General features: G+C 38.9%; 2 protein-coding genes and 1 pseudogene across 3 annotated transcripts; 1 reads left to right on the forward strand and 2 right to left on the reverse strand.

Annotated features, from left to right (window-relative positions):
* Nucleotides 1-19,444: 19,444 nt before the first annotated feature.
* On the reverse strand, nucleotides 19,445-87,221 carry CLINT1 (clathrin interactor 1). 2 transcript variants are annotated; one of them, XM_060093730.1, is made up of 12 exons: nucleotides 86,977-87,221; nucleotides 49,228-49,332; nucleotides 48,599-48,695; nucleotides 46,715-46,823; nucleotides 45,603-45,767; nucleotides 42,346-42,523; nucleotides 38,291-38,537; nucleotides 36,101-36,170; nucleotides 28,793-28,867; nucleotides 24,777-25,069; nucleotides 22,923-23,073; nucleotides 19,445-21,717 (listed from the first exon to the last, which is right to left on the reverse strand). In XM_060093730.1, exons 1-12 carry the CDS (start codon nucleotides 87,015-87,017, stop codon nucleotides 21,371-21,373), a joined length of 1,878 nt encoding a protein of 625 aa, XP_059949713.1. In that variant the 5' UTR covers nucleotides 87,018-87,221; the 3' UTR covers nucleotides 19,445-21,370. The 2 variants fall into 2 exon arrangements, with proteins under 2 accessions (XP_059949713.1, XP_059949712.1); XM_060093729.1 differs by having other exon boundaries at nucleotides 22,923-23,127.
* Nucleotides 41,718-41,918, forward strand: LOC132487273 (U6 spliceosomal RNA; annotated as a pseudogene).
* A 13,630-nt stretch (nucleotides 87,222-100,851) lies between the features above and the next one.
* On the reverse strand, nucleotides 100,852-102,070 carry LOC132485568 (RNA-binding motif protein, X-linked 2-like). The gene is made up of 2 exons (XM_060092105.1): nucleotides 101,171-102,070; nucleotides 100,852-100,935 (listed from the first exon to the last, which is right to left on the reverse strand). Exons 1-2 carry the CDS (start codon nucleotides 102,068-102,070, stop codon nucleotides 100,852-100,854), a joined length of 984 nt encoding a protein of 327 aa, XP_059948088.1.
* Nucleotides 102,071-144,179: the final 42,109 nt, after the last annotated feature.

Raw genomic sequence — 144,179 nt, forward strand, 5'->3', positions numbered from 1 at the left:
CACAATCGGCTATATAGTACTGTACTGTAATAGATTTATAATACTTTTCACACAAATAATACGTAAAAAACAAACACAGAAAATAAAGAAAATATTTTTAATCTTATGGTACAGTACTTTGAAAAGTACCGTAGTACAGTACAACAGCTGGCATACTGGGGCTGACACTGAGTGAACAGGCAAGAAGAGTTACTGACTGGAGGAGGGAGAGGAGGTGGGAGATGGTTGAGCCGAAGGATCGTCAGCAATAGCTGCAGTTTCACTCACACCTGACGTTGATGGCAGAGTTCTGGTTCCTTGCTGGATTCAATTCTATCTAACTTGAAAAAAATGATCCAGTGATGTCTGGGTAGCAGCTCTTTTATTCTCATCATAGATGACACAGTAGCACTGGTTTGCATTCTGAACGGCTGCTGCAACCTTTGTGTACTGTTCTACGTTCAGGTCCTGTGCCTCAAAAACTAGCAGTGCCTCCTCAAATAAAGAAAATCCCCTTGCCATTTCCTGTGTCGTGAATCTCTTTGGTTCTTCAGTTACTTCTTCCTCTTGTCTCTCTTTGTCCTTTCTCTGGGCCTCCAGTTCCATCAGCTCTTCATTAGTAAGCTCCTCATGTTGCACAGCAAGTTCCATCATTATCGCTTGGCACTTCTCAGCAGTACCAGCTATATCACCGCTGCTTTTACGCTTGCTTCCGGACATCCTGGGCTTGAAATAAAGATACTGTATAGAGTACAGTACAGTAAAGTCCACAAAAGCACAACCACTTATAGTGGATGCATGCACGTGACAACGTACACCAAACAAGGGAAGTAACTTATGTGATTGGACATGCGAACACAGGTTCGCATCTTTGAAAGTTTGCAGCTTGAAGGTTTGTATGTAGGGGACTTGCTGTATAGATAATTTTACTATTTTTGGCTTTTAACCTCCCTACTAGCTTTATGTGTGGATGATTTCCTACCTTTCCTGTATGTTTGCCTTTACTGGTGAGCTTTTTAATTTTATAATTTTCTTGTTTCTAGTTTTGGCCTTTTTTTTTTTTGCCTAGAAAAGTTTCTTCAACATTTGTTGTAAAGCTGGTTTGGTGGTGTTGAACTCTTTTAGCTTTTGCTTGTCTGTAAATCTTTTGATCTCTCCATCAAATCTAAAAGAGAGCCTTGCTGGGTAGAGTATTCTTGGTTGTTGGCTTTTCCCCTTTCATCACCTTAAATATATCATACCACTCCCTTCTGGACTGCAGAGTTTCTGCTGAAAAATCAGCTGATAGCCTTATGGGAGTTCCCTTGTATGTTATTTGCTGCTTTTCCCTTGCTGCTTTTAATATTCTCTCTTTATCTAATTTTTGTCATTTTGTTTACAATGTATCTTGGTGTGTTCCTCTTTGGGTTAATCCGGTATGGGACTCTCTTTACTTCCTGGACTTCAGTGACTGTTTCCTGTCCCAGGTTAGGGACGTTTTCAGCTATTATGTCTTCAAATATTTTCTCAGGCCCTTTATCTCTCTCTTCTCCTTCTGGGACCCCTATAATGCAAATATTACTGTACTTGATGTTGTCCCAGAAGTCTCTTAAACTGTTCTCATTTCTTTTCATTCTTTTTACTTCTTTCTGTTCAGAAGCAGTGATTTCCACTACTCTGTCTTCCAGCTTGCTGATCCATTCCTTTGTATGATTTAGTCTACTGTTGAGTCTTTCTAGTATATTTTTCATTCAGTTATTGTATTCTTTATCTCTGTTTGATTGTTTTTTATATTTTCTAACTCTTTGTTAAAAACTTCTAACGTCTCTGTGTGTCCATTCTTCTTCCGAGTTATTTGATCATCTTTAGATCATTACTATGAACTCTTTTTCAAGTAGATTGCCTATCTCCACTTCACTTAGTTCTTCTTCTGGGGTTTTATCTTGTTCCTTCCTCTGGAACATGTTCCTCTGCTGCCTCATTTTGCCTAAGGTGCTATTTGTTTTTTTATGTCTGTGGTTAGTTACATTTCTTGACCTTGGAGAAGTGGCCCTCTGTAGGAGATGTCCTATACATCCCAGCAGTACACTCCCCTCTGGACACCCAAGCAATATGCTCTATGGGGTCCCCCTAAGAGGGCTGTGTGTGTCCTTCTGTTGTGGCAAGCTAACTATGTGGGTGGTCTGGTAGGCTTTGTTGGCCCCTAGCCTGGTTGGTTGCCAGGCCCTGCTTTGTGTGGATGCTGCTGGCTAGCAGGGCCTGGTCACTAGGCAGCTGACTTTTGAAACCTAGGAGGTCCTGGGGCTAGTGGTGGCTCACTGATCAGCAAAGTCAGGGTCCAGAAGACTCTGGGGCTGTTGCCCACCCACAGGTGGGTGAAGCCAGGTCCTGGGGTTAGTGCTGGACTACTGGCAGGGCTACTGGCTGGACTACTGGCAGAGTTGGGTCCTTGAGTCTGTCTGGCTGCAAGGCTCAGGGATACCAGAGCCAGTGTCAGATCACTGCAGTAGGGTCTGGGGGAGAGGTCTGGTTCCTGGCACACAGTTGGGTATGGGGTCTGGGGTGTCCTGAAGCTTGCGTTGGCCTGCTAGTGGGCAGGGCCAGAACACAGCTGGTCTCATGGCAGGGTCTGGCCTGCTATGGGTGAGCTCATTACACAGCCTGTGGGACTGTGGTTTTTCTTCTGCCTGGTGCCTGCCCACTGCTGGGTGGAGCTGGGTCTTGGCCCTCTAGTGGGCAGGGGCATGTCTAGGGGTGGCTGCGTGCTCAGGAAGACTTTAGGCAGCCTCTCTGCTGATGGATGGGGCTGTGTCCCCACATTTTGTTGTTTGGCTTGAAACATCCCAGTACTAGTACCTACAGGCTGTTGGGTTGGGCCAGGTCTTGGTGCTAACGAGCTAGAGGTAGGATTCCAAGATAGTGGCCACCAGCAGGAGTGTCCATGCAGTAGATAGTTCCCAAATATGGCTGCCATCAGTGTCTATGTCCCCAGGGTGAGTTGCAACCAGCACCCTCCCCAACCTTGCCTCTCTGGGAGACTCTTCAAGACCAGCAGGTAGGTCTGGCCCAGACTCCTATCAAATTACAGCATTTACCCTGGGTCCCAGTGCATGTGAGATTTTGAATGTGCCCTTTAAGAGTGAAGTCTCTATTTCCACCAGTCCTGTTGGACTCCCCAAATTAAGCCCCTCTGGCCTTCAAAGCCAAATGCTCTGGGCTCATCTTCTTGGTGCAGGACCTCCAGTCTGGGGAGCCCGACTTGGGGCTCAGAACTCTCACTCCTGTGGGAGAACCTCTGCAATTATAATTATTCTCCAGTTTGTGGGTTGCTTACATAGAGGAATGGGACTTGATTATATTGTGAGTCTGCCACTCCTACCCATCTCATTGTGGTTCCTTCTTTATGTCTTTAGTTGTAGAAGATCTTTTCTGGGAGGTTCCAGTCTTTTCTTATCGATGGTTGTTCTGCAGATAGTTGTGATATTGGTGTGCTCGTGAGAGGAGGTGAGCACACCAAGACTCAGGGTCTTTCTACTCTGCCATCTTAACCCCTGAATGTTTCTAAATGCCCTTTAAAAATCCTATTCTAAAGATGTCAATTCAAATATTCCCTTAAGAGCACCTTAAATCTAGAATTTCCACTTCTACTTTTATTTGGTGACTGGGCATCTCAATTCTATTTCTCAAGGACAAGAATCACAGGAGCAAATTAAAAATAGCCTAGAGCACATAATATTTAGAAAACATTGCAGTACTCTTTTTGAAATGGATTTCCTAAACAAGTAATCCAAGACCATCCATCTGTACTGTGGCTTGCTCTTAATACGTCTTCCCATCCCTTGAGGAGCCTTTGTGTTACACTACTCCAAATCTGCTGGAATTTTCTGCCTTTGAGATTTTTTTTTAATTATTTAATTAATTAATTTATTTTTGACTGTGTTGGGTCTTCATTGCTGCACACGGCTTTCTCTAGTTGTGGCAAGCGGGGGCTACTCTTTGTTGTGGTGCGTGGGCTTCTCATTGTGGTGGCTTCTCTTATTGTAGAACACGGGCTCTAGGTGCACAGGCTTCAGTAGTTGTGGCACGTGGACTCAGTAGTTGTGACTCACAGGCTCTAGAGCGCAGGCTCAGTAGTTGTGTTGCATGGGCTTAGCTGCTCCGCAACATGTGGAATCGTCCCGGACCAGGGATCAAACCCATGTCCCCTACATTGGCAGACAGATTCTTAACCACTGCACCTCCAGGGAAGTCCCTGACTTTGAGATTTGGTTAATGTCCTGTGCAAGTTATATCACCATTCCTGCAAAAGAAATCAAAGGGTTACTCTTCAGAATAGATCAGTTTTTATTCGCTCTGTGGCTCATCTCCAGCTGGTAACCTTTAGAAAATGTAAAAAGACTTCATAAACATTCAGTGCTTACTTAAAAACATAATAGTTAACCATTTACTAGCGGTCTACTATGTGTGGCATCTGGGACAATGTGGTCAGAGATCGGGGATATGTAACAAAAAGCTGACAGTACATCTGTATGGCATGTACAGTCTTTAAATTGAAAGGTCTGAAATATTAATAGAGGAGTAATGAGGGATAGTGGAATAAAACTGGATTTGGATTCTAAAAACCTATCCTAGGAGACATGGCTTCACTGACAGCTTTTGCTCTCTTGGAGCCTGTTTCCTCATCTTTAAAAAGGGGATAATAACTGTTTTACCTTCTTAGCTTAGGGCTATTGTGAATATCAGGGAGCAAATGAGTGTGAATCCATTCTGTAAACTAATATGCAAAGACAAGTTATGACTATTTGAAATACTCAACTTGTCTTTATAAATGCCCCTTAGATACTAAAAATTCATATCTTTCACATATAAATTCACTATTAATGTATTTCAGGTTCAACAATAAATATCAAACTCCTGCCATACAATTTCCACTCAAGTTTTTAAAGTCCAAGTCAAGTTTTTAAACGGAGCCCTGTGATACTCTGTAATGACCTATATGGGAAAAGAATTTAAAAAAGAATAGATATATGTATATGTATAACTGATTCATTTTGCTGTACAGCAGAAACTAACACAACATTGTAATCAAATATACTCCAATAAAAATTTAAATATAAATAAATAAAGTGAGCCGTATGACAACCATGGCAGTGGAAGCAAGCCATGCCTTTAGAATAAGCCACCTCTGGTGGTCATAGTTTCCTCTGAGGAACTTTTGAGGACAGTGAAGTAATCACTTACCTCAGCCCCAAAGCGATGATTATTTCTTTTAAGCTTTTAAACTCTAGTACAAATTATTAAGAGTATAGGAGACTTTCAAGATGGCAGAGGAGTAAGATGTGGAGATCACCTTCCTCCCCACGAATACATCAAAAATACATCTACACGTGGAACAACTCCTACAGAACACCTACTGAAGGCTGGCAGAAGACCTCAGACCTCCCAAAAGGCAAGAAACTCCCCACGTGCCTGGGTAGGGCAAAAGAAAAAAAAAATCAGAGACAAAAGAATAGGAATGGGACCTGCACCTCTGGGAGGGAGCTGTGAAGGAGGAAACGTTTCCACACACTAGGAAGCCCCTTCACTGGCGGAGACTGCGGATGGCGGGGGGTGGAAGGTTTGGAGCCACGGAGGAGAGTGCAGCAACAGTGGTGCAGAGGGCAAAGTAGAGAGATTCCCGCACAGAGGATGGGTGCCGACCAGCACTCACCAGCCCAAGAGGCTAGTCTGCTCACCTGCCAGGGCGGGTGGGGGCTGGGAGCTGAGGCTCGGGCTTCAGTCGGATCGCAGGGAGAGGACTGGGGTTGGCTGCGTGAACACAGCCTGAAGGGGGCTAGTGCACTGCAGCTAGCCAGGAGGGTGTTCAGGAAAAAGTCTGGAGCTGCCTAAGAGGTAAGAGACCATTGTTTTGGGGTGCGTGAGGAGAGGGGATTCAGAGCACCGCCTAAACGAGCTCCAGAGACCGGTATGAGCTGTGACTATCAGCGTGGACACCAGAGGCAGGCACGAGATGCTAAGGCTGCTGCTGCAGCCACCAAGAAGCCTGTGTGCAAGCACAGTTCACTATCCACACCTCCCCTCCCGGGAGCCTGTGCAGCCCGCCACTGCCAGGGTCCCGTTATCCAGGGACAACTTCCCCAGGAGAACACACGGCGCGCCTCAGGCTGTTGCAACATCACTCGGGCCTCTGCCACTGCAGGCTCACCCCACATTCCATACCCCTCCCTACCCGCAGCCTGAGTGAGCCAGAGCCCCTTAATCAGCTGCTACTTTAACCCCACCCTGTCTGAGCGAAGAACAGACACCCTCAGGCAACCTACATGCTGAGGCGGGGCCAAATCCAAAACTGAACCGCAGGAGCTGTGTGAACAAAGAAGAGAAAGGGAAATCTCTCCCAGCAGCATCAGGAGCAGTGGATTAAAGCTCCACAATCAACTTGATGTACCCTGCATCTCTGGAATACCTGAATAGACAACGAATCATCCCAAAATTGAGGCGGTGGACTTTGGGAGCAACTGTAGACTTGGGGTTTGCTTTCTGCATCTAATTTGTTTCTGTTTTTATGTTTATCTTAGTTTAGTTTTTACAGTTTATTATCATTGGTAGATTTGTTTGTTGGTTTGGTTGCTCTCTTCTTTCTTTCTTCTTTTTTTCTGTTTTTTATTACTTTTAAATTTTTATATAATAAATTTATGTTGTTTTTTTCTTTCTTTTTTTCTCCCTTTTCTTCTGAGCCATGTGGCTGACAGGGTCTTGGTGCTCCAGCCAGTGTCAGGCCTGTGCCTCTGAGGCAAGCGAGCCAAGTTTAGGACATTGGTCCACCAGAGACCTCCCGGCTCCACATAATATCAGGTGGCGAGAGCTCTCCCAGATATCTCCATCTAAACGTTAAGACCCAGCTCCACTCAACGACCAGCAAGCTACAGTGCTGGACACTCTGTGCCAAACAACTAGCGAGACAGGAACACAACCCCACCCACTAGCAGAGAGGCTGCCTAAAATCATAATAAGGTCACAGAAACACCAAAACACACCACCGGACGTGGTCCTGTCCACCAGAAAGACAATATCCAGCCTCATCCACCAGAACACAGGCACTAGTCCCCTCCACCAGGAAGCCTATACAACCCACTGAACCAACCTTAGCTACTGGGGGCAGACACCAAAAACAACGGGAACTACACATCTGCAGCCTGTGAAAAGGAGACCCCAAACACAGTAAGTTAAGCAAAATGAGAAGACAGAGAAACACACAGCAGATGAAGGAGCAAGGTAAAAACCCACCAGACTAAACAAATGAAGAGGAAATAGGCAGTCTACCTGAAAAAGAATTCAGAATAATGATAGCAAACATGATCCAAAATCTTGGAAATAGAATGGAGAAAATACAAGAAACGTTTAACAAGGACCTAGAAGAACTAAACAGCAAACAAACAATGATGAACACCACAATAAATGAAATTAAAAATTCTCTAGAAGGAATCAATAGCAGAATAACTGAGGCAGAAGAACAGATAAGTGACGTGGAAGATAAAATAGTTGAAATAACTACTGCAGAGCAGAATAAAGAAAAAAGAATGAAAAGAATTGAAGACAGTCTCAGAGACCTCTGGGACAACATTAAATGCACCAACATTCGAATTATAGGGGTCCCAGAAGAAGAAGAGAAAAAGCGACTGAGGAAATATTTGAAGAGATTATAGTTGAAAACTTCTGTAATATGGGAAAGGAAATAGTCAATAAAGTCCAGGAAGGGCAGAGAGTCCCATACAGCATAAATCCAAGGAGAAACATGCCAAGGCACATATTAATCAAACTATCAAAAATTAAATACAAAGAAAAAATATTAAAAGCAGCAAGGGAAAAGCAACAAATAACATACAAAGGAATCCCCATAAGGTTAACAGCAGATCTTTCAGCAGAAACTCTGCAAGCCAGAAGGGACTGGCAGGACATATTTAAAGTGATGAAAGGGAAAAACCTACAACCACGATTACTCTACCCAGCAAGGATCTCATTCAGATTTGATGGAGAAATTAAAAGCTTTACAGACAAGCAAAAGCTAACAGAATTCAGCACCAGCAAACCAGCTTTACAACAAATGCTAAAGGAACTTCTCTAGGCAGGAAACACAAGAGAAGGGAAAGACCTACAATAACAAACCCCAAACAATTAAGAAAATGGTAATAGAAACATACATATTGATAATCACCTTAAATGTAAATAGATTAAATCCTCCAACCAAAAGACATAGACTGGCTGAATGTATACAAAAACAAGACCCTGGGCTTCCCTGGTAGCACAGTGGTTGAGAGTCCGCCTGCTGATGCAGGGGACGCGGGTTCATGCCCTGGTCCGGGAAGATCCCACATGCCATGGAGCAGCTGGGCCTGTGAGCCATGAACACTGAGCCTGCACATCCAGAGCCTGTGCTCTGCAACGGGAGAGGCCACAAGAGTGAGAGGCCAGCATACAACAACAACAACAACAACACAAGACCCATATATAAGCTGTCTACAAGAGACCCACTTCAGACCTAGGGACACATAGAGACTGAAAGTGGGGATGGAAAAAGATATTCCATGCAAATGGAAATCAAAAGAAACCTGGACTAGCAATTCTCATATGAGACAAAATAGACTTTAAAATGAAGATTATTACATGAGACAGAGGACACTACATAATGATAAAGGGATCAATCCAAGAAGAAGATGTAACAATTGTAAATATTTATGCACCCAACATAGGAGCACCACAATACATAAGGCAAATGCTAACAGCCATAAAAGGAGAAATCGACAGTAACACAATCATAGTAGGGGACTTTAACACCCCACTTTCACTAATTGACAGATCATCCAAAATGAAAATAAATAAGGAAACACAAGCTTTAAATGATACATTAAACACAATGGACTTAATTGATATTTATAGGACACTCCATTCAAAAACAACAGAATAAACTTTCTTCTCAAGTGGTCGTGGAACATTCTCCAAGTTAGATCATATCTTGGGCCACAAATCAAGCCTTGGTAAATTTAAGAAAATTGAAATTGTATCAGTTATCTTTTCTGACCACAATGCTATGAGACTAGATATCAATTACAGGAAAAAATCTGTAAAAAATACAAACATATGGAGGCTAAACAATACACTATTTAATAACCAAGAGATCACTGAAGAAATCAAAGAGGAAATCAAAAAATACCTAGAAACAAATGACAATGAAAACATGACAACCCAAAACCTATGGGATGCAGCAAAAGCAGTTCTAAAAGGGAAGTTTTTAGCAATACAATCCTACCGCAAGAAACAAGAAACATCTCAATTAAACAACCTAACCCTACACCTAAAGCACTTAGAGAAAGAAGAACAAAAAATATCGCCAAAGTTAGCAGAAGGAAAGAAATCATAAAGATCAGATCAGAAATAAATGAAAAACAAATGAAGGAAACAATAGCAAAGATCAATAAAACTAAAAGCTGCTTCTTTGAGAAAATAAACAAAATTGATAAACCATTAGCCAGACTTATCAGGAAAAAAAGGGGAGAAGAATTCTATTCAAATCAATAGAATTAGAAATGGAAAAGGAGAAGTAAAAACTGACAGTGCAGAAATACCAAGGATCATGAGGGATTACTACAAGGAACTATATGCCAATAAAATGTACAACCTGGAAGAAATGGACAAATTCTTAGAAAAGCACAACCTTCCAAGACTGAACCAGGAAGAAATAGAAAATATAAACAGACCAATCACAATCACTGAAATTGAGACTGTGATTAAAAATCTTCCAACAAACAAAAGCCCAGGACCAGATGGCTTCACAGGCGAATTCTATCAAACATTTAGAGAAGAGCTAACACCTATCCTTCTCAAACTCTTCCAAAATTTAGCAGAGGGAGGAACACTCCCAAACTCATTCTACGAGGCCACCATCACCCTGATACCAAAACCAAAGATGTCACAAAAAAAGAAAACTATAGGCCAATATCACTGATGAACATAGATGCAAAAATCCTCAACAAAATACTAAGAGAATCCAGCAGCACATTAAAAGGATCATACACCATGATCAAGTGGGGTTTATCCCAGGAATGCAAGGATTCTTCAATATACGTAAATCAATCAATGTGATAAACCATAATAACAAATTGAAGGAGAAAAACCATATATGATCATCTCAATAGATGCAGAAAAAGCTTTTGACAAAATTCAACACCCATTTATGATAAAAACCCTCCAGAAAGTAGGCATAGAGGGAACTTACCTCAACATAATAAAGGCCAAATATGACAAACCCACAGCCACCATCGTTCTCAATGGTGAAAAACTGAAACCATTTCCACTAAAATCAGGAGCAAGGGCTCTCCTGGTGGCGCAGTGGTTTAGAGTCCGCCTGCCGATGCAGGGGACATGGGTTCGTGCCCCGGTCTGGGAGGATCCCACATGCTGCGGAGTGGCTGGGCCCATGAGCCATGGCCCTGAGCCTGTGTGTCTGGAGCCTGTGCTCCACAATGGGAGAGGCCAGAACAGTGAGAGGCCTGCGTACCGCAAAAAAAAAAAAAAAAAAAAAAATCAGGAGCAAGACAAGGTTGTCCACTTTCACCACTCTTATTCAACATAGTTTTGGAAGTTTTAGCCACAGCAATCAGAGAAGAAACTGAAATAAAAGGAATAAAAGGAATATTTTAACAATAAAAGGAATAAAAGGAATATACTGAAATAAAAGGAATCCAAATTGGAAAAGAAGAAGTAATGCTGTCATTCACTGTTTGCAGGTGACATGATACTATACACAGAGAATCCTAAAGATGCTACCAGAAAACTACTAGAGCTAATCAATGAATTTGGTAAAGTAGCAGGATACAAAATTAATGCACAGAAATCTCTTGCATTCCCATACACTGATGATGAAAAATCTGAAAGGGAAATTAAGGAAACACTGCCATTTACCATTGCAAACAAAAGAATAAAATACCCAGGAATAAACCTATCTAAGGAGACAAAAGACCTGTATGCAGAAAACTGTAAGACACTGATGAAAGAAGTTAAAGATGATACAAACAGATGGAGAAATATACCATGTTCTTGGATTGGACGAATCAACATTGTGAAGATGACTATACTATCCAAAGCAATCTACTGATTCCATGCAATCCCTATCAAACTACCAATGGCATTTTTCAGAAAACTAGAACAAAAAATTTAACAATTTGTATGGAAACATAAAAACCCTGAATAGCCAAAGCAATCTTGAGAAAGAAAAACAGAGCTGGAGGAATCAGACTCCCTGTCTTCAGACTATACTACAAAGCTACAGTAATCAAGACAGTATTGTACTGGCACCAAAACAGAAATATAGATCAGTGGAACAGGATAGAAAGCCTAGAGATAAACCCACACACCTATGGTCAGCTTATTTTTGATAAAGGAGGCAAGAATATACAGTGGAGAAAAGACAGCCTCTTCAATAAGTGGTGCTAGGAAAACTAGACAGCTACATGTAAAAGAATGAAATTAGAACACTCCCTAACACCATACACAAAAATAAACTCAAAATGGACTAAAGATCTAAATGTAAGTCCAGACACTATAAAACTCCTTAGAGGCAAACATAGGCAGAACACTATGACATAAATCACAGCAAGATCCTTTTTGACCCACCTCCTAGAGAAATGGAAATAAAAACAAAAATAAACAAATGCCACCTAATGATACTTAAAAGCTTTTGCACAGCAAAGGTAACTATAAACAAGACAAAAAGACAACCCTCAGAGTGGAAGAAAATATTTGCAAATGAAGCAACTGACAAAGGATTAATCTCCAGAATTTACAAGGAGCTTATGCAGCTCAGTATCAAAAAAACAAACAACCCAATCCAAAAACGGGCAGAAGACCTAAATAGACATTTCTCCAAAGCAGATATACAGATTGCCAACAAACACATGAAAGTATGCTCAACATCACTAATCATTAGAGAAATGAAAATCAAAATTACAATGAGGTATCACCGCACACCAGTCAGAAGGGCCATTATCAAAAAATCTACAAACAATAAATGCTGGAGAGGGTGTGGAGAAAAGGGAACCCTCTTGCACTGTTGGTGGGAATGTAAATTGATACAGCCACTATGGAAAACAGTATGGAGATTCCGTAAAAAACTAAAAATTAGAACTACCATATGACCCAGCAAACCCACTACTGGGCATATACCCTGAGAAAACCATAATTTAAAGAGTCATGTACCACAATGTTCATTGCACCTCTGTTTACAATAGCCAGGACATGGAAGCAACCTAAGTGTCCATCGACAAATGAATGGATAAAGAAGATGTGGCACATATATACAATGGAATATTACTCAGCCATAAAACGAAACGAAATTGAGTTATTTGTAGTGAGGTGGATGGACCTAAGGTCTGTCATACAGAGTGAAGTAAGTCAGAAAGAGAAAAACAAATACCATATGCTAACACATATATATGGAATCTACAAAAAAAGAAAAAAGGTTTTGAAGAACCTAGGGACAGGACAGGAATAAAGACACAGATGTAGGGAATGGACTTGAGGATACGGGGAGGGGGAAGGGTAAGCTGAGACGAAGTGAGAAAGTGACATTGACATATATGCACTACCAAATGTAAAATAGATAGCCAGTGAGAAGCAGCCGCATAGCATAGGGATATCAGCTCGGCGCTTTGTGACTGTCTAGAGGGGTGGGATGGGGAGGGTGCGAGGGAGATGCAAAAGGGAGGAGATATGGTGATATATGTATATGTACAGCTGATTCACTTTGTTATAAGGCAGTAACACACCATTGTAAAGCAATTATAATCCAATAAAGATGTTAAAAAAAAGTATAAAGTGTTTGTGCATTTTTAAAGGGAGGGACTGTGACTCATTTTTTTAAATTGAAGTATAGTTGATTTACAATGTTGTATTAATTACTGCTGTATAGCTACGTGATTCTGTTATACACATATATACATTCCTTTTTTAAAATATGTATTTTTTTCATTATGTTTTATCATGGGATATTAAATATAGTTCTCTGTGCTATACAGCAGGACCTTGTTGTTTATCCATTCTATATATAAAAGCTTACATCTGCTAACCCCAATCTCCTACTCCATCACTCCCCCAACCCCCTCCCCCTTGGCAACCACCGGTCTCTTCTCTATGTTAATGATTCTGTTTCTGTTTCATAGATAAGTTCATTTGTGTCATATTTTAGATTCCACATATAAGTGGTATTATATGGTATTTGCCTTTATCTTTCTGACTTACTTCACTTAGTATGATAATCTCTAGTTGCATCCATGTTGCTACAAATGACATTATTTTGTTCTTTTTTATGGGTGAATAGTATTCCATTTTATATAGGTACCACATCTTCTTTATCCATTCATCTGTTGATGGACATTTAGGTTATTTTCATGTCTTGGCTATTGTGAATAGTGCTGTTATGAACATAGGAGTGCATGTATCTTTTTGAATTATATATTTATCCAGATATATGCCCAGGAGTGGGATTGCTGGATTATATGGTAATTCTAATTTTAGGTTTCTGAGGAACGTCCATACTGTTTTCTACAGTGACTGCACCAACTTACATTCTCACCAATGGTGTAGGAAGTTTCCCTTTTCTCCACACCCTCTCCAGCATTTGTTATTTGTAGACTTTTTAATAATGGCCATTATGACTGGTGTGAGGTGGTACCTCACTGTAGTTTTGATTTGCATTTCTCTAATAATTAGTGATGTTGAACATCTTTTCTTGTGCCTGCTGGCCATCTGTATATCTTCTTTGGAGAAATATCTATTTACATCACCTGTCCATTTTTGGATTGGGTTGTTTGTTTTTTTGTTGTTGAGTTGTATGAGCTGTTTATATATTTTGGAAATTAAGCCCCTGTTGGTCGCATTGTTTGCAGATATTTTATCCCATTCTGTAGGTTGTCTTTTGGTTTTGTTTATGGTTTCCTTTGCTGTGCAAAAGCATGTAAATTTGATTAGGTCCCACTTGTTTATTTTTGTTTTATTTCTATTGCCTTGGGAGGCTGACCTAAGAAAACATTGGTACCATTTATGTCAGAGAATGTTTTGCCTATGTTCTCTTCTAGGAGTTTTATGATGTCATGTAATATGTTTAAGTTTTGAGTTTATTTTTGTGTATGGTGAGAGAGTGTGCTCTCACTTCACTGATTTACAGGCAGCTGTCCAGGTTTCCCAACACCACTTGCTGAAGAGACTTTTTTCCCATTGACTCCTTTGTCGAAGATTAATTGACCATAGGTGTGTGGGTTTATCTCTGGGCTCTCTATTCTGTTCCATTGATCCATATGTCTGTTTTCATGCCAGTACCACACTGTTTTGATTACTGTAGCTTTGTAGTATTGTCCGAAGTCTGGGAGGGTTATGCTTCCTGCTTTGTTCTTTTTCTTCAGGAATGCTTTGGCATTTGTGGGTCTTTTATGGTTCCATATGAATTTTAGGACTATTTGTTCTAGTTCTGTGAAAAATGTCATGGGTAATTTGATAAGGATTGCATTAAATCTGTAGATTGCCCAAAGCACCTATTATTACCATGTCCTTGCTTACGTCCCCAGTCCCACTCCTTCTACATCAAGCTCTGGACACACCCTACTAAACTTCTGACGTTTCTTGTCTTGGGGTGTTCACATGTGTAGTTCACAGGGCTGGCTCCTTCTCATCTTTCTTCAGATCTCTGCATGCACAAACACATGGAAGAACATGTGTGTGGTGGTCCTCTGGTTTAGTGGCTCATTACCACATTGTAGTCTTGTTTCCTAGCTGGGAGTGTTTGGACTTTCTACACTTTTATCATGACTGTTTTGTGATTGTTTTCCTAGATTTAAATTTTTGATGACTGAGAAGTGAAATATCATGAAAAAAAATCTAGGAATACTGGAACTCAGTCTACTACCTAATATTTTAGCTACATTTTAGAAAATACAGTCCACTAAAACTGGTTTATAAATTACCAGACACAAAAGATCAAATCTTCAACACTTCACTCATTAACAAAAGCTGATTCTGTTACTACTATATGCATGTTACTAAAACAGAGCTCTTCTGATATGGGAGGGAATTCTGCCTAGGATTTCCTTCCTATTTCCATGATTAAAACTCTGCCAGGCATACTTACTGAAGGCTGACCATGGTGATCAGTTACTGGAAATCTGTTTTGGGGACCCTGCACAACAATCTTTGCAAAGCTACTTTTGGTTAATTTGTTTCTGACACGCCTGTTCTGTATTTATCAGAGGGAGGTCATTGTTCCATAGGTTATGACAATGAAGGGAGCTGATGTATATAAGGACAGAGCTAGCTACCGCCATTTCATGAAGAGGATGGAAATCTTGCTGGATTCCTCCTCTGTTAGGGATAAAATTTATCTAGGATTCATAAGGAACACTATGAATATGGATGCACTATTTCTATAGCCATATCCTTCTGTGAAGTATTTGACAGAGAACAGTGTACAAAATTGCCAGGCCCCCTTGCAAACAACTCAGAGGCCTTCAGGTTTGACCCGTTTTACTCTCTCTTCTCAAAGGATAGAAAAGGGGGTTCAAAAGGTTTAAAATTCACCAAGCACTCAACACCCAGTCTCTCAATCTAAGCTTTCCTAAAAAAACCTAAAGTGGGTAAGAAACTTACTTCTTCATAATTATAAAAAGCTAGTAAATATGCACTATGTATCTGAAGAAATAATGTTGAAAACTGAGCAAGAGCTCTGGTGTCACCAATTTTTAATAATCAGGGTCCAGAGAACAAGTTCATGACAGGCATTTTGCTTGTGACTGAAGTGAAAGGCAAAACTAAATTTTTTGTACCTCAAGCAGCTCACCTTATAAACAGAATAAATCAAGTAAATGGATACATAGTTACTAAGAAATACTTATCTGTTAATTCTCAACAGACAGGAGCAGTTACCTGTGGCCTGAGGACAACTGGGGAGCCCTGAGACCCATTCAGGGGACCTGCGAGGTTCCACCTTTTCCAACCATATATTTCTGAGGCCGGACTTTTTTCATGTATTTCTACCAAAACAACATGGCACAGCAGATCGAATGCAGAAGCAGGTAAGAGAATCTTGCTGTATTCTATTAAGCCAGGTAATAAAGAGATTTTCAGAAATGTAAAAACAATGCCACTCTTCTCACAGATTTTTATTTTGAAAAAGTTTTTAATAAAATTGTAATTTGGCAGGTGATGGGCTTTTTACTATAAAACCAATTAATATTTTTAAAGTTTCTCAGCTTTTATTTCAAATTTTCAAGTTTCTCACCTTTTATTTCAGTTAGTATTAACAGATAGGACCCACATAAACAAAAGTTCCTTGGGGTCCTCATTAGTTGTTAATGGCATTAAGGGCGTCCTGAGGTCAAACTGTTCCATATACCAACTCTAAGCACTCTTATCTCAAATGGAAGAAAGTGCTTGGAGCATTTAAAAAACACAGATGGACAGTTAAGAAAAATCAAATGGAAATGTAGGGTTCCATAGTCCAGGACTCAGTTATTTAAAGTAATGACATTTATGATTTTTATTTTTTTGGCTGCACCACGCAGCTTGCAGGATCTTAGTTCCCTGACCAGGGATTGAACCCCAGGCCATCGCAGTGAAAGCGCCAAGTCCTAACCACTGGACCTCCAAGGAATTCCTGACACTTGTTTTTTTTGTTGTTGTTGTTTTTTGCGGTATGCGGGCCTCTCACTGTTGTGGCCTCTCCCGTTTGCGGAGCATAGGCTCCGGACGCGCAGGCTCAGCAGCCATGGCCCACGGGCCCAGCCGCTCCGCGGCATGTGGGATCCTCCCAGACCGGGGCACGAACCTGTGTCCCCTGCATCGGCAGGCGGACTCTCAACCACTGCACCACCAGGGAAGCCCCCTGACACTTGTTTTAAAGGGTAACAAATGAAAATTATGTTTGCCCATCAGGACTTTCAAATCCATTCAAAATCCCTGGGAAACTAAGCATCTGAATTGGCTGCATGCTGATTCTTCCCCCACTGGGGTAATCCAGTGCAGTGTGAAGGGGTACTAGGAGCTACTTATTATGTCTGTGAGAGCAGTGCATTAGCAAGGCTGCCATTTTCATAGAAGGAAGACACATAAGAATTAAGGTCATAATGAGTTAAAAGTAAACATAAAATCTTCTTTTAGGGACTTCCCTGGTGGTCCAGTGGTTGGAACTCTGTGCTTCCACTGCAGGGGGTGTGGGGTTTGATCCCTGGTTGGGGAACTAAGATCCTGCAAGCAGCCAAAAAGAAAAAAAAGAAAGAAAGAAAAGAAAAGGAGAGCAAATAATCCTCTTTTATGTTTTTGTTTTTTTAGTTTTTATATCAGATTGCTTCTCTGGATATTAGAATAACAAGATCTTAGTCAAGAAAATTGCAAGAAGTCAAGAGAAAAATTGAGATCTCTACTGCTTCTAAAAGCTGAGAACATTCTGAGGGTTATTTGTGTGGCAAGTCAAGAGCTCACTTTCATAGTTCTCTCCCTCACATCTGCACTAATGTGGTAAGTGTAAGTGAGTCAATACATTCACAAAGCAGCTCGTTTACAATTTGCTTGTTGGTTAAAAAAAGAAAGTAGAATTAAATACAGGCAGATAGGAAAATGCTCAATTAGAAATCAGCTTAGTAACAGTCTCTCAGGCTTTCTTTTATTTTTTAAACTTTTTAAAAAAATTTATTTTTGGCTGCATTGGGTCTTTGTTGCTGTGCACAGGCTTTCTCTAGTTGCGGCAAGCAGGGTCTACTCTTCATTGCAGTGTGGCGGCTTCTCTTGTTGCGGAGCATGGGCTCTAGGCGTGCAGACTTCAGTAGTTGTGGCATGCGGGCTCAGTATTTGTGGCTCGTGGGCTCTAGAGCACAGGCTCAGTAGTTGTGGCTCACAGGCTCTAGAGCGTAGGCTCAGTAGTTGTGGTTCACAGGCTTAGCTGCTGTACAGCACGTGGGATCTTCCTGGACCAGGGCTCGAACCTGTGTCCCCTGCATTGGCAGGTGGATTCTTAACCACTGTGCCACCAGGGAAGTCCCTCAGGCTTTCTTTTTTTTTTCTTCTTTTTCTGCGGTACGCGGGCCTCTCACTGTGGCGGCCTCTCCCGTTGCGGAGCACAGGCTCCGGACGCGCAGGCTCAGCGGCCATGGCTCACGGGCCTAGCCGCTCCTCGGCATGTGGGATCTTCCTGGACCGGGGCACGAACCCATGTCCCATGCATCAGCAGGCGGACTCTCAACCACTGCGCCACCAGGGAAGCCCCCTCTCAGGCTTTCTTAACTATACACTCCTTTTAGGAGTATGAGGTTTTGGGATTTGCTATGTGATTAAATGACGTGCATGTAAAACGGTTAGCACAGTGACTGGCACGTAGGAAGTTCCTGATATGTAAGCACATTTGCATAAATAAAAATGTGAGGCAGAGAAACATTTACAGCATATATATGTCAGTGCTGCTGATCTCACTTATTTTAATTATCCAACACTTCCAGATTTTAAGTTAATTTTAGAAAAAATGTATTAGGGCCCAGAAAAGTCAGATCAATTGATCAAGGTGTCACACAGACAATGAGGGCTTGCAATGGGATTAGATCTGTCTGCTTCCAAGTCCATGCTCTTTCCACAATGCAGTGCTGTCTCCCAGGAGAGCTGATACACAAAGCCAGTTTATTTCAGAAATCTATTTACCGTAAGGTGTGTTCTGTGCTTAGGACAGTTAGCTTTATTTTGGTGTTTCAAAAATATTTGACAAGAAAAAGGTATTAACCCTTCCCTCCAAATATAAGTAACTATAGGCCTCAACTTATTAGTGACTAGCTCCAACGGCATTATGGGTATCATTCAGGCAACTTATTTTAAACAAAAAAGTAGACATCCCAAGTACTGTATAAGAACACTGTATCTATTTATGGTTCCTGAAGATCATATCAGAGAAGTAAAAAACATTTTAAGAGGGAAAAAAATGAATCTGGAATGGCAGGGGAGATTCACACATTATATGTAAATTGCAGGAACAGTAACTAATTCCTTCTCTCCCCAAAATAGTAGGCAAAATGAAAAACAGATACAACAAAGAAGCTATTGAAAAAGGAAAGAGGTACAGCATGGGCAAAAGGGAGCCCAACAGATTATTAAAGAAGAGTATTTTCTTGCCAGCTCCAAACTATTTTGGGGTATTCAGACCTTTCTTTAGGTATCACTTAATAACCCCTTCAGAGACAAGTCATTAAATTGAATGGAACCCCAATGAGGCAATTCTTGTTTTCTTCTTTCATGGGCTCTGAAACAAAAAATACTGGTAAGAGAGCAGACTGTACGTTGAGGTACAGTAATAACTAAGGTAGGGGTTCCCTTCTGTCTTCAGAACACAACATTGGAAGAAGGCATAGTAGTAAAGAAAATGCTTTAGAAATAAATCAGTTTTAATGGAAAGAAATTTTAAACACGAAAGTTTAGAAACAAAATATTTATTTCCTTTAAGAACCATACATATTTGAAAAGGTGATGCCATACCTCTCAATTTAAAGAAAAAATTCATTTAAGATTGCGGGTTTTAAATATCAGTGAAGATATTCTCCAAGCTGCCACCAGAGCCTGGCTTGATTGCTCTGAAGTAACAACACTTGAAAGCTCCTATTCTTTGAAACTAATTTAAACACATTGAATTGTTGAAAGATTAAAAACCACAGTCAGCTAATTACACTCTCTCATCTCTTATTCAGCAAATGAATCACTTTTCATTACCACTTAGCTGAAGTACATGAATTTCTGCCTAATTAGAAATGTTGTAGATGGAACATTAGCAAGAATGGAGCAGGTCAGGATATCTTTGCTGCTTCATTTTTAATTCCTAACAGCAGAGTCCGATAGGAAGGAATAGAGAAGTCATTAAATAATTTTAAATTATTTATAAAAATTACTTTGCCCAAATTATAATTATTTTTTCCCCAAACGGTCTCTAATGTCTAACATAATGAAAGAAAAAGCAGTTCAACATTGATTTTAATGAACATTTTAATGTTATGTATAACAGAACTATATTATGAATACAATGGAAATGAAGTTTTATCAATTTAATTTAAAAAATTTCAACACAAAGTAGGGAAGTAATAATTTGATGCCTATATTATAGTATTTATTTTAAAAAATATTCCCAGCTTGAGGGTGAAACAATTTTGCATTCCAAACTCTAGAATAATGATTTTCATGTGACCTTAATGCAGAATTACAGCAGGAAAACAAAAACATTTTAATTTCCTTTATTTGTCATTAAATCAATAAAATCTTTGACTGCTACAGGTCTCCTTTAATAATATATATATTTAACTTCTCTCTATTGGAACCATATTGCTAATGCCATATTATATACACTCGAAACCAAAACAATACTGTATAAAATCTAAAAGCCAACATTGTTGAGTTCTAACATTTATATTTAAGGTCTTAATGGATTTTTACCCTTTTCAAAAATTTTTTGAAGACACCAAAAAAAAAATAAATATTTTTCTTTTTGACTGTTCCTGACTATTACATGGTGGCTACAGGGATAAACACAGAAGGAAGCCTTGCCAAGTTATCACTGCAAAGTGTAAATAATGACTGCTAAGAACAAATAAAAATACTGGAGGTTTTTTTTTTCTTTTCTTTTAAAGGAAACCATAGAGCAGTCCTGAAAAAAATATTTTTCCGAGTTCTGCACAGGATAATTATAGCAGAAGAAATGGGAAAAGTCCCATAGCTATCACCAATTGCTTAAAGAGGTTTTGTTACAATAAAAATTTGGATAGTATAATAGCAGTATTGCTGGAACATTAGCAAAAGTATATACATTTCAGTTACCTTTGATTTAGCCATAATCACATATGTATGCCTTTTTTGGACAAAAATATATATTTTTATAAAAAACTGATCATCCAACTTTAATGATTTCATATATGGACTCAAGAGTGGTAGTAAAAGGAACAGACCCAATTGTGACAAGGCGATTCAGGGACAGAAAAATCAAGTTCTTCAGGAAAAGAAAAGTATAAAATTAGAGATTCAAACACATTAATTCAGCCCTATTCTAGTACTCCCACATATTATGATATTAAAATGGGCTCCTCAATTTATAAAGGCTTTCAGTGGTCTCACTACCCCATTTGTGGTCTAGTCTCATTGGGAAAAATGATTCTGACTGCCTCATCTGAAGTGCCCTTGCCTGGCCATCTGAAATACTAGATATTTCGCTTTTATAAAACAACCTTTTTGGTTCTTAATGTAGGTTTATTTTAATTAATTGATGAAAGAAAGGGGAGTTGACTTAGCATTTTCCATCCCAACATCACCTATCTGCACCACTAAAAATCCTTCATTCAATCTGCTCCTTTACAATCTCTTATTTGCTAAAGTTGGCGAAATTTGCAAAGGCATCTTGCTTGGGTTGCACAGTTCCAGAAGTCATGGCTAAGTTGGGCATGCCCATTCCCATTGTGCCTGTCAGGCCCATCCCAGCAGTTGACATCCCTATGTTCATGTTCATGCCCATCATGCTCTGGTTCATCATTGGACTATTTCCAAGAGGGGCCATTCCCATGGTGCCAGTCATCACACTGGGCATGCTCATAGGCATGGGTCCCCCCATCAGAGGGTTAGTTTGGGGCCGGACAGGAAGCATGTTCGATGGAGAACTGAGGTTTACAGCTCCGAAACTTTGGGTCATCACATTCATAGGCTGTTGCATATCTAACAGAAGAAAAGAGACAAAAGAACTTTATCACACTGAATTCTTAGATTCACAGAGCAGAAAAATAATACAATCTTCCTGACCATGAATACTTGTAAACTCTAATAAAATTACTTTATAGTGATTTTTTTTTATAAAAGAAGTCAATTAACTTGTATTGTTTACTCTTGAGAAATATTCAGTGGCTGTTAGCTCTGATTTCCCCAAGATGTAGAAACAGTAAGAGTAGGCTGGCAGAAAACATCAGACACTTTAAAACCATTCCTATAAAATCTATTACTGAATCTGACCTAACAAGTTGTCAAGAGCTACTGTGTATCAAAAACCTTAAAAAGTTTATATCCTTTGACTTGCTCTATTTTTAGAACATTATATTAAGGGAAAAAATCACAAGTAAAAAGATTTATACAAAATCATGGAGTTATTTATAATAGGAAAAAAGCTGGAAACTGAAATAACCAACAATAGAGGAAATGCACACTAATACGATGGATAACTATAAAGATCCAAAAATCACGCTTTCTTTTCTTTCTTTTTTTTTTGCGGTACGCGGGCCTCTCACTGTTGTGGCCTCTCCCGTTGCGGAGCACAGGCTCCGGACGCGCAGGCTCAGCGGCCATGGCTCACGGGCCTAGCTGCTCCATGGCATGTTGGATCTTCCCAGACCGGGGAACGAAGCCGTGTCCCCTGCATCGGCAGGCGGACGCTCAACCACTGCACCACAAGGGAAGCCCCTTGCTTTCTTTCTTTAAGAATATTCAACACAGAAAAAACAATAATGTTGAATATGAACTGCAAGAAACAAAATATAGACAGAATGATCTCAAGTATTAAAAATGTGGTTAGAAAAGATGGATTATGAAGAAATATGAATTAATGGTGATTATCCCTGGATTATGGAGTTCAGATGATTTTTGTTTACTGACATATCTGCCTATATTAAAAATTCTTTCTCAACAAATACTTTTATTTTAGTGATCAGGCTCCCAAAACTCACCACCATACAATAAATGTTAACATGTCAAGAGCAGAATACAAAGCAATTCAATGTGCCAGGAGTGATACCAGGTATTGTGTGAAAAAAATCTTAAGTGAATACACAGTTGCTTTCAGTACAGTTTTATTTCATGGCTTGAAGTAGTCCTGGCATAAGGGCAAAGGATTACAAGTACACAAAGAAATGGGATGTCTTGCAGTAACTTACTCTGTTGTTGAATCATTGTATTGAGCGATGGCTGCTGGGGTTTGGAAGGCTGCATACCAGGTAGTAAGTTGTCTAGGCTGATGTTTACACTGGGGTCAGACCAAGTAGAGGGCAGGGTTTTGCTGACTGACTTCTGGACCATATCTGTATTCTGATTATAGAGAGGATTAGGCTTCTGCAGCACTGTGCTAACATTTTGCAAAGGCTGGAAAATAGGAAAATGCTCTAAAAATTAAGCATCTGCTCTATAAAGATTACCAGATGGCAATTTAATCATAGTAACTCCAAATATATACAAAAATTTGTAATAAACTCTTGAAACCAATAAGAACAACAAATGTTCTACATTAAGGTCTTCAATATCCGGAATTACCAGCTTCCCATAATATTCCTCTGAAGTCCAAATCATGTTTGGGGTGGGGAAAAAACTAACATATTTACACTAACAGTTATCCTCCCATCACCCCAAGTCTAGAAGCCACAAGCCTGGGGCAACTATTAACTTCGGGTTAGTGCAACTGTAAAGAAATATACAAGTGGAAATTTATTCTTACAAAATGGAATTCAGGATATGATTTCTCATGTTAAAAAAAACAAAACCATCAGAACAGCAAATTATATTCCACATAACCTGACTGACATATCCCTGCTCCAAGTATACTTCTATTGCCTAAAGCGAGCAACACTAGTGGAATTTGATACAGTATGGACCAATACAGAAGAAAGGAGAAATTCAGGAAAAAGCAGCAGAGGTGCCTGGTAGTTACTACCAGAATAATTGTAACAAGGACAGAAAAAGGGAAATAAATACAAATAGGAAGAATCATTAAAAATGGACTAATGCAGACTCACAACACAGTTGCAATTAAGATTGAAAATTAGTAGATTGGCTTTATGCTTAGACCATATGAAAGAAACAGAGTGAACTGGCTTAAGTTTGTTCAGTTCAATTTAATGGTACTGGTATGGCTTTCATGTCCTTTTTCTTAATGTTAGGTCTAATATCTGTTATACAGATCAGTCACCTTTCTGCTTCTTTCTTCTCTTCCTTCATCCTAACACCCAAAACAGGAGATTCTACATATTAAAATGAATAATTAGCCTCATAAACAAATATTCTGAATAGCCTGAGTCAAAAATAGCAAGTTCCTGATACAACTCAGACACATATATTCTGCACTTGTTTGAATTCTAAGCTAGTATTAGGTAATTTAGATTTAATTTTAAAAAGTGAATTTAAAAGTTCCTGTTTAGTTATTTTCCTTTATGAAAATAAGAGTTGAAAGAAGAGCCTATATAAACATTATATAATGTAGAGCAGGTCCAAAATAGGGAAGAACATTTAGAGAATAATTTTCTATATTAGCAATATATCTCTATTCCTTCTTCTTCTCTTTTTTTTAATGTCTTTAATTTTTTATTTTTAGGCCGTGCTGCACAGCACAAGGGATCTTGGTTCCCCAACCAGGGATCGAACCCACATGCCCTGCAGTGGAAACGCAGAGTCTTAACCACTGGGCCACCAGGGAACTCCTTTATCCCTTCCTCTTAAAAACAATTTTTTAAACTATTAAATTCCAATTTGCTTATTAGTTCAATAAATTTTCGACAAATGCCTCCTCTGTGCAAGCCATCACACTTGGCTTTGCATGGACAGCAAGATGAGTGAGAAGGCCTTGCCCTGGAGAACCCAAATGACTATTCCAGGGGAAAGGACACAAGGTAAACGCAATGTACAAAAGTAAGTTATGTGTCACCTGCTTATTTTTCTGTTTTATGCTAATCTGCCATTAGATTAGTTAGAGCATCTCAAAGATTATGAATCACAATTTCCAAGGGAGGCAGACAACTTACCTGTGATCTTGACATGGGCAAACCCAGACCTACAGTATTAGTGCTCATCATAGAGAAATTCATACTCTGGGAAGATGTCATTGTTGCCTGCGATGAGCCCATAAGATCAAATAAGTCTGAAGAATTTGAGGCAGCTGGAGGTGGGCCTGAAGCTGGTTGTGAGCTACTGACAAGCTCTACAGCTGGCTGTGAGGCACTGCTGAAGAGCTCACCACTGCCAGCAACAGGGCCTGACGGGGCTTGGTTGAAGGCACTCCAGTCACCAAAGTCTCCATTCCCACTTGTTGCTGTTACTGAGAAAGAAGGAAGGGTAAGAAAGTTTCTGAAATGCACAGAACACATATGACAATCTTCCAACTGAAACAAATTAGAGCTGATCTGTGTCCATCCAGATTAACATCTGCAGGTACCATCTCCATCTGGACATTATTCTTTCTCATGAATATTCCACAAGTGTTAACAAGGTGGCAAAGAAAAAAAACTTCCACATTTAAAGTAAAATCCGTCTCTTGGCATTGGCAGGTCTGAGGTGACACAAAGAAATTACAGAAACTAAAACTTTCCTTCAACCTAAGTTTGCATATCAAATATGTTTCTAGCTAAACAAATATGAACTAGCCTGAGATCCCAAAAAAACAAGAAAAAAACTCTAAACTGGTTAAACTCTTTGCTGGGAGATCCAGAATCCTCATGCAAGGAGTAACTCAGTAAAATCAGACAGTTCAACTCGTTTTGTTCATTCATTATTTGGAAAGGTTCAAAGAGAAATCAGACTATGATTTATACCATCTCATGTAAATAAAACCCCAAATTCATTAAAAAGAAAAACCCAAAAACTCAATAAAACTAAGACTAGGATTACTAAATTTGTGTAAGAAGTTCTCACCCATTTGGCCATGCTTCCACTGACAACACAAAGGCTACAGAGAGCCATGATATATAACCTTAGTACATTGTTTACTTCAAATGGGACTGTTCAATCTATTTAAGTAAAAAGCGGGGTATAGTGTTAAGAGGGGAACTCACGCTAATATTTAAAAAAAGAAACAAAACTATCACTATGCTTCAAAGTATAATTATAACAAGTTTAAGATTTAATGCATAAAAAAGATTTAATGCATTTAATAATATAAAAATTAATAGGTTAGGGCTTCCCTGGTGGCGCAGTGGTTGGGAGTCCGCCTGCAGATGTGCGGGACGAGGGTTCGTGCCCCGGTCCGGGAAGATCCCACATGCTGAGGAGCGGCTGGGCCCATGAGCCATGGCCGCTGAGCCTGCGCGTCCGGAGGCTGTGCTCCGCAACGGGAGAGGCCACGACAATGAGAGGCCTGCGTACCGCCCCCCCCCAAAATTAATAGGTTAATTAATAGACTGAAATATTTAAGAGAACGGATTTTGTATTTTACTCGCTGTGTGACCTTACTTAACCTTCTCTATGCCTTTGTATTTTTATTTTATTTAAAGGAGAGCTTTTATTTATTTATGTGGCCACACCGTGAGGCATGCAGGATCTTAGTTCCCCAACCAGGGATCAAACCCATGCTCCTGCAGTGGAAGCACGGAATCTTACCCACTGGACTGCCAGAGAAGTCCCCCGTGCCAGAGAAGTCCCCCGTGCCATACTTTTTAAAAAATCTAAGTTGTGAAGATTGAATAACTTAATATATAGTAAGTGCCATTTGAGGTTTATTGTTACTTTGGATTAATTGTGAAAAGACAGGAGAGGGAAAGCATCACACTTTCTTTCCTTTAGGTATGCCATATAAAAGTATAAGTCAAGCTTCTATAAATTCTGCATACATAATACTATTTGGAACACAATAAATATAAAGGCAAGTGATACTTGAAAAAAATTTTTTTTAAACTAGGCTATACTAAGTAAACAAACTTTGCTTTAAGAAAGGGACAAACAGATAAATATGAATTAATGGAAGTTGAAAAAAGCAAAGGTGAAGAAAGAGCTACATATAAACTGTCATCTGAAAGCGAACAGTATGTAGTTCAAGTTAATTAACACCATTTCTTTGCACTACATGTTCACTTACAACTAGGAAATACATTTTGTCTAGCCTAAAAGGTAACCAACCACTGTGATACTGTGTCTCATTATGCTAAATATCAAGAGAACAATAACATTAAGTTTTAAAATTATATCTTCTATTACCATTTTGTAATGTAAGCACCCTCAAAAGAGAAAATAATTCACTTAGAAACCCCAAGTTCTACCAACAATTTAATATAAGAACTGGGCTGATATTCATTACTTCTGGATTTTGCTAAAACACGTCTTTGATCTTCTTCACAAAAAGACTGAATTAAGAGTTTTACAATTAGTTCTATGTATTAAACAATTTAAACAATTTAAGGAAGACTGCTGGATAAAGGTAAACTCTATGCTGATTTTCTATCTGCTTGATCTAGAAAACAGAATAAGAATGGAAACTGGGGCAAAATGTGTTGCCCCATCTGAAAACTTTAGCTGAGATGATTAATCATGGGAGGAAGAGATTTCTAGTGAGGCATATATTGTTCAGCAATCATTAATCATTGCAACAGTTTCAGCCCCTTGCATAATGGTGATCAGGTTATGTTAATCACATAAGATGAAGAGATGTTATCACTTAGCAACATTAACATATTTGCATTATTTGCATAGTAGGCAACTTTATATACATAAAAACTTTGAGAATTACACAGGCAGTCTGTAAAATTAGGGCAATGTTTATTTTCCACTTTGATTTGCCTAAAGCAAGGTATTAACCCTTACAAGGTATAACCACACTTCTAAAATGAAGCAGTTCATTACTCATTAAAACCTATGCATCTTTCTTCCTAAATCCTCACTAACCTAGACAGTACTAAATATAAATTTTAATCCAATTAATGGGGATAGATAACTCTACTTGAAATGAATAATAAAACTAATTCAGTTAAATATTTCCTCCTTGCCTCACCTCATGTTTATGATATTTATAGCTAAATTTTTTATATTATCTCTCAAACTTCAGACTGACCAGATTTTATGGAAGAAAACATTAGAACCAACCCCTTTACAACCTAAAAGACACTTAATAATGAACTCAGACCCTATTCTACACGTCTCTACAGATGTTACTCTATCCTTATAAAGAACCATGACAAGTAGCATTATTCCCAATTTTATAAAGGTGGAGGCTCAGAGGCTTTCATAAAGTTAAATAGCTACCAAAGTATATGGCAGAGGTAGTAAGATAAAAATATTAATAATAAGGAGGAAAAATACAAGCCCTTCACCTCAATCCATTATGTTAAGCCTATATTCTGCTTGGATGTTAGCTTTTTTTTTTTTTTTGCCATTTTAAAAAAATTGAGGGTGTAATTGACACATAACATTATCAGTTTCAGGTGGACAACATAATGATTTGATCTTTACAAATACTGTGAAATGATCACAACAAATTTAGTGTATTTTAAAATTTCTAATTTAACATGGAATGAGGAATTTTTTTTTGCCTGAGGTTCAACTGCTCACATTTAAGGATATGCCAAAATGAAGTTCAGTTATTTTTCATAGAAATTCTTTTAAGATATCTAAATTATAAAGAAATGAATTTTGGTAAGATGGTCTGCCCAACTCCAATGTCCCCAAATTTCATTCAAGAAAACCATATAAGCTAAACATAAACCATAATATTCTTGCTGCTAAAATGAGATTTATACTTATTCACACTCCCTATGCACCTACTCCCCACACCCCCGCCCCCAAAAATAAAACAAGAGTCACTTATGAGTGAGGGCAATTTTATTTAGGTGTACCTGAGTAGTCTGCAACCAGATTAATTCGTCTGGCACATTTAGGATACTGGCCCAATAAAGTACCTTTGTGAATAAATTCTTTGGGAATTGGGAATTATAAACACTACTACAAGTAGAAAATGGCCAAAAGAAGCAGATAGGGGTGGGGTGGTGAAGAGCTGTTTTGTTTTGGTAACATTTCCACTGCCCCTAGATTTCTGGCCAATCAAATCATATCGTACCTTGGGAAGGGAAATTGCTTGATGCAGCAGCTGAGCCAAAGTCAGCAAAGCCTCCAAATAAATCAGCTGATCCTCCTAGAAATTAAGTATGAGGAAAAAAAACCTGTCAGAACCACAGCACAATTGATAGCACTTTTAGGAAGCCATTTTAGCACTGCACTCAAAAAATACCCAATACTAGAGCCCCAAGACCCATCACAACAGCTAGTTAGTTGATCCAGCTTTTCATGTCACCATGTTCCCTTTAAGCTACCACAGGACAGACTCTCTTACAGTATCCCTCAGTTCTATAACTAGTAATATAATAGATACTACAACTGTGGTTACAATTACCCCTTACTTACATTTCACGAACATAATGTAGGCATGCAGTTTATCTGGCCAATCATGCTCTTTTTAAGAATCTTCAATGGATGCTAAAACCTGGGTAAAATGTTGCTGAGTAATCAAATCATCACTCCACAGATTACTTACAAATAAAAAGAGATTAAGCTACTTTTACAGTGCAGAAATCAGATAAGTACCACCTTAAACAAGTGCTCAAACTTAATGTCACTAATAATCGGACAAAATAGCACTCATGGGTCTTCTAATATAAAGGGACTAAAAAAGAGATCATCACCCAAATTCTTCCCAAAAATATTTAACTTGACTCCAATCATGAAGAATCAATCAGACAAATACAAATTGAGGGACATTCTGCAAAACAGCTCTCAAGACTCTTCAGAAAATGTCATCATAAAAGAAAAAGACTAGGACCACTCCAGATTAAAGAAGCCTAAAGAAACATGACAAGTAAATGAAATGGGTGATCCTTGACTGGACTCCGGATATTTAAGTAAGTGCTATACTGAAATGACGTAATTGAGACACCACGGAAATGTGAATATGGTCTATTATACAACAGTACTGTTTTAATGTTAAATTCCCCAAGTATGATAATTATATTATGATTGTGAAGGAGAATGTCCTTGTTGTAAGGAGATATGCGCTGAAGTATTTTAGGGGCAAAATGTCATGATGTTTGCAATTCTCTCAAACGGTGCACAATAAATAAACAAAACCAAAAAAGAACTAGAGAGAGACAAAGAAAATGTGACAAATTTTCTGCAGTTTGACTTTTTTTTAAATAAAAGGGGGAAAAAAAAAACCCCAAAACCCTTGAAGTTGACCTGCATAGTAATCAGTTTTAATAGCTATAGGAAGAAAAATGAATGCAATGATTTAGGTGGACTATTTTTTCCTATTGTTTACTTGCAAATATTTGCAAAATACTTTCATTTTTAATCCTTGAAAAAAAAAAACAGTAGCTTTTTGTTACTTCCAGACTGGTGTTTTTAAAGGGGTGAGATTCAAATCATAAGGCTGCAGATCAATCTGCATGCATAGCATCACATTCTCATACAAATTTTCATTTGTAAACACTAAATAGGTAAGAATATTTACTTTTATCTATAATTTGAACAGTAACATTGTTAAATTTTATATTCCACTTCTCCTCAATTCAGTTATCAATGAAACATCAATAGTCAAAGGATCTAAAGCCTTAAATAGTTGTCCTTATTTTTGTCCTTAAAGATTTCACCTCTTAAGAGTCACAACCTTAGAAATTTAGAGTGGCACTTCAATTATAGTGCTTTTAGTGTTATGTGAACATTATATAGGTTACATCACAGCTGCTTAGCCTGCAGTGCTTAGAAACTAGCCAGGTGGGACTGGAACATCTGGGCTGCACTCAAATACCACCAGGGACAGCTTCCAACATCTGGTGCCATTTCTGAATTGTCTTATCGCTGCAGGACATTCTGTCCCATCTGCTACACTCAACTGGGTTAATTAAACTAGAACCATCTCCCCTTCTTAATAAATAGCCAGCAGTAATAAAAGGAACAAATCAGTTTCTGACACAGGTGAACTTGGTATTTCTTTTTAATGCACATTTACTGTAGTCAACTATCAGCAGGCCTAACAAATTCCTTATTCCTTCACCTCATTACAGATGCACATATTCACATATATACTCACTCACCGTGAACTAACTTCCACCAAGGCCAAGGTTCTCTACTCCTAGCAACAACTGCAGCTCATATGTCTGCTTTTGCTTTATCCAGAGGAAAATATCACAGTGATTTTTCTCTTCTTTAAAGGTACATATGTCATAATAAATGTGACAATAGGTACAAAAGATCAATGAGCTATATTTTTAAACTATATAAACAAGCACATATATTAATAAAATCTAGCAGGGAAATCAATGGTGTGAACAGTTGCTGCTTAATATTCATAAGTATGTCTTCTGTAATATTCCTTCATGTTAAAAATATTGATCAAAGTATACTGTTAGGTAACAGAATGATAGTTCATCTTTTATTATAACATTAGGGATTTGAAAATAGGGGATTATTTTCATTTTCTTCATCCAAGCAGTGAATAAACATCAATATGTAATTATTATGCCAAATGAGTTTGGAATTTTCAAATCTTATCCAGTCTGGGCTACAAAGAAAATTCATGCTGTGGAGTATAGCACTGAATACTGTGAATCACATCTTCAAACTGGGTGACATATTTTATTTTTGTCATATCCTGAATTTAATATTTCAAATAATTATCTATTTAGTTATTCTATTGCTCTATCTTCTAACACCTAAGCTAAAATTATACTATGTTCATAACTTCTCTATAGCAAATATTATTCTTTCCATCCATTCTTAAACTCCACAGGGAGTTTAATTTCAAACATGACTAATTTAAGAACACTGGAGGTAAAAGAGTGGAAACACACACATAAGAATTTAACAAATAGAAGCCACCTTTCCTTGCAAAGGATTTAACTTTTCTCCATCTTCGGAAGTGCCACAGATTTATACTTCTACTGTGTTTTACATAATGTGATCCTCAACCTTGGAAACTATCTCAGAAATTAAAAATCTCTTATTTCATTTAGCAAAAGTTTCTCCCTCCTAGGAGGGACTATCCAAACCTATATGCATGATGTTATTCGTACCAATGCCTTAAATTTAACAGACATTTTCTATACTTAAGCATTTTCCCCAGATAACTTCTATCTAAGGGAATTTAAATAAGAGTCTACCAAAAAGTGCTGCATGTGGAAGACTGCTAAATTTCAAAATAAGAGCTATCCTTCAAGATTCCCACATGAGAGGTGTCATTATAAATGAACCATTTCCATCTGCCTTTTCAGGGAAGCAAGGAGGTTATTTACAATCACCAGCTGGGAACATGTATTTTCCAAAGCAACACTGTGAACAGGAAAAATATAGCTGAACTAGACAGTGCTTTAACTATAAATGGAAATTTTCTTTAACGAAGAATTTAATCTAGATTACATTATGAAAACTTTTGCATGAGGAGTTCTAATAAATACAAAATTAAAAGAAATGACAAAAAATTGTAAATATATGATGAAGAACTAATATAAATAAGTTTTTAAAAAATCGACAAGAATAAACAACCCCAATTTAAAAAAAAGGACATGAATAGACAAGTTACAACTAGCAATATAAAACCATGAAAAGTTTCAAAGTCAGTCATCAAACACATGCAAAATAGAATGAAATATTATTTTCTCCTTACCAAAATGGAAGATTTTGAAAGATGCTACTTCACTACTTTATAACAGAGAGAAGTTTGGAAACAAATCAAAACCTAATGTCCAAAAAATAAGAGGCTGACTGGTCAAGTAAATTACAGCATATTTACACAATGTTAAGATTATAAAGCAATTAAAAGGTCCGTAAAATACCAACTATAATAAGGAAATGGTCATGAGATTTTAGATGAAAAAGAGTTTACAAAAAAATATAGTAACAATAAAATCTTTATCTAGAAGCCTGAAAAAGATTTGCAACATAATAAATGCTTAATTTACAATGCTTGGTGTCAGTTTATTTATCTCTTGTAAAAATAAAATACACTGTGTGTGTGAGTTGTGAATAAATAAATAAATAAATGCTTAAATAAATATATTGACTGATTATATAGAAAATGTTTAAAGAAAGACTATTCACCAAAATTATTAATAGTTAACTTTATGTACCTAAGTTACAGTGAATTACTTTTCCATAAAGTTTCTAAAATGAGCACACACTGCTTTTAATTAGTGAAAACAGAATATGGTAAAACATTTTATTCTTAGTAAACTTAGGTTAAACTAGAGACAACGCCCATGAAAATTCTAATATATAAGTTGGGTTGTAATAACCAGTAACTTGGCTATAACAAGGTGGTTCACATCCATGTAAATATCCTCAACTAATTTTAGTGATAACAGAGTACAGGGCAACAGGTTCAAATGTAAATGTAATGAACATTTTGGATTTTATACACGTTAATCTTAAAAAATATTTTTTAACAACCAAAAAATCAAAAGATATTGCAAGCCCTGTGAAGTCTTTATACTTTCAACCTCATTCATTGTACTAGAAACAACTTACCTAGTAGTATGTTAATCAAGACCTAAATTCCTTAATTACAAAAGGGACAAAGGAGACAATGAAAACTCTGAAGACGAGATACACTAAAACTGAAATGGAATGGTTCCTGGCATTATATTTGTAACTGGCTTATTTTCTAAATACATTATTATTCATTTAAAAAATGTTTACTTAGAAACATACTATATATAAATGTCACCAAAATATCATTTGAGTACAGATTTTAAAAGAACATCACCAGAGTGGGACATTTATCATCACAGTCTCAAGAAAATCTTGATGAATGGGTTTCACATGTGTATTTTTAAACTTGGTTGATATTCCACAATGATTTTACCACATATACTTCTGAAGATGCTAACAAAAAGGATGAAATAACACATAAAAAAAGAAAATCTGAGCATTTTCTCCAAGGAGACATTTATCTGGTGAATGGTACAGAAGCCATATCTGCTTAGGTTTACAGTTCATGTCCATATTACTTGCATGACAGCAGTATTATAAATATAGGCACATATGGTAAATGACACCCAAATGGCATACCAAATAGCAATGCTAATATGGTAGATTCTTAGACTTTCTTACATGTAGGTGCTAAAGATTTAACATCTAATTCTTTTTCCACTGCTGAATTCAATTTAAAATATATTATTACTAAAATATTTAAATAGAAATTCATAGTAATGAAATTCATCTTACTGATTGGAGGGGGTTCTACACAAACTGGTTAAACAAACTGTTTCAAATAGGAGAGAACTTTAAAAAATAATTATGGGGACTTCCCTGGTGGTACAGTGGTTAAGAATTCTCCTGCCGATGCAGGGGACACGGGTTCGAGCCCTGGTCTGGGAGGATCCCACATGCTGCAGAGCAACTAAGCCCATGTGCCACAACTACTGAGCTTGCGCTCTAGAGCCCACGAGCCACAACTACTGAGCCCACGTGCCACAACTACTGAAGCCCGCACATCCAGAGCCCGTGTGCTCTGCAACAAGAGAAGCCACCGTAATGAGAACGCAACGAGAAGCCCGCACACCTCAACAAAGAGCAGCCCCCGCTCGTGGCAACAAGAGAAAGCCCGCGCGCAGCAACGAAGACCCAACGGGGCCAAAAAAAAAAAAATTTTTTATTTAAAAAAAAGAGTGACCGTAATAATAAACAGTGAACAATTAAAAAAAAATTATGATGTCAATCCACTTTCGGTTGGTTTTTAGAAATTATTAAGATAAACATTAAGGCAAGAAATATTCCAGATTTCATTCAGACTTTGTCTCAATTACTGTATTAATATTAATTGCTAGTTCTATTTAATTAGCCAATCTACTGCTTGCACTGGAGAAGAAAAACCAAAGGTTTCTTGCCAAGCAAAGGAAGCATGCTGGTATTTAATAATTCTCTCTGTTCAAAGCAATCGGGCTAACACCAAGGAAAAAAGTTAGATTCACTCATCTGACCTTCCTAGTTAATTCTTCTCTGATTGCTCCATTAAAAATTTTCACAGATGCATGAAACGGGCTCTTTAATATTTCATACCAGGAAATCCAAAATAGTTGATATTCTGTGACACCAAGTCTGTATTATATGACTACATGCTAACTACCAGTTAACACTACTATTAAAATCTTCAAGTACAAAAAGACAGCACATAAATTGTTAAACAACTAATGTAGTTGTTTGCAAACTTGGGTATGACAGTTCAATAGAGTTTAAGGAATAATTTTACGAACAGTTACATTTACAGCAAAAAGGGAGTGGGAATTGAAGAATCTCAGAAATTGGACTGAACCAGACACCCTAGTAAGTTCACACCTAGTCTAAGAATTAATTTTTGATAGTAGGCAAGGGCAGGGAGAAAATAATAGGAGACTTTAAATTAATCATATGTACTAAACTATCAGTGAGAAGTAATTTTCATCATAAACACTAATGTAAATTTTAAAACAATTCAGTTTTGAAAAATTATTACACACAACTAGAAACAACAGATTTACTTTGACATTATTTCTATGTCAATCTCGCCAGTTACATTTTAATGTGAAATGAACTTTAAGCATAAGTTTTATTTCTTAAGCTGTTTTGACTTGCCGTACAGTTTATTACGACTCCATAATCATCAAATGCAACCTAAAATAATCAATTTTCTTGAAAACAATTTATAGGGAATTACTCAAAAAAAATCTAGCACATATTGGACATGAAACTGAAGAAATCATTAATCTTCTCTGTGAGAAAATCTTGGTAAATGGACTATTCTTTTGCTGCAGCCCTTTTTAAAATATGTCACACTTTCACAGAATGCGCCTTTCCTCCAAAGCACTCTGTATGTTTGTAACTAGGTGACTATTTGTGACTCTTTGATTAATGATTACTTCCTCCACTTGACCTTACCATTAGGGCAAGAACTGTTTTACTAAGCATTATACCACAAGCACCCAGGCCAGTGTCTGGTTCGATAAATGTTTAGTGCATAAATGAATGAAAAGTTTAAATGAACTCTAGGCATGGGTAGTTTGACAGCCAGAATTAAGATTTATGGAAAGACAGTGAAATGGGCAGAGCAGTCCATTTCGCTTATAGAAAAAGCAAAGGGACCCCAAATACTCAGTGCTAAAGAAATTGAGATTACTGAATTATCAGTCAAATATTTAAGTGCTCACCTTCCTTATTTTAGGCAATTAAACACTTCCTCCCAAATAATGCTCAAAGTGAATTAATTTCACATTAAAAATAAATCTAATGCAAAAAAAATTTTTTTTTAATTTTCATTCCATCTTTTATTTGCCATTAAAAAAAATTACTCTGAAACCAAGGACACTATTGATAGAAAGAAAAAGCCAATGTGGAAGCTTACCTGTTGATTGGCTGGTGCCATCAAACAGATCAACAAGGTCACCAGATGACTTGCTGCTAGGCACTGAAGTCTGAAAACACACACAGAACTAAATAAGCTTAGAAAACATATTTCTACTATTTTTTTTAAAAAAAATCTGCTCTACTCATCTCTAATTCCCAACTGAGACACAAATACCTGTAATTATCTTAATAAAGGTAGATTTCCTTTTCTGAAAAAAGAGAAGTGACCTTGAACCCTTATGGAGAGAGAGTATTTTTAAAGTAATTCTATGCCTAGCATTGTAAAAGTCCCTAACATCCACACTCCTCTTTTCCCTAACTCACTTCTTTTCGGAGATCAGACAAGATTAGGCATGTCCACTACTCCTGGGTTACTTTCTCATTTCTTACTGCATTTCACTCTGAAAAAATATACCTTCCAGATCCCACTCAAATCTTAACACAGAATCACTTGAGAAGCATTAAAGAAATATATATGCCCAGCTCCATCACAACATACTGAATCATAATTGCCCAGGTTGGGATCTTGGTCTGTACAGTCTTAGAAAGCTCCTTTAGTAATTCCAGTGCATAAGAAGGTCTGAGATCTACTGGATTGGAGGCCAACATCCTATCTAGCTCTAAAATTTTATGATTCTGTGAACTTTAGCAACACTGTTTGTATACCATACAGGTCAGTATAATTCTATGTTGGTCTGATATACCTTGACATCTGTTTTATATTTAGTTCCCAAACTAAACTGTGGGCCTGGAGTTGTAATATGATTTTTCTCCTATACATAGTTCTAAGCACCCTAATGCATAGGTCCTGTATGTTCAATACATACATGTTAAATTAGAACAGAAGTGCTAGGCAATAGGAAAACACTGTAAATTCCTAGGCATGTTAATTTGAGCTTTGAAGATTAAAACACTATATACTGTGGTTCAAAAAGGCCTTGAGGTTGAAAGAGATTTGAAGCAGCTGAGTAACTTGCCGAGAACTTCAGAGTTCTATGCATTTTTTTGGTAATAAAAACAAAGTCAAAAAGCTTACACTATAAATTTAAAATATTTATGGCAGTGACATACATTCAGGCTGTACTACAAATTGGTATTTAAAATCCTTTTAAGATATAAAAGTCTCAGTTTACTGTTAAAAAAAGTTATACAGGTTGGATGATTTTCCCCATGCAACCATAAATGAACTCTCCATATAACAGCCATCATGTATTATTTGGGTTTTAATTATGACTATCTACCAGATCTTAGACAGTCATCAGTAAGCTAACTGTATCCACAGCAGGGGAAAACTAAGACCACAAGGAAATAACACATCCATTTCCCCCTTTTAACTACAACTAAAGTTGAGTTGTAATTTTGAGGTTTTCATCAAAACTAAAAAGAGCACAATATGGGTGAAATTATACACCAGAAGATATGTGGGAAAACTTGACACAGTTTTTGACACTAAGTAGGACTAGCTCTATTTTTAGAGTCACCTGCAATTTGCAAGATACATTAGAAAAATATTTTCCCTAGCTTTCAGCTATATTTGATGCAAAGATACAAGCTGGGTGAATACTAGTGGGGGGAGAGTAACAAAACAACTATTGAGGCTTTCAGGGCAAACCTCCCTCTTAGGCAGATTTCTGTCCAAAAGACTAGCTTGCAGCCAGGTATCTAGCAGGTAGATCTCATTTCTGTGGTGAATAAAAAGTGAAGACAGTTACAAGAATTAGTGCTGCTACTGATCAATACTGACCACAGAGCAAATAAACCTCCTTTTCAGAGGAACGATCTCTGTATTAAACAAGACCAGTTCCGCTATATAACTACTTGTCATATATACAAGTGGTCATTTCTTACAACTTCCAAACACTACCATGTTTTCCTTAGTGAATCTCACACTTGGTACCAGTGGTGGTGTCTAGAAGGAAACAGATACACTACATTCTGATTCACAACCTTTCCCAAATGAACCAAGAGTGTTATTACTATTTTCATAGAAAGTACATAGATAATCATTCAGCAGTTGGACAGGTTTCTTCCTCCAAAGAGATTTCTTATTATTAATGACTAATACATGCCAGATGATCTATAATTAATATGATTACCTAGAAATGCCTGAGCCTACTAATGCAGTAATTCTAAAAGTAATTTATAAGAATAAAACTGTGTATAATGTGTAAACTAGTGCCGTTCCCACCTTAACTGCAGACTGAGGTGTATGAGCTGAAGCATTCTGATCTGGACTTGCTTTGTCCCCCGTGTAATGTGCTGCTGCTCCAAGATCAATGGTTTTGGAAGGATTTGCTGTGCGCTTGTGTCTTGTGGTGGTGGTCTCTGTGGCCTGTGTGATATGGATATGTTTTGTCGTCACAGTCTCCTCTTCATCTTTGAATTCACCTTTGGGAGATCTGCCTCTTCTTGCTTTCTTTTCCTCATCACTGTCACTAAAAGATATTAAAAATGAAGGAAAATAATAAGACTAAGGATTACTTTAAAATGGAGCCCTCAGTGATTTGAGCTAAAGAATTTCAAATGCAGTAACTCCAAAATTCCATACTTTGACTATTTGACAGGGATCAAGAGAATGTTATCTAAGCTATCTGAATAATCATACGTATGCACTGGGGAGTGGAAGTGGGAACCCATCAAATTCCCCAGGTAAGTCTAAAATACTGCTACAAAAAAGTATTTACATAAATGTGTACAAATAAAAAAGCCTGAAATAATTCAAGTGCTTATTTATTATAGATTTAAAGCTTAATTAAAAAATAAAATAGCAGGGTTATTATCATATCAGAATCAGTTGATTAGAGTCTAGGAGCTCAAATAGCTGCATTTGATAACCATTTTCTTGAAATGGACTGTGTGCAACAACTGCAGTTCCATTTATATAACATGATTCTGTCACTGACTCTCATATACTAATGCAAATATATAATAAAATACTGTAATTTCAATGGATATCTTTTAAATATTATCCTATCTGCATTCAAATGATTAAACTCTCATCTGTAAATGCAGAAAAATGAGGTAATGCACTTTACAAGCACTGTGCTCTATTTTACTATATAGAATCACGAGATCAAACTTTTACAAAACTAAGAAAACTGCTTTACAGAAAATTTAAATATATTTAAAGTATTTTAAAAGAATTCCTTTTCAGGCACATTCAAAGATTTTTTTCTTCTTCTTAACATGCAAAAGGAAAAAAATACAGACTGAGTAAAGAACTGTGTTTTTCATATATGCCCCAAATTAAATGTGTCAGTACTAGTGTGCTCTCCAGTAATGACGCATTGGGTTTTTTTTTTTCTGGTGCAAGTAGGACAGAGAGAGAAATTGCCTGAAATACGTTCCATTACCTATTATTTCTTAATTTCAGAGTAGGTGGTTTAAATTATAAATATTCTGAAGTAAAATACTTAAAATTCTCCTTAAAACTGTGACTATTATTACTGATGCAATTTAACTCGGACTAATCTAAAGCAATCTCTACTTAAATATAAATCTATTTGGAACCTGTATAAATCAAGAATCAAGAAGAATGGCTTCCCACACTGAGCAAAGGGGTTAAATGTATTTTTATCTATAAACATTTTAGGGAATCTACAAGTTCTGATCAAGTGTTCAAAACCCCTTGTCACTTACTAATTTCTCAGCAACAAATGACCTAAAAATTCCCACCATCAGTCCTCTATCTAAGACTGAAACTTCTTACCTTTCTGATGTCCAATTTGATTACAGTGCAAGATAATTTCTTTACAAGGTGAGAATATAAACCTGACTAGCACACAATGAAATGAAAGCTTCATATATGATCAGTGTTCAAGAATTCCTGAATCTAATAATGAGCTAATAAGTCTAAAATTCTGATAACATGCCAGATAGGTCCCATGCAACTTTGTCTAAAAATCTATTCTTCTCTCACAAATACTCCAAGATGTAAGTCCCTGGTTTGCTCTTTAGTTACTAAAACAAATAACATACACTATATTTTCACTCTTTTAAACCTGAATGTATAAAAGATTTAGGAACTCTAGCAGATCCTGTCTTACAGGCAAATGTAGAAAAGAAAAAATCAAGGGAGAAACAGAAAAAAAAAAAGAATAGGAAGACAAAGCAAGGAAAGAAAAATTGAGGGTGGAGGGCAAAGAAGAGAAAGTAACAAAACAAGAAGGTACACAGTTAGATTTCTAAGCAGCCTACCTACCTGATTCCCATACTTCTTCAGGAAATAGCAACAGAATATGTGGCTACTATGTTTTCTAAGTCAAACCAGAAGTGTGAACACAAAGGCCACAAGAACATTAAAGAGGGAAAAACAGCACAGAGTATTTGAGGTAGGCATCGTTTTCCAAAGTTTAGTTATTTAGTACCATATGCATACACTTTCAGTATAAAAGAGCTAGAAATATAGTTGTAAAATATATTCAAAGTATTAAAAATAAATTCTGGTTCTTCAAAGATCATATTCCAGAAACAGACAGGAATTCCACAGATTTAATAAATATGGAAACATACTGAGAAGACACTAAAATATTTTAGAATTTGAATAGTTTCAAAATTATTATTTTTATTTCTTTTTAATGACCCCTAAATCTGAACTGTTAAGATTTTTTTATAAGAGAAAAAGAGATGGTACTTAGTTACAAGAACTCACTTGAAGTTTTGGTTGCATCTCTGTGTTACTTTAGGCAAGTTCCACACAGCCTGATTGGGCTTCAGTTCTTACTCCAAAAAAATAATGGTAAAATCCTTGCTCTAGACTATCTAATAGAGATACAGTGGGGCACAAATAACAAAGAACTTATAAAACTTGCTTTGCAAATTAAGTGCTACATATATTGTCCTTACAACTGGCAGAAAAACTAGTTAATAGCTATACTGGTAGGTAAGAAAATGTGAACGCTAAAAGGTTTCTAGTGCTGTTCTATGTAAAACTAAATACAAATACCCCATCATTAGAAAATGTAATCTATGAAAATATAGGTCATACTCGAAAACATTTAGTCCAAATATCCATCTGGATTTTTCTTTTTCTGGTATAAACTGGCACAGAATCTTAATGCAATGTCACAGAAGATTTTCAAACCCCTAACTTTTGTTTAAATCTAATAAAATAATAAACTTCATTATCCCTCAGCAATACCTTAGATCCCTGGATCATCAGATGCCCAATTGCAAAATAAGCTGTCAAAGTTCTTACTGGGAAAAAAAATTCCAATAAATGGCCTGAATAAAAACATACAGGAGGGCTTCCCTGGTGGCGCAGTGGTTGAGAGTCTGCCTGCCGATGCAGGGGACACGGGTTCGTGCCCCAGTTCGGGAAGATCTCACATGCCGCGGAGCGGCTGGGCCCGTGAGCCATGGCCGCTGAGCCTGCGCGTCTGGAGCCTGTGCTCCGCAACGGGAGAGGCCACAACAGTGAGAGGCCCACATACCGCAAAACAAAAACAAAAACAAAAAAAACACACAGGAAATGTGATCAGTTTTAGAAATAGACACAGACAAGGAAAGTGTGTCAATACTAAATGCAAATGATGTCTGACATAGCATTTTATAAACAGCTGCACTGTATGTATGATGTGTGTGTGTGTAAATACACACACACACACAATATATATATGTATAAATCAGCAGCAAATATACTAAAACTGGAACAATACAGTGAAAATTCGCATGACCTGGGAATTCCCTGGTGGTCCAGTGGTTAGAACTTGGCACTTTCACTGCCATGGTCTCGGTTCAATCCCTCGTCAGGGAACTAGATTAGCCTGCCCCCGTGCGAGGCTGACATGCAAATTCATGAATTTTTCCATATTTTTGCACAAGGCATTTTTAGGGGAGTGAAACTATTCTGTATGGTTCTGTAATGGTGGATACTATGCATTTGTCAACTATACAACACAGTAAACTCTAATGCAAACTGAAGAGTTTAGTTAATAATACTGGTTATCAATTGTTAATAAATGTACCACACTAATGCAAGATGTTAGTAACAGGAGAAACTGTGTGTGTGTGCATGCATTCTTGCACTCGGAGAGGTGGGGTTATGTAGCAACCCCCTGTACTTTATGCACAATTTTTCTGTGAAGCTAAAATTGCTCTAAAAAATAAAATCTATTAAAGAAACAAATAAAGCTGAATTTCAGACAATGCCAACACCCAAAACAAATAAACAAAAAAACCCAAGACCCAGCTGTGTCAATTTAGTACCCTTTCCAAGAGACCCAGGAGACAAAGTGTTAATACCTGCATCTTTCTGGAGAGTCTTCTCTATCTTTCCTCCGGAACTTGCTGATGGTGTCGTCAATTGTGCTTCCAATTTTATCACTCAGTTCACCTAATTTATCACTGAATGGAAAAGCACTCTTGTTTTTATCCCAGTCCTCATCCCATTTTGATTTAGGCTCAGGATCATATCTTTCACCTATATAAAGCATTAAAAAAAGAAGCAACTCTAAGGACATTAAATTCAAAAGGTGTCTATAGTCCTTATTTCTGAAGCTTTTCCTCATAATAAAATAGTTTTCAAAGGAAAACAGAAAGCTCCCACAGTGCTGAATCAACACAATTGCAGCAAGGCACAGCATGTAGTGCCAGTCATTAAGTGGCAGGAATGCAGATTCAAAAGCTTTTGCTTATGAAAACTAACACAACCTCAATGCACAGCACAGCATATCAGGAAGTTCTTAAGGGCTGCTGAAACGAGTAGAGGAAAACACAGAAACCAACACGACCTACATAAGCAAAAGAGAAATGGAAATCTTCTGTCTTCACAAAAGTCACTTAATGCATTACATTTCATTCCCATTTCTTAATGGTTTTTCAATTATTAGAAAAGCACTGGACAGCAACCATCTCTTACAAAACACAAACTACAGGAAACACTACTCTGAATGCTACATATCCCAATATGCTGTAAAGACTCATAACTGTCATTCTTTACCATCAAACTAGAAAAATAAATGTACTTCATGGCATGGGAAAGCACCCTTCAATTATTTTAAAAAGAAAAGAATATTCTAACTACCAAAAACTATACAGACTAGAATCATGAGATATGTTCAAGCAGTTCAGAACAGTGATGATCTATTCAAACACCAAGCCCAAACATTATGCTGGGACTGGCAAAACCTAGGGAGCCTCTGTGTGAATTTGATAATGGAGCTAGTAGATCACTGGCAGTGAAAAAAAGCCCCAAAATGTCAAGATTTGTTTTAGTCCTTGACTTTGAGGGCCTAAAGAAGAGATAGGAATTACAGGCACTAAATGGAACCTTCTCCATTTCCATCTTCATGTCCAAACTCAACTTAAGAGGCAAGAGTACAAGGTGCAGAAAAATCATGTGTGGTTAAAAGAGGACCGAAAATTAAGGCAGGGTGCAGAGAAAAAGGAAAGACCAATGAGAAACAGCAAAATAATCAAAAGGTGGATAACTGAGCTTTTGTTTAAACTTTGGTTAACAAGTTCTGATGGCATACATGCCCTTTGGAGATCGAACAAAACCATTTTGCTGAATTACTCAGTAAAACTGCTAAGAGTTTGAGGACTTAAAAATACGTCTACTAAATCTGAAAGTGACCACCAACTTAAAGAGAACATGACAAAATGTTTTCTAGACAAAATTTAAGCCAGGATGGTATTATAAAAATGAACGGCTCTCCAACAATGTATATGTACACTTCAATAACAATGTGATGAACCAGACTTTGAAAAGAAACAAATTTACAGGATAAATGAAAGCAGATGAAAACTAAATTAGCACAGTGGACATCATACTAAATGAGTGCCAGAGATACTGGATATTGGCAAAACATTATCTAATGTCAAAATAAAAAGCATGTAAAATAGTTAAAGTTGATTAAGTCTCTGAATAATATATATAACATTAAAAATAATTTATAAAAGAAGGCAATGCACATACACAGGACATTCAACTCTATCTCTAATGCAGATGATGTAATTAGTTCACTCTAAGTCTAAAAACTTACTCAATTGTCTAAATTTATCTAATTATATATTGTGCTGATTTTAAAAAGGACTACTAGCAACTAGAATGAGGAACGGAGTGGTGAACAGCTCTTTCTACTCAAAAACACATTAAACTGCTAAAGCTACTTTGAAAAATCTAAAGAATAAAATATTTACTTGGGTAAATAATTAAAAGACTTCTTACTCCCCTAAACAAATAAAAACGCCAAAACATATTTATGTGATTTATTTAAGAGAAACATTTTTGCCCAATTCAAGAACTGACTTAAATGTGATACGGGACGTTAAAAAACGGAATTTTTCTGCTGTTAGAAAAAGCATTATTAACCAATTAAGTGCAGTATTTTTAATTTGAGGGCAAGAAAGCAGAGGATCAAAGGAGCGAAGACATTTTATAGATACTTGCAAGGTAAGAAATAGAAGACTTTTACACAGGTACAATGAAGGAGTTATGAGATCTCAGTATAGTTCAAATATAAACAAACTTAGATATGGTTGGGGGGCAGTTAGAGAACCCCAATATGCAGCTGCTAAGTATACGTGGCCCTGGCCTGTCTGTGTATATACAAAATGACAAGGGACTGTCAGTGTTCACAGAAGACAGAACGAGTCCAAAGGAACATCCTGTGAAAGAAAGCTCTTATTTTCTGTGTTTCAAGCACCTACCTAGTGATCTGTTTTAGGAAAACCATATTATTACATTAAAAATAAACACGGCCGGGCTTCCCGGGTGGCGCAGTGGTTGAGAGTCCGCCTGCCGATGCAGGGGACACGGGTTCATGCCCCGGTCTGGGAAGATCCCACATGCCGCGGAGTGGCTGGGCCCGTGAGCCACGGCCGCTGAGCCTGCGCGTCCGGAGCCTGTGCTCCGCAACGGGAGAGGCCACAACAGTGAGAGGCCCGCGTACCGCAAAAATAAATAAATAAATAAATAAATAAATAAAATAAACATGAGAGATGAATGTTCTAGCTGTTCTTAAATATGTTAGGAACAATACAGTGATAGGCCTAGATGAAAAACTGATGGTATTGTCAGTTACCTTTTTCTACGTCAAATTAACGCGGTGCTTAATTAAGGGAAGAGACTCAGGATGGACTAACCTGTAGCTCTATTTTTGGCCAAAAATAGAACTAAACTGGTTTTGAATTAGGAGGATGAATCTCTTCATCAAACTTTTTTTTTTAATGCTCTACATGGTAAGTTACAGAAATCCTTTTTTCTTCTTAGAATGGGAACCCCAAGAGGAAAGGGCATATATCTATTTTATTCTCTGTATGTCAACTCAAAGTTTGGTCATTCAATAATGCTTAATGGTTAAAATCATATTCTTGAAACACAAAAGTAAAAAACAGAAAGATTCCTAAGATCTACAGGAGCCAAAACGAGTATTACATATATCTCAATATTGTATGTATTCAAAATAGCATTTTTGTCTTCGGTATTTCAATGATTCTTAAAATACACCCAAGAAGCTAAACTGATGCTTAGGTGCCAGTCTGTCTTTGATACTCACTGTATCTGAATCCTCCAACACTGTCTGAGGAAACCCCAACATATTTGTCTTTGTTCTTCTTTGCTTTCTTTCGCTCTTCACGAAGCCTGTCATCATCCTGGGCAAATTCAACCAATTCTTTCACCTTCTGGCGAATATTTATACCTTGATCCTTGCCATGCTCATCTGTGAGGATGGTAAGGGAGAAACAAAACCTTAAGAATTCAGTTAATATGTATCAAACTCTTTAACACACACAAAAAAGACATGAAAATTTCAACACAAGAAACCAACTTCAATATTTTACAGTGAATAAAAAGAGGCAAATGACTGAATTTTGTCATTTCCTCATCAAATCCTAAGTCTTGAGATGCAATTCTGGCTTATAAGAGAGTGCAAAGATGAACTAAAAAGGACCACAGATAACGGTTCTATGCAAAATCAATTAAAGATCCACTAAAAAGGATTACTAACAATAACCATACAAAATGGGCTAATATCCAAAAATGTTATTTTATTTTTCTATGGTATTTTAACAAAACAAAACAAAACGTACATTTTAATGACTGAAAAGCACCCAAACGCCTTCATCTCCCCAATACAAGTTTGGAAACACTAATTACCAGGATTTAGTGTAGCTGAAAAACTGAATTTTTAAAGTGCTTTCAACTGGGGTATGCTACAAAATGAAACGTGGTTCATTCTGTATCCTCTTTCACATTCAAAACACACTCTGGCCTTGCTGCCTTTGCACAGTAAATATTATTTGGTGGGAGGAAAAAAAAAACCCAGCTTCAAACAGATGTGTGTGTTTTGGAGCTCTAACCTTTTCTTCCCATATGATTAAAGCTATTCCTTTATGGACACCACAGGGGACCAGTCTCCAGTGCATATTTTAATATAAACCCGAACACTCATGTTGTGTTGGTTCTGTTGTTATTAGCCAGTATTTTCTGCAAGTTCTTGTCTTCACTAATTAATACTCTAGGGCCCCGCGTCTTGAATTCTGCACTCGTCACACAACCAGCAACAGTCACATTCTAATTAGAGCAGAGAAGCTTCTAAGCTGGTTCAGGTGACTGACAACTCCAACTACTGTTTTAATTTGCTTATAAGGTTTTTCCATTGCTCACCTACAAAGTGGTAATTTTCCAGGGATCGCAAATCATAAATGTGTTCTCTGGCACTTGTAACAACACGCTCTGATCCATTCCTTATGAGGTAAGCTAGGAGCAGCAATGACTGTAAAAATACAAAGCACCAAATGAGATTTAATGAAATAAATTCTGGTAGAGCTCTGGTAAATGGCTAAAAAAAAAAAAATTCTAACATTAGCAAATAAATAATCTTTGTGTGTGTATGTGTGTGTGGGTTCTTTACCTTACATTAGACTTTAAAAGTACCTTTAAAAACTCATATTATCAATTTAAAGTTCCTCTTATACCAAGCGTACTAAATAATTATAAACTGTCCACTGGATACACGGGGCTTCCCTGGTGGCGCAGTGGTTGAGAGTCCGCCTGCCGATGCAGGGGACGCGGGATCGTGCCCGGTCCGGGAGGATCCCACATGCTGCGTGGAGCGGCTGGGCCCATGAGCCATGGCCGCTGAGCCTGCGCATCCAGAGCCTGTGCTCCGCAACGGGAGAGGCCACAGCAGTGAGAGGCCCGCGTACCACAAAAAAAAAAAAAAAAAAAAAAAAAAAAGATTAAAAAAAAACTTTGATGTTAAATATCTGAATGTATGATATAAATGAACACTAAGCTTTTAGAAAGCTGGTTCAGTTTTAGTGTTAGAAACATCAGTTTAAAGAGAACAAGTATTTGGTAATTATATGACCTCACAGCATTTTTCCCAGGTAAAATTTAATTTGGGCGGTTTATGATGTAGCTTGTGTTTAAAAAACTTGCTTCTTGTTTTGGAAAATATAGATATTTTCTGCTAAAAACGTGATTTATGCTGACACGTAAAAAAAAAAAAAGAATCAAAGGGAAAAAAAAACTTGCTGCCAGCAAATATGAGAAAAGAATGTTTACGGGATTTCTTTTTGAGGTGATGAAAATGTTCTGGTTTAGACATTAGTAACTACTCCACAACTTTGTGAATGCACTAAAAACCAATGAATTATGAATTATGAACTTAACTTTGTTTGGAACAAACCTCACATAAAGATGATTAGATCTATGAAAATCTAGTTAGGTTGAAGAAATTGAGGGGGAAAAAACCCTCATTCTACCAGGAATTTATTCATTAAAAAAGTAGTTTACCCAAGAATTATTAAAACAAACAAAAAGCTCTAATTTAAAAAAATTAATTTATAGAAATTTAAACTATTTCATCACTACTACTGTATAAGCTAAAGGAATGACAGTGGATGTTTTCAGAGACAAACAACATCAAAAACATGGAACTAAATAAAGCATTGATTTTCAGTACTGAAAGCCAGAAACGTTGCTTTCAAAGTTTCAAATATAAATATAATAACACCATTTTGGAAAGCACAGAAAAACTTTCTGAGCAGCAAGAAAATATCGTGGGGATGGAAGAACAGATTACTATCTTGTTTTAGAATTCTACATTATATGATGAGATCAGTATTAAATGAATCTAACAAAAGAGTACATACTTGCAAATTTTAAAATGTTAGAATTTTAACGCTTTAGAATCTCCTGTTATACTTAAATTTAACATATTTTTGGTGCACAATACTGTAATAATACTGGCAAATTTTTATGTAGAGATGACAAAGCATATTAGAGGGTGGTTTTCATCTTAATTGCTCATACACTAAACATGCATACTACTATAGATTCATTACTTTCGATATGCACAAATATATGAAGAGTTGTTTATGGTGACTAGAAAACAGAACACAAACAGCAAATCTACTACTTTTACCTGTTTTAGAATATTCTATTCTAGGATTCAACATCCTTCATAATCACTTATATACACCTTAAAACTTCAAGCATTTGTCTTCAACGTGTCAAATAATAAATACAGACGAAAACCCATACCTTATAAACTCTTCTCCAATTTTTTTTGTTGTCTTTTAACATTCGTGACCAAAGCATGTTCATAAGTTCTGGAAATTGTTCGTACATAAATGTAGCCCTGAAAAAAGAATAATTTTCCTTAAGAGTTTGCAGTGTGTTAATTCTGACAGTAGATGGCAGGCTTGTTCTGTGTTTTCCTAAAGAGCTTTAAAAAATTAATAAGCTTAATTCAAAAAAATTTAGATATGCTTCCTTAAAAATGTCTTTCTTATATTTTATACAATATCAAGCACATTCATAAGTCCCACTAATTAATATCATATTTTACAAGCCCTTCATTCACTGGCATAATCGTCCAGATGTTCAACAGGGAAATATTTTCCTAGCTTTAAGTCATTTTATATGCATTTGTCAAAATTTTAACAAAGTTTGTCTAAACTTCATTGAAAAAGAAAAATTTTGTTTTACTTTTCTGAGCTAATATCTAAGGGGAATGGATCCTCTGTAAAATTTCCCCCATTAATATCTGAATGATTATATGCAAAATTTATATCTGGCAGCTAAACAGTTTAAAACTGAAAGCAAATTTCACATTTCTAGGTGAAGATAGTTGCATTCTTTCTGCACTGCTGAGTCAAATTATCACTTACTTGGCAATCTCTCCCATGAGTTGCCCAGAAGGTCCCCAAGGATCATCATTCGTTGCTTCTCGAACCTTAGACTCTATCTCTGAATAATTCATAACCACATTGGTGCTGCAGAGAAAAAAAATGCATGCACATACGCACAAAGATTAGCATCAAAACTGAGAAACACATGAAAACTTAATAATGACACTACTGGGTGTCCTAATGAGATACCTCTACAAGGTGGGAAAGAAAACATCTTTTGTGCACAAGCTACCCTGAGGACACTATATAACACATTTAAGTTATCTTTAAGAAGATTTTACTATTCCATTAGGCTTCAAGAATACAGATGAGAGATTACATTAGAGCTGGCATAAGTCCAGTAAAAAATGGCTTTAGGTCAAATTAAAAAGGAAATTGAACATGCTACAGTCTATTATAAAGCTAAGTTGTCATTTTGCTGACCAGACCTGGTTTACATGCAGTCTTAGGTTTCCTGTTCACAGAAATTCTTTAAATTAATGAGCAAAATTATATAAAAGCTAAATGTTATTTATACAGTATAAAAAAGCAATGAAAAATCAAAGATAACAGTCTAAAGATGTTTAGAACCAGTATGAACATGTAACTGTAGTCCTTGTCTTTTTTCACTTACTGTACCACATGTGTTTTCTGTCACTGTGTAGTCACTGTAACCCTCAGTGTTTTTTTTCTTAATTAATTAATTTATATTTTGGCTGCACTGCACAGCATGTGGGGTCTTAGTTCCCCAACCGGGGACCGAACCCGTGCCCCTGCGGTGGTAGAAGCGTGCGTGGAGTCTTAACCACTGGACCGCCAGGGAAGTCCCAGCCCTCATTTCTAATGGCTACATAATATTCCATCTGGAGACTGTATGATAATGTATTTAACTTTCACTTAAGACTTCACCAGTGGTCAAGAACATGGATTCTAGGAGTCAGAAAGATATGACTCCAATTAACTTGGTGATCTTTGGCAAAATTATTTTTTGGGTTGGCCAAAAAGTTCGTTTGTATTTTTCCCCATAAGATCTTACAGAAAAACCTGAACGAACTTTTTGGCCAACCCAATACTTCTCTTAATGTTTCCTCAAATGTAAAATGGGAACAAGGAAGCATACTACTACTATCTCAAAGGGTAACATATCAAATGATACACAATGGTACAGTGTCTGACATATATAGGAAGTGCTCAATAAAAGTGAGCTATTATTATTAGAGATAATATCACCTATTAGAATTTTAAAATATCAATATTAAGTAATATTTTTATAAGAAAGAACTAACTTTGAAATAAATACCTTACAATTAAGATATGAGATGGCAAAATGTGTGGTTGTTAAAAAAGAATTTCTCATGCTTATATGGATTGAACAATTCAAAGACATTCTGAGGAATACATACTGCGGAAATGTGACATATTATAGTAGTACTCATTGGACATGTAACACTCCAATTATTACTGAACAATTGTTATAACAGATGCCTGTAAATATGGTAATTCAAATCTTCCACTTAAAATTGAGCTTTAGAAATAGCGAAAAAATAAGAATTTGGTAATAACTCTTATTAGTTATATCTACCCCACTTTTGCTGTATGGTTTTTCAGTCATCAAAAAGTTGTTTTAGGGCTTCCCTGGTGGCACAGTGGTTGAGAGTCCGCCTGCCGATGCAGGGGACATGGGTTCGTGCCTCGGTCCAGGAAGATCCCACATGCCGCGGAGCGGCTGGGTCCGTGAGCCATGGCCGCTGAGCCTGCGCGTCTGGAGCCTGTGCTCCGCAACGGGAGAGGCCACAACAGTGAGAGGCCCACGTACCGCACAAAAAAAAAAAAAAAAAAAAAAAAAGAGTTGTTTTAAATAAGTAAGGTTTGGGGCCTCCCTGGTGGCGCAAGTGGTTAAGAGTCCGCCTGCCGATGCAGGGGATACGGGTTCGTGCCCCGGTCTGGGAGGATCCCATATGCCGCGGAGCGGCTGGGCCCGTGAGCCATGGCCGCTGGGCCTGCGCATCCGGAGCCTGTGCTCCGCAACGGGAGAGGCCACAACAGTGAGAGGCCCACATACCGCAAAAATAAAAAAAAATAATAATAATAAAAAAAAATAAGTAAGGTTTGATTATAATTGGCAATCGAATCTCTCAAATATAAATTTCAAATTTATTACAAATACTTCAATTAATAAACAGTTCAAATTTTAAAGGAACCATTATGCATATAAATGACTTGACAAATCACAGAATAAATATGGCTTCTAGATTTACATTCAGAATACTGTTCTATTAAGGTAGAAAAGCGAAATCCTATTACTTTCTTTCTCCTAAAATACCAACTGTTTGATAACAAATACAAATTATTGCCATGGCACTAAAATAAATCCCTGGTCTCCACTGCCTCCTTCAAATTTTAAGACTATTAATGAATGGATTTTTATAAAACCCATAATCATTCTATTAACAAAAATTTTATATATAAATATAAATAAATAGTAACTTTAAAAAATAATTTTGCTAACAACTGAACCAAAATAAAATTAAGGTGGCCAATGACACATTTGCAATTTAAGATGCCACAAAATAATGGATTTCAAAATGCTGTTGTTTATCTTACTGGCTGAAGAATGCACAGCTTAGGCAGTTAAAAGTGCAGCTGTGGGAATGAACAATAGCAATTAGGATTATAATTCATTCAAGCATTTCATGACCAAGAATGCACTTGAAATTGTTTGCACTGTTTAATTTGTTGGAGAACAAGATGAAGAGTTAATCCCTAGGCCATGTACATGAAATATTTTTACTAGAGCCTTCATAAATGCTGTAGCTTTCCAAACACTACTTTCCTTGTTCAAGCTACAAAAACCCATGGGTCGAATGAGAAAGGTCCTGTTTTCCCTAACCCTTCGCAAAATTCTTAGCTGAAGGCCTATATGTGTTTGAGTGCTGTGTGTTTAAGAGGAAGAGGTGGCAGAGAGCCAATAGCTTAAGAATCTCCTTATTTCCTTGGTTGAGAAACAATGGGAACTATGTAAAAGGACAACTTGCCATTAGAACACACAACATAAAATATAAAATGCCAACAACATGGAAAAATATGGCAACAATAGTAACAAAAAGTAACAAAGTTAGAACACCTCCACGGAGAGTATCAGGCTGTATTTTAAAACCATTTTCTAACAATACCGCTGCTTTCCAGAAACTGGAACGCTCAAGATGAGATCCGATGGCATAAAGAATTCCAAAACAAAGTATTTTTAAGCTGCACTTAATTCAGAAACAAATATAAACTAAAACAAAACAACACTGTATAGTTTGGCCTTATTCCAGGTCATTTAAAAATAACTGTTTCTAAAAAGGTAGAAATGGCATTTTGATCCTTCCTTTCCCATGTTTTCTATTGCCCTCAATCCACACCCTACCCATAATTCCAGTGCCCTTTTTAAGAAAGGAAAATAACTCCTCCCCTCTCCCCCAAAAAAGAAAAGTTAAAAAAAAAGTTATGTCCAGATGTGAAAGGAAAAAACATCCACCTTATTAATTCCTAAAACTTCTTATGATTGACACAAATGTTTTAAGAATGGATAATTCAGACACTAGAGGGGGATCTCTCATCAGTTTTTTAAAACACACAAAATTCAGACAAAGGTCAAGGATCTGTTCTGCAAACAAAATTAAAGGAAATTACCAGGGAGTGAACAGAGTGAGGAACATAAGAAGCTGCTCATGTTCTGAAGATTTTTACCTTAAAGTAATATTGAACCACTGCTTTTTTTTTAAGGATAAAATCCACAATTAAAATCAAACCACAGTGTTTTCACACACTTCACATGTGCTCCTCATAGCACCCCAGCAACAGGCAGGTAGGACAGGACTAAGAGTCCCCAAAGAGAGTACTTAACTCTGCACTACCCAGCACTACTCACTCAGTTGGATTTTTAATGCTAACTACTAAAAGTTACCATCCTCAAGTCCTGTACACATGCTTCTATGGCTATATGAACACAGCCAATATTCAACTAAGTCAAGGGTTGATTATTCAATTTGTTAATGATTAGTGTTCATTTGGGCCCTCCTCTTTATTCCCTATTTTCTGCTTATTTCACTGGTCACTACTGATAAATATCAAGTTATTTTTACTCGGTAACAGTTTGGGTCCAGGTTTTAGAGGCAAAATTTGTTGAAAGTAAAAGCTAAAATGGAGCTTTACCTATAGATGGTCAGTCATTCTTCTAATCTGCATTAAGAATAATCAGTATAATGACTGACAAGAAAAAACTTGAATAGTCTTATGGTATTTTTTCCTGCCAAAAGTTCAAGAATACGCTTTGCTAAAACAAAACGACAGACCAGGAGAAAAGGTAAAGTACAGGTATAATCCAGTCTTAACTGCTAACAAAGGAATACGAAAATTGAAACAGATTTAGTAAGAAGCCTTTTTTCTAGCCTGCCTTTTAAATTTTACTTCTTTCTAAACAAAATGGAATCAAATGGGTCTGTATTTTTAATATGGTTTCTTCTTTTTGTTTTAAAGTTATTATAAAGACTTTAATCATTCCGAGCTCAGGAAAAAATATTCAGCAGTATTTTCTATTAGACGGTTAAACTTGTGTTTTTTCGTACGAACATCCACACTTACAAACACAAGAGAGTCAGAAAAACAGAGGCAGCAAGAGACAGAGACAAATACAGCATTCAAAGTAATGGCTTTAAATAATGTATTTTTTTTTCTTCAAACTGTGTTTTCTTTTTTCCTATATTTTCCAAAATCTCCCCTATGAACATTATATTGTAACCAAGAGAAAAGTATTAAAATGCCATTAAGAATACAAATGGAGTACTATATCATCATTAGCAACATTTTAACTATTTATAGGCAAATAAGCATCATGGTAGACCAAATTAGTATTATTTGTACTTCCAATGTCTTGTTATCAGGCTAGTAAGTGTAGCAAACTAGTAACTAAAATATATGTATACAAACTAAAATATGTATACCAAATGCTATGTGTGTAAAACCACAGGGACAACTTAGGTACCTAATATTGAAATTAATGCGATTAAAAAAAAAACTGTATTAGGGAAGAATAATTCCCAACATTAAAATCTATACTTAAAAGTAACCTCTTGATCTTAATGCCACAGACTTCAGAAGATACTTTTACGATATAGGTAAAACTCCCTCTAAAAATATCACTCTTTAAGAAACTTTTTAAAAACAATAAAACACCCTTAAAATGAACACTGAAAAAGACAGTTTTCTCAGGTAACAAATTACTTATGCCAGGAAAATCTGTTCCTTTTTTAAAATATTTCTAACCAAAAGAGCAGAGAAACAGTTTTAAGAATACTTGCTCTAAAAGCTAGATAATGGACCATGTAACATTCATTTTTCATCAGGGGATGATGGTCTTCACCACATTACCCTTATTTGCAAGCTGAACATTTACAGGTTCAATACTCATATTGCTACCCATCCAAAAAAAAAAAGCTCTTTCTTGATCTGAAAATGAAACACAAAGCAATGAATTATGTCTTAACACAAGCAATGGTTCAGTAGAAGAATTAATGTTGCTAAAGCAGATGTTATTATCATATTTGATTATACAGTAACATAGTTATATAGCTACAGTGCTAAAACAAGGAAAAAACTATAGTACTCCATCTGTATCATAAGAAGAAAATAATGAAATATTGATAAGTACAGAAGAAACAAATAACAAACCTGATGCTTGCCACTTTCTAGTGCTACCACACTGCCATTACTAGCAAAAGCCCCCCTACCAAAAAATAAATAATTTAAAAATTTGAGTGAGGAGAGAGGGAAAAATATTTAATAGCATCTCCTTAGTAGAGAACTTTAAATAAACTTACACTCAGGATCACATGACTAGTAAATAGCAATAGATGTCCAAATTTTGTTAGGTTTTCTAATTCTAATTAAATGTAGCCCATTTTCTATTATGCCATAATGCTCTAAAATCAGAGAATTAGTAGTATCATCTGAGCTAAAAGTCTACTAATTAATATATAAGATGACATCACAAATTGTGCTACTAAAAGAACTAAATGCTGAATTAATGTTTAAAAAGATATATTCTCGGTCATGGAAATTACATTTTCTTTGGTTCTAGTAAAATTAAAAACAAACTATCCAGTGGAAAAGAAGGAAACCAATGTACCCCTCTTAAACATACATATTCTTAAAAGCAAGGTGAAGAAAACAGTTTAAATAGGAAAGAACTGAAATTAAAGACATCTAAAATCTGAGGCTGTCAACCATTCTTCTGCAGTAACAAGATTTCAGAAAAGAATAACCTGCTTACTTAAAAAAAAATACCCTATTTCAATCCACTTATAGGTATGTAGTATGCTCATGTGCATATTATTTATGACTTCACCTATTTACACGGAGGACTGTGCTGGATTATGTACCTTCTGTTTTCCTCTTCACTTTTCAAGAGGGAACATTAAAATGCTAAATACTACAATATTTAATTGCTACTTTTAAAAATAATCAGCAAGAGTATGCACTGAAATATTATACCTCTTCCTTTAGCTATCACAGTAAAAAAAAAAATTAAACCCAAATAAATATTAAAGAGCAATCTGCTGCCAGGTTTTATTGAGGGAGGAAGGGGGTCCCACAGTCCTTTTTAAAGCTTCTAAGTTTTCAAATAATTCTAGATACTTAAAGATCCAGTTATAAAGATCGTACTATAACTAGATACCTAATACATTTTAAAAACATGGCACAGACAGAAAAACTAAGTCCAAACTCAAGCAGCCTGCCTATATGACATTAAAACCACAGAAAATGTATTAATGTTCAAAACACCATTTTAATTGTTCCCTCCCCACATATTATTATGAAAAGTACTCCTAACTGACATAACTATTTTTGAAATTCTAATTGTTTTAAGTTGTAAGAAAATTAAGGACTATATACTCTTAATCAAAAGCTATTCTCACATCAATTCTACTACCAAATTCTTTGATCCATTCTCAGTGATGCTGGCCTTCAATTTCAATAAATAGTTCAGACCAGTATTATCATGGGGTGGAGAAATGAACTATAGAATTTTAATCACCTGTGATGTTTTACTATTACTGAACACTGTTGATAGATATGGCTCAATATTCTCGTAATCTTAACTCAAAATTTTACACTGCATTTGTACTACTTACAGATAAAGTGGAAAGATAAATTCTACAAAACTGTTTTCTATAAAAGTATTTTTCATTCTGCGGGGGGCAAAGCAAACAGAGAGCAAAATAAACACTAAACACTACTCTGCAGGTAGAAGAAACTATAATAAACCCCTAACATTCTTGAAAGATGAGCTGAAGACCTTTGTGTATCTTTAAAACTGTGAAAATAAAAATGTTAATGTAGACTCCTGACAGTCTCCCAGATTCAATCAAAAATTAAAGTATCCTGTGCATATTATACTTCCTTAACACAGGGTAACCAATATTTAGATTCACTAAATTTTATTTCTTAGGTGAGAAACTTTTGCATGGCAGAACATTTTCCATAAATTTCTTTTACTGATTCCATATGGATTTGATTGTGTCATCAGTCCAAGGTATGACCAAACCCTTAACTGTGTTCCTCTTTAAATACGCGTAAAACTTCTATTTTCTGCCTGTGAATCATCATTTCTTAGGCTCTGCCACATTCAATACCAGTACCAGAGGCTGGCTTTCTTTTGAGTCGTTTTTCACACACAAAAAGTTAAGGTGTTACCACAGCCCCAGAACTGGAGCACAACAGGGCTGAGCTGCAAGGTGGATGCCAGTGACTGGCTTATTAGCTAAGTGACTAGTTCCCATACTGCAAGTCAGATTTGGATCATAACAAAATTATACATTATTTCCTGTTAACAAATCTTCTAAGATCTGTTCTAAAAAGCCAAAACTCTGAACAGAAAAATCTATCAAGACTCTACCGTAATTTAGAAAGGAGACCGGTTACACAGTAGGAAATGTAATGCAAAAAAATTTTATCTAAGAACTTTTATCAGTAACTGACACCGATTTATAACGTACTTTCTCTTCCAATCTCTAAAAACAGCCATTACAGATTATCAGTATTCTAAATGATATCTTTATCTAAAGATTTCAAGCTTAAAAATCAGCATTCCAAATCTACACAATTTCACAATGTGCATTAAAAAAATACTTGGGCCCTTGCTTATGTAACAGTTTACCGAACATTCCATGAAAATTTCCAGTATTGATTCAGTATCAGTTTGCACAAGCCAAAATTAACCAGACCCACATCTAAAATTTCTGAGATTCCTAACTGACTTGTTCATCATTTAAGTATATATAGTAGTCCTAACATGTAACTAGCAGAAATAATAAATCTTATGAATTCCCCCCCCAAAAAAAACCCCAGAAAAATCATTATTTTATGGTGTATGTAGAATTCAAGGTAAGGGTACATAAGATGAATAATCATTAAAGAAATCAATACTCCAAATTTAATTTCAAACGGCAAACTTTGTACCAGACTAGAATGTATACATAAATTGATTACTGGAAAGATAATTTACAGAAGCAGTAACTAAAATACCTCATTTTATATGAAAGATCATTAAATATTTATAGTCCAACATAAGGTCTTTTGGGAAACACTAGAAACCACATATAATTATTTCAATTTTCAAAAAACACAGGAATTGATCCAAAACAAAAAAATACTTAAATTGGGATGGTAGTTGGATTTCTGCCCCTCAAAATCTGTCATTTAATTCTTTTTTCCAAAAGGTACCGACCCCTTTATCACTATTAAGTGTGACTTAAACTGGCACCTTTTCAAGAAAATAGTTTAGTAATTTATGTAACAGATGTGCAAAGGAAAACTACATGGATGAGATAAGCCAAGAAAAACATCCTGATGTCCACAACTAAATTATGACCTGTGGGAGAAAGAAACTATAAAACTATTTCCCTTTCCTTACAACTTCAGTGGTTAGCAATAGCAAATTACATAATCCATTTTATAGCAGCCCTTATTCAGACATTAAAATGAGCCTTGACTCCAGGAACTGTTCCAAAACACAAGGCCACACTAGAGGAAAACAGTGCACATCTAATGTATTTTCATGATCTGATTCATCTTTTATGGTTATTTGTAGAAAAGCAAAGTAATATGTATATTAATTGATCAATAATTTATTAGAAATGAATAGGGCCCATATCTTGTCTCTGATCCCTGGACAAATCAACCACTGATGTGTCCCAGTTTCCTCATCTGAAAGGTAGTTCCTACGTATTAGAGAGATTAAATGAAATGACATGTAAAGCATTTAGCACACATGGTTACTTTTCTGCCAGTATTTATCATTTTTAGTTTGAAGATATTCTTTATATGGCCCCTTAGAGTACACTGGCATGAATACTTATTACTTACCCATCTCATTCACTGCTGTGGGACTTTACAGTCATGGTAAATGGCAGCCTATCTGACCCCGGTGTGCACACTGAAATGAAGATTTCGAGCACATAACTATACAACAAGGCAGGATGGCTATTATTTAAAAATGGCCAAAGATCTGGAAATGAGTTTCACTAAGAGACAGTACAAGTATCAATACAAGCCCTAGCACAGAACTGCCATTTTACGCTTAACAGAGTTTGTATTTTGAAGTTCACTCTCTTTAATCTTGGTACACCACCAACCATGAGCTAGGGTTTTATTTTTACATTAAGCAGCAATTTCTCCTGTAGTGGTAATCTGACATCATCTGATAATGTCTCTAACATTTTTTTGGATTCACTAAACTAACTCATAAATATCAGCTACTGAAGCCACACATCCCAAAGCAGATTACACGAAAAACAAAGACTTTTAAGCTATTATAAGAAGAAACATATTTAGCATGAAGTTTATATCTACAATTTGGGGATATTGAAAAAGTTGCAGAATTCTGAGCTTCAAAGAACCAAAAATAAGGCCCATGTAACTCACTCCATGAGGTGTCTAGCTGAACAAAGGATATTAGAAAAGCCATGACACCCAGTTTCTCCATCCTGTTTCCTCTGTAACAGCAAAATCATTATACTAGGAAATGTCTGGATATTCACGGGTCTTGATGGTTTATATGGAAGCCCTTCTAATGTCTCTCTAGCATAAGCACTGCTAACATGACCTGGGCAGCAGACGATAGGCTTAGAAAAAAGCTGTCCCAACATAGGCTAGTCCCACAATGCTAAGGAGTTATTATTTTCCAGAGACGCACTCTGGCAGCAGTAAGATTTGGGGAGGCTGGGAAAAGGGAAGACCTTTTGAGTGGTTCAGGGAAGCAGAATGAAAAACTGCTCCCAAGATGTTGCAGAAATGGTGCTTGAAACAATGTAGCAACAGAACAGGCAGAGGCAGCCACCACTAGGAATTTCTTCCTTTCATGGCCATAGGAAAAAAGCTCTCACAACACAAAACTCTATGTATATTAACCACTACCAACTATATAAAAACACATGTGCATGTGGACAAAGCCTAAAGGAAAAAAGTCCATAAGAAGTGTTGGGGTGAAAAAAAAAAAAAGAAGTGTTGGAGTGGAGGCACATTTGTTTAAAATTTCACTTACACAATGAAAAAACATGATCTTTTTTTTTTTTTTTTTTTTTTTCTTTTTGCGGTATGCGGGCCTCTCACTGTTGTGGCCTCCCCCGTTGCGGAGCACAGGCTCCGGACGCGCAGGCCCAGCGGCCATGGCTCACGGGCCCAGCCGCTCCGCGGCATATGGGATCCTCCCAGACCGGGGCACGAACCCGTATCCCCTGCATCGGCAGGCGGACTCTCAACCACTGCGCCACCAGGGAGGCCCATGATCTTTTTTTAAAGAAAAGAAAAACAGTACTTGTATATAAAACTTCTTTTCACTTGCTAGGTAAGCGTCCATTGGCTGGAGGAGGATCAGCTTGCACTCCCCTGCCTCAGCAGCCTGTGTGTTCTATCAATGCTCTGTCTGCACAGATAAAAAGCTTTCTAAGAAGACAGCTATGGATGGAGGGCCAGAACGTAAAGGTATCAGGTTGCTCTCTGCCCCTTGGCTCCTGCAGAACACTGCTGCTTCAACAGGAGACATACCCAAGGAATGAATGCCAGTCCCGACCCAAATCCATTTTCTTATTTCCAGCTGACTTTTTCCTTTTTATCACGTATCTCTGTAACTGTTAAGATTTTCATTTTTTATTTTCTTCTGAAACAGTACTCTAGTGTTTTGTGAAAAATGCTCTGGGAGACATTAATAGGTGTTGTGTGAGAAATGTGTTACATGGTAAGGTTTAGGAAATGTTACGTAAAACAAAGGCAACTTTATTACTGCAACACTTGTTGGAGGCTTTACTATTCTCAAGTGCGTTATGAGTCTCCAACAGGGACTATATTAAACATTGCTAAAACTTTGGGGACAAGACACCTTTTCCCTTGTGACATTTTGAAAGTGTCCCAAGAAACCCACTTTGATGTATTTTTTTAAAAAGGCCCTTTTTTCCAAACTTCCAAAAATATTGTCAGTTGATACCTTTTACCTTACCATTATTTTTAGTATCTGTTATTTCTCATTTTTAACCTAATGAAAGCCTTTTATGTTTTTAAACTCTTATCTGTTGACTGGCTTTCAGCCTTTTACCTTGCTTTACTTCTTATTTATTTTTATCACACTTAAAAAAAACCTCTTGATTGAACTTTATTGTTGATCTAAGTTATACATATACTTTTTCTTTTTTTAAATTTGGCTGTGCCATGCAACTTGCAGGATCTTAGTTACCCGATCAGGGATCGAACCCAGGCCCTGGCAATGAAAGCACTGAGTCCTAATCACTGCACCGCCAAGGAATTCCCTCAATATTATTTTAAGACTCATCTGTTTTACTCTTTTTGTAAAGTCCTTTCTGCATTGGGTTTTAAAAAACTTTAAAACTTTATTCTAACCCCTTCAAAGTTCTCACTTTATTTCAGCTTCAAGTTTTAATTTCTTAATCCTCATTTAATAACCATTATGTTAAACATCTTTATCTCCTATATATTTTACTTATTTTATGATATTTTATAATGCACAGCTGAACAAGAACCACAGCAAAGAGCTCAGGAAAAGAGATGGATGGCCTCTCCCCATGGCTCCTTACTCTCACACTGGTAGCTGCTTTTCTAGGCTCCCTCATGCAGAGCTAACATTTTTCAAAAGGATCAATTATATACATATATGAGATACCCCAAAAGAAAGTCCCAAGAACGGGAAAAAAATGATTATTCTTACAAATTAGAGCTGCTTTTTTTTTTTTTTTTTGCGGTACGTGGGCCTCTCACTGTTGTGGCCTCTCCCGTTGCGGAGCACAGGCTCCAGACGCGCAGGCTCAGCGGCCAGGGCTCACGGGCCCAGCCACTCCGCGGCATGTGGGATCTTCCCGGACCGGGGCACGAACCCATGTCCCCTACATCGGCAGGCGGACTCTCAACCACTGCGCCGCCAGGGAAACCCTAGAGCTGCTTTTTAACAATAAAATGTTCGTTCCTATGTATTTGAGAGGTACAACATGAAGGTAGCTTCACTGTTTTTCATCCTGATATATGATCTCAGGGCACATCATAAAGCTGGACAGGCTGGGTGCAGTTGTTGGGATGTCTGGAGTCATCTTCAGGAGTCTTTTCCCTCAATGCCTACTTCCCATTAATTTCCAAAACCTGTTCAATCTGCATTAAAAATACAGGCACTACCTCTAGCCTAGACTCCTACAAAAGCATTTAACAATCTCTTCATTTCAGGTGTATTCTCCTTTTATTCATCCTCCAAAGCACAATCAGATTCATCTTCCTAATATTTAGTGTTGGTCATGTTAGTCTACCACAAACTCATTACCACCTTCCCCTTAAGACATCTTCCTCCTCCTGTACAGTGAACAAACAGTACCATCCTGGGTTATGGCTTGAACATCACTATTGATTACTTCCTCTCCCATCTGCTAGCTAGCATCCAATCCATTCCCAGGTCTTTTCAACCCCATTTTCTAAGTATCTCTCAAATATGTCCATCCACTTCTAGCTACACACACTGCCACTACCTTGGTCCAGGTTGACCACCATTTCTCACAGGGATTCCTGCCAACAACCTTGTAACCAGTCTCTCTGCTTCCCCTGTATCTTCCAACAGGCTTGAAACAAAGTGAACTCTTGCTGAAATACAAATCCTATCTATCTCAGCTCCCATTTTAAATCCAGCAAAGTCCTCCTTATTACCTTCGAGATGAAGTCTACATTCCTTCATATGAGATACCAATTTATTTCTTCAGTCCCATCACTGTTATTTTCTCCAGGTCTCTGAACACGCTATTCCCTCTGTTTCTAAATCCTCTGCCCAAACATCCCATCCCCCCCCACCTAATCCCACCTTATCATCAGATTTTAGCTTAAATGCTACTTCTTCCAAGAAATCTTCCTTCAACTCTGGGGATCTGCCTATGTGCTCTACACAGCAAAGCACATTATGTGCTTTCTATTACCTTGAACTAAAACTAAAACCAGTGCACTATATAACGGACGTGTTTGTTTACTTGCCTGTCTCCCCTTCTAGACTGAAAACATCCAGAGGACACAAATTGTCTAACTCACTTAAAATCCCCAGTACCAGGAACAGGCTTGGTGACAGCAGATGTTTAATAAGTATTTACTGACTAATTAAACAAAAGGATTAAAATCCTTAAATAGCTTCTTTCCTCTGACTAAAAAAGTCCTCATTGATCATGCAGGTGATCAGGACCTACATAATCTGGACTCAACCTATCTGTCTAGCCTTTTCTCCCACTACTTCTGTTTCATTTACTTTACAGGATAATCATACTGTATTACTAGTTGGAATTTAAACATGCCCTTTACTTTCTTACCTGAGTAACTGTTCACTCCTGGAATCCCCACCTCTTCTTTCCGTTAAAATCAAGCCTAGTTTTAAACGAAGATGCAAAAATGAAGCCTTCCTGACTCTTTCCAGCCCATAGTCTCCCTTTCCTATGAAGAAATAAACATTAATTTATAACTCTTATGAATTATATTCTGCCCATACAATGGCTATGTATGAATTTATCTTAATTCCCTTAATACAATGTAAGTTTTTAAAATGCAAGTAGAGTTGATTATTTGAGGACTCTGTATTTGTTAGTTTATATTTGCTCACTGAAATGTATTTTTAACACCAAAATCAATATTCACAGTGCTTTTGTGGTCATTTGTGAAGAGTGCAGCAAAATATTTGAGTCATCTGTCCTGCATTCTCAGATGAGGTCAAAAAGGTGATGCTCTGTCTTCTTGTTTCAGTTCTTGTACTGTAAACAAATGTCCGTTCTCTGGTCTAATCAGTGTTGCTTTTTCACATCTTTATGATTTTTCTTGATTTCATTGTTTAATATGGCCCCCAAGCTGACTGCTGAAGTACTGTCTAGTGTTTCTAAAAGTAAGAAGGTTATGATGTGCCTTACAGAGAATATACCTATGTTAGATAAGACATGAATTATAGTGTACTTGGCCCTGAGTTCAATGTTAATGAATCAACAATATACGTATTAAAGAAGGTGTCTTTAAACAGAAACACACATAAAAGGTTACTAATTGGTTGATGAAAATGTGACCAGAGGCCTACAGGAAACTAACCCTGTATTTCCCCTATGAACAAAGGTTCAGTGTTTGCAGTGACTTTTTAAAACATAACTACCTCAAATAATCAGAATTGACTGTACTTATATGTTATGCATTTTTGTTTCCCTCTCAGTGCCTAACAATGAATGCCTCACATAAAATGGGTATTTAATAACTGACCAGTGAATACATAAATGAAATCTATGATCTCCTGGTAACAGAGGGGGGGGATGGAAGATAAGGAAGCTGAGATTAAGATATGAATAGAGAGGACTAAAATAAACACCCACTGACCAACAAATACACAAAAGAGAATGACATAAGAAATACTACCCTCACAAAATTTCTTTTTTAAAAAGCTGACATAGAATGTTTCAATCTCAGGCTTTTTGGAATCACAGCAAGAAAGACTTGTTAATTTACTATATCCCTTAAAATTAGCTTACTGACCCCTAGCAAAGACTTAAAAAGTTAAGATACCTTGGCATAGGACTTATGTGTCCCACAGAAACATGTAAAGAGCTAAATATGAAATTTAAGGCTAAAAAAAAACCCAAAAAAAACTTCAAAGACTTTAAACTCATGCTCAGTATCAACTATGAATTTGAGAGCATCATAAATTTCACTTCTCTAGATGCTGGAATTCTAATATACAAGCAGCCCTCCCTTTGCATGGCACCTTGTTAACTGAAACTCATACGTATTGGACCAGGCCCTCACTTGGCACAATCTATTACCACAGAAGAACTAAGCAAAGCAAAGACTGCATAGCAGTAATTCTTGTGTGCTCCTTCCAAAGTAACACAAATGGCAGAGGTAAATAAGCACATTTTATCGCCTGCTTCACATTCTATTCCATAAGATGGCCATATATATTTGCTTATTGGTTCTTAAACACTTCTGTAACTCTACAGGCCAGGCAATGTCTAAGCCCTTTAAAAACAATTCATCTAATTCTCCTAACAACTTTATGAGACAGTATTATTATCCCCATTTTTTTATTTTATTTTTTTTTATTTTATTTTTTTTTGCGGTATGCGGGCCTCTCACTGTTGTGGCCTCTCCCGTTGCGGAGCACAGGCTCCGGATGCGCAGGCCCAGCGGCCGTGGCTCACGGGCCCAGCCGCTCCGCGGCATATGGGATCCTCCCAGACCGGGGCACGAACCCGTATCCCCTGCATCGGCAGGCGGACTCTCAACCACTGCGCCACCAGGGAGGCCCTATTATCCCCATTTTACAGATGAGGAAACTGAGGTACAAAGAGGTTATCTCACTCTAGGCCACACAACCATTAGTGACCTCAGTATTTGAACCTAGATGATCTGACTCCAGAGATAAAGGTCCAGAGCTTACACTCCTAACTGCTATGCTATAATCATGACTTTAACCAGTGCCCCGCTTCTACGCTTGTCCCCACCCTCAATCTATTATTCAACTCAGTACCAAGAGTAAGGTACATAAGTGAGATCATTTCACTCCTTTGCTTATCAAAATTCCTCACTGGCTTTATACACTTAAAATAAATCCAAACTCCATGCAGTGGTCTACAAGTCCCTGAGCCTACCACTTCTCTTCCACATGCTCTTGCCATATTGTTCTCTTTCTCACCAGCTCTTTCCCCACTCTGTGTCTTTGCTCACTCCATAATGCCCTCTCTCTGGAACACTTCTCCTTTACTCTGTGTGCTCTAAATTCTTTAAGTCTTAATGTAGATACCATATTCTCAGGTCTCCTCTCACCACCCTAATTAAAACAGCCCCATTCATCATTCTCTACTTCAGCCCCTTTTCTTCATAACACTCAAAAAATACGTAATTATTTTGCTTACTTGTTCTTTTTATCTCTCCCCACCAAAACTTGCTTACAACTATACTTCAAGTATCTGAAAGAGTTCCAGATGCTCAGTAAATATTCATTAAATGAGTAAGCCCGATTATCCTGTGGCTTCCTGCAATCCTTAGTACAACACCTCATTCTCTTTGTTGTATGGGTATCTGGCATGAGAAGCATACCTATAATTTGAGTTTTCTCTATCAGAGATTATCTAAGCATTAAGAATACAACTCATTCAATAAAAGATGAACATCACCATTTATTCTAAAAAACTCATCTGAAAAATGTTATCAGTCTAAAGGGAATGTTAATTATGTAGTTATTATTTTCAAATTATTCCTTATAAATCTCAACATGACCAAAGGGATATTACCTATGTTAAACTCAAACACCAGTGTTGTATCTCCAGCAAATTTCTCAAGCTCTTCTAACTCTTAATGTTCAAATTACTTTTATTTAATTATTTAAAATTGTGTAATTTTGCTGTGTTTTAACATTTATGCATATATAGTTATTTTTTTAATTGTTCAGAAAATGAGACTCAACATATGGCCAGTTTTTTCCAATTTAAGTCATAAGTGTTTCATATTCCAAATGAGTTATCTATTTGGTTTGGGGGTAAAGTAGGCGTAAGTCTACATTTAAGCTATACATCCTAAGATTATCTACAGGAAATTAATCTTCAATACTTATTTCTACAAATGTCACAAACATAAGTATTTTACATTTGCTAGCTAAATAAAGCACCAACATCCAGCATTCTAATTAGAACAGTACTGCCATAATTAAGTGAGACTTAAATTACTCAGTAATCAGCTGCTAGTATAAACAATTCAAAAGCCAAACAGGAGATATAATAAAAAGTATGTGAAGTACAGGTAGATGGTTGTAACATGAAATACCATTAGGAAAAGTGTACTCTGTGACAGCATTTTATTGACATAATCAGATTATATACAATGTATATACTTGTATAGCAAGGGCTTTGATTTTTGTCTTTTCATACTTAATTGATTTACTGAAAACAAATTACATTGCTGGATGTGGGAATAGCAGGAGAGAATAGCAATGCAGCATCCTTCACAAATCTTATTCTCTTAAGGTTTAAAAATATGAAAACAAAATGTTAAACGTTAATTATCCAAAAGAAAAATACCACCACCACATTTCCAAAGAGGTCTTTATCCCATGTGCCACCTCTCTGTACTGTAGGTGTTCCTAAATGTAAGAAGCTCTAGCAACATCTTAATTATGACAAAAATCTCTCTAATCTACCATATAATCTCTTTTTAAAATCTGTCCCACTGCTAAAAAGAACCAAAGCCAGGGGTCCTTGCAGAAATGGCTGACTCCAGGGCTGAAGCAGTGAAAATACAGGACAAGCTTGAAACACCTTGTGCCAGAAAGGGCGAAAAAAAATAAAACGGCATGACGAAAGGATACAGGCCAGCTTCACAGGGCTCTCACTGGCTACATCAGTGACAATTTGAGTACTGAAATAAGTGGCAGACAGTAATAGATTACAATCCACTGAATAAAATGAAAATCCATGAGAGAGGGATGGAGGAAAGAAAAAAAATAACAGCTCTTGCTTAAAGTAAACTGATAACTCTGAAGAGAAGGGGAGGGATGAGCATCACTATTTTTAACCATTATAGTAAAGACTGGCTCAAGCAATCATCTGTAGATGCTAAATCCAGGGGGGAGTCTGATGAGGAGGGGGTCTCAGAGTACCTCCCCACAGATTGCTTATTAGTTGCAATTAGATAAATAGTGACTATATGGTAGAGGAGTCAGACAACACCTTGAATGAGTGACCAAAATTAACATCACTATTGAGCAACATACAGAAATTGCTTTCCCCCTGAAAAGGACACAGCATCACTTAATGTAATTTTCCAGCTCAGAATACATAACCTGAGGAAGTACCAGCTAAACTTAAATTGAGGAATATTTTATAAAATAACTGGTCTATAACCTTCAAAAGTGCCAATGCCATTTTTGTTAGGAAGAAAGGTTAAGGAACTTTTCATTAAAGGAGAGTAAAGAGTCATGACAATTAAATACATGATCCCAGATAGAATCCTGTACTGGAGTGGGATAACTGGCAATATTGGAATATGGGCTACAGGGAGATAAAATTATTGTTTCAATGTTAAATCTTCTGAATCTGATAACTATATCATAGCCATATGGAGAATAAACCTTGTTCTCAGAAAATACACACTTAAGTCTTGAGGCAAAGGGGTCATGTAACCTACTTTCAAATGGATCAGATGAGAGAGAGAGAGAGAGAGAGAGAGAGAGCGCGTGTGCGCGCAGACAGAGAAATAGAGAGTAGAAGAGGAGGGAAATGACAAGTAATTATGGCAAAATCTTAAAAATTGGTGAATATGGATAAAGGGTATACAGGTATTCTCTTTGCTATTCTTAAAACTTTGATTTCAAAATAAAAAGTTAGTTAAAAATCTGCCTCACTGCACAACACTGTGAATGTGCTAAACACTACTGGATTCAATACTTTAAAATGGTTAATTTCGGGCCTCCCTGGTGGCGCAAGTGGTTGAGAGTCCGCCTGCCGATGCAGGGGATACGGGTTCGTGCCCCGGTCTGGGAGGATCCCATATGCCGCGGAGCGGCTGGGCCCGTGAGCCATGGCCGCTGAGCCTGCGCGTCCGGAGCCTGCGCGTCCGGAGCCTGTGCTCCGCGACGGGGGAGGCCACAGCAGTGAGAGGCCCGCATACCGCAAAAAAAAAAAAAAAAAAAAAAAGGTTAATTTCATGCTATGTGAATCTTAACGGCAATAAAAAACATTTTTTTTTCTAAAACTATCCCTCTAAGTAACACAAATAACTTGGAACTAAGTCAAACTTCATGAAAGGATTGATTGGTTTATTTCTTTTTCATTTCAAGCTGTCATTTTCTTGATTCTATAATTTGGAGAACATTTATTTCAGTGTCAAATTAGGCAGTAACTAGCTTTCTCAAGTGCAATCATTCCTCCATTAAAGCATCGAAGAGTTTTGATAGAGTGAACACTATACATTATGCTTTTAGATATAGAGTGCATCAGTTTTAATGTAAAGGAAGTTTATCACAGTTAAAATGCATTATGAAATTTAGGCTCACCTGACTTTTTATAATTAGTATCATTCTATTTTATAATTAAATTATAGTAAAAAAGAACAATTAGTAACATAGCATATGCAAATCATTCTTTTGGTACACCAACTACCACACACACACACCCCAAACCATTTTAACATGTCAAGCAATGTTAAGTACTTATATGAGTAAAAAATCCTGAAGGTTAAACATTTCACACAACTTATAAATAGGCCAATCACACCCTCAAGGACTCTCTTAGGATTATTCTAGTTACAAAGTTCCCATGAAAAACAGTAATCTATTACCATTTTTTTAAATGACAAAAGTTAATAAAAGCTAGCTAAATGTTATATTTAGATACAACAGTAATGTTCTATTTATGACTCTAAATAACTAGGACACCCATTCCCACTTGCTAGAAAAACTTTTAGTTAAATATTTAGCATAAAGTATTTATTTGAAAATTGTTCTGGAAATACCAGTCATTACAAATTCAACTGTATATCTTATGACACACATTAACAATTCAAGCACAAGTTCCTCAAATGCAACTTCTAATAAATTTTGAAAGCGTAAGCTCCTGAGGTCCATATTTTTTTTAAGTATGGGAATATTACTCCTATTCAACAACCAGAAACAGTCCTTCTCTACTTTAAGCAGCTTCAGACTTGCATTGTTTTGTGTGTAAGTTTAATTGTGAAACAATCTTTCCTATTGCTGACAGTTGCTTAAGGTCACTTGCTCAGGTTACTTAGTAAATCAATTTTTTTTTCCAAAAAAGAAAGGACAGTGTGATGTTTTTCTTATCAAGAGATGTCATATGTTAAACTGGTTTCAGAAGCAAATCAAATAACCCAGTGTATTAAAAAAAGAGCATAGCATAAGAATTGTTAGCATCATAAATCCCAATTCTAGTTTTTACAGGTATGATAAAAGAGTAGCTACTAAAATAATAGTAAAAATTTTTACTGTTAGAGGGGTTTAAAGTTTATTAACATTTTTTGCCAACTTTTAAATTCCTACTCTTTAGAACTAATCTAAGGAATGACAGTTTTTGTTCACCTATATCTTTTAATTTTAGGTTACACCTTTTAAAAGCTATCTCATAATAACCAAACAAAACAAAAGAACAAGAATTTACTGAGAACACAATGGTAAACCTTTTCACAATATATTAACTCATTTAATTCTCTCATCATTCCTGGAAGGTAGACCTTATGCCCATTTCATTCAGAAATGCACAAAAAGTCTCTTGACTTATGATGTCTTCCCTCAAATTACTCCTCCCACCCCTCATTTAAAAATAAAACTGAAACCCAAAGAAGTTTACTCAGCTTGGGCATACTCATAACAAATTATCTTTTAAAATATGTGGCACCCTATTTAAAATACCCTATTAAGGTAATTTTATTAACTATATTATGATACTCCTTCAGGAAAAAAATCTAAAAGAAAGTACTAAAATTACTTAAGCTTAAAAAAAAAGCATAAAACCCTTCTAAGAGAATGAGAAAATTATGAAACATCCTGCACTGGGACAATATGTGAAAACTGCAGTGGTTGAGAGTCCGCCTACCGATGCAGGGGACACGGGTTCGTGCCCCGGTCCGGGAAGATCCCATGTGCCGCGGGGCAGCTGGGCCTGTGAGCCATGGCTGCTGAGCCTGTGCGTCCAGAGCCTGTGCTCCACAACAGGAGAGGCCACAGCAGTGAGAGGCCCGTGTACCACAAAAACAAAAAACAAAAAACAAAAAAAAAGTGAAAACCACATCTTTGTAGACACAAATGCTTGACGTTGTACAGTTTGATCACATCACTTATAGATGTTTTCACTTCTATGTGATTAGGTTCAGATGCACTGCCAAATATCAAACACTAACTGAAAGTATATAACTAAGAAATCCTATCAATAGAATAATAAAATGAGAAATCCTGCACCTCAGCAGTGATAAGTTTGTAAAACTACCGGTAAGTGAACTCAAATAATTTAAAATTTTTAAATAAAATTTAAAACTTAAAAATATTAAGTAAGTCAGCAATAGTTTTTTCCCCCATTTTCATCCATGATGGATTAAACTTAGATTTACTCAAATGCATTTCCAAATCCCAAAAACTAGGCTCAATTTTTCTGACATGAAGGAAATTGTTTCCAGAACCTCACTACTAAAATTTTGAAGCCTAAATAATTTATTTCCCCTCAAACTCAAACAAACACAAACCACCAAACATCTACACTTTAAATTATTTAATCTGGACTATGAGATTGGGGTGGAAGGGGGACCTCTCTTTGCAACAGAACAGCTTCTTAGACAGTATTCAGTAATGTCATCCTCTGCTTGGAACCATTTGGGAGTAGGTTCTTATCAGTGAGCCCACATCGTTTGACCTGTGTTTAAGATTTTTCACTCCATGTTTGATTCCTTATTTGGCCTTATCCTCCTTTCAGCAAACACATATTTTGAAATACCAGGATCTATCTTTTTCATTAAGCCTTTGCTCTGTCTTAATTGTTCTTTCCATTCCCTGAATTTCTACAGTATATATACCTATACCCCAAATTCAGATATCATATCATCTTATATTATTCTGTCTTTTTCATGTGCTTGTCATGTGCATCCACTTCACAGATTCATAAGCTGCTACTGGAACTATAAGGTCTGTCAGTCAGTTTACAGTACTGTACAGTGCTTATTGTAGATATTTGATAAGTACTCACTGAAAGATCCTTATAAGATATGGCGAAGATTAGTAAGGATATCAGTAATATATTTTCAGTTATTATATACCATTTAAACATTTACAACCTATGCCAAAAACATACTCCTTGGATAGGTACATAATGAACTAGGGAAAATTATTCCCAAATTATTCAATCTGAGCATAAGAAAAATTGGGAAAAGTTGTACATAAATCAGAGAGTAATAAGACATAGCGCTACAGGCACAGCTAACTGACCACAATATAAAGATCAAAAAATTGTGTGAAACGTATTAAAGTTGTGGAAGCTGGCTACAGGGGACTAATTCTGAAACACATACTACAGCTCATGACTGTCATGACATTCTTTTTAGGATTAATTACAGTGAGCAAGTTCATTACAAGGAAAAAAAGACTTCGTTTTTCACCTACAACTGTTTGCTTCTCGATCACTGAGGGGCATCCTACTTACATTATTCAGAGTATTACAAGAGGCCAGAAAAATTTTCTTTTATGACTGGTACATATATGGAAAAAAGGAATAAATACTCATTGAATTTGGTTCAGAAGCTTATTATAAACTTTTTACAAGTAATTTTTAACTTGTTTAAGGCATACACTAGTAATTCACCTCTATTACAGTGAATAATGTCTTGTACAAGTTAGCAAAAACTGTTAAATATATGTTCTGAAAGCAGACACTAGATTTAAATCTAGACTCTATTTTCTAGATGTGTTACTTCGGGCAAGTTTCTGGACTTCTCTGTGGTCATTTTCCTCAACCACAAATTGAGAATAATAATAATGTTGTCACTATTGTTCTTGGCACATGACAAATGCTCAATAACGATTTGTTTTTTTTTAAGAAATATCTGTAATTAAAAGATTTCCTCAGTAATATAAAACAACTTACCAAATTTAACATACTCATTCAAAAAAATATTTATTGAACACCTACTGTATGTCACACACTGTACTTGGAGTAAGTAATATAGCAGTAAACAAAACGAAGTCCCCGCCCTCAAGGAGTTTATATCCCAGAGGCAGCGGACGGAACAGATTATAGGATTAAAATTTTTATATGCCTTCATGAGAAATGAGCCACACTTCAGAAACCCATTCAGTACCAAACTTATAACTATAAACCAAACATATCAAACTAAGGATATTATTTTTAACCATTATGGTTTAACTTCAAGTAAAAAGTGTTTATCATACAATCTTAAGTCACTTTTAAAAATTACAAGTGATGAATATGCACTGTTCTTTAATGATTTGCTAAAACTGCTAAAACTGCATAGAAACAAATAGCAAGAAAAACAAGAAATTGAATTTTAAATATATGTCTTCTTTCTACTATAAAAATAAAAGCTACCTAAGGGAATTCCCTGGCAGGCTAGTGATTAGGACTCCATGCTTTCACTGAGAGGGTCCCATTCAAGCCCTGGCCGGGGAACTAAGATTGCATAAGTCATGTGGCATGGCCAAAGAAAAAAAACCCTATCTGGACGAGAATTTTTTTGAGTGAAACATTTTAAAATGCATACATACACGTTTATCACATAATGGTGAGTTTGTATGGAAGTTATAAAAAAATTTATATTAGAATTAGGTAGAACTTACTCTCCTAAGAATTTCTAAAGTAAATACAATTCGTATGTCAAGAGAAGACACTCCAAAATAATTGGCTAACTAGACTTCCCTTAAGTACAAAACATCTTGGCTATTGTTACACATTAACAAAATCACTCATATTTACTATAGTCCATAGTCATGAGGAGCTATCAATACATGGGAATGCATTATGTTATTTTACCTGTATGAAATTTTCTGGCTAAAGGGCTCTTGTAAGCCAAAAGAATTTCTTGCCAGTTTGGGAGAGTGTACTGAAAAACTGGAAAGCACACTGCAATGTGCTTTCCTTATATATACTGCTCATCCATCATCAGATTATGAATTGGATATCACATTTTAGAGGATTCTTTTTCCTGATTTTGTTCAGTTTCTTTAAGGATAGACTGTCAACTTCAAATTGCCCTCATAAAATAAATCTTTTTATATTTTAGAAGAAATATTTTAGATTAGCAGCATCTTTAAAATCTTGAGAAAATACAAAACAAGCTGAATAAAAATTAGCAGATGGAAATGCAATATGTCCTTCCAAAGACTTTATTCCTTACTTATGTCTTTTGAAAGAGTTATTTCTGTAATATGCTTTACAATATTAAAGGCATTTGTGATTTGGTGAACACAACATAAGGCACACATTACAGATATTTTTATAAGTTCTCCTATACATTGCTTAACATGTCTATTGAGGTGAATATACATTGAAAATGATGATTTATATATTGAGACACAGCTCTTACATACTTGTAAATAATCTACTCTGACATTTTCTTTATTCCTTCAAACACTATACTCCTTTCACTTTTTTCTACACGTTATAAATTACTTTTTTAACTATACAATAATGACAGTGTTTCAAGACTTTATTTTATGTCAAGTGCTATGCTAAGTGTTTCACATAAATATAATCCACACAAGAACCCTGTAAAATAAATACCATCCTATTTTATAGATGGGAAAGTTTGGAGATACTGTCCCAATCCCCAAGATCACTATTTCTTAGTGGTGGACCTAAGATTTCAATCCAGTTCCAATCTCCGAACCACAAACTTCTTCCCAGATCCAGTAAACATCACGTGGAGATGTCTAAATATAAGAGTGTGTATAGGACTTCCCTGGTGGCACAGTGGTTAAGAATTCGCCAGCCAATGCAGAAGACACTGGTTCGAGCCCTGGTCTGGGAAGATGCCACATGCCGCAGAGCAACTAAGCCCGTGTGCCACAACTACTGAGCCCGCCTGCCACAACTACTGAAGCCCACGGGACTAGAGCCTGTGCTCTGCAACGAGAAGCCACCACAATGAGAAGGCTGCGCACCACAACGAAGAGTAGCCCCTGCTCACCACAACTAGAGAAAGTCTGCATGCAGGAACGAAGACCCAAAGCAGCCAAAAAAATTTAATAAAAAAAGTGTGGATAGCTAGCAAATTACTATAAAAATATATAGATGGGACTTTCCTGGTGGCGCAGTGGTTAAGAATCCACCTGCCCCGTTGCAACATCACGCCAGCCTCGGCCGCCACAGGCTTGCCCCGCATTCCATACCCTTCCCTCCCCCCAGCTTGAGTGAGCCACAGCCCCCTAATTAGCTTATCCTTAAACCCCATCCTGTCTGAGTGAAGAACAGACACCCTCAGGCGACCTACAGGGAGAGGCGGGGCCAAATCCAAAGCTGAACCACAGGAGCTGTGCGAACTAAGAAGAGAAAGGGAAATTTCTCCCAGCAGCCTCAGGAGCAGCGGATTAAATCTCCACAATCAACTTGATGTACCCTGCATCTGTAGAATACCTGAATAGACAACAAATCATCCCAAATTGAGAAGGTGGACTTTGGGAGCAAAGATATATATATTTTTTTCCTTATTCTCTTTCTGTGAGTGTGTATGTGTATGCTTCTTTGTGTGATTTTTGTCTATATAGCTTTGCTTTTACCATTTGTCCTAGGGTTCTGTCTGTCCACTTTTTAAATTACTTTCTAATTCTTTTATTTTTAATAATTATTTTTTATTTTAATAACTTTATTTTATTTATTTTCTTTCTTTTTTCTCCCTTTCCTTCTGAGCCATGTGGCTGACAGGGTCTTAGTGCTCCAGCTGCGTGTCAGGCCTGTGCCTCTGAGGTGGGAGGCCAAGTTCAGGACATTGGTCCACCAGAGACCTCCCGGCTCCACGTAATATCAAATGGCGAAAGCTCTCCCAGAGATCTCCATCTCAATGCTAAGACCCAGCTCCACTCAACGACCTGCAGCAAGCTACAGTGCTGGGCACCCTATGCCAAACAAATAGCAAGACGGGAACACAACCCCATCCATTAGTACAGAGGCTAGGTAAAATCATAATAAGGCCACAGACACCCCAAAACACACCACCAGACGTAGACCTGCCCACCAGAAAGACAAGATCCAGCCTCATCCACCAGAACACAGGCACCAGTTCCCTCAACCAGGAAGCCTACACAACCCACTGAACCAACCTTCGCCACTGGGGACAGACACCAAAATCAACAGGAACTACGAACCTGTAGCCTGCAAAAAGGAGATCCCAAACACAATAAGTTAAGCAAAATGAGAAGACAGAAAATCACACAGCAGATGAAGGAGCAAGGCAAAAACCCACCAAGCCTGACAAATGGAGAGGAAATAGGCAGTCTACATGAAAAAGAATTCAGAATAATGATAGTAAAGATGATCCAAAATCTTGGAAATAGAATGGAGAAAATACAAGAAATGTTTAACAAGGACCTCAAAGAACTAAAGAGAAAACAAACAGTGATGAACAACACAATAAATGAAATTAAAAATTCTCTAGAAGGGATCAATAGCAGAATAACTGAGGCAGAAGAATGGATAAGTGACCTGGAAGATAAAATAGTAGAAATAACTACTGCAGAGCAGAATAAAGAAAAAAGAATGAAAAGAATTGAAGACAGTCTCAGAGACCTCTGGGACATTAAACGCACCAACATTTGAATTATAGGGATCCCAGAAGAAGAAGAGAAAAAGAAAGGGACTGAGAAAATATTTGAAGAGATTATAGTTGAAAACTTCCCTAGTATGGGAAAGAAAATAGTCAATAAAGTCTAGGAAGCACAGGGAGTCCCATACACCATAAATCCAAGGAGGGGCACGCCAAGGCACATATTAATCAAACTACCAAAAATTAAATACTAGGAAAAAAATATTAAAAGCCGCAAGGGAAAAGCAACAAATAACATACAAGGGAATCTCCATAAGGTTAACAGCTGATCTTTCAGCAGAAACTCTGCAAGCCAGAAGGGAGTGGCAGGACATATTTAAAGAGATGAAAGGTAGAAAACTACAACCAAGATTACTCTACCCAGCAAGGATCTCATTCAGATTTGACGGAGAAACTAAAACTTTTAAAGACAAGCAAAACCTAAGAGAATTCAGCACCACCAAACCAGCTTTACAACAAATGCTAAAGGAACTTCTCTAGGCAGGAAACACAAGAGAAGGAAAAGACCTACAATAACGAATCCAAAACAATTAAGAAAATGGTAATAGAAACACACATACCAATAACTACCTTAAATGTAAATGGATTAAATGCTCCAACCAAAAGACACAGACTGGCTGAATGGATACAAAAACAAGACTCGTATATATGCCATCTACAAGAGACCCACTTCAGACCTAGGGATACATACAGACTGAAAGTGAGGGGATGGAAAAAGATATTCCATGAAAATGGAAATCAAAAGAAAGCTGCAGTATCAATTCTCATATCAGACAAAATAGACTTTAAAATAAAGACTATTACAAGACACAAAGAAGGACACTACATAATGATCAAGGGATCGATCCAAGAAGAAGATATAACAATTGTAAATATTTATGCACCCAACATAGGAGCACCTCAATATGTACGGCAAATACTAACAACCATAAAAGGGGAAATCAACAGTAACACAATCATAGTAAGGGACTTTAACACCCCACTTTCACCAATGGACAGATCACCCAAAATGAAAATAAATAAGGAAACACAAGCTTTAAATGATACATTAAACAAGATGGACTTATTTGGTGTTTATAGGACATTCCATCCAAAAACAAGAGAATACACTTTCTTCTCAAGTCTTCATGGAACATTCTCTGGGATAGACCATATCTTGGGTCACAAATCAAGCCTTGGTAAATTTCAGAAAACTAAAATGGTATCAAGTATCTTTTCTGACCACAATGCTATGAGACTAGATATCAATTACAGGAAAATATCTGTAAAAAACACAAACATATGGAGGCTAAACAATACACTACTTAATAACCAAGAGATCACTGAAGAAATCAGAGGAAATCAAAAAATACCTAAAAATAAATGATAACGAGAACACAACGACCCAAAATCTATAGGATGCAGCAAAAGCAGTTCTAAGACGGAAGTTTACGGCAATACAATCCTACCTCAAGAAACAAGAAACATCTCAAATAAACAACCTAACCTTACCCCTAAAGCAATTAGAGAAAGAAAAAGAAAAAAAACCCCAAAGTTAGCAGAAGGAAAGAAATCATAAAGATCAGATCAGAAATAAAAATGAAAAAGAAATGAAAGAAACAATAGCAAAGATCAATAGAACTAAAAGCTGGTTCTTTGAGAAGATAAATAAAATTGATAAACCATTAGCCAGACCCATCAAGAAAAAAAGGAAGAAGACTCAAATCAATAGAATCAGAAATGTAAAAGGAGAAGTAACAACTGACACTGCAGAAATACAAAGGATCATGAGAGATTACTACAAGCAACGATATGCCAATAAAGTGGACAACCTGGAAGAAATGGATAAATTCTTAGAAAAGCACAACCTTCCAAGACTGAACCAGGAAGAAACAGAAAATATAAAAAGACCAATCACAAGCACTGAAATTGAGACTATGATTAAAAATCTTGCAACAAACAAAAGCCCAGGACCAGATGGCTTCACAGGCAAATTATGTCAAACATTCAGAGAAGAGCTAACACGTATCCTTCTCAAACTCTTCCAAAATTTAGCAGATGGAGGAACACTCCAAAATCATTCTATGAGGTCACCATCACCCTGATGCCAAAGCCAGACAAAGATGTCACAAACAAAGAAAACTACAGGCAAATATCACTGATGAACATAGATGCAAAAATCCTCAACAAAATGCTAGCAAACAGAATCCAACAGCACATTAAAAGGATCATACACCATGATCAAGTGGGGTTTATCCCAGGAATGCAGGGATTCTTCAATATATGCAAATCAATCAATGTGATACACCATATTAACAAACTGAAGGATAAAAACCACATGATCATCTCAATAGCTGCAGAAAAAGCTTTTGACAAAATTCAACACCCATTTATGATAAAAACCCTCCAGAAAGTAGGCACAGAGGGAACTTTCCTCAACATATTAAAGGCCATATATGACAAACTCACAGCCAACATCATTCTCAATGGTGAAAAACTGAAACTTTATATCCACTAAGATCAGGAACAAGACAAGGTTATCCACTCTCACCACTATTATACAAAATAGTTTTGGAAGTTTTAGCCACAGCAATCAGAGAAGAAAAAGAAATAAAAGGAATCCCAATCAGAAAAGAAAAAGTAAAGCTGTCACTGTTTGCAGATGACATGATGCTATACATAGAGAATCCTAAAGATGCTACCAGAAAACTACCAGAGCTAATCAATGAATTTGGGAAAGTATCAGGATACAAAATTAATGTACAGAAATCTCTTGATTCCTATACTCTAATGATGAAAAATCTGAAAGAGATATCAAGGAAACACTCCCATTTACCACTGCAACAAAAAGAATAAGATACCTAGGAATAAACCTACCTAGGGAGACAAAAGACCTGTATGCAGAAAACTATAAGACACTGATGAAAGAAATTAAAGATAATACAAACAGATGGAGAAATATACCATGTTCTTGGATTGGAAGAATCAACATTGTGAAAATGACTCTACTACCCAAAGCAATCTACAGATTCAATGCAATCCCTATCAAACTACCACTGGCATTTTTCACAAACCAGAACAAAAAATTTCATAATTTGTATGGAAATGCAATAGACTCTGAATAGCCAAAGCAATCTGGAGAAAGAAGAACAGAGCTGGAGGAATCAGACTCCCTGACTTCAGACTATACTACAAAGCTACAGTAATCAAGACAGTATGGTACTGGCACAAAAACAGAAATATAGGTCAATGGTACAGGATAGAAAGCCCAGAGATAAACTCACACACATATGGTCACCTTATTTTTGATAAAAGAGGCAAGAATATACAATGCAGAAAAAGCCTCTTCAATAAGTGGTGCTGGGGAAACTGGACAGCTACATGTAAAAGAATGAAATTAGAACACTCCCTAGTACCATACACAACAATAAACTCAAAATGGATTAAAGATTGAAATGTAAGGCCAGACACTATAAAACTCATAGAGGAAAACATAGGCAGAACACTCTATGACATAAATCACAGCTAGATACTTTTTGACCCACCTCCTAGAGAAATGGAAATAAAACCAAAAATAAACAAATGGGACCTAATGAAACTTAAAAGCTTTTGCACACCAAAGGAAAAGATAAACAAGACGAAAAGACAACCCTCAGAATGGGAGAAAATATTTGCAAATGAAGCAACTGACAAAGGATTAATCTCCAAAATTTACAAGTAACTCATGCAGTTCAACATCAAAAAAAAAACCCAATCCAAAAATGGGCAGAAGACCCAAACAGACATTTCTCCAAAGCAGATATACACATTGCCAACAAACATATGAAAGAATGCTCAACATCACTAATCGTTACAGAAATGCAAATCGAAACTACAATGAGGTATCACCTCATACCAGTCAGAATGGCCATGATCAAAAAATCTAGAAACAATAAATGCTGGAGAGGGTGTGGAGAAAAGGGAACCATCTTGCACTGTTGGTGGGAATGTAAACTGATACAGCCACTATGGACAACAGTATTGAGGTTCCTTAAAAAACTAAAAATAGAACTACCGTACAACCCAGCAATCCCACTACTGGGCATATACCCTGAGAAAACCATAATTCAAAAAGAGTCATGTAGGGGGCCTTCCTGGTGGCGCAGTGGTTGAGAGTCCACCTGCCAATGCAGGGGACACAGGTTCGTGCCCCGGTCCGGGAAGATCCCACATGCCGTGGAGCAGCTGGGCCCGTGAGCCATGGCCGCTGAGCCTGCGCGTCCAGAGCCTGAGCTCCGCAACGGGAGAGGCCACAGCAGTGAGAGGCCCGCGTACAGCAAAAAAAAAAAAAGAGTCATGTACCACAATGTTCATTGCAGCCTTGTTTATAATAGCCAGGACATGGAAGTAACCTAAGTGTCCATCGACAGATGAATAGATAAAGAAGATATGGCACATATATACAATGGAATATTACTCAGCCATAAAAAGAAACGAAATTGAGTTTTTTGTAGTGAGGTGGATGGACCTAGAGTCTGTCATACAGAGTGAAGTCAGTCAGAAAGAGAAAAACAAATATCGCATGCTAACACATATATATGGAATCTAACGAAAAAAAGGTTATGAAGAACCCAGGGGCAGGACAGGAATAAAGACGCAGACATTGAGAATGGACTTGAGGACACGGGGAGAGGGAAGGGTAAGCTGGGACAAAGTGAGAGAGTGGCATGGACTTACGAATACTACCAAATGTAAAATAGATAGCTAGTGGGAAGCAGCTGCATAGCACAGGGAGGTCAGCTCGGCACTTTGTAACCACCTAGAGGGGTGGAATAGGGAGGGTGGGAGGGAGACTCAAGAGGGAGGAGATATGGGGATATATGTATATGTATAGCTGATTCACTTTGTTATAAAGCAGAAACTAACACACCATTGTAAAGCAATTATACTCCAATAAAGATGTTAAAAAAATAATTAGTAGAGGGCTTCCCTGGTGGCGCAGTGGTAGAGAGTCCACCTGCCGATGCAGGGGACATGGGTTCGTGCCCGGTCCAGGAGGATCCCACATGCCGTGGAGCGGCTGGGCCCGTGAGCCATGGCCACTGAGCCTGCATGTCCAGAGCCTGTGGTCCGCAATGGGAGAGCCCACAACAGTGAGAGGGCCACGTACCGCAAAAAAAAAAAAAAAAAAAAAAAAAAAAAAAAAAACAGTAGAAAAGAAGGAAGAGAATAAAGAACATTGTCACCAGTTAGAAAAAAAAAAAAAGAATTCACCTGCCAATACAAGTACACGGGTTCAAGCCCTGGTCCGGGAGGATTCCACATGCTGCGGAACAACTAAGCCCGAGCACCACAACTACTGAGCCTGAGCTCTAGAGCCCATGAGCCATAACTACTGAGCCTGTGTGCCACAACTACTGAAGCTCACATGTCTAGAGCCCGTGCTCCGCGATAAGAGAATCCACCGCAATGAGAAGCCCGCGCGCAGCAACAAAGACCCAATTCAGCCAAAAAAATAATAAATAAATAAATCAAAAATATATATACGTAGATGGACACACTCACATAATTAGACTAAACAACGAAAGCTCATATGCAGTGACACGTTAGGGGAAAAAAAAGAATAAACAGTTAAATACATTGTCCCAGAATGTTAAGTAGTATCAGCTGAGACTAAAGAGAGCTAAATCTTTATACATAAGACCCATTACAAGTACTAAAAATGTACTTTGAATCTATGAAGTAGTCTTGCTGCCCCCCAAATTGGAACTTGAATTTATCAAGTGAGTAGATAAAATTACCAAATTGCAGGAAATACAGAGGTTAGAAAAACACTTAAACAACCCTATGGGATCCAATTAGCAAAAACCAAACTGAGGAAAGTACAAAAAACTCAGTTTCTTTAATACGTAAACCTTAAGAGGGAAAAAAAGAAGACAGAGATTCAGCCTACACATTAAAAGAATCAAGAGATATACCCACCAACTCAGAAACATCAAAGAGGAATCATGAGGCAAATGAGAAACAAATGCTGATTGGGCATTTGATATTAAAAGGTGTGATAATGGTATTATGATTATGATAAAAAAAATTGACTCTTTACTTTTTGGAGATTGATATACTTATAGATGAAATGATACAGTGTCTGGAATTTGCTTCAAAATAATACGGAGTGGGGGTGGTAGGCAGAGGCACAGATAAAGCAAGACTAGTCAGACTGTTGAAGTTAGGTCTGTGTACACAGAGGTTCATTACAACAGTCCCTCCAGTTTTGGATATATTTGAAATCTTTCATAATAAAAGCCAAAGAGTAAATTCCAACCAGACAGATCTAAATATTAAAGATAAAACAATAAAATTTCTTCAAGACTAAAAAAAGTTATTTAAGCTGCCTATACTCTTCCTTTTTTTCTTAAAGGAAATATTAAATAAACATTGGAAATAAGTAAGAAAATAATACAAGGGCATAGAAAAAGCTTCAACTGTGGAGTCATACTGTAAAACCTAGGAGTGAGTACTATTAAGTGGTACTTAAAATAAAAAAGGCCAAATACTTTGAGTGGATGCATAGTAAACAAATGAAAAACTACTTGAAAACAGGAAGGGCACAGGAAAATGTAAGAGGCAGCTAAGAGCTTTTTAAAAGCACCTTGGCAATGGTACTAAACAGACTAATTTGAACTACAGAAAATCACTCCTAAGAAATGCTGGCAAAGATAAAATCATCTTTCTTTGCAATTAAAGTCTTAATATCTACTTGTGTCCAGTTACTAGAAGAGAGGAAGGAAGGATAATGAATTTACTGTTTCAGCAATAACAACTGGTTTAAAGAAAAGTTGATAGGGGGAGACCAGAAAGCTGAAAATCACCTTTGTTTTCAAGTTCTAAGAAGCAAACTGAACAGAGATTTACTGGTAAGATAGGGAAATAGGGGGAACACATCCGAGGACTGAAGTGGAAAACCAATGATAAGTTCAAGTGCACCAATTTGCAGTGGCAAATTTCTTGAAGGCAGGTATTGTATTTTTCAAGTTCAGAAAATACAGTACTATTCCAATAAATAATAAATGTATTATCTGTTGAAATAACTGAATGAAATATTTTCTATAAAAGCAAAGGGTTCTCCCTCTGGGGTCAGCTAGACTAGATCAGTAGTTTCCACAGTTCTATTACATTATGTGACCATTTAGAAACTAAAATCATGCAAATAACACCAACAAAAATCAACTTATGGGAGAAAAAATGCAAGCTATGCTTAAGAGAATAACTTAAAATGGAGTATCTATAGCAGTTGCCTTAGGACCTTGGCCAGCCCTGTTTGAATCACTATCGTAAAAAGAATAGGGGCCACTGATGAAATAGATTTACTGTTAATACTACTCCCTGCATGAAAGAGAAGGATTGGCTGGGCTTGAACAGTAAGTAGCAGTTTGATTGACCACTACCAGGTTACCTTCACTGCATTTCCAAAATTTGAAGAAAAAAGACAACAGAACTGTAGCAACTTTCAATTTATACCATAAACAGGATAACAAAATATAATTTTATGTTCAATTTTAATAATGTTCAATTTTATTACAGCCTCAAATAAAGGGAGGCAGGTCAAAGGATGACGATGGTCGAGCTTTTCCCAGTTGGTGGGAGTGGTGCCACTTATCCTTTCCTGCCACAGCTCTCTTTAATGCAACTCGAGTACAAGTGGGAGGAAACTGGCACTCCAAGCTCTGGCTGGCCTATGGTTTTATCAGCTTTTCCTCAGTTCCACAATGTTCTGCAAAACAGAGCCATTTACTACCACCAGCAGGTGCAACAATTGTGGAAAATACCTCCCCAACCTTCCATAAAATCTCAAAAGCCAGTATTTGAAATATATCATTATACTTAAGAACTGCCACCATGCTGGATCTAACAGTAGCTCCAGAGGACACATTTTCAAAGACCACATTTTTCTTTCTGAAGTAAACCTCAATGGGTAGGGATATATGCTAAATAAAAGTCCTAATTTTCCAGAGTCATGGGTTGCACTTATTTACTGCATAAAGCATTTAAATATAATACTTATTGATTGCCACATTTAAACAAAATTCTTTTTTCAGCTGCAACTGTCTCTGGAGGATAATGACTTTCTAAAATTTATCTGCTCTTATGAAATATTTGCTCTGTTTCTTTGCCCCCTGATAGAAATTCATGCCTCCAATATGCCAGCGAAGTTGGAAAAAGTCTTACTCTAGCCCAATCCCATCAATTTAAAGATGAGGAATCCAAGGTCTGGAGAGTCATATGATTCTGCCTCAGATCAGACATACGGCTAACTTAAAAGGCAGTATCAGAATCTGAACCCAGGTCTCCTAAACCTCTAGCCAGTGCTCTATCATATAAAGCCTCATTTCTATTCAACAAAGCTCTCAGAGCAGTCCTTAATCACTTCATTGTTTCCTCATTTGCAAGTTTCCTCATCACCTTATCCCCTTGATAATCAGAACAGCGGTTCTATGGATCTGCTTCACCTTCATTATGGCAATTTAAGGTGAACAGTCTAAATGCGCACAGTGCCACAGTTACTGCTTCTGTAAAATGCTTTCATTTGGGGGGAAGAATTTCTTCTCTCCTGCCAGTGAAAGATGAAAATTAAATTCCGAGTATTCATCAGTAAAATAACCTCATGTTGTAATCCTAATATCATGTGTCAGACACCCACGAAAGCTTTAAAAAGTCCTTGGTGGCAACGTTCTTACATGTTCTTGAATAACTTGGTTCAAGTCTCCATTCTAAATTGGGTAGTAAAAAGGAAGAGAGAAGTTATTTTTCAACAGCAGCTCTTCCATTAGATTGACTTGATAACTATTTATGTGACAAATTTAACCTGAAGCGCTTGAAAATTAGTAACAAAGGTGATAAAAACAATATGAAACGAACAATTAAAGCAGAAATATTGCCTTGACTTGTCTCCTGAAAAATGTACAGTCTCTTCAAATTTTTGAGTACTACAGACTTAGTCCCCTAAGAAAAGAAAGTGTTTTTTTAGTGGTTTTTCTTCCACTGTCCTCTGGCTAAGAAATAAAGAGATAGTTTTGTAGAGGCTTTTGGATTTTTAAAGACTATTTAAGCTGGTATCCTAGTCTTACACCAAATATTAAAAAACAACCAACGAACCTGGATCTGAAAAAAAACCACCATGATTTTATTTTATCTTTGGAAAGCAAAGGTTATATAAATAGCAAAACAAACCTAAAATAAAGGACTGAGAACTTAACGGTCAAATAAATAGCTGATAAAGCAAAATCACCAAATCACTTTTCAAACATGGAGCTTCTCTCTTAATGAAGTTTAATCTTACTCTTGATGCAGAACATCTGCTATAGTTATCAAAAGCACACTGATCTAAACCTACTGTATTAAGGGCTTTATATGCTATCTAAGTCCTTAGCCCTTAATTCTCACAACAACACTTTAAGTATCTATCATTATTTTCATATTGCACCTGAGAAAACTGGGGCACTTCAAGGTTAAGTAATCTGCCAAGGTTACAGAGCTTGAATCCAGCTCTGCAGGTTCACAAACCTGTGCTCCTTAGGCACTCTACTGCCTTCTTGGGAGCACAGAAAACTTGAAAATATGGTCAGACTCTAAATTCTATCTGAGGTATTACCCAAGCCACTGTGAATTTTTTTCTTATTGAAGTGTAGCTGATTTATAATATTAGCTTCGGGTGTACAATAGCGATTCGATATTTTCATATATTATACTCTGTTTAAAGTGATTATAAAATATTGGCTATATTCCCTGTGCTGTACATTACATCCTTGGATCTAATTTATTTTATACCTAGTAGTTTGTATCTCTTAATGAATTATTTTTTCTGGGGTCAAGAAAGCCTGAAGAATTTGCCATCTACACTTCCTGATTTTAGGTTGGGTGAGTGGCACAAATGAAATGTTTTTGTCACCACACATTGTATCATCACTAAAACCCGAAAGGAAGGGGAAAACTCTTAAACTTTACTTCCTGCTGGCCTAGCAGACCTTACTTAACCACTGTTATATCTATCTGATACACTCAATTTAAGTGTAAGATACTAAAGTTACAACTTAAATCTTAAAGAAAATCAACTATAAAATCAACATTTTACCTGTCAGGGAAGTTAAAAGTAGATCAACAGGATATAAACCCAGGTTGTTTCCTTCTTTAGGGGAAATTTCTTGTTAATTCAATGACTTGTTAATTAAACCAAATGGAACAAGTGGCCCTCCAAAAATGAAGTGTAGTGGAAAAGGAAACAGAGGAAAAGAATCACAGTAAGCTATGTGGTGATCTACTCTCACTGATGTTAGAAAAGCGAAGGATGAGTCTTCTCTTGAGTAACTTCAGTCTGACCACAGTGGCCACTTGTTACACCTACCACCCACTCCAACACTTCAGGTTAATTAGGAATTAAAAGAAACCCAGCAAGGTAAAGGACACCTCCCGAGCAGGCCTAAGGTCTCTGCACCACACTCTAAGGTGCACAGAGAGCCAGTGAAGTGAGTCCTCCACCCGCAAGCTTTCGCTGCTGCCCAGGAGGCAAAGCCCAAAGCCTGGGGCCAAGACAGCTCTCCGGCCAGGGCACTGACCCATCTCTAGACAACCCCGCCCCCTCCCCGACCAAAGTGTCTGTGCCTAGAAGGGTGGGGGTAGGGGCAGGGTGAGGACGGCCTGCATAGGAGAGAAGGGGGCTAAGAGGATGTTTCGAACGAAGAAGGGTCCCTTCCCAGACTGGCGGTTCGGGACGCGGCCCGGGGCCGAGGAGACAGCCGGACGCCGCCATGATGGGGCCGGCCGAGACGGGGGGCGTGACGCGGGAGGCCCCGCGCGCAGACCGGGCTCCCCTTTCCCCCCGCCCCTCCCCCGCGTGGGCCTCGGCCACAACTGACCCCAGATACTCACGCTTTGTCCACCAGCTCCCGCACCTTCCACATGTTCAACATCGTGCCCCGAGCGGGCTGAGCCGCCACCTCCCTTTCCTGTTCCCCACGGACCCCAGAACCCTTCCGCGCCGGGACAGATCCAGGCCGGGGTCGCCGCCGCCGCCTCAAACTCCCCCAGTCAGCGCCTTATCGTGCCACAGCCGCGGCGGCGCCGCCAGTGACACGTCGAGACGCGGGGACAAGGCTCTGCGTGGACCGGAAGTGCCCGACTTTCCTCCCGTCGCGCGCGGGGCACGCTGGGACTTGTAGTTCTTTCAGCGCGCCAAGCGGGCCAGTTAAGCTGAGAGAGTTGCTGAGGTAAGATTAGTAGGGTTCCTCTTAAACTCTCGGGGTTCTCCCCCGCTCCCCAGCCCCCGACCCACAGAACCGGAAACTCTTAGGGGTGGGGTCGGCAGTCTGTGCTTTAACAAATCCTCCATTCTCACGTTTCAGAACCACCGGTATAGAATCTCGTCACACAAACTTGTTTTTCAAATATAAAGCATTGTTATGTTATTAATAATGATTACATATAAGGAAGTGTGATTGGTATATGTATTCCTCATTGACAGAAGCAACGCTGAATTTGGTTCCAAATGTCCAAATATACTTCCTTCCCAGAGCTTTAGTTTACATCCTTGTAAATTGAAGAGATTGTATTTTAAAACCTATCCCACTCTAATTCTGTGATACGGGGTTCTTATATTTAGACAGCTACTTGATATCCTTGTTAAATGTTGTGTTATAAAGCTCAGAAATTCAGTTCATACTCCCTGGGAAACTGTATAAAAACAGCAGTACAGGGCTTCCCTGGTGGCGCAGTGGTTGGGAGTCCGTCTGCCGATGCGGGGGACACGGGTTCGTGCCCCGGTCTGGGAAGATCCCACATGCCGCGGAGCGGCTGGGCCCGTGAGCCATGGCCGCTGAGCCTGCGCGTCTGGAGCCTGTGCTCCGCAGCGGGAGAGGCCACAACAGTGAGAGGCCCACGTACCACACACACAAAAAACCAAAAAAAAACCCCAGCAGTACAACACTATGACAGGCCCAAGAACTTGGCAGGTGTATATTCTTAAAGCGTAAGTATACACCCACACTGCATTCATTGTTTTATTTAAATGGTTGTTGTCATTTTATTTTTCACTTACTCATTTTTGACAGTGTTCATGTTAAAGCCACAAGCAACCTTAAAGTTCATTTGGTCCAACTGCTTAAATTTTATAGTTTTTTTCATTCTACAAATTTTTACTGAGCATTTTCTATGTGCCAGGAGTGGGGAATGCAGCTGGGAAGAAGACAGACAAGGCCTCAGCTCTCTTGGATCTTAAAGGTCCTTTGGAGGAACACATAGTAATCAAGGGAACATTTAAGATAATTGCAGATAGAAAGTGCTTGAAGAAAACAGAAGATAATGTTATGAAGAATGATGTTAGAGGCAAATAACATTAGGGAGTATTTAGGGCCTCTTTGAGGACTTTTTTTTTTTTTGGCATGAAGGATCTTAGTTCCCCAACCTGGGATTGAACCTGTGCCCTCTGCAGTGGAAGCCTGGAGTCATAACCACTGGACCACCACGGAAGTCCCCTGATGACATTTTATTTAAGCTGAAATTTGAATGATAAAAAGGAGCTGGCAAAAAAAAAAAAAAAAAAAAAAAAAAACTGCAAGAAAAGAATTCCTGGTGAAGGGAACAGATGACAACTCTGATTCGCAAAGGAGACCTGAAATTGATTGCTGCTAGTCATGAAGCTAGGTAACAATGATCCCAAGTCAAGAATCTACAACATGTGACCCCTTAGTTAGTTCTTCAGGTCAAATCACCCCTTCATACTGCATCCACTTAATAACTGGAAGCAGCTCTGAAAAAGAGTTTCAATAAGACTTCGGGATTTCAACAAGACAAGCAAGTTGAAAGAATTGCCAGGCAGAAAAGTACAAAAGGCAGAAATCAGGACAAAGCTATCTGAGAGCTTTGTCAAGATAGGATTGCTCAGGCAGACAGAAGTAAAGTGAGTTGGAGAGTGGGTGGGGAGGGGCAGGTAAAGAGATAGGCAGAGAAATGGGGCTTTCGAATGAGAAGTTTGTGTTTCGTGTTGAAAGGACTGTCCAGCTCAAGATTCAAAGGGTGGAATGTGGCCTGGGGAGATAAGAAAGGGAAACTGCTTTCCATAAATAAGAGCTCAGCAAGTTAACTTTCAAACAAGCGGGTTCAGGGTACACCAGCAGAATGAGCCTGGCATAAAAATAACCACCTTCCCTGCCCTCGACCTGTTTGCACATTCATAGTAATTCATAGCTTCACCAGAGTTACCCAGAGAGTACAATGCTGTTATCTACTTTGCCTGATCCAACAAGTTTGAAAGTGTCTAGATTTATTCCAGAGTCGTCACCTGTGGTGTTTCCACAGTTGACTAATGCCATCTAGAATATAACACAAAAAACCTGCCTGTCTACCTTTGATTTAAGAGAGCCCTTAATGGACTCAGAAGAAGCAGACAAGGAGAGTTTGTTAAAAAGTGCTCTGGTCTCTAAAGACTAATCATTTGCATTTTAACAAAGTGTTCCATTTTTACCCTTTATCTTGCAAGTTTAGGAGCAGTTTCCATAGTAACTTCTTTGTGGCAATTTAAATGTGTCCACAGTAGAAAAATAAACAAGAAAAAGTCCCACCTACCCCTCTTCAGGAAAACATATTTTTCACTAAATGGGCTTTTAGTAAGGCCAAACCAACACAAGGTTTGAAAGCAAATGTACTCAGTAGTGTTATTTATGTGCCAGGAGCAATTGTAAACACTGCTTCTCTCCTATGGCTGGCTCCTTGGTATTTCCTCCGGAGGAGTTTGATTCCTAGTACAGGGCTGTGGCAGCCATGGGAAGGCTCCGGCCAGATCTTTCTTTAAGAGAACCAGTTGGGAGGACTGTGGATGACCAGCAGCTCCGACAGCCACTTCTTGGGGATCAGCCACAGCATTTATGCCAAGGCTGTGCTGTCATTGGGCTGCTCCCAGGCAATGACTGAGCAAGGTGTTCTGGAGTGAGGCTATTTCTGCCCAAAGCAGGACTCCTCTGCTGGGCCAGCGTTGCCTTGGGCTCCCCACTGACCTGGCCCACATTTCCTCAGAGCTTTGCTGCAACTGGACAGATTCTCTTCCAACCCAATCTTCCTTCTCCTTTCTCTCTTGACAGAACTTCCTTGTAGTCTGAAACTCTTCCCACATACTCCTGTTCCTTCTTCCATTTATCCTTCAATAAATCTCTTATACTTCTAATTCCATCTTGGCTTTTGCTTCTTGCAGTATCCAAACTGACACAAGAGGCAAACAGTTGTAACTTGGTTTCAGTATTTGGCCCAGTGAGTGTTGTTTTTGATCACACCTAACTATTCCTCTCTAGAAGTCAGGATACTTGGTTTCGAATCATATTATGAGGGTTGCCACAAGAGCTATGCAGATTATATATTGCACGGCCCCAGGACCATTTATGTGGACTACCATGAACTGTCAGACAATTAACCACAGACAGGAAGTATAAAGTAGTGGTTAAAAAGTGCAGATTTTGGACTCAGACAAACCTAGGCCTAAATTCTGTATCTGCTATTCAGTAGCTTGGTCATTCTGAATAAGTTAATTAAACCGGTATAGCATAGTGGTTGTGAACTGGGACTCTGGAGCCAGATTGCCTGGGTTTGAGTCTTAGTGTTGCTGCTTACTAGCTATGTGACCTTGGGGAAATTACTTGATATCTCCGTGACTCAGCTTTCTTATCATAATGGGAATAACAGAAACCTACCTTAAAAGCTTTTTCAGACAATTAAGCTAATGTTTAAAAAGAACTTAGAATAGAATCTAATATAAAATAAACACTCAGTAAATGTTAGTAATCTTGATGCTACTACTACTGCTGCTGCTAGTAATTGTATTAATCTGTAAAATTTATTCAATATTGCAAGTATTTAGTAAGCTCCTACTATGTTGCAGGCACTGTGCTAGGTGGTAAGGTGGTAGATGTATAATTGGAGATAAAACAGACATAGTAAACAAGCAAATAGATATGGTAAACATACTAAATTCAAAGTGATGTGCTGAGGATTGAATGAAGCAATACATATAACTCATTTCACATTGAGTCCTGCATGTAGTAAGTGCTCACTAAATTCTACCTCACCATTATTATCAAATCCCTTATGTGGATCTCAGCTTTTATCCTTATAAGCTGAGGGGTTGGTCTATCAGAATATCCTACACCTAGCCATACATCAGAAATCCCTGCACATCTTTCAAAATTTCAGATTCTCTTTCCTAACCTTTGAGTTCTTGACTCAGTAGATGTATTAATCCCTATACTTTCGGTCACAGGTGACAGAAGCTCTCAAAACTAGCTTAAGCAAAGCAAGAGAATTTGTTGACCCAGGAGACAGAGGAGTTCAGAGACAGAATTTGCCTCAGGAACTTAGCAGATATGGTCAGAACTCTCTCTGATTTTCATTTTCCTTCATTGCAGATAAGTTTCTTCTAGTTGGCAGAAAATAGGGCTACTACTGTGTGGAGAGTGGGTTGCATTTTTTTTGATTAGGCAACCAGTGGAAAGGGACACTTTAATCTTTCATCCAGTGAGTCTAATAGCACTGGGAATGACTGATTAGCCCAATTTGGATCATGTACCTATATTGGGGCCATGCATTATGGAATTGCTAGTCCTAGGAGAACCATGTAGAGTGGGGAAAGAAAAGTTCTCTGAAGAAACTCTGAAGAAAGCCATGCCTCGACGGACAAAAACAATAGTTATTTACTACTGCAGGTCTAAGGTAGGGTCTAGAAATCTGTATTTTAAAAAACCTCTTAAGTGATTTTTCCAGGGCTTTGGGATGCCTTGGGTTAGATGACACAAGGTTCTTTCTAGCTCTGACTTTTTTTTTTTTTTTTTTTTTTTGGTCCACATTACACAGAAGTTGGGTTGTGGAGAGCAAAAGAAAAAAGACTGCCATGGGGATAATTGAAAAGAAAAAGAAGCAATGAAGAAGTAAGGAGTTAAGTGGAGCCACAGCATCGTGCAGCAGGTAAGCTGGTAGGAGGGCATGCCCTCGCTAACTCTCTGTTCTGCTGACAGTTGGGCTCTTCTTGGCTGAAATTCAGTCTCCTTTCAGGGCTGTTAGAGGGCTTGGGTGGACCTATTCAGAGAGCCTGGTAGGTTCTCTAAAGGGCTAACACATTCCAAGTCCTTCTGCAAGAATGCGCAGGTGCTGGCCATAGGTGAGATGGAGGCAGAAGTGCTCTTGCAATCATTTTCCTGCCTCCTGGAATGCTCTGTCCCCAACCACAGGCAAGCCCAGAGTAGATGTGCTGCTCCCAGTGGCTGGGCCTCTGAAGCTCTATTCACAGGAATCCAAGTTGCCGTCAGTGAAGCAACTAGGCAGCCTGTGACTGTGGGAACTGATCCTGCTTTGTCAAGTGAGATTCAGGAGTGAATTGGGTGGATGTCAGAAAGGATGGGCTGGCTGGTTTCTGAGGCAGGGTCTTTCTGGATAAGGGCAAGTGTCCTGGGAAAGCCCCCAGGTGTTCAGAGTTCACAGGAGGCTTTGCTGGTCTTTGAACTCTTTATCAGTTCATTAAAAGAATTGTGCTGTAGTGGAAGAGCTCACTGCAGTGGACATCAAAAGAGTCTGAGAGACCACTGTTCTTTAATAAACAGAATGAATGTGGGTAAAGACTGGAGGTGAAGGGGGAGGTCAGTCAGCGCAAGACGTGCTTTTCTGGTAGGAAAGAGCTGACATTCAGTGTTTATAGAGCATCTGCAGTGTGCAGTAGGGTTAAATAGTTGACTAAAACCTGTTGTTACCCAAGGGGCTTATAGTCTAATACGGAAGATAGACTTATAAACAAACAAGCAAAAACCAGAGGGAGATGTTTAATGAGGCAATATAATGGGGGTGGGGGGGTGGGGGAAGAAGGTCAGAAGAAGGCGGTGGTATCAGTGGGATTTGGTTCACAACCCATAGCTGTGTGACCTTGACTGAATTCCTTGACCTCTCATGCCTTGGCGCCCTTTCTGGGTAAATGGGGCTGAAAAGAGTCCCTGACTCTTAGGACTTTGTTGTGGGCCGTGAATGTGATGACATACATTAAATTTCTAGCACACTGATTGACATGTAACAAGGACGGATTAAATAAGATCTGTTATCATTGCTAAATCGTTTGTATTCAGAGATCGTGGGTGATGTGGAGAGGGTATTATAACAGGTTCATTAAGTCTTTAAATAAATATGTGTTTGGGCATTTACCCCATTGCCAAAATCATCCTGTGAAAACAGACACGGATTCCTGTTCTCATGATGTTTAGTCTGAAGGAGTAGGTGGATGTTAAACAAATAATGCTGTGGTAAAGCTATCATTGCACACGATGAAGAATGCTGTAGAAGAAAAAGAACAGGGTGCTATGAGAGAATGTAATGGTGGTGTTTCCTGAAGATGGGATAGGGACAAGGGCAGGGAAAGGCCTCTCTGGGAAAGTGACATCTAAAGTGAAGGTGGAAAGATAATTTTGAGCTAATGAGGCAGAGAGAGGAAGAGTATACCAGATAGAAAGAACAGCCTGTACCCAGGCCCAAGGTAGCGTGCAGCTCGGCATGTTCCTGGATGTGAAAGAAGGCTCAGTGGTGGGGGTGAGGGGAGGGAAACTGGTCAGAGATGAGCTGGGGACGTGAGCAAGGGTGTGCTGGTGATTTGGCTGCTCAGTCAACTTCCCAGGGATTTCTCTGCCTTGCTCTGTGCCCTCCTGACCTCTGTGGAGTACATCATCTGCATTCTCATGGCTTCTGGTTTCCAGTTGGGTTCAATGTTGTGAGGGTGGATCAGAAAACGGGGGGAGAGATATTTCTTTCTCCTTCCTTCCTGATTTAGCAACAGGGTTCTGGCCCTCTGTGGCCACTGCTGGTGTCAGGTGGCCCCCCTTCCATGGCTCCAGCTAAGTTTCCTTCCCTTTTCTCTTCAGGCTTTGTGTGGCAATGTTTTCACCCTTGCTCACGTCCCCAGCTCATCTCTGACCAGTTTCCCTCCCCTCACCCCCACCACTGAGCCTTCTTTCACATCCAGGAACATGCCGAGCTGCACGCTACCTTGGGCCTGGGTACAGGCTGTTCTTTCTATCTGGTATACTCTTCCTCTCTCTGCCTCATTAGCTCAAAATTATCTTTCCACCTTCACTTTAGATGTCACTTTCCCAGAGAGGCCTTTCCCTGCCCTTGTCCCTATCCCTGAAGCTAACACCTGGGTGCTTCCCCAAATGATGTGAGTTTCCTCACCCTGCCTGCACGGCTGTAAATTGTCCCATTGCGGTGTTCTGTTCAGCTAAACTCTGAGTGTGCCAGCGTCTGCTACTGGGAACCTGACTGATAAAAGTAGTTACACTATGGAGGGACTTGTATGGCAAGTTAAGCCCATGGCTGGGCTTCCCTGGTGGCGCAGTGGTTGTAAGTCCGCCTGCCGATGCAGAGGACACGGGTTCGTGCGCCGATCCGGGAGGATCCCACGTGCCGTGGAATGGCTGGGCCCGTGAACCATGGCCGCTGAGCCTGCGCGTCGGGAGCCTGTGCTCCGCGACGGGAGAGGCCACAACAGTGAGAGGCCCGCGTACCGCAAAAAAAAACAAACAAAAAAAACAGAACGTGGCCTTTTAGATTTCTATCTGCAGTGCAAAAGAAGCTACAAATATGCTTTAGTCACTTCCTTGTCACTTTATCTTCTTCCTGCTACCGCTCCGTTTCTCTGCTCCCTTTAACAGAAGGCTGTCTTCTTCACAAACAGGCTCCTCGTCATTACTTCTGAAGCCGCAGTTGATCACTTCTGCCTTCTCAAAAACTCCCTCTCTCTTAGCTTTCATGACCCCACAGTCTTTTAGGTCTACATGTCGACTCCTTCAGAAACCCTTTGTTCCTCTCCCTGGCTTGTAGACGTTGAGGGGCTGCCTAGGGCTTCTTTCCTTCTCCACTGCCATCATCAACCATAATCATTTCTCATCTGAACTACTGCAAATGCTTGCTAATTTATTCTTCCAAGATCTTTTTGAATCATAAATCAGACCATGTTACTACTTGCACAAAATATTTTATTGGCTTCCCATGGCACTTCGAATCCAAACTTGAACTGTCTGAGGTCCATCCCTGGTCTAAACAGCTGTATCCTGGAGGATATACTGAAACTGTGAGCCTCTTATGGGTTAAGACTCAAGGCCGGTTCTGAGAAAAAGAGTGCTAAAATCTGTCATTGACAGTGTGGCAGTACCCCTTTTTTTAACACTTAAAAAATATGTTTATTCCAGCCAATCCTTCCTAGAATAGGTCTTCATGGTATTGACTGGATTTTTATAGCATCTTGGACTTTCAGTTTAAGTTTGGAAAGTTACCAAGGTTTGGTTCCCAATTTGTTTGTAAACCCTCCCTTGCAGTAGGGTTACTTCTGCTACTCTTGTTGATGTGTTGATTTGACTCGTTTCTTCTTTTTCATGCTAAGTATCTATTCTGGTGACAACTTGTTATTATAGAAAAGGAGTGTCATGAGTTTTGTTTGGTTTGCAATAAGTTTCCGACTATAGAAGCCGCTTTTCCTGTGTGTTAGCAGTTCTCTTGAATTATCATTTGAGTCTTAAGGCTTCTGGTGGGCGTTATCTAAACCTAGTTCCTGTTGGGCAGGTATAACATTAGAATTTCCCCATCTTTGATGATTCATCCTGAAAAGTAGTGGGTCACTGATCTGGCCTGGGAAGCCTAAGAACTGACAGATGCAAACACCTATTGGGAGGGGAAGGATGGAGAAAAAGATAGCAAGGATTATTATCTTTTTGAAGTACAGATTCATCCTCTTTCTTCAGAATCTTTTATTGGAAATGTTTTTGTTTTTTTTTAATAACCAAAAGTAAAATATGTTCATATATCCTCATATATCTACCCTTTGACCCAACAATTCAAATCCTAGGTATTTATCCAAGAGAAATGGAAATCTATGTCAAAATACTTGTGCAACAGAGAACTATATTCAGTATCCTTTGATAAACCATAATGGAAAAGAATATAAAAAAGGAGGTATGTATATGTATAACTGAATCACTGCTGTACAGCAGACATTAACACACTGTAAATCAACTATACTTCAATTAAAAAAAAATTCTCATGCAAGAATGTTCACTGCAGCTTTGTTCACAATAGCCAAAATCTGGAAACAACCCAAATGTCCATCAGCAGGATATGGACAAATTGTGATACACCATTTGAATGGAATACAACTTAGCAATGAAAAAGGAATGAACTACCAATGTATACAACAACCTGGATGAATCTCACAGGCACAACAGTGAACAAAAGAAGCCAGACACAAAAAATTATGAATCCATTTATATAAAATTCTAGAACAGTTAAAACTAATCTAAGGTGAAGTAAATCAGAACTGGTTGCCTGAGGTGGAAAGAAGGGTGGGGACAGCAGAATTAAAAATGAAATACACTCATTTCAATAAATGAAACAGTCCAAAAATATGTAAAGAAAAGTTGATCCTTTTCCATTTATTTTCACCCCTCTATGGTAATCCTGTTAAAAGCATATGTATTTTTCCACACTGTCTTCATGTTCCTATAAATATAAACAAATATATGTGCACATATGTAACTTTTGCTTTAGGATCATACTATACATGATGTTTGCTTTTTAAAATACCTGCTTAATATATTATGGATATCCCTCCAGTTCAATAAATATAGATCTAATTCATTCTTTTTAATACTGGTGTGATTCCTTAATATGAATGTACCATAATTTATCGAACCATTTTCTTATTGATGGATAATCAGGTTGTTCCTACTTTTTATTTTTGCCACTGTGAACAATATTGCAATAAAATTGATCTTTGCACATCTATCTTTACATATGGTGTTTAGAGTAGATTCTCAAAAGTGGGACCAGGGAAAGATATATGTTTTTTAATTTAAGGATGTTGCCAAATTGTATACCAAAGAGAGGAGAGCAGTTCTTTCTCTCACCAAGCAACATATTGAAAAGCCCATTTTGTCACATCCTCACCAGCACTAGATGCTATTGCTCTTTAGAATTTTTGCCAATTGGATTGATAAAAATATGTTGCCTTAATTTCAAATTACTCCTAATTGTGGGAAAAAAATATGTTTTCATACCTTATGTAAAAGTCCCTTTTAACATCCCTCCCATTTTTTAGTCCTGGTTCTTCTTAGGCAGTGTGGCTCACACCCTTCAAACTTGTATTTTCAGGTATATTGGGAGATGGGAGGCAAGCATGGCAGGGAAGGAGCCATTCCCATTCTTTTTGTTTGTCTTTCTTCTACTTCAAATATTCAGCCTAATGGGATGAATGAAATGAGTGATATACCCAGAGATATGAAAGCAGTTGCAAGCCTTAGCTCTGTGGCACAGGGCAGAGACACCAGAAAAAGTGAGTTGAACCTGAAGTGTATTCCTCAGCTGAGTTTGTCACCAACCTTGCTTCCACTATCACTGCATTTCCTTCAGCCTCTTTGCTGCAGATGTTAGCTGGCTTAAGCAGACTTAGTTAGAAAGGCCTTCTCTGAACCCCCTGCCTGAAGTTGGTTCTGTCATTGCCTATCATGCAACCTGCTTATTTTCATCCTGGTACCAACAAGAATCTGTGATTGTCTTACTTATTTATTTACTTGTTGTGTTGGGCAGTGTCTCAGAACTCAAAACAGAACATAAAACAGAACTCAAGAGGGTTTAATTGAAGAGAATTAAGCCAGTGGACACTTCATGGAGCCAAGGTCAGGGTTAAGGGTATTAATAAGGATGTCGAGGCATCTGGGACTAAGCAGCAGTGAGGACCCATCACCATCAGTTTCAGTTCTCTATTGCTATGTACCAAGGTGCCTACAACTTAGTGACTTAAAAAAAGCAACCACCATTTATTTGCTCACGATCATTCAGTTTGAGCAGGGCTTGGTAGAAATGGCTCATCTCCGCTCTGTACTTGGTAGAGTTGGCTGGGGAAATTCAACTGGAGCTGAGTGAGGATCCAAGATGGGTACATTCATACAGCTTGTGCCTCTGTGCTGGGGTAGCTGGACTGGTGAGTGGTGGGCTAGGCTTGTCTCTCTTTCCATGTGATCTCTCCCTGTTTAATAATTTAGCCTGAGCGCTTATTAGGTGGCTGGGTCCCGGGAAAGTCAAAGTGGAAGCTGCCGGGCCTCTTAAGGACTTGTCCCAGAACAGACAGAGCATCACGTTTGCCATGTTCTTCTGGTCAAAGCAAGTCACAAGGCAAGTCCAGATTCAAGGGGAGGTGAACTAGATACTACTTCTTAAGGGGAGGATCAGCTTGAACATATAGGTTGAAATGAATCATTAATAGCTGTCTTTTCAGATAATCTGCTACACATGCTTCAGTATGAAAAGACAGAGGAAGAAGGTAGAATTTCCAGTGAGATCTGGTGCTACAGAGGAAGTCTATCCTACAGGAGATGTAGTAGTTGAAGTTTACTGCCAGAGCTGTGAGGCTGAGGCAGGGAGAAGAAACACCCTCACCCCTCGCTTCCTGCTGCCTCATTTCTTGCTAGTAAAAGGGAGCCTGGTCTACACAGCTCTCAGAGGTGAACCCTACCTCTCCAGAAGCAGGTCAGAAAAGGCCATTGAATAGGTTGGGGATGGGAGAGGCATTGAAGAGAAGCAGCCTATTTTTAATTATCCATTTTTCATATTAGAATGTTTCATCAAGGGAAGGGAGCATTTATCCTGATCACAGCTGATTCCCTGGGTGTAGCAAGTGCCTGGCACTTTCCAGGTACTCAGTAAAATGTGTTGAATGAATTGAGTTCAGTTATCTGAGAGTCATAAACTTGACGGTCCTTGTTTCTGATACTGCAGAGGAAACACCTGAAAGATGGCAAGATGGAGGTTAATGAGAAATGAAACCAGCTTGGTCCTAAGGCCATAGCTTCACTTTGGGGCTAGTCATCGTAGAAAGCATGATGCAGATTTCCTAGAGACTGACATGGAGTGCTACAATTTCATGTAGAATGCTTTTAGAGTCATAACAAACAATCTGACCTCCCTGGTGATTTTCTGAGCATTATTCTTTCCTCACTGGGTTCCCTGAGGATGGGCTTAGGTGCCCTGAATTGATTTATCTGTTTTCCTTAATGTAGCACCTGTAAGAAGCTGGAATTTATTTTTTTAATTGAGATATAATTCACATATCATAATAGTCTTTTAAAGTGTGAATTCAGTGATTTTTAGCATATTCACACAGCACTAATTCCTGAACATTATCATTAAACCCATATTTGTTAGCAGTCACTTACCATCTCCCTGTCTTCCCAGTCCCTGGCAACCACTAATATATTTTCTGTCTCTGTGGATTTGCCTACTTTGGACATTTTATATAAATGGAATCATGTAATATGTGACATTTTGTGTCTGGCTTCTTACACTAAGCATGATGTTTTCAAGGTTCATTCATTTGTGGCATATATCAGTGCTTCATTTCTTTTTCATGGCTGAATATTACTCTTTGGTATGAATACACCATATTTTGTATATCTATGCATCCGTTGATGCATATTCATTCTGCTTTTCAGTTACTTTGAATAAATAGTGCTATGAACATTTGTGTACCAACTTTTGTGTGGACATATGTTAATTCTCTTGGGTATAAACCTAGGAGCAGAATTGCTGGGTCATGTGATACTTCTATGTTTCCTTTTTTTTTTTTTTTATGTTTACCTTTTTGAGAAACTGCCAGAGAGTTTTCCAAAGTGGCTGCACCACTATCCATTCCTACCAGCAATGTATGAGGGTTACAGTTTCTTCACGTTCTCTTTAGAGCTTGATAATGGCCATTCTAGTAGGTGTGAAGTGCTACCTCACTGCGGTTTTGATTTGTGTTTCCCTGGTGGCTAATGATGTTGAACATCTTTTTATGTGCTTATTTGCCATTTGTATATCTGTTTTGAAGAATTACGTATTCAAGTCCTTTGCCCATATTTTAATTGAATTTTTTGTCTTTGTTGTTAAGTTGTAAGACTTCTTTATATATTCTAGATACAAGTCCCTTATTAGATGTATGATTTGCAAGTACTTTCTCTCATTTTTTTCCCTTAAAAATGGTTAATTTTATGTTAATTTCTTCTCAATAAAATAAATAAATAAATAAAGTTGTAAGGAAAAGATGTGGAGACATATCAACCAAAACCAAAACAAAAACAAAAAAGTTTAAAATTTCAAAAAAGGTGGGGAGGGGAGGTGGGAAGGGAGCAGGCTGATGTTAAGAATCCTTATCACATTCACAGCAAGCTGTCTGAGCCTAGTGAAGCCACACTTCTCTACTCTATGGTTATACCTGCCAACTGGAAAGGTTACTGCAAGGGTTCTAAATATCTCACAAAGACTGGAATTCTAGAATTGCCTGGTATTTCCCCTTCCTGGTCATTTCATCATAAATTGGGGTCACAAATTCAAGGGCCATATTTATGAACTCAAACTTAGGATACATACTCTGGTTAAGTACCAAAAGTACCAAGTATACTCCCAGGGACAATGGATTTTGCTCAAAAATCCAGGACATTTAGCTGTTAAAAACTACAGCTCTCTCAATGATTCTAACACTCAAGGGATTAAAAGAACTCATCCTCAGATATTTTACATATAGAAATAGTAAAAGCATAACTGAATTTCACTGCATTTTAAAAACACAGTTCAGGGGCTTCCCTGGTGGTGCAGTGGTTGAGAGTCTGCCTGCCGATGCAGGGGACACGGGTTCGTGCCCCGGTCCGTGAAGATCCCACGTGCCGCGGGGGGCTGGGCCCGTGAGCCATGGCTGAACAGGCTGTGGCTTCAGTGATGCCTGTGGTCATTAGGATTAGAGGACTCCTGGTCCCGGGAGTGCCGGGCCCTTTTACGCCTGTGGGATTTATCTTTTTTTTTTTTTTTTTTTTTTTGCGGTATGCGGGCCTCTCACTGTTGTGGCCTCCCCCGTTGCGGAGCACAGGCTCCGGACGCGCAGGCTCCGGACGCGCAGGCTCAGCGGCCATGGCTCACGGGCCCAGCCGCTCCGCGGCATATGGGATCCTCCCAGACCGGGGCACGAACCCGTATCCCCTGCATCGGCAGGCGGACTCTTAACCACTTGCGCCACCAGGGAGGCCCAATCTTGACTCCTACTTCTACTTCTGTGACTACGCCCCTCAGAGCGCCCACTGTGCCGGCTGCAATGTGCGTCTGAGCTTCGACCTCTGTCTCCATCTCGGTTCTTGTCTTCTCTCTCTTCCCTCCTGCTTGATGACTTGTGTTCGTGCTTGGGCTTCTCCTTCCTCGGCTCCCTCTCTCGGTCCTCTGTTCCACCACGGCAGGTCGCCCTAATCTCAGGGGAGCTGGGGTGGGGCTTCCACACCTCCCTGGACTCTGACTTCTGACCCCTCTCTGAGTTCTTGCCACTGTGCTTTTTAGAGCCAGGGTCATCCTTTTCCTTTATCATCTTGCTTCTGGGCGATGAAGAGGAGGCTGGCTGCTCTGCCTGTACCTCCTGGTCAGTCTTCTCTTTTTCTTTCTTTCTTTTCTTTTTTAACTTTCTGTCTTTTTTGTGTTTTCTGGTGGGTTTGCCATCTTCAGAGCCCTCAGATGAACTCAGTGAGGGAGTGTGAGCCCCGCAGCCCCTCTCCTGCAGCTCTTTGGTCACATCATCCATTTCTTCTGAGTCCTTAGGAGCCCGATAGTTAGACACATGATCCACTCGGACAGATTTTCCTTTGATCTTGATCCCATTAAAATTGTCAACAGCCAGAATTGTGCTCCTCTGGTCTTCATAGCAGAGGAAACAGAATCCTTTGGATTTCCCAGTCTTCTTGTCCCGTACCAAATTAATGTTAACAATTTCGCCATATTGTGAGAACACACAGATGATGGCCCCTTCAGTCAGCTCATAAGGAAGCCCTCCCAAGAAGATCCAGGCGCTGTCCTTGTACTCCGAGTGCCAAGACACCTTCTCCGCTTCCCCCATCTGGACCTCACGCTCATTCAGCTCGTTGATCAGCTTAACTTTAGTTAAAGGGTTCATCTCTGCGGGTTCATGCTCAGAAGCTAGGAACCGACTTCACGCTCAGAACCTAGGAAGCGACTTCCGGGAGAAGCCGTAAGACGCATGCGCAGCCCCAGCGCCACGCGCCCATTCCTTTCTCTCATTTTGTACATTGTCTTTTTCACTTAAAAAAAAAATATTTAAGGACTTCCCTGGTGACGCAGTGCTTAAGAATCTGCCTGCCAGGGTTCCCTGGTGGCGCAGTGGTTGAGAGTCCGCCTGCCGATGCAGGGGATACGGGTTCGTGCCCCGGTCCGGGAAGATCCCACATGCTGCGGAGCGGCTGGGCGCGTGAGCCATGGCCACTGAGCCTGCGCATCTGGAGCCTGTGCTCCGCAACGGGAGAGGCCACAGCAGTAAGAGGCCTGCGTACCGCAAAAAAAAAAAAAAAAAAAAAAAGAATCTCCCTGCCAATACAGGGGACATGGGTTCGAGCCCTAGTCCGGGAAGATCCCACATGCCACAGAGCAACTAAGACCATGTGCTACAACTACTGAGCCTGCGCTCTAGAGTCTGCGAGCCACAACTATGGAGCCCGTGTGCCACAAACACTGAAGCCCACGCACCTAGAGCTCATGCTCCACAGCAAGAGAAGCCACCGCAATGAGAAGCCTGTGCACCACAACGAAAGAGTAGCCCCCACATGACACAACTAGAGAAAGTCTGCGTGCAGCAATGAAGACCCAATGCAACCAAAAATAAATAAATTAAAATAAAATAAAAATTAAAAAAAACCTATTTATTTATTTATTTATAATAATGATTTAAGACCAGTCAATTGAGTCCTTTTTTTTTTTTTTAAACTTTGTTTATTTTTGGCTGCGTTGGGTCTTCATTGTTGCACACAGGCTATCTCTAGTTGTGGCGAGCAGGGGCTACTCTTGGTTGTGGAGCATGGGCCCTAGGCCCACGGGCTTCAGTAGTTGCAGCATGCGGGCTCAGTAGTTGTGGCTCATGGGCCCTAGAGTACGCGGGCTTCAGTAGTTGTGATGTGTGGGCTCAGTAGTTGCAGCACAGGGGCTCTAGGGTGTGCGGGCTTCCATAGTGTGGCTCATCGGCTCTAGAGCACAGGCTCAGTAGTTGTAGCGCATGGGCTTAGTTGCTCTGTGGCATATGGGATCTTCCCGGACCAGGGATCGAACCTATGTCCCCTGCATTGGCAGGCAGATTCTTAACCACTGCTCCATCAGGGAAGTCCATATTTATTTATTTATTTATTTAGGCTGCACCGAGTCTTAGTTGTGGCACATGGAATCTTCGTTGAGGCATGCGGGATCTTCGCTGAGGCATGTGGGATCTTTAATTGTGGCATGCAGGGTCTTTTAGTTGTGGCATGAGGACTTCTTAGTTTTGGCATGCAGACTTCTTAGTTTTGGCATGCAGACTCTTAGCTGCGGCATGCAAACTCTTCATCTGTGGCGTGCATGTGGGATCTAGTTCCCTGACCAGGGATTGAACCCGGGCCCCCTGCATTGGGAGCTCAGAGTCTTACCCACTGGACCACCAGGGAAGTCCCTCACTTTCTTGATAACGTCCTTTGAAGCACAACATTTTAAAATTTTGATCAAGTCCAATTTATTAATTTTTTTTCTTTGGTTACTTGTCCTTTTGGTGCTGTACCTAAATACTGCTTATTCCAAGGTCACAGAGATCTACCTCTATATTTTCTTCTAAGAGTTTTGTAGTTTTAGTTCTTAGATTCAGGTCCTTGATCCATTTTGAGTTAATTTTTGTATATGGTGTGAAATGGGGCCCAATTTCATTCTTTGCGTGTGAATATCCAGTTGTCCCAGCATCATTTGTTGAAAAGATTATTCTTTTCCCAATGAATTATTTTAGTTGATTGATGATAACTCTCAGAAGTTATTCGTAATGTCAATAATAATGACTAGAATTATTGCTGGCTCTTAGTTTCCATGAAGAATTTTTGTCTCCTTCAATTTGGGTACTTTTGTTTCAGAGGTCATTCCAGGATCTCAGACTTGTATTCTTTTGTTTTTTTCTCCCCATATCTACCTTTTAATTTTTATTTTGTTTTATTTATTTATTTTTAATTTATTTTATTTATTTATTTTTGGCTGCATTGGGTCTTAATTGCTGCGCATGGGCTTTCTCTAGTTGTGGCAAGTGGGGGGCTGCTCTTCATTGTGGTTCGCTGGCTTCTCATTGCAGTGGCTTCTCTTGTTGCGGAGCACGGGCGCTAGGCACATGGGCTTCAGTAGTTGTGGCACGCGAGCTTCAGTAGTTGTGGTGCACAGACTCAGTAGTTGTGGCTCACAGGCTCTAGAGCACAGGCTCAGTAGTTGTGGCGCACGGGCTTAGTTGCTCTGTGTTATGTGGAATCTTCCAGGACCAGGGCTCGAACCTGTATCCCCTGCATTGGCAGGCAGATTCTTAACCACTGCACCACCAGGGAAGTCCCAGACTTGTATTCTTGATTAACACAATGCTGAACCCACTAAGGGAGGTGGCTGAGGGAGGACAATGGTGTAAGTCCCAGTCCAAGTTTGAAAGCCCAGGAGTTATAATGTCAAGAGCAGGAGAAGACAGATGTCCTAGCTCACAGGGAGAGAGTGAATTCACCCTTCCCCTACCTTTTTGTTTTATTCAGGCCCTCAACAGATTGGATAATGTCCACCCACATTGAGGAGGGCCATCTGCTGTACTCGTTTCACCAATTCAAATGCTAACATCTTCTGAAACACCCTCAGAAACATACCCAGAAACACTGTTTTACCAGCTATCTGGGCATTCCTTAGCCAAGTCAAGTTGATGCATAAAATTAACCATCACAAGGATTAAATGAGTTTTAATCCTGTGAAATGCGTTACAGATATAAAGAAGGCAAATGTCAATGCTTTGGCAAAAGTTGGACTAGGTTGTCCGAAAGCAAGCTTTGCACTTTGATTAATTAACTGGGTGACCTTGCCCAATCACTTAAACTCTCAATTTCCTGTTCTATGAATGCAGGTAATAATGACAAGTTTAAGGACCTTTCTGAGTTATCCTGAGACTGAAACACTGTAGTAGGTGTAAAAGTGCTTTGGAAAACTTCTTATTCTGGGCATTGCTTTCATTCTAAAAACTGCCCTTGAATTGTTTATAGTACCGATTTATCCCTGTGCTTGGGGCCAGCCCCAACTAATGTTTACAATAATAAAACATTAACATGAGATTTCTTACAACTTAACTGGGTAAGGGCCAGGCCCTGGTACTTGCCTCACAGAAAGTAGTTATACAGCGTTTATTAACAACCAAGCTCTCAGGGAACTCTCAATGAATACTTTTGGTGCTGGGGTAAAATGTGACCAAATAATATCAACCATAGTCTTTTATTGATGACTTAGAATATAGAGGAAGTATGTTTTTTTAAAAAAAGTCTCAGATGACCTTATTTACATTGTGGTGCAGCTAGAAGACCTAAGTCTTCATACCCTCGCCCACACACCTCCCATCCACCCCAAGTAGTTATGGGGAGGAAGATAGTTTGCTCAAGGGAACCCTATTTGAGGGGAGGAGGACAGTGAACCAAATAAAGGAACCGTAGTAATCCAGAGCACTAACTCCAGTGTTGAGAAAGATACATTTGCAAATTATGAAGCATTTAGGTATGATTCTCTATATCCCTGTGGGTTGGTTTAGATTTAACTGCCTTTGATGATTAATGTTAAGTTTTGGAAGATACAAGTAGGTCCAAATGTTATTGACAGGCCAAGATAGAAGATCTTTGTCACCTACCATGTCAAGAGAGACACCAAAGAGGACTGGACACCTGGAGTATCAACAACCCCCTCCCCTACAGCGCACCTCCTCGACAAATTTCTGAGTGTTATGTCAGACTGAGTAACTCAGAATTTGAGATATTTTCCCTAGGGGAAACACATCCCCTGGTTGGGGAAGAGATATGGGCCTGGGGCAAAAACAGTCCTTGTGAGGAAGGGTGGAATTTTCCAGAGATTAGAGAGGAGGGTGATGCTTTCATATGAGAATATGAGGGTCCAGAAACAAGGTTAGGATCTGGGGGGATTCCAGGAAGGAAATTCCCTTTATGGAGGGTTTAACCTCTTAGGTGCTTTTCCTTTTAACCACGAAAAGTTATACTTAGTATTTAGTTTTATACTATTTCCCTCATATTCTGTAATTGCCTTTGGCTTCTTCCAACCCTTCAGTAAAGTTTGATACACAGCTTCTTATCAGCTGTGCCTCAATTTCCTTATCTGTAAAAATGGAGATAATATCTACCTCTTAGGTGAGGATTAAATTAATTAATACATGTTGATTAATGTGCTAATTAGGGCTTCCCTGGTGGCGCAGTGGTTAAGAATCCGCCTGCCAATGCAGGGGACACAGGTTCGAGCCCTGGTCCGGGCAGAGCCCACATGCTGTGGAGCAACTAAGCCCGTGCGCCACAACTACTGAACCTGCACTCTAGAGCCCGACGAGCCACAACTACTGAGCCTACATGCCACAGCTACTGAAGCCCGTGCTCCTAGAACCTGTGCTCCACAACAAGAGAAGCCACCACAATGAGAAGCCCACGTGTAGCAACAAAGAGTAGCCCCCGCTCGCCACAACTAAAGAAAGCCCACGTGCAGCAAAGAAGACCCAGCACAGCCAAAAATAAAATAAACAAATAAATGTATATTTTTTAAAAGTGCTAATTAACGAGTTAAATTAGGATACCCAGCAGCACTTGGCCCATAAAGATGCTCAGTATATGTTCACTGTTGTGCCTATTGTTACCATACCTTCTCCTCTTCCTCTTCTCAAGGCCTTTCTTTTTTTCTTTAATTTGGCCACACCATGTGGCATGTGGGATCTTAGTTGCCTGACCAGGGATCGGAAGCACAGAGTCTTAACCACTGGAGTACCAGGGAAGTCCCTCTCAAGGCCTTTCAGACAGCGAAAGGAGCCAGAGCTACTTCCATTTTTTGAGGCTACCAGTTTACAAAATATGATTGCAAAATATTGGTATGCTTTAAACATTTATATATGACACATTAATTCTTTGCAACACACACATGAAAAATACTAGCAATAAAACTGCGCTCTTTATGGGGTAATTACAATGGTATACAAATTGTGTACTATGGACACTGTAGCTCAGGGATAGGATACAAGCCTAAAGCTGAAAGGCAAGGCAAACATCAGTATCTTCCAGTCCTGTCACCTTATCTTCCTATCTTTATTTATAACCTCATTGAGAAAACTCTTTAAAGGAGAACTTTAGTCCTTTCATGAATGGGAGTCCAGACCAAAAGTCCCCTCTGCACCCCTCTACTCCCAATCCTTGTGCTCAAGGCAGATTCATAAAGGGAAGTAAGGGCCCTCTCTCCCCAGATCCCTCCCTCCACCTTTGCAGAGAGAGAAGTGGCCAAAGACCAAGTAGCCTGAAGGAGCAGTCAAGCAGATGATTCTGGAAGGGACAAATCATTAACGTACACTTCCACCTCAACTCTTCCCCTAACATTCATGAGGAAGATAAAAATCTAAGGGGAGAGAGAAGCTGACATTCTAGTAGCTTGAGTAATGGCTGGTTGTATAGAATCACAGGTGAGCCAGGCTTCAGCTTCATGGGCTGATCCTTTCATTGTTATCTGTCTTGATGGAAATCTTTCTAAAATGGAGTCTACTTCCCCACGTTATTAAAAAGAGTGTACTGAAAATAAAAAACAAAACCAAAACATAGTCTACAAATGAAAAAGATGGATGACATTTTATTTGAGATACCATGTGCTTGTGAATCATGTCTGAAGAGTTTTATTTTGGCAGAGAGGAATACCTAGAAACTTATAGCAGAAGATAAAAAATGCACACATATTTTCCACACTATCTCTGTTTTCTTTATATTTTCAAGTTGGTGTCATAGCTCTACATATATCATCATGGGGATGAAGAAAAGGCTTTGTATTCATTACTGTAAAAGTGAACCTGCAGAGGAATGTGACTGCAAGCATTTCTGTTGGATGAGGACCATTTAAAGTGCTTTTTTTTTTCTGAAAAAAAAAAATGAAGAATACTAATAGAGGACAAAGCTAAGAAAGCTCTTAAAACTAATTTCCTTAAGAACAAAGAAAGAAAACAAAGTTTTATTTCCAGATTGAGGCCCCTCCCTCTTGACTCAAGTTTTGGCCATTATTTCATTCCCTTTTGAACCCCCAAGGTACAGTGGTTTAAGGGAAAGGGGATATACATTGTAGTCCAAAGTCTTGGGTGCTGGTTTATCTCAGGTCCTTACCAGTTTATGGTTTCAGGCTTCTCTGAATCTTGGATTTTCTATTTGTAAAATGACCCAGTTTCTCCCCTGCTCCAGGAACATTATAAAGATGAAAAGCAGTAGAGATTTGTGACTATACGTATAGATGTATGATATTGCCTAGTGCTTGTCCTGGAATCTACCTGTTGCTCAACAAAGGGCAGTTGCTATTATGTGTTAGTCACATTTTATTCCCAATTGCTTCCCTTAGTATGTTAACCTTCCCTGTTTTCATCTCAGTTGTTTTGCTCTTGCCCAGTGGGATGCATGGTATGACCATCCATTCATTCATTCATTTATTGATTTATAAGCTTTTTATTATGGACAACTTCAAACATATCCAAAAGTAGAGAGCATGGTATAAGCAAGCCCAATGTACCCATCACCTAGTTGTGAGCATTAACTCATTGCCACTCTTTTTTTCATCTGCACTCTGTCTGCCTGTTTCCCCACTGGATTATTTTTAAAGAGATCCCTGACATTATATCACCCATACATAAATATTTTAGTATGTTATCTCTAAAAGATAAGGACTGTTTTAAAAACACAACCTACATTAGCACACCTAAAAACAATTCCTTAATAATGTAAAAAATCTCAGAATCAGTTAATGTTCAAATTTCCCAATTGTCTCACAAATATGTCTTTTAAAAAATTGCTTGGTTTCATTAGGATCCATATGAGGCATATAGATAGCATTTGATCCATGTATTTCTTAGGTCTCTGATAATCTGTGGGTACCTCTCTCTTTTCTTTTGTCCTTGCAATTTATCTGTTGCAGAAGCAGGTCACTTGGAAGTTTGGAGTTTTCCAAATTCTGAATTTTGCGGACTGCATTCCCATTGTGTTGTTTAACATGTTTCTCACCCCCACAACACTGCCCACCCCCACCCCCCGCCCTGGATTCCCTGTAAACTGGTATTTAATTGTGATCTAATTCAGATTCTAGTTTTTGGCAAGAATATGTCATGGATGTTGTTATGGGCTGAACTGTGTCTCCCCAAAATTTGTATGTTTATGTCATAATCCCTGGTACCTAAGAATGTGAACTGTTCTTGGAGATGGGCTCTTTAAAGAGGTAATTTAGTTAAAATGAGATCATTAGGGTGGGCCCTAATCCAGTATGGCTGGTGTCCTTATAAGAAGAGGAAATTTGGACACAGTTACAGAGTGAAAACCTAAGAAGATGGACCATCTGCAAGGCAAGGTGAGAGGCCTTAGAAGAAATCAACCCTACTGACACCTTGATTTCAGCCTTTTAGCCTCTGTGAGAAAGTGAATTTCTTTTGTTTCAGCCACCCAGGCTAGAAAACGAACACAGGTGGTGTTGGGAATTTCTATCACGAGGCACATAGTGAGGGGTCGTCTCCCTCTATGGCAATATAAACTGCCATTGAGGATTATTATTATTATTATTATTTTTTTTTTTTTTGCGGTACGCGGGCCTCTCACTGCTGTGTCCTCTCCCGTTGCGGAGCACAGGCTCCGGACGTGCAGGCTCAGCGGCCATGGTTCACGGGCCCAGCCGCTCCGCGGCATGTGGGATCTTCCCTGACCGGGGCACGAACCCGTGTCCCCTGCATCGGCAGATGGACTCTCAACCACTGCGCCACCAGGGAAGCCCCATGGAGGATTATTGACTAGATCCATTATTTCATTCAGGGTTTGCAAAAATGGTCACATTCTAATTCTATCATTACTTTTTCATTCAACTGGGATTTATTTGTTTTTCTAAAGAGAAATGTTTCCTTCACCAATTGTTTGGAAACTCTGAGAACAAAAATAAATGTTTGATTTTCTCTGTATTCACCAGTATTCAGAATAGTGAGTTGGTTCCCTAGCATCTTTCAGAAATGCTTCTTTTTTAAAATGAACTCACAAAGTTTAGTACATTTGACTTGTTTGAATTAATTACAGTTGTTATTCTATTTAATGTTCAGATTATTCCAACTTTGGCCAGGGGGAACTTTTTCACTATGGCTCCTGAGTCCTTTTGACACAACACCAGACTTCTTTAACTGCTTCCTTGCTTTTTATTATTACACGATATCCAGACTTGTCTTTTACATTTTCTGCTTCAACCTCAAGTCAACCATTTTTCCAAGGAAATGGTATTTGGAGGCCATGATCTGAAGATTAGCAGTGCTCATTTCTATTGAATTTATTATTGTTTTTATGACATTGCAGTGGAGAGATCTTGGCAATACTTTTTTTATTTTAAAAAGGAAAGACAGGGGCTTCCCTGGTGGCACAGTGGTTGAGAGTCTGCCTGCCGATGCAGGGGACACGGGTTCGTGCCCCAGCCCGGGAAGATCCCACATGCCGCGGAGCGGCTAGGCCCGTGAGCTATGGCCACTGAGCCTGCGTGTCCGGAGCCTGTGCTCTGCAATGGGAGAGGCCACAACAGTGAGAGGCCTGCGTACCACAAAAAAATAAAAATAAAAAATAAAAAAATAAAGGAAAGACATCATGAGTTCATAATAATACAAATTTATTATTACAGGGTATTATGTAATATCTTTGATTTTCATAGTATTTGTATCTATTTTCTCCTAATCTGAAAATCTTGGTTCCTAACAACATTAACAATTACTTATTTGCTTTATTCTACCATGAATATAATAGTTTCAGAATAATAGCAGCAATATTATTACTAACAATATGATGACTAAACATAGTTTAAGATAGTTTTGCAGTTCTTTTTCTTTACTAGGGATACATAGCCAAATTACTATGTTTTAAAATCATGTGAAATAATTCCTTTCAATATACTGTTAGTTTTTGTTTTACTTTGTTTTTATTTCTTAGGCAGTGCCTTTATTTTTATTTTTGTTAGTTAATCATCTAGACATTTAGGTGGTTACAAGTCAAATCTATAAAACAAATTATATGCAGAGTCTAGTTTCTCATCTTATTCCCTCTATCTTGTTCACTCTCTCCCCAGCAGGTAACATTTTGTTTTAAATATATGTAATCTCTTTTATATATATGCATATATATATATATAGATATATAATATGTGTGTATATATATATATACCATAGAGATCATGTATGTATAAGCATATATGTATTTAAACAGGAGCTTACTGCAATAACTTTTCTCTGTCTTGTTTTCTCACTCATTGTTATACCTTGGAAATCACTTCATAGCATATTTATAACTTGGAGAACTCCACTGTGAGCATGGACTATTATTTATGCAGACAGCTTCCTACCGATGAACACTTAAGTTGTAGCCAGTCTTTTTCTATTCCAAGTAATGCAATTTGCACTTGGCGCAGCATACACAGAAATTTTCATATTTTTGTAAGTGTATTTTTGGGATCAAAACTTGGAAGTGGAATTTCTGAGTCAAAGAGAAAATGAAAATTTTGTAGATATTGCCAGCTAACCTCCATAGAAGTTGTACCATTTTGTCTTCCCACCATAAAGGAATGAAAAGTTCTGTTTCCCCAAAGTAACATCACAGAATATGTGGTCAATCTTTTGAACTTTTTGCCATCTGATAGGTAAGAAGTGGTATCTCAGCATGGTTTTAATTTACATTTCTCTCTCTATGAGCAAGATGGAACATCTTTTCATATGTTTAAGAGTCATTTGCATTTCCTTTTTTATGAAAGAATTCTTTCTGACTCCTCCCTTTCTATGATCTCCCTGTAGTTTCCAGGTTCCTGGTGTTCCCCTGTTCAGTCCTCAGGCCTTTAGGTACAACACTCAGCCTTGGACTTCCTACAGCTGTGCCTGCATCAGTGGTGGGAGAACAGTAAGAAAGAAAAAAGCAATAGGTGTTCTCCCCACCTCCTTAGGCTCAAAGTCCCTCTGATGAGAGAGAAAGGCTCCCCTCCTCAGGAAGTAGGCACCTGTAGGCCCTGGCTGCTGTTACTGTTGCTATCGTTGCTACTGTGGGATTGCCTGAGGGCTGGTGCATGAGAGCACAGAGAAAAGGACAACCCCCAAGAAATTTTCCATTCTCCCTTAGCATTAGCCCAGCTCTAGAAGGCTTCTCCTGGACCTCTCTTTCTCTGCCTCCTGACAAGCTCTGGATATCAGGATGTCTAGAAACCAGGTTGGGGATACCAGGGAAAAAAGGGGAAATTCACAGCTGGTTTGGTGGTACTTCAAATTCTGATCTTCTCTAATTTGCCTTCTATGGTTTAAGTTAAGAAAACTTCAGGCTTTCTAGCCATATCTACTGGGAGAGAATGTGCTTACATCATCTTACCTGGAACTGGCACTCCTGCCTCAGGGATTTTCCACTTATTTTCTTCCCTGCTTGAAATGCTTTTCACATAGATCTTTGATTGACCAACTCCTACTCATATTTCAGGTTTTAACTCAATTGTCACCTGCTGAGATAAGCCTTTTCTGACTACTCTCTATAAAGTAGCCTCTTCCAATCCTAGACACCCTTTGCCACAGTATTATGTTGTCTTCATAGCATTTATCATGACCTGAAATTATCTTCTTTACTTGCTCCTCATCTGTATCCCCCTAAATCTATGAAGACAAGGACACATCTTGCTGCTTACTTTCTCACCTGCATTTAGAACATTGACATCTAGAAAGTGTTCAGTAAGTAGGTGTTGAATAAAAGAATGCAAAGGAATTAAGCAGTATTGGGGTAAAATAAAATTTGTTGGCTGATGGTCTGAGGAAGTGTAATATCATTACACTGAGGCCACAATCATGGGGTAGTGGCCATGTGGTATGGGAGTAGAAATCAAAATTGTGGCCCTCCGCGGAGCGGCTGGGCCCGTGGGCCATGGCCGCTGAGCCTGCGCGTCCTGTGCTCCGCAACGGGGGAGGCCACAGCAGTGAGAGGCCCGCATACCACACAAAAAAAAAAAATTGTGGCCTTCATCTTGGCTGTGCCACTAATTTACTCTGTGGTATTGGAAGTTACTTCATCTCTTTAGGTTTTAATTTTCTCATCTGAGAAATGCTAGATTGAGGTTTGTTGAACATGAAAGTCCTTCCAACTTCAGCATCTTAAGCTTCTTAGATATTTAAGTCAGCAGCATGCCTTTAAAATTTAGTTACATGATCCAAAAGGATCAGTTATACCAGAAGAACCTGTCTCTCCACAGTACAAAATTTTCCTTTGGCAAGAAAGTATGAATGAGATAATGATGGGAAACGAGGTCTCGGTAGGTTCTGACACTGAAATGACTGGCTCGCTCCTGGCAATATACATCTATTTCAATCATTATTTTTTCTTCTCCAATTTCAGGTATCACATCTAGTCCAAATATAAGCTTAGCTCCACTCCCATACTACAGTGTGATTTTAACTTTGGGAACTGTTGGGTGTTTCCTTACCCAGATTCTCCACACACACAACACGCAGAGAAGGAGGGAGTTTCCCGAAACACCTGGCACTACCGACCTGCCTCCTCCCCACACGTTTTCCCAGCACTGATCCTCCAGTTAAATCTGGGTTAGTAGAGTTGCATCTCCCCTTCCCACTGTAACAGGTGTGGACCCAGAGATCCTATTATTACTAGCTTGCAGCAGACATTCTGGGCCCATCCAATTTGGCTTAAATATTTTGGTTTCCCTCAAGTTCCTTGGGAGTTTGGATTTGAGAAACCTCAGGCCAAATCCAAACACATCGAGGCCCTAGAAGTCTGCACCAGGAATGTGGTGGTATGTAAATGAATCACTTTGCTATTTATATTTCTCTCTAGTGTTGGTGTATGAATCATATCCAAATTATTTGCCACAATGGAATCAATAGCCTTTTACAGAGAAGTCTGGAAAAAGGACCTATTTTCTCCTTTTCTCTAGTTTCTCTCATGTTTTCATCTATTTACTGGTATTAGATGGATACTCATTCACAAAACATTTGCTACATTCTGGACGCTGTCTAGCCTTTGGGATGAATCTAGATGCAAGGAGAGCTTTTATTTTCCTTTATAAATATTTTGACCTTTTATTGCTATTCAGTTCTTCCTTTACTGCATCTCTGAATCTCTGAAGATAGTGCCTGTGGTTTCCTTAATATAAAGCTAATAAAATTGTCACTCAGAGTATTTTTAAATGACATGTACAATTATTAGATAGTCTTGCTGCTGGGCAGTGGGGCATAATTAGATTTTGCTGTCATAAAGTATTAAAGTGAGAAAGTTTATGGACTGTATGTACTGTTTGGATAGAGTTATTTTTCTTTATTTATGTGGGCCCATGTTTAAGAGTGATTCAGGGACTTCCCTGTTGGTCCAGTGGGAAAGAATCTGCCTTCCAATGCAGGGGACACGGGTTCAATCCCTGGTCCAGGAACTAAGATCCCACATGCCACGGGGCAGCTAAGCCCGCGCACCACAACTACTGAGCCCATACGCCTCGACTAGAGAGAAGCCTCCATGCCACAATGTAGATTCTGCAACTAAGACCTGACACAGCCAAAAATAAATAAAATAAAATAAATAAAAAAGAGTGATTCAGAGATTCAAAACTGAAGTGCACGATTGTCACACTTTAAGTTCAGAGATATTCATTACCGTGTTACCATACAAAACACTGGATATGATCTGATCGTTCAATATAGAGAACTGATTAAATAAATTAGAAGAGAATTCAGTACAGCCATTACAATTATTGTAGAGTTGTAGTAATATTGGAATGTGTGTACAGTATATTAGTAAATAAAATAATTAGGTTATAGCAGCATATGACCCAGTTTTATTTTTTAAATTGTAAATAAATGTATTTGTAAAAAATATAAAAATAAGTTAAAAATGTAAAAACTATTACGATTAGTTACATGTAAATAAATAAATTATAAATAAGTAGTTTATCAATATATTATATACACATATGTAAATGCACAGATATGTGTGTATATTTATATATGTTTATATATATATATTTTACCAACCTCAAGGAAAATTCTGAATTCTCTGTAAATATTAATAATCAGTGATTATCTTTAAATTATGGGTGATTTATGGTATAACATGGTTAATCTCAAGAATTTTGGAGCTAGACCACATGGATATAAATCCTGGCTCTACCAGCCATGTGACCTTTGTTTGGCAAGTTACATAACCTCTACATGCTTCAATTTTCCCTCTGTAAAATGAGGATGGTAAAAACTATACCTGCCTCATGGGATTGTTTTGAGTAATAAGTTATTTAAGATAGGAAAAGTGCTTAGAATAGTGCTTGGTATATAGTAACACTATGTAAGTGTCATTACAATTTTCAGTATTATCCATATTATTAGCAATGATCATGTAGTCTTCTATACTTAGAAAACAATTCAGTAAATGTTATTTTTAACCAAAAACATATTGCATTATTGATGCAATCTTTCCAGCAATGTACCCCCCTTGTATCATAAATATATCAAGTCAGAAGGAAATGACAATGAAAATAATGTGCATTAGGGTTTTTGAATACATTATTTAAAAGCCATAAATACATTCACCCTTTTCTGTCCATTTAGTGTCAAATATAAGCAGATGATGAAGAGTTTCTCCTCCAGCAATGATGTCTAACTTTGGCACACATCAGAATTTCCTGGAGGTCTTGTTAAAACATAGATTGCAGGGACTCACCCCCAGAGATTCTGATTCAGAAGGTCTAGGATGAAGTATGAGCATTTCTAACAAGTTTCCACTTGATGCTGGTGCTGCTGGTTCTCAGGACCACACTTTGAGAACCCTGACCTAGAGTACCTAATGCCATAATCGGGCGGAAGGGCCTTTTTTCAGTCACTCCCAGCTGTATGATGTTCCTTCTTTCTTCCCTCCCTTTCTTCCTTCCACAAACGCATGGAGCATCTACCATGGGCCAGGTACTGTGTTAGGTGCTGGGGATAAAAAAAATGTCTTGCTTTCTGTGAGCTTATAGTTTAGGGGGAAACTTAAGCAAGTTATTTAATCTGACCTCTGATATCTTAACCAGACAATGAAGAGTTTAATCATTAATTCATTTTATTGGGAACTATTGGACATTTACTATGTCCCAGGCTCTATGCAAAGCAAAAACAAAACAAAGCTATTTGATTATATAATGTTTTCAGTATTCATAAATATTCTAATTGATCCTCACACCAACCATTCATGGTAGATAAGGTACGATTCACCCTGTTCCAACCAAAGCTCAGGGAAGTCACGAGTGCCTGAACTGGAAAGCAGCTAAGAGGGACTTGAACTCAGCTCCTTGCTTCCCATTCCAGACAGAGTCTTTCATCTATATGCCATTGTGAACTAAATTTTCTCCAAGGTCTCTTTGTGCTCTTTTAGTGACTGTGATAAATACTGGTTGAATTAAATGGTGGTCATTTTTAACATTGTTTCAAAGCTGTGGATAATACTTTTAGATAAGCATCTGGAAACTCACTTAACATTGTTGGAAGTACAAGTCAGCAAATATTTATTGAGTGTCTCATACACAATAGGAAATGTATGACGCGTTGGAGATTAAAAATATACATAAAGGGCCTCCCTGGTGGCGCAGTGGTTGAGAGTCCGCCTGCCGATGCAGGGGATACGGGTTCGTGCCCCGGTCTGGGAGGATCCCATATGCCGCGGAGCGGCTGGGCCCGTGAGCCATGGCCGCTGGGCCTGCGCATCCGGAGCCTGTGCTCCGCAACGGGAGAGGCCACAACAGTGAGAGGCCCACATACTGCAAAAAGAAAAAAAAAAAAAAAAAATATATATATATACATAAAATACAAATGTATCATAAAATATAACGTTAAGGGCTTCCCTGGTGGTGCAGTGGTTGAGAGTCTGCCTGCCGATGCAGGGGACACAGGTTCATGCCCCGGTCCGGGAAGATCCCACATGCCACGGAGCGGCTGGTCCCGTGAGCCATGGCCGCTGAGCCTGTGCGTCCGGAGCCTGTGCTCCGCAATGGAAGAGGCCACAACAGTGAGAGGCCCGCGTACCGCAAAAAAATAAATAAATAAAAATTTAAAAAATATATAATGTTAATGTATATAACAGGACATATGTATATATTTATATATGTATAAATACCATTTACCTGATTGATATACAGATACGCTTCAGTATTTTTTTTTTTTTTTTTTGCGGTACGCGGGCCTCTCACTGTTGTGGCCTCTCCCGTTGCGGAGCACAGGCTCCAGACGCGCAGGCTCAGTGGCCATGGCTCACGGGCCTAGCCGATCCGCGGCATGTGGGATCTTCCCGGACCCGGGCACAAACCCGCGTCCCCTGCATCCGCAGGCAGACTCTCAACCACTGTGCCACCAGGGAAGCCCCGCTTTAGCATTTTGACACAGCTACCTTGTCATTTCATCTGTGCTTTAGTTAACAGTGGCTCAAGGGACACATATATATTATATATAATATAATATATATTATATAAATTATATATGACTATATATTATATAAAAACATATGTTACATAATTCCTGTTTTTGAAGTCTAGTAGGACAGATAAATAAAAAGGAAATATAATACTACAACATGATGTGGTAAGGACAATGACAGAAGAATGCCTAGAGTGCTAGGGGACAACAGAGTGAGGACACAAACCCAGCCTGGGGAAAGTTTCCTGGGGAACTTATGTCTCAGCTGATTTGTGTGAGATGAATGAGCAAAAGCGGTGGGGAGCAGGTGATCCTAGCAGAGTGATCCATAGAAACTGAGGCTCCAAGGTGTAAAACAGCAGATCGTGTTCAGGGAGTTGTATGTTCTTTGCTGGACCTGAAATGTGATGTGTGGCTGTACAAAAGTCTGGAGAGGCTGGTGGGGGCTTAGTAAGGCATGCTTGGGCATATCCTGTATGTGGTAGGAAGGCTACGTATCCTAGAGGTTCAAAGCTTGGGCTCTCAAGTCAGACAATGTATCCTTGACCCCACTTCTTGTATGTATTAGCTGGTGATCATGGGCAATTTAATCTTTCTGAGCTTTGATTTTCACAGCTGGAAAATGGGGATAATAATGCCTGCTTCTATGGGTTGTTCTGAGGATAAACTGAGGTAATGCAAGTATATCTCTTGACATAGTGCTTATTACAAAATAATCTCCCAATAAATGATAATATATGATAATGATGATGATGATAATTATTATTAGAAGGGACCATTATACATAACTGCCTAGTTGTGCATCATATTGTAATCATACTGAAAAGTAAACAATTGGTGATGACTCCCTGGGAATTGACGGTCTTAGAGACCACAGTAGCTTGGACAAAGAAAGCATGGACAAGTTGGGTGACTTTGCATTTCTTTGTCTATCAGGAAAGGTTTACTGTTATTTACCAACAGTGGAAAGACAGAGAAATGACCATGGTTCAGCATCAGGGAGGCCGTCATTAATAATTACTTAGTTTATGCTTTGTTTTATTCATTGTGGTGGACTCAGAGCCAAAGAATGAGGAGGTAGATTTTCCATTCACATCGGAGGAAGGGCAGGCAGCCTTGAGTTTCAGGTTCCTGGTCCACGGGTGCATTGACCACCTTGTTAATTTTCCAGATGAGAGGGCTGTGCTGAAGTTCTGTACTGAAGACGGGGGCGGGATGGGGATTGTAGACTCCTGTGTAGGGTGTCTGAAATCTGGGCTGCCTCTTGTACAAAACCCTTCAAAAATCACAGGCCCTTGGCCAGCAGGTGGTTGTGTAGCTGCTGTGCTCTTGGGAAGAATGTCTCAACCCCTGTGGCCTAGGGACTTAGGGAGAGGAAGGCTGAGGGAGTGAGCACACAGAGTGGCCAGTACCAACAAATGGAGGGAGCAGCTCTCAACCCTCGCACACATATTAGAAGGCACAGTGGTGATGACAGTGACCAGCAGGGACTGACCAGAGCTCTTACCTCCATTTTTCCCCCAAGTGCACCACACCCATGCTCTGATACAAACCAGGACAGAGAGAAGCCACAAAAATGACTGATGACAGATGTCATCTTCTCACTGACCTTGTCGTCTGGGACATGAAGGTGGATATTGTATGGTTTATAAAAATAAAAATATGTGACATTGGGACTTCCCTGGTAGCACAGTGGTTAAGAATCCGCCTGCCAACGCAGAGGACACGGGTTCAAGCCCTGGTCCGGGAAGATCCCACGTGCCGCGGAGCAACTAAGCCCGTGTGCCACAACTACTGAGCCTGTGCTCTAGAGCCTGCGAGTCACAACTGCTGAGCCCACGTGCCACAACTACTGAAGCCTGTGCAGCTAGAGCCTGTGCTCAGCAACGAGAAGCCACCGCAGTGAGAAGCCTGCGCACCGCAACAAAGAGTAGACCCCACTCACCACAACTAGAGAAAGCCCTCATGTAGCAACGAAGATCCAATGCAGCCAAAAATAAATAAATAAATTTATTATTTTTAAAAATGTGAGTGACATTGCTCAAATTGGGAGTATTGAGTCACAATTTCTACTCACCTTTCATACAGACTTCAATTCATTGCAAGTATTGGCAAGCATCAACTCATATGCCAAAGAAAACTGGCATAGGAGTAACATTCCCCACCTGACTGTCAGGCTTATTGACTTTCTCACTTCCTCCCTTCTCTGTTCTCAGTCCCTAGAACCCACAGCACCCTACGTATGGGCACAGCCTCCGCGAATGGAAGAGCGTGCATTGGAGTCTTGGATGGGTGCTTTTGAAAGACCACAGACCCTGGTTGATCATATTTCCTGCTGGTGGTCAGGAGGTTTTAGCAGGCACTGTATTTTTTTCTATTAATGACTCTCCAGATTTGGGACTGTTATCAGCTCTGCCACTGCTGCTGTCACACAGTCTTGGCAAGAAAATGTCACACTACCCTCACCACTGCCACCCCCCACCCCCCAAACCCCTTTCTCCTTATAAACCTCAAAGGACTCCAAGGAAGGAGTAAGTTGCCACCTGCTGCACTGCCCTCCACCAGTTTGACTGGTTTTTCCTGCTACAGCAGCCCAGTCTCTGAGGCCTTGGTGACCCATGGAGACCTATGCGGTTAGCAGCCATAGGACGAAAATACTCAGGTTTGGCAGGCAAACAGTAAAATTGGTCTTTTAAACTGATTCCGAGAACCTGAAGAGTGACTTTGTTGTAAAACCTGTGATTTTCCTTTTCCTTTCCAATGAGTTGGGTTTTTGAACTATACTTAGTATTCAGAACTCAAAGTCCTCTCTGTGCTCATTGACGAGAACATATTACAAAGTGAACCCTTTCTCTCAGTAAGGGGCAGAGGGTTTCTGAAGAGCCCTGCTGTTGTCCTTCAGATGGTAATCATATTTGACACTCTTCAACTGGCCACCATCACACCAGGTTCTTAGTACATTTCTGAACAAGGAAGAGGGAAAAACCATTCTACTCTTAAAAAGAAATGTGCAGAAATTACTAATTTAATTCAAGCCTTACCTAGATAGGAACTGATTACTATAGAAAATGAGGCAAGAAACTCACATGTACTGGAATACCTACTATGTGCTAGGGACTTAGTACACATTCTCTTGTTTAATCCTCCAGCTGGCTAGCTGGCTAGCTTGGCAGGCTATCTGGCAGGCTGCCATTAACTAACATGGTAGCAGCTCCAGGAGAGCCACACCAGAAGCTGCAAGGCCAATTGAGTTGCCCAGTGTCACTTATGCCATATTCTGTGGTTCATGTGAGTGATGAGGCCAAATCAGATTCAAGAGGTGGGGAAACAGATTCCACTTCTTGGTGGGAATTGCTGAAAAAGGGTATGCAATATAAAGGGTGGGCAGAATTATTGAGACCATCTTTGGAGATCAACTCTCACAGTGGACCTGAAAAAAAGAAAGGAATAATGATAGCTGACTCATACCTGTCAAGGTGTAATATTAAATGAAAGAAGATTCAAAAACTGATTTGAGGGCTTCCCTGGTGGTGCAGTGGTTGAGAGCCTGCCTGCCGATGCAGGGGACACGGGTTCGTGCCCCGGTCCGGGAAGATCCCACATGCCGCGGAGCAGCTGGGCCCGTGAGCCATGGCTGCTGGGCCTGCGCGTCCGGAGCCTGTGCTCTGCAACGGGAGAGGCCACAACAGTGAGAGGCCCGTGTACCGCAAAACAACAACAACAACAACAACATCAAAAAAAAAAACAAAACACAAAAAAACCCTGATTTGAGCCCCTTGCTAGAAAAGTGCAGTGTATGGGCAATTATCTACTATAAATAAACAGAAGTAATTTGTTTGTCACCATGACCTACAAAATCAATTAGGTAGATTTCATCAGGTTTGGAGGGTATGTTTGCAAAGATCAGAAAAATATGGGCAATATTGATTTGGCATGCATGGGATTCACTTGTGAGGAGCTCTCTCTAAAGAAGCCATTCTTTAGAGCAGTTAAAATTGAACTGAGGCCTGCAGACTGCTGACTGGGAGAGACAGGCCAAAGGACTGAGATGCTGTAAGCAGAAAAAAACAAAATGGTTTCAAATATGAGCCCTAAATTGAAAGTCAAAAGGGTGAATGCTCCTAATGACGCGCACTGATTTGCAACTGAGCTGCTTATCACATAAGCAACTTTGAGAAGCATGCTCCTGGGTAAGCAATAAGCAGGATTTCGTTAACAATGGTTAATGATTTTCCAGGCCACACCAGGTGGACACCCTTGTTATTAGGGTCTATTGTTATTTCCCTATCTCTAAAGGCTTTCTACCGCTGATAGTTAGCTCTGATAAGCAGGGCTTCATATCTCAATGAGGTTTACTTCTTAGAATGGCCTTGGTGCCTCTGTTTCCTGGTAATGGATTCAGAAAGCAGCCAAGGAAACACTGTAACTGGTAGGGGAGGGATGGAAAAATCCATGAACTTAATTAAAATACTGTACTCATGGGAAGAATGGCAGTAACATGAAATTGGGATGTAGAAGGCCTGGCTTTAATCTTAGCTCTTCTAGTCACCAGCTATAAAACCTGAGGTGCTTCCCTCTTTTCCACGCCCACAACAGGAAGTATCTGTAGTTATCTCTTGAATCTAATCACTGTGCAATCCATCCCTCCTGCCATGATCCAGGCCTTCATCAACTATCTTTTGGGTTAAAGTAACACCTTTCTAGAGTTCACATCTGAATATGCTGCTCTTCCCTGTTTCTCCATTGCCTCTCTGGACACCTGAGTTTGAAAAACAAGACTTTTTATGTCTTGGACCTGTCCGTCTTTGCAGGTTACCTCTTGCCACTGCTCTCCCTCTGTGGCAGGTTGACTTTTTAAAAAATAGACTAAATTCTTCCTCCCTGTATGCACATGCTTTGCAAAAAGATTGTGTAGCTTCTCCCATCAAGAGGTAGAGTCTGTTTTCTCACCTCTTGACTCTGAGTCGTCCTTGTCACTTTGGCTTACAAATGCACTGGAAGTAGCACTGTGTTACTTCTGAGCCCAGGCATCAGAGGCTTGGAGTGCTTTTGCTCTTTCTTTTGGAATCCTGCCACTGCCATGTGGACAAGGTCAGGCTAGCCTGCAGGGGGATGAGAGACTATTTGGAGGAGAGCCCAGCCGTCACAGCCAGGGCTATCCTAAACCAGTCTATAGCTAGCTAATACCCAGACATGCGAGAGAGAGACTACCTGCCCAGCTCTCAGCTGTCTGCTGATACATGAATGAGCCAGCCAAGACTAGAAGAACAGCTCAGCTGAACTACAGACTCATGAGCAATAATAATGATATTATTTTAAGCCACTAAGTTTTGGGTGGTTTGTTACACAGCAGCAGCTAATTGATACACCCTTAATTTCATCTCTCTGTATTGTGGGGTCCAGTCAGGCTAAATTTCTTGCAGTTTTCTATATATTGCCATCCTGATTTTTACCTTTTGATCTTTGCATAGGCTGGTTCCTCTGCCTGAAATGTTCTTATCTTTCAGCTTCACCCTTTGCCTGGCTAAAGTCTGTTCATTTTTATGATTAGCGTAGATGGCTCTTCCTCTAGCAAGATTTGCCTAACCCTCATCAAGAGCAGGTTAGATGTCAGTCACGTTCTCCCATAGCATCCTGCCCTTACCTCTTTTGTAGCACTTGTCACATTGTATTGTAATTACCCTCCTCTCATCTGACTTCTCACCGTCCTTTAAATTCCTGGAGGCAGGGCCTGTACCTTGTTTGAAGGAGCACTGTTTAAACTTAGCATGTCTAATATATAGTAGGGACAAAAGAGAACTTTGTCAGTGGATGAAGTTATTTTACTTCCCTAAGTTTCAGCTCCTTCATCTATAAAATGTAAGGGGTGGAAAGAATCCAATGATTCTTGATGAAAATAGGTTTTGTATTGCATGCTGCCTCTGATCTACTGGTCCTGAATATCTGTAGTTCTGTACTGAGAAGGATTGTGGGGCTGTGACTAGAGTTATAGGGAAGAATGTCATGATTAATGAGCTATGTCTGTTATGGTCAGGAAATAGGAAGTGACAGCAAACCTGCCAAGGATGTGGCAATCTAGGGAAAGATGATTCCTCTGACTACTTTGAATTAGAATCTTGCTCAACCCAACCATAATCTGCACTATATATTGTGCTAATGAAGGGAAAACCAAATGTGAAACTGACTAGATGCTAAAATTAATGTCACTTGCTATGGTAGAGACTAGGTGCTTGCCAATCCGTTTTCTCTTCTGCCTGGGCACATATATTGGACTATGTTTCTCCAGCTCCTTGTATTAAGTCTAGGCCATGTGACTAGTTCCCACCAATGTAATATAAGCTCAAGTAATGTAAGTCACCTCTGGGCTGAGCCGTTTAAGCACAAGGTAGCCTTCTTTGGGCTCTCTCCTTCTCCCTTCTTGACCAGCTCCAAAGAGAGAATTCACTGGAAGGATCTGGGTGCTTGAGGAACTGCATTCCACACTGGACTGTGATGGGAATGAGAAATAAACCTTTATCTCTCAAATCACTGAGATTTGGGGTGGTGGGGGGAGAGTTTTTTACCCTACTGTGTCTGCCTACTTTTTTTCCTCTTTAGTTTTAGGTGTGCAGACATCAGGGAGTTAGATGCCAAATGTTAATGGCATCTATAGAAGTCAAAAAAATTACGTTTGATACTTCAAGTGTTTCAGGTCACCTAAAGTAATGACTTTATAAATTGAGATACTTTACAGTATGTGCTATTCTCACCTGCATTTATTATTGCTTTTTCTACCCTTGGATTCTTTTCCCATATAAAGTGACCCACCACAGGGACATGATAAAAGCCACACATGGAGCACCCTCCCCTGACCCTTTCTTTGCGCTGCACGGCATGCAAGTGGGATCTTAGTTCTCCGAACAGGGATATTACCTGCGCCTCCTGCAGTGGAAGCGCGGAGTTTCTCGCTACCCCTTCCTTCCTTCCCTCCTTCCTTCCTTCCTTCCTCCCTCCCTCCCTCCCTCCCTTTTTATTTTTTAAAAAATTAATTTATTGAATTTTATTTATTTTTGGCTGCATTGGGTCTTTGTTGCAGCACACAGGCTTTTCTGTAGTTGCGGCGAGTGGGGGCTACTCTTCATTGTGGTGCGCAGGCTTATTGCTGTGGCTTCTCTTGTTGCAGAGCACGGGCTCTAGGCGCATGGGCTTCAGTAGTTGTGGCACACGGGCTCGGTAGTTGTGGCGCACGGGCTTAATTGCTCCGTGGCATGTGGGATCTTCCCGGACCAGGGCTCGAACCCATGTCTCCTGCATTGGCAGGCAGATTCTTAACCACTGTGCCACCACGGAAGCCCCTCTTTTTAATTTTTATTGGGGTAGAGTTGATTTACAATGTTGTGTTAGTTTCTGCTGTACAACAAAGTGAATCTGTTATACATATACATATATCCACTCTTTTTTAGATTCTTTTCCCATATAGGCCATTATAGAGTATTGAGTAGAGTTCCCTGTGCTACCCCTTTCTTTTGATATGTTACCCAACAGACCCTGCAGGTGAAAAAGTTTATTGTTCTTTAAGCCCAAGAAGGTAATGACTTCTACCTTCAGATTTCCTGCCTTCCACAATTTGATTGCAAAAGTTTCTGAAGCTCCTGACAGAAACAGAAAATGTAGATTTAAAATATTCATGCCTTTCTGTCTGCAGCAGCATGGGTTCATGAACATGCATATTCAGCCAGTCAGCTGTTCCCTTCTGGTTCAGGGAGGCAGGACTCAGGCTACAGGACACGAAGTGGGAGAAGTTGAACTTTCCTATATGTCTGCCCTACAGTCTTGGGCCTCTTACCTCCTAAGTTCCTAGATATCAAGCCCTCATTCTTCCCCCCAAAATTATGGTCCCCAGAGCTGCCTGTTCTTCATACAGTAAAATGTTTTCCCCAATGATCCCAGCAAAACTTCCCCATCTGTGGCCCAGCTCTCTCAGTCTGCTCTTTTCAATGTACTAATCTGATCAATTTTGGTGAACTAATGACTGACTGGGTACCTAGTAAGAGAAATGGCTTTCCTTCACCTCTCATGTAATAAATGAACATCTCTATAGTAGCTCACTGGTTACTTGATGTTGTCTAAACTAGAAGTTTCACACTGGGCCTTTTAGGCCAGTAAGGAAAAAAGGAAGGCTCTGAGACTGACCACTGCGGGGAGGTCCCTGGACAAGCATGGCCTCTTGACATTCCTCAAGTCGTCCTTTGAAGGTAGTGGTGTGACCTGCCAGTGCCCAGGGCCAGCCCAGTGTGTATGCTGTGATGCTGGAGGAGACTAGAGCGATGGAGACAGCAGGAGTTTTGATGGAATGGGCAGCAGGATTTTAATGTGTGCCAGGGTGCATGTGAAAGGGCTGTCTGAGTGAAGGTCAAAGGGTGGTGTAGATTTCTGTTAAAAATAGGGCAGGAGTAGTGCACTGGGACTGGGTGGGGATAGAGAGTGGTTTTAGAGTGCAACAGGCTAACAAGAAAATGAGGCCACTTGGAGTGTGTTTTTTCCATGATTGATGGATTTTCGTGGGTGTCATAGAGTGGGCCTGAGGCTTAAATTTGCCTATGACTTTGATTGACAGGGGGAGCCCACACCGCCACCGCCACTATACAAGGTCATATTTATTGAGTCCTTGCCATGTGCCCATGGTTCATTTATTGTTCCCTACAACTCTTTGTGGCCTCAGTATCATTATCCCCTATTTACAGATGAAGAAATGGCAGTTAAAAAGTAACTTGTATGAGGTTAGCCAAGTGGCAGAAACTTGAGCCCTGTTCTTAACCCACCACACCTTCCTGTTAAAAGCGTCCCAGAGAGGTAAGGGGGGACAGGAATCTTCGTAGGACCTGGACCTCCTGTTATCAGCCTTGCCTTTTTCTTGATAGGTAGGGGAAAGCCTAAAGGGTGAGGGAGCCAGTGCCGAGCTGTTCAGTCAGAGTCAATGCTGCCAGCGAGGATTCCACCAGCATCTTTGGCTGGCCACACTCTCTCCGGGCAAGTCTCTGCCACCAGTATCCTTTCGCCGATTTGAGAAAGCGAGCTGCCAGCTTGCATAAGATAAAGCCTCATCAGTGCCAGAGGAAGGGAAACATCAAGGTGAAAACCCTAGAGAGGTCTGGGATTGTCATAAACCTCGTTGGTCAGGCAGGGTCTCCTGATGGAAGATTCTCCTGCCATTAAATGGTCCTGGAGGAGGCTGACATGCTGCCCTTCAGAGAGCGAGGTGATGACAAAAGACATGCAGACATAACTGTACATATGTGAGTGGAAAATCCATTGTGACAACAGGCTGCAGGATGGACTTGGCCAACTGGCTGGATCTCGATTGCCACGGCACGTCTGGAGAAGTCAGCCATGGCTCCAGTACTGGCCGCCCGTGTGCGGGAAGTGGTTCAGCAATCAGGTCTTTCAAAATCAATTTAGCTCATGTTCCAAAGTCCGGGCTGTAATTGATAGCAATTTCCTCCCTGGTTTCCTGAACCGTTAGATAAGAGTGCTGAACTGTTTTAAACCTTTTTGAGGCCAGGACTCACCTTCAAGTGGAATGTTAAGAGGCACATGCAATGAGATTTGACTTAATTCTAGACCTTTCCTTCCCTCTAGTATGAATAATTAGCAGAGCAATCCCCACCTTTGGTACCTGGAGTTTATGTATAGTGATCCGAAGAGGGAAATAAAGAAGCCCGTGCCCAGTGGTGGTGGAGTAAAAAGATTTCTACCCACCTTCTGTGTTTTATGAAATGGGGATGACAATAATGAACTCTGCTGGGTGGGTACAGACCAATTAGTCCAAGTTTGTAAAGCTCAGTCTTATTACAGCTTTCCTGCTCGAGGAGAGTAGGCAGGACCATCCTGTGACTTTGCATGTGAAACTAATCAGATCCTCCAGCTCTTCAGATCCCTTGACAATCTTGGGCTATTTGCATCTCAAGGTTAAAGGAGGCTGTTGCTTTTTGGATACTAATCAGTTGTGAAAACTTTTGATCTCTTGGAAACGAAAACCCAAACCCGGTGCAATTGCCCTATTCTGAGCGTGGTGAGAGCTGAACAGGGGAGGTGAAGAGAGGCTGGCTTTACTGGAATGAATAGTGTGTTTAGCAGTTGTGAGCTTTAGTTGCTTTCCTTGGGGCTCTGTGGAATCCTGGAGAATCACTTACTATTTCTAAGTATTTTTCCCCCAAATGTGATCTGAATTTTGTCTTATCTCCCCTGGGAGAAATTGGAGAAATTACTGTGATAAAATCGTAGATCATCACAGCTTGTAGATTTAAATTACAAAAGCTTTGCATACATGTTTTCTGGGTACTATATATATATATATATATATGCTTATGTATACATATGCATACTCTTTTCCTATGGTGCTATTTTAGCCATACTAGGTACTTTTTAGGGATGAAAATTATTCTTCTACATCATGGTTTCTCAGCAGTGGCAGTGTTGACATTTTGGACCAGATCATTCTCTGCTATAGGGGGGACTGTTTAGCAGCATCCCAGGTCTCTACCTACTAGATGCCAGTAGCACCCTGTGAAATTAATTAAACAAGGAAGCCATTAAACTGAGGTGGTTCTAATGCCTTACTTAGCAGTCTATGTAAGCAACCACAACTAAGGCTGTAAATGCCCCAAGGTTAAGGTATCAAAACCTAAGGCTAACCAAGCACAAACAGCTAACCTAGGCTTTCCCAAATAGGGCAACCACTTAAGCCATAGCCAATCAAATACTTTCCTTGCATTGCTTCTGTGGTCTTATCTCTAAAAGTCTGGCCCCCAGCTCCTGTTGGAGGAGGTTCCTAATCACTTCCCATTTGGTACTGCCCAATACGAATTGATTTTTGCTCAAATAAACTCTTAAGAATTTTAATATGCCTCAGTTTATCTTTTAACAACCCCTAAGTCATGACAATCAAAAATGCCTCCAGACATTGCCACGTGTCCCCTGGGTAGGATTGCTGGATTTAGCCAATAAAAATACAGGGTTTAGTTAAATTTGAATTTCAGAGAAACAATGAATAAATTTTAGAATGTGTAAATTTAACTGGATGTACTATATTTAATGTGGTAACCTACCTGGGGGGACAGTCTCCCCCTAGTTAAGAGCCACCCTTCTAGATAAAGATTTGCATTTATCAGTGAACTCACATTACCAACAACCTCATCCTCCTCTTATTCCTGCCCCACTTTTCTTTCTTTCTCATCTCTCTCCCTAATTCCAGCCCTTATGATACACGATAACATAAATTACATTGTGGGTCTCACGACAAATTGTTGCTAGCCTTAGGCATGAGAGCAAATAGAAACAAATTACTACTGTATGTGTAGTATTATGATAAAATGGGAGTCAGTCAAAAAAAAATCCAGTGTAGGCAATTCAAAATCATTCCTCTCCAAGCAGAACCGTTCCACAAATGGCACAGGACCCAGGCAGGCCTTTGAGGAAATGGAACCCTGTGTGCTTCCAAAGTCTCCACAGACCCTTTGAAAGTCAAGCCCAGGAGTCACTGTGAATTTTCCTTTTTGCCATTTAATCAACAGACAGTTTTTGAGCACTGACTGTGTCAGCCAGGTGCTGCATGGCATACAAATAAGGAAAAGGCACAGTTTGTGCCTGGTAGAGAAGAAGAAGCAGGTTGTCCCTCCATAGAGGGGTACTTGCTGATAACAGGTGGCGCATTCCCAGGGCCTAATCAGGATGCAGATGATAAGCAAAAGGAGAAACGGATAACAGTGGGCAGGGTGGGAATCAGGAAAGCTTTGGTAGAGTAGTTAAGATGCAAGGATGGGTCGAGTTTGGGGCGGGGGTAAACAGTTAGCTGGAGACCTGGGACTGCCTCCTGAGGATCAGTGATTTGGTGCTCAGAGCAGACCAATAATATGGTGATGCTTTAAATTGATAGTCCTTAAATATTTGTTCAGGATCAGTTTAGAAGTGAAGTGGAACATGCATGGAGGAGGAGCAGAGAGGAGGCTAGCTTCTGTTAGTCTTTAGTCTCTCCTTGATTGTCCCCAACAATTTATTATTGCTCCACTTTGCAAAACAAAAGTTAATTACACCACTAGTTTATTTATTTATTTTAATATTTACTTATTTATTTGGCTGCACGGGGTCTTAATTGTGGCACGTGGCATCTTCTTTGCGGCATGCAGGAGGGGCATGCAGGGTCTTTAGTTGTGGCATTCGAACTCTTAGTTGTAGCATGTGGGATCTAGTTCTAGGGATGGAACCTGGGCCCCCTACATTGGGAGCATGGAGTCTTAGCCACGGGACCATCAGGGAGGTCCCTAGAGCAGTAGTTTAGAGATGATCTTTTGGTGCTGAGCTTGCTCTTTGATGGGACCCTTGCTCCCTATGCCCTCTGCAAGCAACTTATCCTCAATGTTTCATCCAATTCCATGTGGAGCTTTTAGTGAGACAAGGTCTCCACTTTCTTTGATTTGTCATTGTATTTCAGTGCCTCTTATAGATTATTAATTGCCCAACTTAGTCCCCTGTTAACCCAGCTCTAAAGCTATCAGGATACTATTGACACATATGCTGTGATTAACCATTTATGTACTATTCATTCTTTGAAAAGGTATTCACCAAATGCTCCGTGAAGGGCTTTCGCTAGTGGTGGCAAGATACAGTGGTCCCATGGAGGGAGTGTTAGATTGGGAGGCAGAAGACTAGCTTTGAGCTCTGGCTTTGCAACTAACTTGCTGAATGTTGTGTAAGTCACATCCCTGCCTTGGACTCCCATTTATTCCTCTAAAAATGGGAGGTTAGATTAGAAACAGGGTGGCAAAACAGATTTTATCTGACTGATTGGTAACAGCTCCCTTGAATGCTTCATAGAGAAAGCTTTTTAGAACACATCTGGGCTCCGAAAGAAAGAATAATCAATTAGCACTGTCTACCATGGGTGAAAAAAGGGGACGGGGGTGGTGATGATAGCATGGGTGCCTCATTTTTAATATCCCTTGGTCAAATAGGCTCTAAGAAATTCCAGTTGGAATTCTGAAACCTAATGCGATTATTTGTTAAATATTCAAAGAGATTTTCTGTATTCAGAATTGGGATTCTGTGAACTTTGTCAAAATTACAGTTGGGTTGTTTAGAGCAGAGGAATAGCTATAATTCTTTGCTTCATTTAGGACAGCTTTGCTTCTAACCTGCCATCAATTGGATCTATACATCTGTGGTTTTTCTTGAAGTGGGGAATTTTTACACTGATAGAGTCATATTTTCACTAAGCCCACAAGCACACATTGACATTTTTCATTATTAAGTGATAGGATCCTAACCAAAACAAAATAAAACAAAAAGTCAAACAGTATAAACCAAATTAAAATGTAAACTACAGGCTGAGTGAAAATATTTGTAAATATTTACCTAAAATATATTAAAAGATAAAGAACTCCTAAAATCAACAAGAAAAAGATAACTCTGTATAAAAAGAGCAAAGACTATAATCATAACTGAAAGAAGAAATGTAAATCTCTTGACATATGAAAGATATAAAGATATAAAAAAGCAAGATGCCATTTTTCTCTATCATATTGGCAAATGATATTCAGTGTGGACAAGGAAAGAAGGCAGAAAAGGGTATAAATTGACATAACCATTTTGGAGGACAATTTGGACTCATCTATAAACACTTGAAATGCATATGTCCTTTGGCCCAGCAATTTTAATTCTAAGAATTTATCTATAAAAATACTGGTTAAAAAATATATATATATATACTCAAGGATATTTATTGGAGCACTTTTAAACAGCTAATAGAATCAAGTTAAGTACATATAATCAATAAGGAACAAAGAAAGCATGATACGCCTACATTGTAGTATACTATACGTGCCAGATTATGCTGGGTCAGCTTGGTTTAACTGGGAATCATTTCCCAGAGTTCCCTTCCCTGTATGGTTCTGTGTTAAGAGTTGGCTGAAAGAGGAGGTTTTGTGAGATTGGGCAGGTGGAAGTGAAGAAAGAAGTAGCCATTACTCTCAGAGGGTTGTTGTGGTCAGTTGTGGTGACAGACAGGTGCTGGTAGGGTTCCAGTTTGTCCTTGGTGCTCTCAGGTCTTCCTAACTGTGGGTCCCAGACTGAGCACTAGATGCTTGGCTGTGGACCCACAGAGGCAGTAGCAACACAGGAGCAACAGCTTTCCATAGACCTTTCCACAAGCTCCTTATTGGTGGTCAGACTTCAGAGGCTGATTGCTCTTGGCTTCTCAGATTAACAGGTTAGTGGTTCTTCTGATCATCTGGTTTTCCCTACTTGCCCTTTATTTCTTTCACAGTTTCTTTCACAGTTGTGTAAGATCCGATTTCTATATTAAAGTATTTATTTTATAAAGTATTTATTTTATATACTCAGAATGGTTTTGCTTCCCTGACTGAACCCTCTCTTTCACGATTGTGTAAGATCCAATTTCTATATTAAAATATTTATTTTATATACTCAGAGTGATTTTGCTTCTCTGACTGAACCCTCTCTGATACAGTTATTGGTACTGGAATGGTTCCAGGAAATCAAACCTTAAAGATTGGGATCTGGAATTAGCTGTTTGATCGGATTTGATTTTATGGCATAAATGAGCCTGTTGCCAGTGGTAAATGGGACACTGATAGTATGTGGTATATAGTGGCAAATCACTTACTTAACTGATCACCTGTAGTCACCTGGAGCCAAGTGCCTATGGAAGGCAAGGTAACCAAGTAGCTGCTACCATAAAACACTGTAGTGGAAGTAAAAATTTAAGGACTGGAGTTGATTAACTACTTCAAGGGCACCAGAGAATTTGGAGAAAGAAAATAATAAGCTCAGGGATTTTAATTCTTAGCTCAAGGGCCAAGTAAGGAAACACAAAGCTTCTATGACTTCTCTGAAAAAAAAAAAAAAAAAGGCTTATCTTTTGTAGCCATGGGGTGAGGTTTTTGAAAATCAGACCCAAAGTCTAATCCTGTGAGTGGCTGAATTACAACACAAATGGAGTTCACAAGTCTCACAAGGTCTCGTATGTTAAATTTATGCTTTGTGTTGGCAGGAGTGGGATCCTGAAAATTAAGATGGGGATATATGGGTAGATTCCAGTAAAGCTCAGCAATTTGAACCTCCAAATTTTTTTATATTGGTACAATACTATTTTTTTTTTTTTTTTTTGTGCGGTACGTGGGCCTCTCACTGTTGTGGCCTCTCCCGTTGCGGAGCACAGGCTCCGGACGCACAGGCTCAGCGGCCATGGCTCATGGGCCCAGCTGCTCCGTGGCATGTGGGATCTTCCCGGACCGGGGCACGAACCTGTGTCCCCTGCATCGGCAGGCAGACTCTCAACCACTGCGCCACCAGGGAAGCCCTACAATACTATTTTTTAAATACAGTTTTAAAGGTTACACTCTACTTACAGTTATTACAAAAACATTGGCTATATTCCGTGTTGTACAATACAACCTTGAGCCTATCTTACACCCAATAGTTTGTACCTCTCACTCCCCCGTCCCCATAGTACCCTTTCCTCCCTGCCCCCTGTAACCACTAGTTTGTTCTCTGTATCTGTAAATCTCCTTCTTTTTTGTTACACTCATTAGTTTATCATATTTTTTAGATTCGACATATAAGTGATATCATACAGTATTTGTCTTTCTCTGCCTGACTTTCACTTAGCATTATGCCCTCTAAGTCCATCCATGTTGCTGCAAATGGCGAAATTTAATTTTTTAAAAAATTTATTGGGCCTCCCTGGTGGCGCAAGTGGTTGGGAGTCCGCCTGCCGATGCAGGGGATGCGGGTTCGTGCCCCGGTCTGGGAGGATCCCATGTGCCGCGGAGCGGCTGGGCCCGTGAGCCATGGCCGCTGAGCCTGCGCGTCCGGAGCCTGCGCGTCCGGAGCCTGTGCTCCGCAAAGGGGGAGGCCACAACAGTGAGAGGCCCGCATACCGAAAAAAAAAAAAAAAAAAAAAAATTTATTGAAGTATGGTTGATTTACAATGTTGTGTTGCTTTCTGGTGTACAGCAAAGTGATTCAGTTATACGTAGATATACATATATGTATTCTTTTTCATTTTATTTTCCATTATGATTTATTACAGGATATTGAATATAGTTCCCTGTGCTATACAGTAGGACCTTGTTGTTTATCAATTCTATATATAATAGTTTACATATGCTAATCCCACACTCCCAATCCTTCCTTCCCCCACCCCTCCTCCCCTTTGACAACCACAAGTCTGTTCTCTGTTCTCTATGTTTATGTGTCTGTTTCTGTTTCATAGATAATTTCTTTTGTGTCATATTTTAGATTCCACATATAAGTGATATCATATGGTGGTTGTCTTTCTCTTTCTGACTTACTTCACTTAGTATGAAAATCTCTAGTTCCATCCATGTTGCTGCAAATGGCATTCTTTCATTCTTTTTTATGGCTGAGTAGTATTCTGTTATATATATATACCACATCTTCTTTATCAGTTCCTCTGTGGATGGACACTTAGGTATTTCCCTATCTTGGCAATTGTAAATAATGCTGCTATGAAAATTGGGGTGCACGTATCTTTTTGAATTAGCATTTTTTGGATATATACCCAGGAGTGGAATTGTTGGGTCATATGGTAGTTCTATTTTCAGTTTTTTTGAGAAACTTCCATATTGTTTTCCACAATTTACATTCCCACTGACGATGTATGAGGGTTCCCTATTCTCCATATCCTTGCCAACATTTGTTATTTGTTGAACTTCCAAATTTTGCTGAATATTTTTGGTCAGTAGCAGTGACCTTCCATATTGGAGAAGTCTAGTTTCCCTTGACTGAAGAACCTGTAAGAGCCTCTCTTGAGGTGGTAGCTTTACAGTAGAATACTGATCCTCCTCAATACCTACCTCTCACCACTCTCATTGCCTATAGACTTAACCCAGACTTAGTTTTGGCAGGCACCAGGAGGTCAGGTACAAAGTGTAACTCATGGGGAAGGATCATAAGTGCCAAAAATTGTGGAAGATTTTGTCTCTCTATATTTTTTATATATGGAAATCCAGGGAATATGTTAGGGAATGAATCTGGATGGGTGAAGGTAAAAGGAATACTATGCCAGGTCCAGTCACATTTATAAGTTTGGGTGCACAAGAAATTTTGTATTTAACATGGGGTGGAATCAGGGAACCACTGGACTCACTGTGAGATGGACCTGAGTCATAAGGCCCTTTTCTAACTGGTAGAATCATGCATCATGCATTTCCAAGAATTAGTGTTAGTTCAGTAATCTCTAAAACTACATGATCTAACTTCCCACAGAAGTGGGAAAAAAATCTATATATGTGTATGTACGCACACACACAATTCATATTAATTCATTCATTAAAAAAAGTCTGGAAAGCCTCACACCACATTGTTAATGGTGGTTAATTTGGGATTGGGATTTGATGGTGGTAGTCAGAGTGATGAATAGATTTTGCCTTTTAAACTCCTTTATTGTTTAACTTTGTTATAATGAGCAAATATAAAGGTATATTTGAGGGAAAAACCTTCAAAAATAATAAATATTAGAATTTTGGAAAATACAAATAGGGCAAAGGAAAATGTATAGTGTCTGTACTTCTGTAATCAAATATAATTTCTTAAACATTTTATTTAAATTTCCAGTCTTTTCTCATGCTTTTAAAAACAACTGTTTAGTATAATTGCCATAAAATAAATTGCACATATATAAAGTGTTCAATTTGATGAGTTTGACATATGCCTACACCTGTGAAACCGTCACTGAAAACAATGTAATGAACATATTCATACTTCTCAAAAGTTTCCTTATGTCCCCTCCTATATTCCCAAGCAGCCACTGATTTGCTTTCTTTTACTATAGTTTATTTTATATATTCTAGAATTTTGTATAAATGGAATCATACAGTATTAGTCTTTTTTGTCTGATTTCTTTCACTCAGTTTAATTATTTTGAGGTCCATCCATGTTGTCATGTGTATCAACAGTTTGTTCATTTCTATTGTTGAGTAGTATTCCATTGTATGGAATTCCAATTTGTTTATCCATTCACATATTGGTAGACATTTGAGTTGTTTCCAGTTGCCTATTACAAATAAAGCTGCTGTGAACATTTGCATATGTCTTTCTTTGGACATATACTTTCTTTTCTCTTGGGTATATACCTAGGAGAGAGAAATGTCTGAATTTTATGGTAGGTATATATTTGACTTTTTAAAAAAACTGTCAAATTTTTTTCAGAGTTGTCCTACCATTATGCATTTCTACCAGCAATGTATGCAAGTTTCAGTTACATCTTTATCAACACTTGGTAGTCAGTCTTTTTAATTTTAGCCATTTTAACAATTGTGTAATGATTTCCCATTGTGGTTTAAATTGCATTTCCCTAATTACTAATAATGATGAGGACCTTTTTGTGTGCTTATTTGCTATCTGTATATCTTTTATTTTGGTGAAATGACTTCAAATATTTGCATATGTTATCATTTTTAAGCTATTATTATTGAGTTCTGAGTGTTTTTTATATTTTTTAGTTACAATCCTTCATCAGGTAACTATTTTGCTGATATTTTCTCCCAGTCTGGGACTTGCCTTTTCATTTTCTTAATAATTTTTTTTTTTTTGTAGAGTAAAAGTTTTTCATTTTGATTGGATTCATGGGTCTGACTTAAGAAATGTTTATCTACGCCAAAGTCTCCTATGTCTTCTTCTTGAAGTTTTTATAGTTTTGGTTCTTACATTTAGCTGTAAGATTCCTTTTGAGTTATCATTTGTGTATGATATAAAGGAAGGATGAGGTTTATTCTCTTGTATCATTTGTTGAAAAGATTATCCTTTCCTGTTTGAATTGCCTTGACATTTTTGTTATCAGTTAATTGAGTTTGTATGTGTGGATCTCTTTTTGGAGTCTCTGTTTCGTTCAATTTATCTGTAAGTATGTCTTTTTATTAATACCACATTTTCTTTTTAAGATAGCTTTATAATAACTCCTGAAATCAGGTAGTGTGTGTTCCCTTACTTTTTTTTTTTTCAAAATTATTTTGCTTATCCTTTGCATTTCTGTTTAGATTTAAAAATCAACTTCTGTTAATTTCTGTAAAGAAACTGGGACTTATGACTGAGATTGCACTGAATCTATAGGTTAATTTGGGGAGAATTTACATCTAAATACCAACAGTGCATTTCATTTTGATTTGGTTTTTACATAACTGAATAGCATAGTTATAAGTAAATATGTGACTTTGAAGAGGGATGAAATTAGGAATTGCTCACTAGAGCAAAGTTATCTTGCCCACAGGGACTGAACTCATGGCTTTGACTTTAGAAGTATGGTATTGTTAGCAGCTGTTCCTTAGCTTAATTCAAATAAAACATGTTTGGTCAAAATTAAATCTACTTTTTTGCATTGTACAAAAAGAAAATGTTGGTGTTTGTTCAGTATGATTAGTAGAATACGTCTAAAAACTGACCACCCAGATGGCAAATATGTGAAATAATCCAGTTATTACCTTGTGTCTTCCTCCCCACCATGGCAGAAATAATTCATCAATCACGACATTCTTTCTCAAAGAATGTGCAGCACACAGGTACTGATTTTTGATTAGCGGTTGTCCTCAATGAATTCAATTTGTCTTTTCTGCAGTATAGGGAATTCCTCCACCAGTGATGGGGGTTGAGTTGACTTCTTATGCTAAAGTCTTATGCAATCTCTGCATTCCTTTCACCTGGATCCATTAGGCCAAGGATATTCCATTTGTTTTTGCAACTCAAATGCTTTGGGCAACTTTGCAAGAAAGTGTATTTGGTTAAAGGTTTTCCTTATTGACTCTAGCCCATCCCTGCATGGGGATTGAAGTGGAATCAGTACAATGGGAGCTTTAAATAGTGTATAATGACTTAATTGCCAGGATTCGAACATTCTTGTAGGAGCCCTTGATCCCACCTTCTACACTGAAGCCTTTAGACCTTTTGCTGACCCTTAGGTGCAGCTGAAAATGTGTCCATTGTACTTACAGCCCTGATTTCTAGGCCGCTCTACTTCAGACTCTCCCAATCTGACTGTCATCCTGTGAGGTCAATACTCCTACTGATAGTTTGCCCCTTTGGTTTCTTTCTTGTGACTTCTCTGAGAGAATAGATGTCAGGAATGCAAGCTAGTTTGGGAGGGTGAGGTACATGGATAGATTCCATTTTAGGGTCGTTGAGTTGAGATGAGGTGGTAATGGGATGTCCAGGTAGAAAAGAGATGCAGATTTGGAGTTTAGGAGAAAGGTCCATGTTAGAGATTATAGATTTAGGAGGCATTTACACATAGGTGACTGTTTAAGAGGCTTTGGTAGATTGAAATCACCATCACAGGTGGAAATGTACACAGAGAGAGGCCTACAGCTGGACCTTGGGGGCACTCACATTTGAGGGATAGAGGAAAAATAGAGGAGGTTGAGAAGAAATGATGGGGAGAAAAGCAACATCACCACATTGGGACCCTTCCCAATTCCTGCTTGGCCATCAAAACTTTGCACACACAGCCCTTAGAATAGTGACTGGTACATAATTGGTACTTAACAAACTTCTGTTGAATGACGGAATGAGTAGAATCCAAAAGAGATTTTCTAGGAGAAACCTAGGGTTGACAGTCTCCAATGTTGAAGCAAGGCTGGAATGAGTGAGGAAAGGCTTCATTGAGAAAAGGATTTTAGATTTGGGGATTAGACAATTACTAGTGACTTTACAGTATGCATATTATAAACTCGTGTCATCTCACACTTAGATTAGGAACCTGTAAAGTGCAGATGATAAGACGTAATTCCTTGGATTAATGTGAGGATTCAGTGATATGACCTGTAAACCATGTTAAGTACTTAGCTCAGCCCCTCATTAATTCATTAAACTAATACTTAATGAGTGTTTACTAGGGCCAGGTGTAGTTGTATTATCTGCGGAAAGACCAGTGAATAAAACAGAGTTTGTGCTTTCATGGACCCGATAGTCAACCTGGAGTGGGGACAGATAATAACAAACAAAAACATCTGGGAATGACAGATGCTGTGCAGAAAGTAAAGGATGATGATCTTATAGAGAGTGATAGGATGGCTACTTTAGGTAGGTTAGACAGGTAGATTGGACTCGAGGAACTGATATAAACTGAGAGCTGAAAGATGAGCCGATATTGATGATGATGATGATGATGATGATATGATTCTCTTCTTCCTCTTTTTATTTCCGTTTCTCTCTTTCCACTTCAACAACAGTGCTCTAGTGCTATATAGGTGTGTGAGGCAGGTGAACACACCTGCCTCACGCACCATCCTGTCTCATCACATCACTTTCAAGCTTGAAACCCTTCTATGCCTCCTGAGTGACTTTGCAAGTTGTTATCTGGACTAAGCCATCGGAGAAAAGTGCTGCTCCCACATTAGAAGCTTGCTGGCGGCTCCACATGGTGCTTTAGAAAAGGCATCCTTGCCTGAGGCAAAGGCATTTACACCTTCCAGGGACACATATGATTAGAGACTGGCAGAGGAGATGCAGACACAGACACAGAAGAGGGGGTGGATAGGAGGCTAACAGGAACTTAATCTGTTAGAAGAGGAAAGGCCTTTGAAAAGTGAATTAACGATATTTATAGCTGCATCAGGTAAGTAGCTGGAAAGAGTTCACTGATAATGAAGGCAAGGTTGAATTCCCATATGGACCAGAGAGCTTCATGTGGAGAAACTATGCTACTCGTTCTCTGCCTATGAGACTTAGGCAAACACTCAGAATCTCAGTTCCCAAGTCTAAAAGGGGACATGCATCTCACCTGCCTGTCCCATATGTCATGAGGAACAAATGAGAATGGATAAAGTGCTTTTTAAAATCATAAATTTTAAATATGACCTATTATTGTTACTGATTACATGATTATTTTCAGGCCATAGATACCCTCCTCCCCCACTTCTTCTGTAGTATATCAGCTGGCTGTTTCCTCATAGTGGAGATTCAACCACACTGTGAATGCTCCTTATAGATCAATCAATCTTAGCCCTTCAGTAGGCCCATTATATTGACACTGACCGTCAGGAAGATTATTTTCATAGAAAGAATACAACATATATTCTCAAGTGCTGGTGCTTGGGTCTATTCTACACTTGTTTTGGTTAAATCTTTTTCTTATTTTAATGTTATACTCAATTACAGTGCTCCTAACCACTAATTACTAGTGTGGAATTTCTTGTTTCCTCCTCATGATTGAATCCTAGGCCGAGTCACCCCTAATCTTTCTTTTTTTTCCCTGCTCTTCAGGGAGCTAGTAATTAGGCCATTTGGTGTCCACTACCCGGCGATGACAACTATCTGGCACAAGTGCCTCCCCTCCAATTCCCTGCTCAGTGTGGATGCTTCTAATTGATTATTGCACTTTCTCCTATTGATGTGGCTTCACAGCTCTGTCTAATTCGGTACCACTGGTCACATGCCGCCATCAAACATTTGAAATGTGGCTAGTCCAAATAGACGTATGTTTTATAGGTAAAATTCATACCAGATCATGAAGACCTAGCACAAAAGAAAAAATATAAAATATCTCAATAATTTTTATATTGATTACAAGTTGGAATGATGATATTTTGCATGTATTGGGTTAAACAAAATATGTTATTAACATTAATTTTACCTGTTTCTTTTAACTTTCTTAAAGTGGTTACTAGAAAATGTAAAATTGTATGTGGTATTCATACTGTGGCTTGTGTTTTATTACTACAGTACGGTCCTGCCTTCAAATCATTCTTAAGACAGTTCTTTAGGCAGTCAGTTACCAATAAACCAGAAATAAAAGCAGTCATGTTTTATGGAAGTGGGAAAGAGATCAATACATTTTGAGTTTTTAGTTTTAGAATGAAAAAAAGAACCTTCAAATGTATCTAGTTTAGTGGTTCCCAAACATGTCTGTGCTTTAGAAAATCCCGGGATCTTAAATTGTAAAATGATAGATTTCTTGGTTCCGTCCCTGAAGATTCTGGTTTAGCAGGTCTGGCTTGGAGCCCCAGATTGTGTATTTTCAATAAGCAGCCCTGGAGATCCTGATGTGCAGCTCAGGGTTTGAGAACCCCTGAGCTAGGACTTCTTTACATTACAATGAAGGGACTTTACTGGGGTGACAAATTGTTATTGGCAGAGCTAGGACCAGAGCACATGTTCCTCATGGATTATATTTTGTACTACAGATCCCTAGAGTATTTTGTACTACTGTGACCTATGAGTCTTCTCAGAACTCAGGTTAGAATGAGGAAGTCAGGCTGCATCTCAGCAGGCCTGCATACTTCTTTCGCTTCCTTATTTGGAGAAAGCCCGGTTTGGCTCAGCAGCCCCCTCTGCTGTCAAAAATCCCTAGCGCAGCTTGGCACAGCTGCTTTTGGGGAAGGGAGCCCCGAGGGGAGTTAACAATGAAGGATGTAGCAGAAAGGACAATACAATCGGGGAACTTATTTGCAGTCAGGCAGTGGTCAAGAGGAAATGTTGCAGTTTAAGACCCATAGAGCCAAACCAGCCGGTAGAGGTTTTTTACCTGACTGCCTCCTGGTCTGGTGGAGGGTATTTGGACAAATCATTTCACTTCTCTGGGCCTCAGTTTCCTCCTCTGAACAGGGGGTAGAATGACATGCTCTACTTCACCTCCCTCACTGAAGACTATTTTAAGAGTCTAATAGAATAATGGGAATGTTGTTACTAATGTTTTGGTTCACTGACACACCACTGGTTAGAGATGGAGCAAGACTTTGAACCTTGGTCTCCCAGTTAGTTAATTGAGGTGTATTATACAATTTCAGCTAACCAAGGAGAGATGTGTTCAGCTGCTTCCAGGGGATGGGGCAGGAAAAAATTACAAGGGAGGTTGAGGCTGGCCTCATGCCTAGATGAATTAAAGCCAGGTAGCTACCCTCTTATTTATACATTCATTCTTTATTTATTCAGTTTATATTTATTGAGCACCTCTTATGTGATTGAAACCATGCAAGGCATAGTGATACTAAGTCAAATTAGATATGGTCCTTGTTATATCTATGGTTCTCTATGTAACCCGGAATATTTCCTTTGTCCGAAATATTCTTGACTAGCTGTCACAGTATACAAGTAACATGGCTGGGTGAAATAATAATAGCTGCCACTTACTGGGAGCTATGTGCCAGGCACAGTGCTAGGCACTTCCCACAAACTACCTCAGAGCGCAGGAGAAGAAATAGATCTAGAAACATTTAGTAAATTTCCCTAGGTAACAGTGGAGTAGGTGCAGGAGTTGGGCTCATGCGCACTCTTTAAACCACAACGCTGTACTGACCTAAAAAAACACTTCCTTTGGTAAAAGCATTAGGTAGCTGTCAGGCCCCGGGCAAAATGTATATTTACTTGTGTATGTTCATCCAAGTGTTATAACCTAAAATATTTGAAATATGTTTAAATAAATTATAATACAATACTTTTGAAAAATATTTAATCATCTGGAAAAGGGCCATTGATAAAACGCTACTTCATAATAGGAAGATATAAATCTGCTTGATACTAATTTTGTGAAACACCCACCCACACCCGTAAATATAGAAAAAAAGGTTGGAAAGCAGTTCACTATTATTTTCAATATTGCTGTTGGGCAGTAGTGTTTTGGGAGAGTCTCATTTTCTTTGAACTTTTTGAATTTTCCATACTATCTACAATTTTTTAAACTTTTCTCCCTAACATTTTATTATAACATTTCAAAATCTACAGAAAATTTGGAAAAATTTTACAATGAGTATTCATATACTCACCATCTAGATTCTGCAATCAACGTTTTACTACATGTGCTTTATCACATATCTATCCAGTCTTTTATTTAATTCAGCTATTTTTTTTTTTTTTTTTTGCGGTATGCGGGCCTCTCACTGTTGTGGCCTCTCCCATAGTGGAGCACAGGCTCCGGACGCGCAAGCTCAGTGGCCATGGCTCACTGGCCTAGCCGCTCTGCGGCATGTGGGATCTTCACAGACCGGGGCACGAACCCGTGTCCCCAGCATCGGCAGGCGGACTCTCAACCACTGCGCCACCAGGGAAGCCCAATTCATCTTATTTTTTGATGCATTTCACAATAAGTTGTTGACATCAGTATACTTCTTCCCAAGTACTTCATCATACATATTGTTAAAATTCAATAGTGTTTGTGTACTTTTTCTTATGAGATTCACTTACAATGAAATACACAAATCCTATGTAGCATTCAGTGGGTGGGTTCTGACATATGCATCCACTTGACAAATCCTTGTCAAGATACAAAACATTGTCATCACCTCAGAAAGTTCCCTCGTTCCTAGTCAATCCCTATCCCAAAATCAACTTCTGTTCTAATTCTTTCCAGCATAGATTAATTTTGCTTGCTATAGAGTTTCATGTAAATGGAATCATATAGTTTATAGTCTTATGTAGGGCTTCTTTTATTCAACATAACATTTTTGAGATTTGCCCAGTCTGTTGCATGTATCAGTAGTTTGTTTCTGTTGCTGGGGATGGTATGACTACACCACTGTTTGTATTTCCAGTCTCCTATTAATGGACACCTGGGCTATTTCCAGTTTTTGGCTGTTATAAATAAAGATGTTATAGTTTTTCTTTTTTGTGGAGATGTTTTTCTTTTGGGTAAATACCTGGGTGTAGGATTTCTGGGTCATAGGGTAGGTGTATGTTTAGTTTTGTAAGAAACTGCCAGACAGGGACTTTCCTGGTGGCACAGTGGTTAAAAATCCGCCTGACAATGCAGGGGGGGACACAGGTTCGATCCTGGGTCCGGGATCCCACATGCCGCGGAGCAACTAAGCCCGTGCACACAAGTACTGAGCCTGTGCTCTAGAGCCCGCGAGCCACATCTACTGGGCCCTTGAGCCACAACCTCTGAAGTCCGCATGCCCTAGAACCCACGCAGCACAACTACTGACCCATGCACCACAACTAATGAAACCTGCGTGCTCTGGGGCCCGTGTGCTGCAAGAACTGAGCCTACGTGCTGCAACTACTGAAGCTTGCCTGCCTAGAGCCTGTGCTCACAACAAGAGAAGCCACTGCAATGAGAAGCCTATTCACTGCAATGAAGAGTAGCCCCCGTTCACCACAACTAAAGAAAGCCTGCGTGCAGCAACGGAAGACCCAACGCAACCAAAAAATTTACAAAAAAAAAGGTCCTCCCCAAACCCATCTCTCTTTCAAAAGAATAAAAAAAAAGAAACTGCCAGACATTTTCCTAAAGTGGTTGTACTATTTTTGTACTCTTGCCGATGATGTAAGCAAGTTCTGGTTGCTCCATATCCTTGCCAGTATTTGATGGTGTCAGTCTTTTAAAAAATTTTAGCCATTCTGATGGGTATCTAGTGGTATCTCATTGTGGACTACGTATTTATCATCATAAAATAATAGGTTTTATTTAAAAATAAATAAAACTGAAATGATGCCAAGGACAAGAAAAAGAAAAAGTACTGGAAGTAAATCTTCTCTGGGTGAATTATGAATGTATTTCTTTCTTGTCCTATTTTGCTTTAGTTTCAAAATTGTCCAAAATAAA

The sequence above is a fragment of the Mesoplodon densirostris genome, chromosome 3, assembly GCF_025265405.1.
Source record: "Mesoplodon densirostris isolate mMesDen1 chromosome 3, mMesDen1 primary haplotype, whole genome shotgun sequence".
In the NCBI taxonomy this organism is placed as follows: domain Eukaryota; kingdom Metazoa; phylum Chordata; class Mammalia; order Artiodactyla; family Ziphiidae; genus Mesoplodon; species Mesoplodon densirostris.

Coding starts and splice junctions, on each gene's coding strand:
- CLINT1 (XM_060093729.1), bottom strand. CDS start 87,017: ATGTTGAACATGTGGAAGGTGCGGGAGCTGGTGGACAAAGC. Junction 46,824..48,598: donor ATTGGAGAAGAGTTTATAAG/GTATGGGTTTTC, acceptor GTATTTTTACAG/TCATTGCTGCTCCTAGCTTA. Junction 45,768..46,714: donor GGAAAATTACCACTTTGTAG/GTGAGCAATGGA, acceptor CCATCCTCACAG/ATGAGCATGGCAAGGATCAA.
- LOC132485568 (XM_060092105.1), bottom strand. CDS start 102,070: ATGAACCCTTTAACTAAAGTTAAGCTGATCAACGAGCTGAATGAGCGT. Junction 100,936..101,170: donor ACAGAAGTAGAAGTAGGAGT/CAAGATTGGGCC, acceptor AAAAAAAAAAAA/AAAGATAAATCCCACAGGCG.